The sequence below is a fragment of the Pseudochaenichthys georgianus genome, chromosome 9, assembly GCF_902827115.2.
Source record: "Pseudochaenichthys georgianus chromosome 9, fPseGeo1.2, whole genome shotgun sequence".
Taxonomy (NCBI): domain Eukaryota; kingdom Metazoa; phylum Chordata; class Actinopteri; order Perciformes; family Channichthyidae; genus Pseudochaenichthys; species Pseudochaenichthys georgianus.
Genome location: NC_047511.1, coordinates 8,518,484 through 8,662,662, shown reverse-complemented (window position 1 = coordinate 8,662,662; position 144,179 = coordinate 8,518,484). Strand labels below are relative to the sequence as shown.

Below are 144,179 nucleotides of genomic sequence, written 5' to 3'. Positions count from 1 at the left end.
ATTTGAAATAAATACATTTATTTACATTTTCCCCACTCTCGCGGGAATATCTCCGCGATGGAGCGAGCTTAATTTTCATATTTTGATAGGATGATATAGCCCAGGGCAACACCTTCGTCACACATGTTTCCACTTGTTTGTACCATTTCCAGGCGATTTGTAATCTGTTATAGAAAAACTATGTATTTTTATTTCAAGAAGCATATAAAACAAACAATTGATGTATTTTCTAAACATTTATCCATGCTGAAAGTAGATTTAGATGTGTTAGGATTGAGATAGAGATTATTATCTAATATATGCATCCAATGAAGCATTGCATGAAGTCTGTTTATGAATCAGAGGCTGTTGTTGGGGCTGCATAAAGGTTTTTTATTTGTTTTTGTAGGCAGACCATGCAGGCCAGCCCGATGGTCACCAAGGTTCATGTTTTAATAGCATTTTTACAAAAAAAAGCCCAGGCGAGCAACATGTGAAAAAAGGGCTTAGACCTCAGAGAGTTAAACTTGGGCCTGCGAACATAGTTTTACTATATTTTGAAAATCCACAGCGGAGGTTTGTGTCGTACTACATGCGGTGTGTTTTGCATATCTCTCAGTAGCCAACGATCTGTGAGTCTGTTGGCTCGGACATAAACTCTGTAATAAATGTAGTCTACATTTCATAAGAGGTGTAAAACCTATGAGCATTTTAAATCGCATTTGAACGAAAGGCTTATATAATCTGTAGTTGTTATTGTTGATTTAATGTGTGAACGAGGCGATATAGAGAGGTCATGTTAAGGTGTTGTTATTATTAGGCTGTACTTTGTTATAAACTGTTGGAGTGGTAAGCAGGCCTATTGTTTTTGGATATTTGGGGAGTCAGGTGGTCCGCGAGTGTTTTTTTATTGGTTAAGTGGTCCTTGGTATGAAAAAGTTTGAGAAACACTGAGATCGAGGGTGAAGAGAGGTGCTGCAGCACAGGCAGTATGAGAATAATAAAGAGCTTTTTGAACATGTAACTTAATTTGTTTTACTTGACTATATCAAAAATAACAATTTCTGAGTCCAAACTCACCTGTTTCAAGCCTTACATGATTTGTGATTTCCTTTTTAATTCAGCACAAACTCATCTGAGAAAATGTAATTTCTTGCGTTAACTACTCTGCTCAGTATTGTTCAATAAAATGAACTGGTAAATATAATACATGTATTTCGACCAAATAATGTAATGTATCATGTTAAAAGCACATAATCATCACATCTGACAGCTTGTAGGCAACAAGTTATTCAATGTCACCATTGGACATCATTGTTATTGTTTTAGCATCACATAAATATGTTTTTATGTCTGTTGGTTTTATTTATTTTTGCATAAACTCATCTGTGAAGCACTCTCTTCTTTTGTTCAATTGTCTGCTCCTGATATATAATAGTCAATATAATGACCTGTTCTAATGTTACATTAATGGGTGATAATTGAAAAGGAATTTTTTCTTTGCATCGTATTTTAGTCTACGTTGTGTCCATAAACAGAATTGTACATGAATTGTGTTGTAGTTACCTGGAGATAAAAAATGAAGGCCAGGCGGTCCCTGAATGCACCGGGCTCCAGCAGAGAGGCCTGTTTATAACAGGCTGCTGCTGACTGGAAGTCACACAGCTGCAGGTAGGCCTCCGCCTGGCTCTCATGTAGCCGGGTCTAAAACACACAACACAAGGTTATTAGGTGGGAAAAAATCTAACGGTTTATCTGAAACATAAAAACATACTGGAACTCATTATAGCAACAACTCACAGCAGCAGATACAAGCAAAATACCAAGCAACTTAACAACAGTGAGTTTACAGGTAATGCAATCTTTGCTTTAAAGGAGATTTAGTTTTAGGGGGGACGGGGTTTCCTTTCCTGTCGTCTGTTATATAGGTTTTTGTGCATGTAAATGGTCTGCAAAGGCAAAAGACCCAACGTTTCTCTACCAAACACTCCCTCCCTACTTGAAACGCCTCCATGGGACTCCTTAGTTGACTTCCCCCAACCTGGTGACATCTGTGGTGGGAATGTATTTATCAAATGTGGATAGAGAATCAAACCATTCAGCTGTCTTTGTTGTATTGTATTTCTTGCAAGAAAGTTCAGTCAGTCATACAGAGAGCATACAGTCTGCAGAGTGAAAGACGAAGAATAGAGTTTGGGTTGCATATTTAAAAACAGAGAGAGGAGAAAGGGAGGGGTTGAGCTTGGTGATAACAACGTTTAGGGAGTTAGGGAGGAGAGGCGAAGTCCCTCCCTTTCCGGGGGAGCTCCATGGGACCTTATTTCGGAAAAATTATGTATTAAAGTCAATGGCGAGAGAAAGATTATCTTTCGATCCCGTTTGAATTGTGTCACAAATTACACATATGATGTTTTTCAATTTAAAAGATAATTTTGCAAGTAAACAAAATAAAAATGTGTCGTAAAACTGTGAAGTAACACATTTTTTGTGTGAAACGCTCAATGAACTACAACTCTGGTCTCGCAGACTCTCACAACAACAACACACGTCACCAAGATGGCCGTCACTACTGTCTTGTCAACAAAACGATTGACTACCCTCACTATCACCACAATGAAACACGTCTAGAAGAACGTCATGCAAAGCTGCCTGCCTGCCTTTGATTCTCTCTGAACTGCCTGATCTTTTTAATGTTTAATGTCAACCATTTGTGCAGATAGCATGAAGTAGAACAGATCACCGGTGCTAATGTAGCGTTAGCATTTCTCCCCCGGGCGTAAATGGTGTATTATAGAATGATCACACCGGTGTGACAGTAGCCTACTCTTCAAAAGGTTCACGAAATATGACTACTACTCTTACTGTTTAACATGTTGGGTTACTTAATGTTACTTCATGTCAAGGCTAATAAAAATGACACGGCTGTAACTAACGTGCTAGCTACTAGCTAGGTAGCTAACTTGATCCAGCCACTCCTGGTCCTTTCATCAGACGGGAAGCGAAAGAACGAGCAAGACCCATTGCTGGTATGATAACAACCTGGTACTAAGCACACAGGCATCTTGTTAGACTTATTTTAGCTATCTCTTACATTTAGCGGAGGAAAACAATTGTGACATCAGTTATGACATCACTTACGCGACTCTATGATTTGTAGTCTTTCTAGTTGCGTATTTTTCAGTTTTATATCTCAATGGTTTTAAGACAAACTGTGACTTTTTTGACATGGAAATTCTTTTTTAAGATTGACAAACATCATATGTGTAATTCATGGTACAATTCAAACGGGATCGAAAGATACGTTTTCTCTCTCCATTGGCGTGACTTCGCCACTCTATATCAGGATGTTCTCAGTTCACCTGAGTTGAAGGTCATACTGTTGGTGGACAAAGAGTGTAACACATTGCAACACATCTTCTTAATAAGGAATGTTCCCAAGCTTAGCTAAGAAGTGTGAGAAGTAGTAAATATAGATAAACATTAGCAAATAAGAATCACACAATGATATTATTAAAGTAAGTAAGTGAGTATAATATTGTTCTATTACAATTACCACGTAAAAATCACGCTTCTATTTGCTTGGGCTCCAACACATTGTACATGATAGGCTAAGGGGTAGGACATCTGAAAAGTATTTAGGTAACCAATCAGAACATACTGGGCTCTGGTTTCAGACAGAGGGTGAAAAGATGTGCTGCTGCACAGGCACAGTATGAGAAAAATAAAGAGCTTTTTGTTAAAGCATTTAAACATGTCACCGAGTAGAGGCACACAATACAAATATGAAACCTGAAAATGTGCATAATAGGGCCCCTTTAATAAATATTATTAATAATAGGCTACTATTATTATAAACAGGGCTAAAACTACCGAAAAAGGGTAACTTAATCTTTACAAAGTGTCACAACATACAGTACATTTGAACATAGAGCTTTGTGTCCTAGTATGTCCATCACCTGTTCTGGCTGCAGTGTGATGGCTTTGGAAAAGCAGTTCACAGCCTTCTCAAACTGGGACTTTCCCATTGCCTCTTTTCCATTTATGTAACTGCAAAGAAAAACCTTATAAGCATAATTGAACCCTGAAAAGGCACACACTGGATGTTATGTTCCAGGATACATTGAAACACATAGCTGTCAGTGATGCTAAAGTAAAATTATTGTATTTACTTCTGAAAAATATGTATTTAATGAGTGTTTCTCACTGCTCTGCGGCCTTGCTCTGGATGATGAGGCTTGCCTGTAGGTCTAGTCTTTGAGGCCGTTTCTCTCCTGGATCCAGAAAGATTGCACTGGAGCCAAAACACTTCTTCAAGGAGCTTTTTCTCCTGGCTTCTTCCACCTTCTCAGCTGACACAGCAATGGGAAATAAACCTGGCTCCTCTGCATGCTGGGGACAATAAATACAACAAATTATAATAATAATTTGTAGGGATGACAACCTACAAAACAATGAAGAATAGACTAACTGAATTAAAAAGTAAATATAAATATGTGTTGTATAAACAGTTCTGACCACTACTGAGGTAATGTTTCTGTTTCTTCCTCCAAAGATGGACGACTTGCCGTTGATGACGTGACATTCCCATTCCCTATTGTCAGCAAAAGTGTAACAATGTGTACTAATAGAGTTAAAACTTTCTTCATTCTGGTAATTAAATGTCGTAAACTCCCACTTGATCGTTATTTGTGTTCAACATTTTTAATAAAACACAAATACTTTGCTAAAGTCAATATTACTTTGATCAAACTATTTGACCAAACACGAAGATTACGCTAATTGTACTTTCCGGCTAACTACTTTTCAACAAACATTATTTTACCGTATTGTCCTTTATCTCCGCTAAAGTGTCCATTGTGTGTTTCAAATAGCTGATATAGGCTGTTTTACATTAGTTCCGTTTCTTTTGCTCTGTTTATTTCCATCTGTCTGCTGGTGGACTACCTGAGAGATATACAGTACGAGAACACGCCACCCACCGCGGAGAATAAACAGAAGGGCGACCATGACAACCATGCTCCGGGGTCTTCTTCGCTGCTTTTGGTGTATTTTGTGGCGGCAGCAGCGCCACTTACAGGCCTGGCATATGTACTACAGCGTATCCAGCATTTCCAACGGAAGACTTCGTGGGGCCGGGGTCTAAGCCAAACTATATCCGGTCACAGATATCTGCTATTTTAAAGTAAGGTTAACACATATCTACCCTAAATATAGTCTATATTAAGAACGAGAAAAGTCTTAACATATATATTGTTTTTTGTAAACATATGACAAATGTGTGAGGGTGATGACGTCAGAGCATCGTCCTATGTGCCGGGCTTAGCCCCGGACAGCCCCAGCCCAATTTAACCCCTGGGTATTTGTGAGGGAGCTCCTATATGGCATTACCCCGCTGAAGCTCACCAAAGTTTAATATATTTCATATTTCAAAGTTTTGTCAATTGTTTTGTTTATTGGTCAAATACTGGTTTCTAATGGTTTCTGAGGAGTTTTACTGGAATGAAAGAGCACAGAGTACAGAAGCAACAAAGCAGCATGCTGCATTAAACCTGACCTTCACAGAGAGGTGGAAGTTCATGTGGAGAGGAGGCTTCAGTAGTCTGTCTGCACTCTGTTTAGTTGTGCTATCTTACAATCAATATAGTAAATGTGAGGTAAAGTGTGTCGCCAATGTAACCGGTTAGAACTCGAAGTTGCGATGAGGTCTTAAAATGTATGTAAAGGGTCTTAAAAAAGGTCTTAAAAGGTATTACATTTGACTTCAGGATTCCTGCATATACCCTGAACATGTATTATATCACTGTATTATATAAGTAATCTGTATGGCAGGTGGAGGGACAGTGATGTTACAGGTGGAGGAGCAAGACTGCAAACTCACAAGACAGAGAAATCAAAGTTTGTTCTCCAGAGAAGAGGTTGATTTCACTTCAATTTTTTATTTCATATTTTCTAAAGATGTGAAAATGGCACACACAAAAAACTTGAGAGCTGTAACCAAGACAACTGTAACAACATGAGTAGAGAGCCACCAAGGTTTTTCAAGTCCCTCTCTTACTCCATTTTGCCAACCCAAACTTCCAGATACATGACAGGACACCTTGCTTGTTTTTGTTGTTTGCGCTCCTCTGGCGAGAGACAGCAAGTGCATTTCGTGGCATCTGCAGGCAGTGGCAAGTCCTTCCGGCATATGCCACAGAGGCCGCTACTCTGTGGTAGCTGTGGCAAGTCCTTCCGGCATATGCCACAGATGCCACAACTTGCCGAGGCATCTGCCGCTGCTCAGCGGGAGTTGCCACAAGATGCCAGAGTAAGAGAAGGTTTACTGTAGCTGCCACTCACCTTCCGTGGAAAATGCAGCTATTTAAACCCGTATTTATCGTGTAAAATGTCGCTGTTTAGGCATGACTTTATCGAACTGATCTGTACACAGGACTGATGTGCGATCTCTATTTTTCAAAAAGATTTTCATCATTTCTATTCAATTTTACTTGAAGCATGGTTTGCTAAAATAAACAAACGTGCTATATTTATGATGAAATATTGGCGAGTGAGGGTTGCAACGCCCTTGGCAATTGTCGCTTCTTGAGGGGAGTTTCCACTGCTTGCTACGATAAACCAGGTATATGACTAGTAAAGACAAATAATTAACAAATAAATATCTGTATGGACACAGCAACTTGTACACTGGTGTTATTAGACTTGGCTACAGACTTAGGGCAGCTGCAACTGATTGCAGTTGCCACTGCTAGTGAGATGCTAAGGTTAGTATGAAGGAGTATGAAGGAGGTCCTTGTTATATTTCCATTAGGCAAAGGACTTATATTTGCCCCATGCCTTCAGCAGCAGCAGGCCATTCACTTTGATTTGATCCAGTTATGAAATGTCATCATTTCGACAATAAAGAAATGCTACATAAACGTTATCTTGCATGTTTTATCGAACCATCTCCGTTTCTAACTTTCAATATTTAAATCTGCGTGCGGGGGCGGGGCCTCACAGACATGCTGCTGCGCTGTGCACACAGTTCTGCCGGTAATGAATATTAGGATACATTTTGTGAGGAAACTTTTCCACCAATAATTCCAATAAGTATTCCAAAATGTATTCAATTCAGGTTTACGAAAGTAACTGTATTCGGATTAGTTGTTTTTCAAATGTAACGCGAGCTGAATACAGTTAGGCTACTTGGTATTTGTATTCTGATTACGTAACGCCGTTACATGTATTCCGTTACAACCCAACCCTGTGTACAGATCATCAGTCCTGTGTACAGATCAGTTCGATAAAGTCATGCCAAAACAGCGACATTTTACACGATAAATACAGGTTTAAATAGCAGCATTTGCCACGGAAGGTGAGTGGCAGCTACCGTAAACGTTCTCTTACTCTGGCATCTTGTGGCAACTCCCGTTGAGCAGCGGCAGATGCCTCGGCAAGTTGTGGCACCTGTGGCATATGCCGGAAGTACTTGCCACAGCTACCACAGAGTAGCGGCCTCTGTGGCATATGCCGGAAGGACTTGCCACTGCCTGCAGATGCCACGAAATGAGCCAGGCCCTACTGCCTCTGGCTGGGTGCTGGCAGGTGGAGGGCAGTGATCCCTTCCCTTCTTCCCTCAATCTTTGAGACTAATGTAAGTAGAAGACATGGCACTGTACATTTTTGAACATTTAAAATATTATACCACTTAAAAATAATAAATATTACTTTTGTTACTAAGAGTTCATACTTATTATACCTGTGTCACCTTTCACACTATAGCTGTTGTAGAGGCTAAGCCAACACGTTAAGCCTCTGAGGATCCGCTTGGTGTGTGTAATTGACGCACACAAGTTTTCTGCCGAATAAAGGTCAGAAACAAAGTTTCCAGTTTGAAACAGTCCATTTATTTCCATTTTACTGGTTTCCATTTACTTGCTTCTTTCCATATCCACAACACGATATTACTGTTTACACAATAACTTTGCTTTGCTTGTAATCCCGTGTTTGTGTGTGTGTTCTCCGTGTGTGTTCTCCGTGTGTGTGCTTCTTGTGTGTGTGTTCCGTGTGTGCTCCTTGTGTGTGTGTTCAAAAACTGTATGGGCCTTCCGGCGGAACCTCTTCCCAACACACATAGGTTCCTACCTTTATACCCACAGTTAATTGGCTCATACAGCTGTGATCATGAGCTATGGGCTTTGTAGATACAGGTCCCGGGGTGAATCGTGGTGCAGGGGCCCTTCTCTTTTTGACCACAGGGCGATGCACGAAGATGGTGGGTATAGCCTCTGCTCTCAGCCTAGTCTTGCCCTTTTTTGTCTTGACAAACTGGTCTGCATCAAAATGTGCCTGCGGAATGACTTGAGGTTACTTCTAGGGATGTCCCGATCACCTTTTTTTGCTCCCGATCCGATTCCGATCATTTGATTTTGACAATCTGCCGATACCGATTTTTCCCGATCTTTATGCAATGCATTAAGAAAAAAAAAGGGAACAGATAACGGCTGGTCATCCAACGCGATGAATTCAGCTATCTTGGCTGTTATTTTGTTGGCCTTTTCACTGTTCTGGGGCAGTTTCTCTTTCCTTTTAAAAGTCTCTGAAAGTGTCGGTTGTTTCAGTGCCGTTACCTGAGTGGCCGCTGTGTATTCGCCGTGTTGTTGTTGGTGTTTGTTTCTCAGGTAGCGTATTAGATTGGTCGTGTTGAACGTAGCTCTGTTCTTTCCACCACGCGGAACCTCCGCCTTGCAAACATTGCATCTGGCTGTTACACTGCCTTCGCTTTCAATTTTATAATACTTCCAAACTCCTGACATTTTCTCTGTCCCGACTCCCGAGTCACCAGCTGAACGTAGCCTCTCGTTAGCTTACTGCTACTATTAGACACTGCGCCCACTCTGTTGCCAGATTTGAGAGAAATAAGCAACCAGGTCTGAAAACAAGCCCAAAGGAAGCAACACATACATGATGTGTCATTTTAAACCAAAACTAAGGCCTCAGGATGACTTTAAGACGTGAACATGGTCATTTTTGTTTTGTAACATTAAATAAAATAACAATAAGATTTTATATAAAAAAAAAAGATCCCCGATTTTGTTCTCCCGATTCCGATCTTTTGAAAATCACGTGATCGGCTCCGATCCGCGATCACGTGATCGGATCGGGACATCTCTAGTTACTTCACACACAGAACAACTCAGTTTTGTCTGCCCACATACATATTCCATAGTGGTTGAATACACAGTATTAGGAAACACTTTATACTTACTGGACATGTTATACTCATTACATACTGTATATAAAATATGACCAAGAATGTGAGACAACTTTATAGAAATTCATATCACATCTGTTACTGATGCCATATGTCATACTTTGTTAAACTCACAAATAATAAAGTTCCATAACTTCAGTTGGGAACAAAGACCACACCTTATCTCCCCAAGGCAATTTCCCATCCAATAGGTGTGCTATATAGGTGTGTATAACCCTTTCTCCTGTCTGTTACTCCCTCTTTCAGCACAAGAACCAGAGGGGGATTCAATGGAGCCTGAATACCTGCACTGAGACCCTCACCCTGCACCCTGAGTCTCAACTCTCAGTGTTTTTCAAGCCTTTCCCTGTTTTTTTGTATTAAACAAAACATTAAGCTTTCCCAATGGTGTGGTTTTCGTTTGGTGAAAAAGTGCAAATGCAGTGTTTGTATATAATTACATCACATATTTTTTTGCTGTTGGTCGTGAAATTGCTCCTGCTGACTTGAGTCAGCCATTTTTTCCTCCTCTCTGTGTCAGTGGGGAAGCCGTACATTCGTACTCCTCTCTCTGAGCGATTTGAGCATCCCCAGGCAGCACAGCAAACCATGGTGGCGACTAGGAGGCAGCACAGCAAACCAGGACAACACGGAGGAAAAGGCACAGACAAACTGTGCAAATATGCTATTCAATGTTTATTGAACTCCATGTATTTGCAATGGATGTTCCTAAAACAACACATTTAACATCATCATCATCATCATGCTGCTGCTGCTGCTGCTGCTGCTGCTGCTGCTGCTGCTGCTGCTAGTCACCTGTCGGTCTCCTGTCCTTTCTGAAAGCCATAAAGATGACATTAGTCATTTAGATAACTTGTGTCCTCAATTACCATGGGATTACTGAAACTACCATGAATTTAAGAAAATGGTAGAAATGAATCAATGTATCAATAAACATTAGAAAGTGATGCTCCTGACTACCATACAAGTTTAAGAAGATAATATTGGTTTTAAAGAATTCAAAGCTATAAATAAACAGCAACAGGCTCTTTAACCAAGGCACTGTTAGCCTAACATGTAAACTAGTTGTTCACACTAATCCTAATATTATTACTTAATATTAGCAAATTCTATTTTATTTTTTAAAACATATTGATGTAAATACATACACATATCGATTTGTTGTATAAATATTGCAAATCAAAACCTTTATTCACTAATGATTACCAAAAATCGTAGTTCTATCTCCTGTTATCAATGCATTCACATTGCCCGCCATGAACTTCCGGGGAACGATCCTCGTCTACATGAACCACGTGACGAGGAAAGGCTTTTATTTTCTAAACAAAGGGTATCAAGAAGAGAGCGAGCTTCCCTTTTCCGGTTACTTCCGGTAAAGTTTCAAGACAGCTAATGCACGTGTAGCGTCAAAAAGATGTATATTTAATGTGTATACTTGTTAACACTGATGTAGCAACGATATAACTGTACGTAGAGAAGACAATATTAGCGTATAACGTTATGGCTTTACTTAGCAACTAAACGTTAACCTGTAACTAGCTTTAGCTGCCTCATTGAAAATAATGAATGCAAAATGGCTTTGAAAGTTTCACCTTGTTGTTTTCCGAGGCTCTATAGTTCCTAACACGTTTTTACCATAGACTGTAGGTTTTTACACACAGAGTTACAAGACGCTCTTTTGGTTCTAAACATAGACTTTTATTTTGAAAGCGGGCAACAGCCGGCACAAATGATGATCAGCTGACTGAACTATTGACAAAGCAAGTTGGCTAGCACCGGTGGAGGAAGCAAAAACCATTGCTGATCATTTTGGCGACAAACTTTACTGAAATATCCGATGCATACTTCACGATGACCTGAGATATTGTATTAGGTGTCTGTTCGCTTGTGTGGCTGCACAACAATTTGTACACACAAGTAGACGATACTCTGGAAATAGTTTTCGCCTAACCTGTGATCCATGAAAAACGTGAATAAGAAGACCCCAATAGTAACATTACTGCCGTCAGTATGGACATCCAGAACGAGAGTAGAAGGCTGCTGGATGCGGAGGATGGAGATGAGGACCTTACTGGACTCATGTCTGAGCAAGATGCTTATCTGAGGTCAGTTAACACAACCAAACACAGTACCGAGCTGAGTGTAGTCTGTTTTATCAACACAAATATGGATTTTTAAAGTACCATTACAGAAGTCTTACATGTATCTGTATGTTAACTTCAAGCGGCATAGTTCACACCCTTCTAACTGTAAGGCAATTCATGCTGGTGTATTACAAACAATTGAATGCACTTTTCACAATTCAAAGGATCCATTTAGTTTTTATTTAATACCAAAAAATATAAAATGTTGACTAGTCTCTTGACAATAATGTGCCTATTAGTTGTTCCACTACCATTTGGACGTTATTATTGAAGAGGCTTCACCATGGACCAGTGATGTAATTTTTTTAATTCTCATTCCTATCATGTGCTCCACAATTACAGCAAAGCTGTCGTTGGCAGTACACATATTGGGCCTTAGGGCAACAATACTCATTTAATATACTGTATGTAAAACAGAAAATCTGACAAGTAAAAGCAAAAACGTCTTTAAATAATAGTGGTACGGTAATTGTGGTACGACTGAGCGGTAGTCAATGAAGCAGAGGACTTTTTGAAACAAGTCCGTAGTCATCAGATCTAGGTGATTTGCTGGATTAAGCCGTTTGAAAGGTCTACACATTATGTCCTGTATGTTTCTATTGGGCTCCTGAGTCTGTTGTACTTGCTTCTGGGGAGATTATATTAAAGCATGCCAAGTTACTCAGCTCTTCTGGGAGAGATGTGGACATTATGTCAGCGTTGCTTGGCCTCTTGTAGTCTGTGATGGTTCTTAGTCAAACACATATTTCTGGTGTTGGGGCTCTGGTAGTCAGAAAGAGGTGAGCAATGTATTTTTCATTCTGTAATATGAAGAGATGTCAGAATGCACTGCCTGTGGACTGAGCTACTGCCACCCAAGTCCTTTTAGCCAGCAACATGTCAGAAAACAAGTTATTCTTTTTGTTTGTCCATAATCAATCCAGCACCTAAAGGAATTTGTTTAAAATGTTATTGAGAACATAAACAAGCACAAATCTTCAGAGAAGCTGGGGTCAGACATTGTTAATCAATTATTGAATAATGGTTTTAGCAGAACAGTTGTGTCACTGTTGTTTCTTTCTCTTCCAGAGGGGAAGAAAGCTAATGGCTAGTCAGCAAGAAAGTGCAGCTGCCTTAAACAGTATAAATGATTTTCAACTTACATACTCCAAATACTTTTCTATCATAGTATAGGTTTTCTTATGTACTAACACAATACAATTATTATTCTTATGTACTAACACAATACAATTATTATTCTTGTTTATCATTAAAAACAGACGGAATCAAAATCACATTGACCTTTGTCCTTCATCCTCTTTCCGTCTTTCTCTCCACAGTAAAGTGAACAACAGGAATCTATACTTGGCAACGTTTGTGTCTGTTCTTGGTCCCATGAGCTTCGGGTTCGTGTTGGGGTACAGCTCACCTGCCATCCCACAACTTACCAGTATCAGTGACCCTCGGCTGCGGCTGGACGCTAACCAGGCCTCCTGGTTTGGGGTAGGATGTTACCATATCACTTGGCTCAAAGCAGAACTGCTTTTAGAAGATGTGTTTTTAACATATCAGCAGTTGTCACCACATGTCAGCAGTTGTCACCACATGTTGCCCATACACATCTCATTGGATTCACATGGGTTCAAAACATGGTAAAAGTATAAAGAAACACACAAAAAACTCTAATAGTATCAGACGTCTAATGTAAGTTAACTTAAAGGTGGGGTAGGTAGTTTTGGAGAAACCAGCTCGAGTGCGCTAGAATCTGCCACTTCCTCACAGAGCCCCTCCTCCAACACACACGAACGCGCACATGACCAATGAGGGCACGAGATAAGTTTGTGCCCAGATGGAAGGCTGACAGGCAGGTAGGCCATCCAGTTACTTTAGCCGGCCGGCTGTTTTTTATTATTGTAGGAGCCATGAAACGTATATAGCAAGGATGTTTGTTTGGTCACTGTTGATTGGTTGGCTTGGGTCACATGGGTATGGGCGGCACTCATTATAATCCTGTTCACCTGCGTGAGGTGTGTGTGTGGAAGAGAGGGTGACACAGGGCCGTTGTACTTTTTGTTGACCGCACGTTTTAATGATTGCTTTGATTAATATAACGATGTACATGTCCAAGGAAAATAAGTTGATCATCCCAGTTTTCATTAAACCACATTATTTTTCAACAGAGTTTTTGACCTCAGAAAGTACTTTTTTGTAGCGTGTCTAACAGGCCCGGCCTCAGCCTCTCAGCGACTTTGTTTATTTCCTGCTGTCGCTATATTTTGTCAACAAAAAACAACACAACAAGCACACAAGGCGTAAGGCGATGATCATCAAACAGCGCATGGATTAAGGATCTATTGGAGGAGAATGGAGATAAGAAATCATTGGAAACAATTCGCGGAGGCTCTGGCTGTTAATAAAGACTGCCGTTTGGAAGCCGCATTCAACGCGGATCACGGCCAGGTAAGCTTTACTGCTGAATGTGCACATATTCACCGCCGTGTGTCTCCACTGTAACTCCACTCTGCCGCATGGAAGTCGCGCTGCTCTGTTGATGAGGCCATATGGAAATGTGATGCTTTTCAAGGAATTCTCTTCCGATCTGTGAGTGTGTTGCAATAAAACGAATGCACTGAAGAAGTTCCAATAATCAAACGGAGAAAATTAGTCAAATAAATGTTGACGTTGAAAATGTTGAAATGAGAAAAGAGAACGCACACTCACTGCGAAGGCATCGGTAAATAACATCGAAAAACTTCAACGGGAACGTAAAACCAGTGTGAACAAAATAAAAGCACTCGTACCAGAAATAAAAGTACATATGAGAGAAAAAGGAAAGGCCTCACGTGTGCAAACTCATTTAGAGAAATAATTTGGGGTGAAAAAGCCATAATTTCTCATGAAATGTTGATTCCTTTACTCCCAGAGGATGAACTAAAGAAACAAAAGGAATGGTTTGCCAGTATCTTGGAATACAGTGAAAGCTTTCAGAGGACATTACACAGTGGTTAAAGGAGCCTCAAGAGGATTCTGCCACAATAACTGCTGCTGTGCCGGATACTCCAACAACGGATGACATGCAAGAGGATGAACAACCAAGTGACCGTGTGTCAAACGTGGAAATCGGAAGAAGAGCAGTCCGATCACAGAATTCTGCTTTGGGGGAAAAGTCTGCAACTTCTACTGCTTCGTCTGCATGCCGTAACAGAGCTGGCTTGGCAGCTTTAATGGCAAGAAATAAACGATTAAAGGACAAACATGAACTGGAGGAAGAGGAGGAACGAATAAGGAGCACACTTCAGATGGAGGAGGATATTGCAGCACACATGGCTATGATCATAATACGAAAGTTACCTTACCAATTCAGAGACAAGTGGAGAACTTTAGCCCGTGAGCTGCAGGAGAGGAACAGCCGCAGGGCAACATTCTTTCACACACTTCATTGAGAGACAAGTTAAAATCTTAACCCAGTATTTGGAAACATACAAGATGCTCCCTTCATAACAACAAATACTGCTTTAATCCGATCACAGCCTCGCTCAAAGCCGCAGAGCAACATTCTTTGACATCACACATTTCATTGAGAGCCAACAAAGCCTTCATAACAACAAATACTGCTTTAAACAGATCACAGCCTCGCTCACATTTTGTAGGAACTAGCTTTGCCACCGCTGTAGCTCTTGTAGAAAGTGAAACCCAGACAGATACTGAATGGAAGGAACACATTCTGACAATGGAGGACATGTCTGTGCTGCGGAGGAGGTCACACCTTGGACTCGTGCCATCAGCTTGAAAAGGGAACACACAAAGAGAAGATAGGCTTCCTGATGGAAAAGGTGTCTGTTTCGGCTGTTTGTGCGTGGGGCACATTAGCAGAAATTGCAATAAGCGAATTTCCTGTTCAAAATGTGGCTTCAAACATCCAACCATACTTCACATCCCTTCCAATGAAGCAAGACACAATGCTGCTCAAGCCAAGAATACATCAGAGCTATCAGTGGACAGCACACTGGTTTCAAGTGGCCTTACGGGGGCTGGTGATGACAACTGTAAACTTCCCATAGTTCCAGTGCAAGTCAAGTCAACGCAGGGCAGCAAGATCGTCACCACCTATGCTTTGTTGGACCCAGGAAGTACAGCAGTGTTTTGTACAGAGGATTTGATGCACGAGCTCGGCCTAACTGGAAAGAAGGCGCAGATTATTTTACGAACCATGGGCCAAGAAAGGGTCATAAATAGCCATATTGTGTTCAGACTAGAAGTGGCTGGCTTAAAAAACACCCAAGAGTGCATGCCTGCCAGCAGTGGGAACATTCCTAGACAAGCGGACGTACAGAGATGGCCTCATCTAAAAAACGTGAATTTGCCTGAAATAAATGCAGGGATTGGACTGTTGATAGGAACCGATGTTCCTAAGGCCTTGGAGCCATTGGAAGTCATACGCAGTGTGGATGATGGACCCTATGCAAGCTGGACAATCCTGGGCTGGACAGTGAATGGACCACTAGAAGGAGTGAGTGGGAATGCAATGGACTTTGACAAACCAGAAGTAACTGTGAACAGTATCTCAGTTGTGAATTTGGATGGACCTTGGCAACAGTAGTTCAGCGCAGACTTCCCTGAATGCAGATTGGAGGAACAAGCTGGAATGTCAAGAGAGGATCTCAAGTTTAAGAAGTTTGCGAAGAAAGTGTTTTCTCAGCAAGAGCAAGAGTCAAAGAAGTTTAAAAAGAAAAGTATTAAAGATGAGAAGAAGACTCATCCCAAATCCCAACAAAAGCCCTCTCCTTCAACGGCTGCGCAGAAAGGCGTCCGCTGCAAGCAAAAGAAATGTAACAGCCATCGTGTTCAACAAGGTGGAGACTGTGGAGAACAAGATGAAGTGGACCAACGTGCTCTACAAGGCCGAAGGACTCAACATCAAAGACGACGAGGACATGCTGCGCTCCTCGTTAAAGAAGGAGTGGGACGATCGAAGCAAGAATATCGTGGAGAAGATGCAGAAACGGCAGGAAGAGACGGAAGAACATCCGACATCAGTGACATCTTTACCACAGTATTGACTCTTTTCGACTGACAGACTTAAAGGACACTAAGGATTCTTTTTGACTCAGCCTAGGTGGTGGTACCTTTTGGCCTAACTGACTTGTGAATCGTACACAGCAAAGAAGAAGGAAAACTACACATACATGAACTGCAACTGCATGGACTTGATTACAAGCTATAATCGTCTCATGTTTCTCATTTTAACAATGTTAGTAATTATTATGTATACTAACCTAATAATTAGAGGCTGGTGTGTAGGAGCCATGAAACGACACAGGGCCGTGCTTTTTGTTGACCGCACGTTTTAATGATTGCTTTGATTAATATAACAATGTACATGTCCAAGGGAAATAAGTTGATCATCCCAGTTTTCATTCAACCACATTATTTTTCAACAGAGTTTTTGATCTCAGCAAGTACTTTTTTGTAGCATGTCACACAATATCTAACAGGCCCGGCCTCAGCCTCTCAGCGACTTTGTTTGTTTCCTGCTGTCGCTATAATTATTGTGACACATGTGACATGTGTTTTGGCACATTTTATGTTTTTATATTTGCATCCTTTCTGAAGCTGCAGCGTGGTTTTACATTACATTACATTGCATTTAGTTGACGCTTTTATCCAAAGCGACTTACAATAAGTACATTCGACCAGGAAGACACAACCTTGAAGAAAACAGAATCATATAAGTACATCAGGTTTCATAGAGCCAAGTATTTCAAGTGCTACTCAACTGGCTTTAGATAAGCCAGTCCTTTATTAGTATATAAGTGCTCTGTTAGCAGTTCTTTGTTAGTAATTCTATCGCTCGAGGTTGAGTCGAAAGAGATGAGTTTTCAGTCTGCGCCGGAAGATGTGCAGGCTTTCTGCTGTCCTGATTTCAATGGGGAGCTCATTCCACCATTTTGGAGCCACCATTTTGGATCATGTTTCTCCTATTGTAAATGTTCTTGGCCGTTGTAAATGTTTTGCACCCGTTGGCCAGCATATAAACCTTTTTATAAATTGAAATAAGTATCATGAATAATCATGAGTGAAATGTTTGGACAGAAAAGCTAGGCAGTAGAGAAGAGCAGATTTCTGACAACAATCTACTTCTAATGTGTACTTGGAGTTTTCAAATTGGGCGAATACGTAGTGAACTGTTAATATGACACTCAGTCCATAGTGACGGTGGGGGCGGCGGCCGGCGGCCTGCTGGGCGGATGGATGGTGGAGAAGTTCGGCCGGAAGCTCAGTCTGATGTTCTGCTCGCTGCCGTTCGTCTTCGGTTTCACCATGATCATCGCCGCTCAGAACGTGTGGATGCTGTACGTCGGCAGAGTGCTCACCGGCCTCGCCAGCGGGGTCACGTCACTGGTGGTCCCGGTAAGTAGCACCGGCATGCTTTCCAGCACCTAAAGGAATTGGTTATCATTTGTATTGAGAACAGAAAAAGAGCACTTGTTTGGAGAAGCTGGGGTCAAATAATGTTAATCAATTAATTGAATAATTGTTCTAGCAGAAAAGTAGTTTCACTGTTGTTTCTTTCCATGCCCTACAGAGGGAAAGAAAGCTAATGGCTAGTCAGCAACAAAGTGCAGCTGCCTGAAACAGTATGAATGATTTTCAACCGACATACTCCAAATGCTTTTCTATCATCTTATATTGGATGAATGAAATGAACACTCCCCGGTATCGACTTTTTACTTCAGACGTTGTGATGTGCAAACAAACAAGCAGCGGAACTGTCATTGACTCCAAATTGGGAAAATTGTTTTGTTGCAGCAGCAAAATATATAAATATATCCAATTCAACTCCAATCCAACTTTATTTCTATAGCACATTTAAAAACAGTTGACTAAAAAATATAAATATATAAAAAAATAACAGATGGGACATAAAAACAAATGTAGAACACAGGACAATAAAAAACATAGCCACAGACTGAAAACTCACAGACTGAAAACTCACAGACTGAAAACTCACAGACTGAAAACTCACATACGTGACGTAAAAACAATATAAAGCCCCAATTTAAAAGTCTATGTAAATATATCCAGATTAACGGTAGAAAAATAAACAGTAAAAAACAGTAAAAATCCACTAATAGACATAGACTTACAACTTAAACAGCGTATATAAACATAGGGTACTAAATACATAACACAAGTATGCAAATAGCCATTTATTTGTATTAAAATGTGATTGCATTACAGGTATGTCTGTGGAATATTAGCACATCTGTTTGCGTTGTTATGCTGCATATTTATAAAACATCAATTACTACATCCCAGATAACTTTTTAAATGTGTCTCTTATACATATTTTCCCCGACAAATTACTTTAGAGCTTAAATATTTTGTAAGACAATTAATGTCTTTACAGAAAATGAAATGTCAACTGTTAATGTATTTGATAAATATTGATTAATCACTCACACACTGGCAAAATTGCCAAATACTCTCTGCTTTTAGCCTCATAAATATAGAGCCTTTGCTAGGTTTTCTATTTTACAGTATTGTTCTATCAAATGACAAAACAAGCATTTTGATGTGCTCTGTAACTTTGAATCTTTTTGTACAACCAATAATGAATTAATAAGTAAGTAAACAGCATCTGAATCAATAATAACGCAACAAAAAAATATGAATAGTAATATACCTATGATTTTTGGCTATAGCTGCAACTTGTTTGTTTCTCTTTTACTCAGTTCGATAATGAAAATAGTTTGATTATGTGTCTTTGAGCGTTCTCTGGTGTCATTTTCTCTTTGTCTCTCTTCATACAGCTGTATATCTCTGAGATGGCCCATGAGCGGGTACGCGGGACCTTAGGCTCCTGTGTGCAGCTCATGGTGGTGATGGGCATCATGGGAGTGTATCTCGCAGGTATGTCTCCTCAGCTTTATGTCTTTATGGAGTCCTTCAATCTCATTTAATAAAGTCTGACAACAGGATATTGAAACGTGCTGAGTGTTTAAGAAACATAAGTCTCACGAGGTCACAGTTTACAAGCTGTATATCATTAACTTCCAGCGTATGACAGTACCTGCAAAATACATTAGCCGCATTCACACCGCAGGACTTTCCCTGGTACTTTGGTTCTTTAGTTCCGTTAGTACCAATAATGTCGCGTTCACACCGCCGGGACTACTCAGTGCCGGGAACTCTTTTTGGCCATTTTCAGTCCCTGCTAGAGAGGTGGTACGAACCTGGTGATAAAAGAGTGCCAATTTCTATTCTATTTCTATTGGCTGGGCACACGGATGCCGGGTAAAAATAAAGAAACTCAGGCAGGACTATAAAAAAATTAAAGACCACAATAATAAGAGTGGTAACGATCGAAAGACCAGTAAACAAACGCCTCATACAGCGGGTGGGCTTTATACCCCCTCCCCCGTGTAGTTCTTCCTCTCTCGTTTTTTTTATACTCGCCGTGAAGTGGTTTTGCGGCCTGCCAGTAAACCCAGAGAACAAGAAGACGAAGTGACGTCAGCGTAATCTTGCCTCAGGGAAAGTACTGCGGTGTGAATGCGATTGGCACTAGCCCCCTGGCGGATTCAGTGCCGTGGTACTTTAGTGCCGGCACTAAAGTACGGCAAGTCCTGCGGTGTGAAAGCGGCTATAGCTACAAATCTTATCTCAAAATGTGTAATATCTTTGCTCGTTCTGGTTATTATCTGTATTCATTATCTTCTCTAAACACCTAATGTAAACCTGCTTAGTTAAAAAATTCCTGAGGTTGCTATACCGTTTCAAACATCTGGTTCAAAGGTTGTGGTGCATCATGTGATGTCCTAAAATATGATCGGAGTCCCGTGCTGCTTCTTCTACAGCCTCACTGACCTGCCGCTCGCTAATCTTGTTAGCCGCATGCCATTCACTTTGACGCAATAGAAGATGTGTGTCCCATGACATGGGTTGTCTCCTGTGAAAGGACATGTATATATTATGTTGTGTGCCCTTTAATGTGTGACACATTTGGTATTATTCAATGTGATATAAAGGAATCCAATTTTCAAAGTAGTAACGGTTTGGTAGTTTTCAGGAACACAAATTGGAATCTAATTTTGTCACATGCCAGCTGCTGTTCAGCACACTGTGGTTGTTGAAAAGCCAGTGGAACAATCAGATCTGCTGGCAAATGTATTTTTGGATGCAGCCGATGAAGACAGCCGTGACTGGACAAGGCTCCTCTTTGTCCTGCAGCCTTCAGTCTGACATGCACACAACTGGGGGAAAAACTCAATGCTTGGTCCAACAATTTGAAAATACAGACAAGAAGGAAATTCAGTCAAATGAAGTCCCTTTTGCCTCTCTGAAGAACCAGCACCTTACCGTGGTAGAGAGGTTTGTGTGCCCTGATGAACCTGGGGGCTGTGTTGTCTGGAACCTTGTGTTCCTGGTAGGCTCTCCCATGGCAAATTGGTCTCAGGCAAGGGGCCAGACTAAGATTGGTTCAAAAGACCTCATGAAAGAAAAAACAAGAAGTGAGGATACCCGACCCGGAGGAAGCCCGGGGTCCCCTTCTGGAGCCAGGCCCAGAAGGAGGACTCGTCGGCGAGCGTCTGGTGGCCGAGCTTGCCACGAAGCCCGGCCGGGCCCAGCCCGAAAAGGCAACGTGGGCAACACCTCCGCTTCTCCGTCCCGCGGGCCCACCACCTACGGGAAACAGTGATGGGGTCGGATGCGCTGCCAGAAGGGTGGCAAGGCAAGGCGAGGCGAGGCAAGTTTATTTATATAGCACTTTTCAACACAAGGCAATTCAAAGTGCTTTACAAAAAACGAAAGACATTAAGAAAATGGCATTTAAAATCAGTCATTAAAAATAAAAGCTAATAAAATAAACATAAAAAGAAAAAATACATGGATAAAAGTTACAGTGCAGTCTAAGATATGAATAGTTCAATTAAAAGCAGCGACAAAAAGAAAAGTCTTCAGCCTGGATTTAAAAGTAGTAAGAGTTGCAGCGGACCTGGAGGTTTCTGGGAGTTTGTTCCAGATATTTGGAGCATAAGAACTGAACGCTGCTTTACCATGTTTAGTTCTGACTCTGGGGATAGAAAGCTGACCAGTCCCTGAAGACCTGAGAGATCTGGATGGTTCATAATTTAGCAGGAGGTCAGAAATGTATTTTGGGCCTAAACCATTCAGTGCTTTATAAACCAGCAGCAGTATTTTGAAATCTATTATTTGACACACAGGAAGCCAGTGTAAAGACTTCAGAACAGGAGTGATGTGATCCACTTTCTTAGTGTTAGTGAGGACTCGAGCAGCAGCGTTCTGAATCAGCTGCAGCTTTCTAATAGATTTTTTAGTGAGACCTGTGAAGACACCATTGCAGTAGTCCAGTCTACTGAAGATAAAAGCATGGACAGGTTTTTCCAAATCCTGCTGTGACATTAGTCTTTTAATCCTAGATATGTTCTTTAGGTGATAGTAGGCTGATTTAGTAACTGTTTTAATGTGACTGTTGAAACTCAGGTCAGAGTCCATGACTACACCTAGATTTCTGGCTTTATCTGTTGTTTTGAACATTGCAGGCTGAAGCTCAGCGCTAACTTTTATACAAAAACCATTACCTCAGTTTTATCTTTGTTTAATTGGAGAAAGTTCTGACACATCCAGTCATTGATTTGTTCAATGCACTTACTCAGTGTTTGAATTGGAGCATAGTCTCCTGGTGAAATTGTTATGTAAATTTGTGTCATCCGCATAGCTATGGTAACTTATTTAGTTGTTTTTCATTATCTGAGCAAGTGGGAGCATGTAGACCCCAAGAGAAGAGGCCCCAAGATGGAGCCTTGAGGTACCCCACATGTCATATTTGTCAACTCGGATGTGTATTTACCTATAGAAACAAAGTTGTTTCTGTCCTTTAAGTAGGATTTAAACCAATTTAGAGCTGTTTCCGAAAGACCCACCCAGTTTTCCAGTCGGTCTAGTAATATGTTGTGGTCAACAGTGTCAAACGCAGCACTGAGATCTAATAATACTAACACTGAAGTTCTGCCACTGTCTGTGTTTAAGTGGATGTCATTACAGACCTTTACAAGAGCAGTCTCAGCGGAGGGTCTCGACGGACCAGACCCGGGCGACAGAAGCTGGATTTGGGGACGTGGAACGTCACCTCTCTGGGGGGGAAGGAGCCGGAGCTTGTGCGGGAGGTGGAGCGTTACCAGTTGGATCTGGTTGGGTTCACCTCTACGCACAGCGTCGGCTCTGGAACCTTACTTCTGGATAGGGGTTGGACTCTATTCTTCTCCGGAGTTGTTCAAGGTGTGAGGCGCCGGGCGGGTGTGGGGATACTCCCGGTTGGGTGCTTCGTTGTTGGAGTTTACCCCAGTTGACGAGAGGGTACGCCTGCGGGTTATGGGGGGGAAAACTCTGACTGTTGTGTGTGCTTATACACCCAACAGCAGTTCAGAGTATATGGCCTTCTTGGAGACCCTGGAAAGAGTCCTGTATGGGGCTCCTGAAGGGGACTCTTTAATCTTGCTGGGAGACTTCAACGCAAATGTGGGCAATGATGGAGACACTTGGAGGGGCGTGATTGGGAGGAACGGCCCCCCTGATCTGAACCGAAGTGGTGGTTTGTACTGGACTTCTGTGCTAGTCATGGATTGGCCATAACAAACACCATGTTCGAACATAAGGATGCTCATAAGTGTACGTGGCACCAGAGCACCCTAGGCAGAAGGGCCATGATCGATTTCGTTATCGTATCATCGGACCTGAGGCCGTATGTTTTGGACACTCGGGTAAAGAGAGGGGCGGAGTTGTCAACTGATCACCATCTGGTGGTGAGTTGGGTCGAGTGGCGGGGGAAGACTCTAGATAGACCTGGTAAGCCCAAACGTGTAGTTCGGGTGAACTGGGAAAGTCTGGAGGAGGCCCAAGTTCAGGAGGCCTTCAACTCACACCTCCGGCGGAGCTTTTCGGGCATTCCTGTGGAGGTTGGGGACATTGAACCAGAGTGGTCTGTGTTCAAAGCCTCTATTGCCGAAGCCGCGGCGGGGAGCTGTGGTCTTAAGGTCCTAGGTGCCTCAAGGGACGGTAACCCTCAAACCTCCTGGTGGACACCGGTGGTCAGGGAAGCCGTCCGACTGAAGAAGGAGGCCTTCAGAGATTTGTTATCCCGGGGGACTCCCGAGGCAGTTGCAAGGTACTGACAGGCCCGAAGGGCAGCAGCCTCATCCGTGGCCGAGGCCAAGCAGCGGGTGTGGGAGAAGTTCGAAGAAGACATGGAGAAGGACTTTCGGGTGGCACCAAAGTTGTTCTGGAAAACTGTCCGACACCTCAGGAGGGGGAAGCAGGGAACCATCCAAGCTGTGTACAGTAAGGATGGGACGTTGTTGACCTCAACTGATGGAGTGTTAGGGCATTGGAAGGAACACTTTGAGGAACTCCTGAACCCGACAACTCCGCCCTCTATGTTAGAGGCAGAGCTGGAGTATGACGGGGGATCAACACCAATCTCCCGGGGGGAGGTCACTGAGGTCGTCAAACAACTCCACAGTGGCAAAGCCCCGGGGGTGGATGAGATCCGCACAGAAATGCTGAAGGCTCTGGGTGTTGAGGGACTGTCATGGTTGACACGTCTCATCAACATTGCGTGGAAGTCGGAAACAGTACCGAAGGAGTGGCAGACCGGGGTGGTGGTTCCCCTTTTTAAAAAGGGGGATCAGAGGGTGTGTGCCAATTACAGAGGCATCACACTACTCAGCCTCCCCGGGAAAGTTTACTCCAAGGTACTCGAAAGGAGGGTCAGGCCGATTGTCGAACCTCAGATTGAGGAGGAACAATGCGGATTCCGTCCTGGTCGTGGAACGACGGATCAGCTTTTTACTCTCGCAAGGACCCTGGAGGGGGCCTGGAAGTACGCTTATCCGGTCTACATGTGTTTTGTAGACTTTGAGAAGGCGTATGACCGAGTTACTGTGGGAGGTGCTGCGGGAGTATGGGGTGAGGGGGTCTCTACTCGGGGCCATCCAATATTTGTACTCCCAAAGCGAGAGCTGTGTCCGCGTCCTCGGCAGTAAGTCGGACCCATCTCCTGTGAGGGTTGGCCTCCGCCAGGGCTGCGCTTTGTCACCAATCTTGTTTGTAATATACATGGATCAGATTTGGAGGTGTAGTCATGGGGGAGGGGGTCTGCAGTTCAGTGGACTAAGGATTGCACTACTGCTTTTTGGAGATGATGTGGTTCTAATGGCTTCATCGGTCTACGACCTTCAGCACTCACTGGATCGGTTTCGCAACCGAGTGTGAAGCGGCTAGGTTGAGGATCAGCACCTCCAAATCTGAGGCCATGGTTCTCAGCAGGAAACCGATGGACTGTCCACTCCAAGTAGGGAATGAGTCCTTACTCCAAGTGAAGGAGTTCAAGTATCTCGAGCAGCGGGAGCGGTACTGCAGTCGCTTTACCGCACCGTTGTGACGAAAAGGGAGCTGAGCCAGAAGGCAAAGCTCTCTGTCTACCGGGCCATTTTCGTTCCTACCCTCACCTATGGTCATGAAGGATGGGTCATGACCGAAAGAACGAGATTGCGGATACAAGCGGCCGAGATGGGTTTTCTCCGCAGGGTGGCTGGTGTCTCCCTTAGGGATAAGGTGAGAAGTTCGGTCATCAGGGAGAGACTCGGAGTTGAGCCGCTCCTCCTTCGCGTCGAAAGGAGCCAGTTGAGGTGGTTCGGGCACCTAGTTAGGATGCCACCTGGGCGCCTCCCTAGGGAGGTGTTCCAGGCACGTCCAGCTGGGAAGAGACCAAGGGGTAGACCTAGGACCAGGTGGAGGGATTATATCTCTTCGCTGGCCTGGGAGCGCCTTGGGATCCCCCAGTCAGAGCTGGTCGATGTCGCCAGGGAAAAGAAAGTTTGGGGCTCTCTGCTGGAACTGCTACCCCCGCGACCCGACCACGGATAACATTACATTACATTGCATTTAGCTGACGCTTTTATCCAAAGCGACTTACAATAAGTACATTCGACCAGGAAGACAAAACCTTGAAGAAAACAGAATCATATAAGAACATCAGGTTTCAAAGAGCCAATCGTTTCAAGTGCTACTCAACTGGCTTTAGATAAGCCAGTCCTTTTTATTAGTATATAAGTGCTCTGTTAGCAGTTCTTTGTTAGTCATTCTATCGCTCGAAGTGGAGTCGAAAGAGATGAGTTTTCAGTCTGCGCCGGAAGGTGTGTAAGCTTTCTGCGGTCCTGATTTCAATGGGGAGCTCATTCCACCATTTTGGAGCCAGGATAGCAAATCCACGTGTTTTTGCTGATGGGAACTTGGGTCCCCCTCGCAGCGAGGGTGCAGCGAGTCGTTTGGCTGATGCAGAGCGAAGTGCACGTGCTGGGGTGTACGGTTTAACCATGTCCTGGATGTAGGAAGGGCCAGTTTAAGCGGGAGAAGATGGATGGATGGAAGTCCCTTTTGTGGGAGATAATACCTTGCCCATTGGCTGCAAAAAAAAACTAAAACACTCAAAGGTTAGCATCGCAAGGGCTCCCTCAACAAAAGTTAAAAGGTTTTTTCAATTCCATTTTGGAATATCTCAAAAATAAGCTCTTTGACAAACACACTGTTATATTTACACATTTTGCTCGGCAGGATAATCTGTACATATTAACACAAGTTTTATGATTTATTTTTTTTTAAGCGTAAAGGCAATTATCAAAAGTACAACGCTAACGCTAGGCTATACACGAACTGCATCAATGTCGCACGGATGCACATCTAAGCTAAAGGCGGCTAATGTTCGGAGTGATTACGTTTAGTAGTGTTATTTATTCACCAGAATAATCTCACAGATTAATAGTACATATTAATCACCAGAAGTTAAATCTAACGTTATAAACAAACAACATCACGTCGCAACGGCTTCGCATCTCCACAGCTAAGCTTAAGGCGGCTAATGTTTTTTGCGTGATTACTTTTAGTAGTTTGATTTAGCCACTGCTTCTAGCAACCACTCTTTTCAGGACACATAGGAGCTTCAGAGTTCAGACATTCACAAGTGGGGTATTTACTGATGTATTTTACATCATTGAACATCATTTAAAAATACCTTCAGCTTGTGTTGACAACAAACCATATTTCATGCCTTCACTCAAAAACACCTTCGAAAAATGGAAACTGGGAGTGTTAGAATCATGGTTAGAATGCTAACTCATTTCTGGGTTATAAAACTCATTCCTGCACCACTATCTTCTGAGCTGTGTGACCTTGTCCTGCAGGGCTCTACCTAGACTGGCGCTGGCTGGCAATCTGCTGCTCCATCCCGCCTACGCTGCTGATGGTCTGCATGTGCTTCATGCCAGAGACGCCGCGCTTCCTTCTGTCACAGGGCAAGAGGCGGGAGGCCGAGGAGGCGCTGCGTTTCCTGCGAGGTCCGGACGCCCCCATCGAATGGGAGTGCGCCCGCATCGAGGACGCCTGTAATGAGCAGGTGAGTCTGGAGAGTTTTTACAATGATTTTTGGTCTATCCATGAAGAACATTTATGAATGAAATGTCTCACTGATGGTTTTTTAAAGTGTTTGGTCAGTGAGAACATGTGTGTTTCCTCTCAGGGCTCTAGATTCCAAATGTCCGACCTGAAAGACCCTGGAGTCTACAAGCCTGTGATGATCGGGGTCATGTTGATGATATTTCAGCAGATGACGGGAATCAACGCCATCATGTTCTACGCAGAGAACATATTTGAACAGGCACATTTTAAGGTGAGAAGGCTTTTATCTGTGTTTTATTCCATCGGATAAATCACAGATAAAAGATAAAATGTTTGTTCCTGTGGAAATGTGGTTTTGCGACAGTTAGTCGATTTGCAAAGAAGTAAATAAAAGATAGGACAAAATATTTATATAAACATAAGAAGATAAAGTATTAATTAAAAAGTGACATAAACTAATCTATCATCATCAATCTAAACATTACAAATGAAAGTAAAATGTACACTAAAAGATACTTTACAATTAAAAATACAAATAGTTATATCAACCTGAGAAGTAATAATGTGAAAATTAGCATGTTTATTACTTTATATTAAATAAAAACTGTATTTGTGCTCCTGTTCTGTCCTCTGTCGCCGTGAGAAAACGTTTTAATGTAAAAGTCATTGAAAATAAGGATTGATAGCTATTGTTTCTGATTATAAATAAAAACAATATACAACAACTAAATCTAAACGCAAACAAAAAGTAATGATTTGACTCCATTTCAATCATAAATCCCTTTGATTTGTTGGTACATGAAATTACATTGTAATTCATACCATGTATGATGTCTATGTTTTTTAAAAGCGTGAATGTGTTGTTGTTTCTCAGGAGAGTGACCTGGCCTCGGTGATCGTGAGTCTGATTCAGGTCATCTTTACGGGAGTGGCCGCGCTGATCATGGACAGAGCTGGAAGAAAAATCCTTCTCATCATCTCAGGTATTTTCAATTCAACTTCATATTTTATTCACATAGTAGTGTCGTGGTAGTCATTTTGAAAATAACAACAACATTCTGTAAAACAATATTGCAAGGCTGATTACAAAATGCTGGGGTTAAACAAAAGTTTTATGAAGATGTAATAATGCCATATGAATAATTATAAGCAACATGGATTCTTGACCTGCATAAAGCATTGTTTAGCACACTAATATCATATCTATCTGGTCCTTCTCAAAGTGTTTGTATAAGTAATAAAGTGTAGACAATCAAACCATGATCAGTGCTACAAGGCACCATTTTGGGACCACTGTTGTTCAGCAATTATATTAATGAATATCAGTTTTTGAGGATGTGGACATCCAGATATATTCTATCAACACGGTCAATTCTGTAATAATCAAATACAAACCGTGTATCCACAGCTTAGTGTGAATGGATAAATGATCAAAAACTTAAATCACAAAGCAAAAATATCAAAATACAGTCAATATACCACAATCCTAAGAAACTCAAGAGATGCAAAATCATAAGAAGTTCAAATAACAAAACATCCATCAATGATTTAAATAAAATGAGGGCTCATTGCTTAAACATTTGTAGTGAGTGTGGGTCCTTTAACACTCTGAAAATAGTCCAGTTAAATTTAAGGTGGATATGGGTGTTTATGAATACAGAGTTCAGAGTGTGGCGTTTGGGTGCAGGCTAGAGTGTAGGGTTTTGGGGGGATAGGAGGAGAACCTGGAAGTGGCAGAGAAAAACTTACCTGGAAGTCCAGGCAGGCCAGGGAAGATCCCAGAGCATCACATGCCGGTCAAAAGATGATGAATTGTATTCATCCCACCAGCTCCCGGGGTCATGTGTTTTCAAAAGTACAGCCTGGTTGACCAAAAAAGTCCCCAAACATGCAGCTAGGTTAATAAACTGGATCAGACTGCCACTTCTTTCCTCTTTCAGCATTTGTTCACAGCCCTCTCGTGTCCTTTGTGCAACTTCCAGCAGTCATCTCCTTTCCTCTTCTGCTCACAGGTGTGGCTTATTTGTCAAAATAGCTTCCTCCAGCTCTCAGGTGTGGATTGTTTAGCCCCTCCCCTTTATGATAAGAGAAGGAATCTTTTTTTATTTTGCCCCTTCCTGCTACCAGCGTAGTAGAGGAGTAGGGTTTGAAATATTACCCGCACAGCTATTTTTACCAAATGATCATAACAGACTTTGCTTGTTTCCCATTCATAATCAAGGTGCTGCCATGGCGATCAGCACCACAGCGTTCGGGGTTTACTTCTACCTGATGTCTAAAAATCACCCCCCCACACTGGGACTCTTGATGCTGGACATCCAGAGCACAGCGGGCGAGGAACCCCATGCTGACCTGGCCTGGCTGGCCCTGGCCAGCATGGCTGTCTTCATCACAGGTGAGACCCTGACTCCCGGACACAACTCTAACCCTGTCATTAAAGGCCCCGACACGCAGAACAAGCGCCAAAGAGAAAGTTTAGACATGTTGTGCCTGATTAAATTGTCTGGATATTGATAGATATTGCATTACAATATGTTGATGATTGTGATTTTTAGGGTTGTAAGAAGTAATCAGATCCTTTACTTTGGTAAAAGTACTAATACCCTTCTGTGAAAATACTCCTCTACAATTTAAAGCCATGCATTTAGACTTTACTGAAACTAAAGTATTTAAATAATGATAATATTAATAATAATTCATTACATTTATTAGAGTGCTCAAAGCGCTTTATATTACATATTACAAATATCAGACATACAATTAAAGGGATACTATTGTGCTTTTTGGGTTTTTTCCCTTTCCTGTGGTGTGTTGCATATAAATGCAACACTTTTGTTTTTGCTCCCATTTTTCATGAGATGAACTCAAAGATCTAAAACATTTTCTATATACACAAAATAACCATTTCTCTCAAATATTGTTCACAAATCTGAAAAAAATCTGTGATAGTGAGCACTTCTCCTTTGCCGAGATAATCCATCCCACCTCACAGGTGTGGCATATCAAGAGGCTGATTAGACAGCATGATTATTGCACAGGTGTGCCTTAGGCTGGCCACAATAAAAGGCCACTCTAAAATGTTCAGTTTTATCACACAGCACAATGCCACAGATGTCGCAAGTTTTGAGGGAGCGTGCAATTGGCATGCTGACAGCAGGAATGTCCACCAGAGCTGTTGCCCGTGAATTCAATGTTCATTTCTCTACCATAAGCCGTCTCCAAAGGCGTTTCAGAGAATTTGGCAGTACATCCAACCGGCCTCACAACCGCAGACCACGTGTAACCACACCAGCCCAGGACCTCCACATCCAGCATGTTCAACTCCAAGATCGTCTGAGACCAGCCACTCGGACAGCTGCTGCAACAATCGATTTGCATAACCAAAGAATTTCTGCACAAACTGTCAGAAACCGTCTCAGGGAAGCTCATCTGCATGCTCGTCGTCCTCTTCGGGGTCTCGACCTGACTCCGGTTCGTCGTCGTAACCGACTTGAATGGGCAAATGCTCACATTCGATGGCGTCTGGCACGTTGGAGAGGTGTTCTCTTCACGGATGAATCCCGGTTTTCACTGTTCAGGGCAGATGGCAGACAGCGTGTGGGTGAGCGGTTTTCTGATGTCAATGTTGTGAATCGAGTGGCCCATGGTGGTGGTGGGGTTATGGTATGGGCAGGCGTATGTTATGGACGACGAACACAGGTGCATTTTATTGATGGCATTGTGAATGCACAGAGATACCGTGACGAGATCCTGAGGCCCATTGTTGTGCCATTCATCCACAACCATGACCTCGTGTTGCAGCATGATAATAAACGGCCCCATGTTGCAAGGATCTGTACACAATTCCTGGAGGCTGAAAACATCCCAGTTCTTGCATGGCCAGCATACTCACCGGACATGTCACCCATTGAGCATGTTTGGGATGCTCTGGATCGGCGTATACGACAGCGTGTTCCAGTTCCTGCCAATATCCAGCAACTTCGCAAAGCCATTGAAGAGGAGTGGACCAACATTCCATAGGCCACAATCAACAACCTGATCAACTCTATGCGAAGGAGATGTGTTGCACTGCGTGAGGCAAATGGTGGTCACACCAGATACTGCCTGGTTTTCGGACCCCCCCAGACCCCCCCAATAAAGCAAAACTGCACGTTTCAGAGTGGCCTTTTATTGTGGCCAGCCTAAGGCACACCTGTGCAATAATCATGCTGTCTAATCAGCATCTTGATATGCCACACCTGTGAGGTGGGATGGATTATCTCGGCAAAGGAGAAGTGCTCACCATCACAGATTTTTTTCAGATTTATGAACAATATTTGAGAGAAATGGTTATTTTGTGTATATAGAAAATGTTTTAGATCTTTGAGTTCATCTCATGAAAAATGGGAGCAAAAGCAAAAGTGTTGCATATTTTGTTCAATGTATATAGGTTTTTGTGCATGTAAACGGTCTGCAAAGGCTAAAATCCCTGTCCCTTTATGAACATTAAAGCATGTAAACATGTCACAGTAGAGGCACAAAATACAAATGTCCACCTGAACATTTGCAGAATAGGGCCCCTTTAATCCACAGCAATGCATCATATTCCACATATGTTTATAGCGTTCCTGTGAGAACTACACATTTCTTCTCAGAAAAGCCTTCTTTATCTAAATTATGGCCATGCTTTTCCTAACTAATCCAAGAAGCTTTTGAATGAGCTTGAAAAAAAGGATAATTTTAATAAAGGAATGCTTTGTCCTTCAAATTATCACAGATATTCTAAATCTAACTTCATAAAATCACAAGTTGCATACAATTGAAATGGACTAGTATGTCCAGTTTGTTTTTAAAGGGCCCATGTCATGGCCATTTCTACTGATCATAATTCCATTGTTGAGGTCTGCTAGAATAGATTTATACTGTGCAATTTTCCAAACTCACACTGGTTTCTCACAGCATCTCTGTAAAGTACGTGTATTCACTCTCTGTCCTAAACGGCTTGTTGGAGCTCCTGCCCCCCCTCCCTGTGAGCCCAGTGTGCTCTAATTGGTCGAGAAGCTGACAGGCTCGTTGCTACACACACACACACACACACACACACACACACACACACACACACACACACACTGCTGTGGGAGCAGACAGTCTTGGCGATACAGCTAGAACAAGCGAAACTCATCCTGAGCACACACAAACACTCACAGCCGAAGTAAAAACAATAAGTGTGGCTTGATATTGAGTAAGAAAAAGGTTTATAACGCTGTGAGCATGGGTCTGCGGAGAGCATTTCTCCGCGATCCCAACGTAGTGGCCCGAAAAACGTTTACCCATTTAAACAGTCGTGGTAGATACCTTGTTTGTTTTAAACATCATAAATACACAAACAACAACAGGTTGTGTACCCGAATCTCCCGCTGGTCCACACAAAGTAGGAACAGCATCGTTCTTCAGTGCCCTACGCTGTACATATCCGACATGAATCCTGAAAGGTTCGGGAAGCTTTGTTTCGTGAAAGGCTGGCAGAGGGTGCGGCCATAGCTCTGGGCGTGGCTACTGGGTACCCCTACGTAGCGATACCCAGAGCCCTAGGCTGCTTCTCAGGTCGACTATTTTCATTTCCTCGCTCCTCGGTCCTCGGTCTCACCGGAAGTTGATTTGCCTGCGCCATCTTGAGTACCGTCCCATGGCTCTTATTTCTGCCGGAGGACCGAGGAGCGAGGAGCGATCATGGAGGAGCGATAACCGAGGAACCACCAGACCATCCTCTGATGAAATCCTCAGATACTCACCCCGCCCCCTTACTGTGTATCGCTCACTGATTGGACGAGGCAGTGCATGCACTGATCTGATGCTTCTTGACATGAGAGCAATACCCCAGCGGAGTGAAGAAAATACATGAACCTCACGGGACCGCAGTCATTAAGTCCTATTTAAAATGTTAATTTGCTCCAAACAAACAAAGTATGCAGTCCAATGAATGTTAATCTAACTGGGTTTTGATAGATAACATATCTGTTTTTGTTCTCTGAATAATTGTATTCCTATTGTGCACTCTAATCAATATTAATCAAACTATTGTTCGTTTAAATACATTTTGAGAATGACTTATTATTTTATTTCATGTATTTGGATCTACAACAGATGATACAAATGTTTGTGTCAGTAAATGTGTACTAACAGAGGCGGGTGTTTGTGAACACAACGGGGACAGAGCTGCTGCCAGACGAACAGCTGTGCAGCGTCATCACAAACGAACGTCACTTCACGTGACGCTCCGGAGGAAAGGAAGTCCCATTGCTCTTAAAACTAATTTCCCTGCTTCTCGTGGTTTCCTTGCGTTCCTCCATGCTTCCCTGGTGGGAGGGACTAGTCGCAGGGAAACGACGCAAGTGAGGGACGCAAGGATTTCATTTAATCGACCTGAGAAGCAGCCCTGGAGAGAGCATCTCTAGGGCTCTGGCGATACTCAGGAAGTAAATGAGAAATCTCCAACGAGGCGTTTTGGGGAGGTAACTGTGTTAGAGTTGTACTCGCTACAGGGTGTACTTTGAGGGTTTTTGACTCTGCAGACCGTTTACATGCAGAAAAACCTTCATAACACACAAGGGGACGGGTAATAACCGGAAAAGCATGACATGGGCCCTTTAAGTCCTTGGTTGAATCTTTAATTGTTTCCTTCCACCACTGGGAATATTTTTAGAACATATGGACTGTGTGCCTCCACAGGTTGCACGACATTAATAATCGCTGTTGTGTTCAGGTTTCGCTCTCGGTTGGGGTCCCATCCCGTGGCTGATTATGTCGGAGATCTTCCCGTACAAAATTAGGGGGTTGGCCAGCGCAATGTGCGTCCTCACCAACTGGAGCATGGCTTTCTTCATCACCAAAACCTTCCAAGACATGATGGTAAGTGATCAACAGGACTCTATTTCAAGAGGTATTCAAATGGATTTTTGGGACATTTTATGTTTTTAATGGGAAGCCAAATAGAATGGGTAAATATATATATATATATATATATTGTATATTTGTCAAGTTGTTTAGTGATCATGAGCATGTTTTCCGGAGGTCATTTTGTGTATGCTATACAGGCAATAGATACACATAAATGACAGGACCGTATGATGAGATGACAGTCACAGCTGAAACAAACAAAAGTTCAAATTTACTTCTGAAAAATGTGCTATTCTTTTACAGAACGCATAATTTATTGGATATAGTCAACGAAACCTCTATGATCCTGATTATTTCATCTTGACAGAAAAACATTATAAACATTTAATCTCTTAATCTATGACATTCAAGTCATTTATTCGTTTCACTTTAACCAATGTGAGGAATTTGTTGCTTCTCAGTTTCATATCAACGTAAAATGATCTTCGTTTGGTTTTGAACATTGGTCCTACAAAATAAAAAAAGATGTCAGTCTGGAAAATGCAAAAAATAAAATGAGTTTTAAAGTTAACTGGCATTTTATAGTGTTAATAAAAAAAGGAATTTGTATGTGTTTTGGCTAGAGCTTCACTATAACGAAAAATATAAATCATTGCAATTATTTGGACTGATATTGCCGTTGCGTTATGATTCGCAATATCGGAGGAAATAGTCATTTTTTAAACATTATTCACAATATTGTTGAAATAATATGAAATCATCTTTTTCTTTAGACAGGATCTGTACCAAACAAGGATTTTGTATTAAGTCTGTAGAATGCCTTTTCATACTTTATGAAATGTTCCATTCAGAAATATATTTTCACTTATTTACTTTACCAAATATTATGTTTGCTATGATTTGGATATTGCACTAGTCCATATTTCGATACAGTTGTGAATCGTTGGGCAGCCCTTGTTTTGGTATCTACTGTGAAACAATGCAAGTTTCCTCTTTGAACTTTTCCAACATCTGCATCTAACTGTGACCTTTTCCAGAGTCTTCTGAGCAGCGCAGGAACCTTCTGGCTCTTCGCCTCCATGTGCACCGCCAACGTCATCTTCACCATCGCCTTCGTCCCAGAGACAAAGGGCAAGACGCTGGAGCAGATCGAAGCCATCTTCAGAGGGACGTCAGGTCCATGAAGGCCCTCCTGCAGAAACACACACACGACAGACTGAAAAGTCCCAGACCTTATATATCTGGGCTGACTAATCCTCAGGACTCTGCGCGGGCATTTAAACTAATTATTTTCAGTCAGTATGATTTAAAGTTAAATTCATAAAATAATTTTGTTCAAGGATTTATTGGAAAGTTGTTATAACAACTGTAATATGTAATGACTGTCACAATGTGGGCGAACGCGTTACCACGGCCCAAAACACTTCCATTAGGAGTAACGTGTTGCAGTTTTAAAAAAGAATGCAAAAAACCCACAAATGTGACAAAACACATGCAAATTAAGAACCATCTTCAACTTGACAGCACATGCCCAGCATTTCCAAAGCCTTCACCAACTCGAGGAAACATGCAAAGGGTTTACTAAAAGCAGATGCAAAACACTGCAAATAAATAAAAATGCGGTCTCCATTTTGTTTTGAGCTTTTTGCAGTGATTCACTTGTGCAGCGATTTTAAGAAACTCTGCGTATGTTACGTCAAGTTGGCGAAGATGTTTCTTCCTTTGGATGTGTTTTGGCACATTAGAGTGGTTATATTTACATCGATTTTCAGTGCAGCGCTTTTCTCCTTCCTGTGATTTGGACCGCTGTCGCGTGTTTGCGCGGATAGGCCACTGTAGAATGTTTTACATATTGCTTTCTAACGGTGTTTTTGTACAAAATTCAACAGATGCAGTGTCTTAATGTATTGCATTGTGTCAATTATTTTACATCATTTGGTGTTATTAGATAATGTGTTGGTTTTATTGAAATAATTCAGATCATGTTTGCAGGGTGTGGTTTATGGTTGAACTGAACTGGATTTTTAATGAAGTCTGTTTCTAATATGTTGTACATATGAGTGAGCTGAGATTACACTAAACTCATCTCTAAGCGTTGACCAATCACAACAGAGCCGGCCAGCTAACCAATCGGAGCAGACTGGGCTCTGGTTTCAGACAGAGGGTGAAAAGAGGTGCTGCCGCACAGGTAGTATGCGAAAAATAAAGAGCTTTTTGAACATTAAATGTCGCAGCACAAAATACAAATATGGACCTGACAGTTAGCATAGAGGTCCCATGAAACAAAGAATGTTGCAGAATCTTTATCGTACTGATGTTTTGGGAGGCGAATTATTTATGTGACTAGTTGTTAATCTAACCGTAGTTTACATCATCAGAGAAATGAAGTGAAACTCGAACAGATTCTCTGATGCAAAGCTTTTCGAAACAAATTGTGAACTCTGTTTTCTTGGTAACTTGTGTGATATTCGGCTCTTATTTTGTTTAAATTAAATGTTTTACAATTGTACTCTGAGTTCAGTCTGAACGGGAGCAAATGAAGCTCTTTGTTGTTGGTGTTTCTTATACCATTGCTATTAAAGAATTTCAACTGTATTATTATTAAAGGACAGCCTGGGATGCAGAAGGCAGAAAGAATACTGGCAGGATGATCTATACGTACGAAATACGGGAAATTGCAATTAATTTATAACCGAATATTCAACATTAATTTCAGGTGTTGTGTTGAGGGGGCTGAAACATAAAAGTCAGTTGAGAGAAAAGGATACAGCTTTTTAAACCTTTGTATAAAAAAGATGAACAAAAAGCTTCATAGTTGGATGTGAAGAAGAGTGGGCTACAGTTGAACTATAGCCTATCTGTTGTCATGAGCAGGACACTTCATAAATCACTCTTTTGAACCTCTGATTTTCGCTTTTTTTTTACTTTTACATTCTTGTCAGGTATTGTTTTGGATTTCTGATTATTTCTGATTAAATGAGCCACAGGTGGACAAAGAGGCCTGTGTACACTTTCACACTGTTTTAGCTAAACATGGTAATATTTGTGTAGCCTACTGTAATGGACTTTTATAATTTCATAATTGTGAGTAATTAGTTGTGTTGACTGGCTAAAAACGAGCTATCTGAATCACGCATCACTATTACATTACATTTAGCTGACACGTTCTCCTTTACAATGGTAAAATAAGTCAACAAAACGTACATTTAACGTAACTTTCCAGCAAAACCGACCAATGACCGACTTCAAAACTCCCCGTCAACAAGCGCTCCTGGTCCCAGCCGTGTGCATCACTGTTTAGTGTCCCCTTTTTTTGTTTTCCTTATGTCCTGAGCTTCTTGTATCGTTATTATTAAACAACCTTTAACGTATGCAGCGTTTCTTAGAACGTTGTTAATGTTCGTCCACCGTAGTTTTACACCTAACGTCATGACGTCATCCCTGACTTCATTGGAAGGGCAAGACGTCATCGATGTATGCCTTAAAGTGTTATGACGTAATGAGCATTTCATCTTCCCTGGAAGAGGCACACACATCTGAATTCGAAGTACTCCCCAGCAGTGGCTTGGTAAGACTTAGTTTGTTCAGAGAGACTGTAGCTTTTGAAAAAACAGCAAGTAAGAAAAGTAAACAAACTTTAACATTTAATTTAAACATTGGGCTAAAAGTTGAATAAATTCCAACTCCAAGAACAACAGCAACTCGAGGTTGCACACACAAAATAACTAAAGGCAGCTTTATATTTCAAGGTGAACCCTTTTAATTTAGACACATTTCTCAAAATGGGGACATTTGAGTTTGATAGCAAATTCCAGCTCCAGGCGAAAGAAGATGCAGTAAAATATAAGCAGAAGCTGTTTGCTGAAGAACTGTTTTCACAAAGCCTCAAAATAGAGTCTCTGCAGTCTGAAAATACGATTCTAAAGGCAACTATTGAAAAAGACAAGGATGTATTAAAAGAGAAACTAGGGTATATTGAGGAACTTCTTGACGAGAAAAAATCTTGGAACAAAAAAGTTGGAGACACAGAGGCAGAGGCAACAATCAAAAAGCTGCAGCAATCAATTGTCACCAAAGACACCCAATTTGAGGAACATAAAAAAGAACTCATTGCAAAGTACGAGTCTCTCATACGGAGAAGCTCAGCAGAGTTTGAAGAAAATGAGAGGAATTTGCTGGCAATGCATGAAAGGCAAATAAGCAGTATTTTGGGAGAGAAGAATGAAAAACAAGATAAAATATTGCAAGAGAAGATGCAAGAATGTAAAGCCGATGTGTTAAAGGAGACAAATAAAGTAATTCAGAAGGAAAAAGAGCTGGTCAACTTAAAAGATAGAATGGCAGCTGAAATCAAGACCGGTATTTTTCATAAAAGATTAGATGCAAATGTGGAAAATATTTTGGTCAAGAAACGCCAGGAGGACCTAGTTGAAAGACTGAGGAACGAAGTACTGAGACTACGTGGGCTGCCGGATTTAACTAATGATTTGGCTAAGTCACATAAACAATGCGAGGATCACAAGATGGTTATTAAAAGAAAAAAAACGGAAATATTTAATTTAAAGAAGGATGAAAAAGCATTGGTAGACGATTTGGCAAAAGAAAAGGACCGCAACCTTATTACAAATCTTAAATTAGAAAAAGAGAAGGAGAAATCCAAGAGTTTGGACCAAAAGTTCAGAATCTGCGAGACTGAACACATAAAGAACAAGGCAAGGCTGAGCCAGAACTTGAATGAAAACAAGGACCTGAAAGGAAAGGTCGCAGATCTACACTCTAAACTCAGGGGCTGTCAGCCACTCATGACCAAAGGGTGCGTAAAAACCCAAGACATGGAGACCTACATCATGCGCTGTAAGGAAGATATACAAGCAGTGGCTGATATCACTGACCCCAAGAAGCTTATTATCGGTGTTGCTCATCTCAAAGCACAGTACGTAGATGGCGATGACAGAGTGCCAATGGAGGAAAACACCAGGACAGGGTATCGTCATATGGTTGACGGCTTGATGCATCAGGTTAAAGGTTTGGCAAGAGTTCACACAGCCGATGCCAAGCTAGTGGAACGCACCAGGGACGAAGTTCACTGTTTTAATCAGAGAAAGATCGACTTGTGTGTAGAAAAGATCAAGATCATCAACGAGACAACACACGAGGTTTTTGCGCTAAAAGCAAAACTCAGACTCACGGAAAAAAATCTTGAAAAGGCAACAGACACAACACCAAAGAGGGTGGACTCGTGGTTAGATGAAAAGTACCTGAGAAAAACCAGAACTGTTTCAGAGGACACAATGGTTTCAGAGGACACAATGGTTTCAGAGGACACAATGGTTTCAGAGGACACATTGGGACACTTCCCCCAAGGGAAAAGGATCAATGTGAGTCTTGAAGACAATTTACAAGCCCACCAGCCACATGAGGATGAAAATGACCATCCAACTATTTTCCTGTAAGTTGTAACTTGCATACGGGTTTTCTCCGGGTTTGCTCCGGGTTTCGTCCTGCATCACTATATAGAGCAAAAAAAACAAACAACTGTCAGACTGAGTAGATCTGAACTTCAACCCACTCCTCAAAACAGTAATAATAATTACTTTGATTCATATAGCGCCCAAGGACACTTTCCAATTGGAAGGGGGGCCGAGACAAATTTCTCAAAAATGTGTGATTTTGGGCTATATAAATAAACTTTGATGATTGATTGATTGATTGATTGAGTGACTTTGTTCCAGCGATTGATTTGTCTAAGGGACAAAGGTGAAACAGTAAAGTGTACAGTATGTGTTTCTGCAAACATGTCAAGATGAATTTGTTTTATGGTTCATGATTTAGTTGAATAAATACCTAAAAATTGCCTGAAAACTTTGAGCCTTTTCTCATCATTCTGTATTGGTAACAATCATTATCTAAAGGGACTTATTTTGCTTTGAAATACAACAAATAAAATACATACACTACCTGTCCAAAGTTTGGACACACCTTCAAATTTGAAGTTTTTAATTTATTTAAATGTTTTCTACTTTGTAGATTAATACTGAAGACATCAAAATTACGAAAATGTATCTCTCGATCCCATTTGAATTGTGCCACAAATTACACATTGTTTGTCAATCTTAAAAAATTATTTCCATGTCAAAAAAGTCACAGTTTGTCATAAAACTGTTGAAATATAAGACTATGAAAAATACGCAACTAGAAAGACTACTAATCCCAGAATCCTGGTCACGCATGCTGGCTCTTACGGAACCGACTAACTCCCTTTGTGTGTATGTCCAGCTCTCAATATGCCCAGACTTGTAGTGATTTTCACCTCTTTCAATACTTTTCGCCTCATTCTGAAAGAAATAAGTGAAATGTGCCAACGTGACGGCCGTCTTGGTATGTGGTGTGAGACGGGAGATGTAGGTCATTGAGCGGTTTCACACAAAAAAATGGTTACTTCACAGTTTTAAGGCAGATTTTTATTTTTTTGACTTACAAAATTATCTTTTAAATTGACAAACATCATATGTGTAATTCGTGGCACAATTCAAACGGGATCGAAAGATAATGTTTCTCTCTCCATTGACTTCAATACATAATTTTTCCGAAATAAGGTCCCATGGAGGTCCACCGGAAGGGGAGGGACTTTGCCTCTCCGCAATTCAAATGACAGCATTGTTTTCCCCCAAAAGTGGGCAGGGCCGTAATTTTGGCCCGGAAGTGACATAGGTACTACTCTCATCTATATTAATATTTTAAAGGGCCATGTCATGGCCATTTCTACTGATCATAATTCCATTGTTGAGGTATACTAAAATAGATTTATACAGTGCAATTTTCCAAACTCACATTTTTTTCTCATACAGCATCTCTGTAAAGTATGTGTATTCACTCTGTCCTAAACGGCTTGTTGGAGCTAAACAAAATTAATGACCTCTTGCCTTTGACCAGTATAGTGTGATCAACAGCTCCCGGAAACGTAAGTTCTAATATTACACTAGATAGTAAACTAGAATGCTTTTCAGCCATAAACCTTGAACAATTACATTCAATGATTCTCTCTTCTAAACCATCAACGTGCATATTAGACCGAATTCCAACTAAGCTGTTGAAGGAAGTTTTTCCATTAATTAGCACTTCTTTATTAAATATTATGAATATGTCTTTATTATCAGGCTATGTTCCAGAATCATTCAAAGTAGCAGTGATAAAACCGCTTCTTAAAAAGCACAACCTCGATCCAGAGGTTTTAGCCAACTATAGACCTATTTCTAATCTTCCGTTCCTCTCAAAAATTCTTGAGAAAGCGGTCGCAAAACAGCTGTGTGATTACTTAACAAACAATGATTTATTTGAAGATTTTCAGTCTGGCTTTAGAACACATCATAGCACAGAGACAGCTCTGGTTAAAGTCACAAATGACATTCTAATAGCCTCAGACAAGGGACTTGTCTCTATTCTTGTTTTGCTCGAATCTCAGTGCTGCATTTGATACTATCGACCATGACATCTTATTGCAAAGACTAGAGCACTTAGTTGGCATACAGGGAACTGCTTTAGGCTGGTTTAGGTCCTATCTATCTGAACGCTCTCAGTTTGTACGTGTTAACGATGAATCTTCCACGCAAACCAAAGTTAGCCATGGAGTGCCACAGGGCTCAGTGCTCGGACCTATTTTGTTCACATTATATATGCTTCCGTTAGGCAATATTATAAGGAATCATTCTGTAAACTTTCATTGTTATGCGGATGATACTCAACTATATTTATCAATCAAGCCTGATGAAATTAATCATCTAAATACAATTCAAGACTGCCTCAAGGACTTAAAAACGTGGATGACCTTAAACTTTTTGATGTTAAACACGACCAAAACTGAAGTTATTGTACTTGGCCCGAAGAATCTACGAAACAAATTATATAAAGATATACTAACTATGGATGGCATTAATTTGGCCTCCAGTGAGACTGTAAGGAATTTTGGTGTTATATTTGATCAGGATTTATCCTTTAACGCCCACATAAAATCAATTTCAAGGACCGCCTACTTCCATCTACGTAACATTGCAAAAATCAGGCATATCTTGCCTCAAAACGATGCAGAGAAACTAGTCCATGCATTTGTTACTTCTAGGCTGGATTATTGTAACTCTTTATTATCAGGGAGTACCAAGAAGTCAGTCAAGTCGCTTCAGCTGATTCAAAATGCTGCAGCTCGTGTACTAACCAGAGTTAGGAAAAGGGACCACATTATTCCTGTTCTGGCTGCCTTACACTGGCTCCCTATAGAACACAGGATAGAATTGAAAATTCTTCATCTCGCCTACAAAGCCCTTAATGGGCAGGCGCCATCTTACCTAAAATAACTCATTATACCCTATACTGTCCTATAGGGCATTGCGTTCCAAGAATGCAGAGTTGTTGGTTGTTCCTAGAGTCTCTAAAAGTACAATGGGAGCCAGAGCCTTTTCTTATCAAGCTCCACATGTGTGGAATCAGCTTCCAGTTTGTGTTCGGGCGGCAGACACCCTATCCGTTTTTAAGAGTGCGCTTAAGACCTTCCTTTTTGATAAAGCTTATAGTTAGGGCTGATTAGATTCAGCCCCTAGTTTTGCTGATATAGTTTGTCGGGGGACATCTTACTTCTTCCTTCTCTCTGTCTATACCTGTGTACTCTCATGTTCCGATTAACCCAGCTTCCCCAAATTTCTTTCTTTTTGGTGTCTATATACGCCGGGATCCGGAGTCATGGATGATCCTGCGGTCCTGTGTCCTGGATCGCGAGCCCTGGATCGCGAGTCGTGGCTGTGGTCCTGGATCATCGGTCCTGGATCATCGGTCCTGGATGGATATTCTCGTGGATTCATCTTCCTATTATACACACATGCATTTCCAAACATTTGGACTACCTATGTTGCAAATGTATTATCTTTTCAATTTACACACGGCATCTATTGCACGTCTGTCCGTCCTGGGAGAGGGATCCCTCCTCTGTTGCTCTCCCTGAGGTTTCTCCCATTTTCCCCTTTAAACTGTGGGTTTTCTTCGGAGGTTTTTCCTTGTACGATGTGAGGGTCTAAGGACAGAGGGTGTCGTATTGTCATTGTTACGTGCCGTAGTGTGTGTGTGTGTGTGTGTGGGCGGGCGTGTGTGTGTATTTTCCTCTCTCTCCCTCTGATTGTCCCCAGGTGCAGCCTCTTCCCAGGTGCTCCTACTTTACAATCAAGGATTCCATATAGGACCGGAGGAGGACGGCAGTGAGGGCTTTCTTTCTCTCCTTCTCGTCTGGCTGCATGTGTGCAGCCTGCAGTGATGTACCTGAACGCGTTCAATGAACGATCGTTCATGAACGCGTTCATATTTTGGGCGAACGTGAACTGAACGTACTGTATTTCCGCTAGATGAACGTAATTGAGAACGCGTTCATTCTCAGCGCTGTATAACGGCGTTCAAACGTGCGTTCATTCTCAGCACTGTATTATAACGGCGTTCAAAAGTGTGCCAGATTTCATATGCCTTTCAGCCGAAAAGGCTTATCAAAATAATGCGGAAAACCACCCAATCTGGCAACAGCAAGCTGCCTGTGACGCGTACGCGCCTGTCACCCCTGGCTGTCGCACTAAAATATAAATATACTAAATATATCAGACTCCTCACAACAAACAATGTGGAACCGGCGAGCATTGAATGAATGAATGAATGAATTAGTATGGACGAAGCCGAGAGCAGCTGCAGCAGCACTCGCTCAGAGTGAGACTCTACGGCAGGGGTGGGGAACCTCCGGCCTCCGGCCGTATACGGCCCGCGAGACAATTTGGTACGGCCCTCGAGGTAATTTATAAACACACGCAAAAAATAAAAAAATGAAAGAAATCTAGACCGCAAAAAAATTAAACAAGCGAGTACCTGTTTTTCCTGGCCAAGGTCAGGGTCCTTGAACACAACACGAGCCTAACGTGTCATCACGTGGTATATGTCTCGACTGACAGGGGTGCAGTTCTGACGGAGAGCACCAGAACGCCACTCCAGCACTTCAGAAATTGCAGTACCGATAAGTCCATACACATGCCACAGTTTCTGCGTGTCTGTGTCTTTAGTTGTAAGCCCAGTGGCGATCTGCTCATCTGTCATACAGTCAATAACTGTGTTGTTGTCATTAGCATCTGGTTAGCTAGCTATGCTAACGAATATAAGAAGCTTTGTCTACAACCAGTGAGGTAAAGGCACATCTTTATATGATCATTATAGTTATAAAAAAAATAAGAGAATAAAGTAAACAGGTATAAAATACTATAAGACAGTTATTAATAAAGAAGAATACAGTTTGAAAGGGTAGTGATTTGTCAAATATCCATAAATTAAAAGAAAATCTGCTTACAGTTGTGTTTGGGTGTTGAGAGATGTGTCCATAGATCTCCTAATGTTGCTCTCAAAGTGCAACACATCTTGCCAGGGGAGCACGCCCCCCGGACCCCTCTAGAGGAGGTTAGGTCCCCCCCACTTAAACCATGTTCACATGGATAGGAAACTAAATACATTTGCACACATCTTGTGTCCATAAATTATCTTTCTGTTTAGGTGGTCACGCCACACCCTGCACGTGCATGCATACGCGAGTCATGGTGAGATATCTGGATTAGGAGGTTGCTTTTTCTTTGCACAGAATGAAATGAATGAGCTGTGATTTTAGTTTTTTTAAGCAGAGGTCAATAACTTGTACGGCCCTCTGAGGATATTGTAAAAATTGAAATGGCCCATTAACATCGTACAGGAGACAAATAATAGCTCGCAGCAACTTATTGAAAAAAGAACTATGAACTATAAATTAGTTCATTTTTGAAACCATGAACTTTAGTTCAAAATTTTGAATTATGAACTATGAACTGAACTAGTTCATTTTAAAATATGTGAACTGTGAACTGAACTAGTTCATGTAGAAAGTGAACTTTCCCAACACTGGCAGCCTGTCTCTGTGTACAACCCAGCATAGTTGTGTGTGTTGTTTATTGTACGTTTATGTTGTAATTCGGCTGGTGAGCCGCCTTACGTATTGACGGATTAAAACCTCACTGAAACTCCTTCAGCCTTCCGTTTCCTCTCCTTTTTTCTCTCGGCCGGCTATTGGTGAGCCTTTTGACCATATCATTGCTGACTGTGTCGGTCCGTTGCCGAAGACCAAGGCAGGTAACCAGTTTCTGTTGACTGTGATGTGTGTATCGACACGTTTCCCTGAGGCCATCCCTTTGCGTAAAATCACTGCACCCGCCATCATTAAAGCACTGACCAAGTTTTTTACCACCTTTGGGTTGCCGAAGGTTGTGCAGACTGATCAGGGAACTAATTTCCTTTCCAAGATTTTTAGAAAAACCTTGCAGTCATTGGGTGTTTCCCATTCAGTGTCTAGTGCCTACCACCCAGAGTCACAAGGGGCACTTGAGCGTTGGCATCAGACATTGAAATCGATGCTTGGTAAATACTGCCATGACACAGGCAGGGACTGGTGATGAGGGTGTTCCCTTCGTGTTATTTGCTATTCGTGACGCAAAGCAGGAGTCTACTGGGTTTAGCCCAGCTGAACTAGTGTTTGGGCACAATGTCCGTGGCCCATTAAAGATGCTGAAAGATAAATTGGTGTCTGAGTCCCTTCCGAAAACTGATGTGAAGAAGTTTGTGTCCCAGTGTCGTGAGCATTTACGACAGGCGACTAAGCTAGCAAGGGAAGCTCTTGCCTCTTCGCAGGAAAACATGAAGGGCAGGTACGATAGGAGAGCAGTTAAGCGGCAGTTTCAGCCTGGTGAGCAGGTGTTGGTGTTGCTGCCTACACCCGGATCTGCTCTCAACGCGCGTTTCTCAGGTCCGTATGTGGTTGTAAGGCAAGAGTCTGACACCAACTATATCATTGACACACCTGAGCGTAGGAGAAAAACAAGGTTGTGCCATGTTAACATGCTTAAGTCCTATCATGCCAGGGAAGCTTCCCAGGGAGACCAGCAAGGTACTGTGGTGACTGCTGTTCCCAGCGCGGCCACTTCCCTGGCCTGTGCAATGTCGGTGGTTGAGGATGACTTGATAGTGCCCTCTGGTGGTCAGCAGTGTGGTAGGTTATCGAACTCTGAGTTTATGCTGAGCTTAGAGTCTAACCTGGCGTATCTTCCAGAAAGCCAGCGAGGCGACGTAGTCGGTTTGGTTCATGCTCCCTATTTGGTGATGTGCCATCGAGCACTAATGTGTTAAAGCATGACATTGATGTTGGAAATGCTCATCCAGTTAAGCAGCATGCGTATCGTTGTCACATAGAGAAGAGGGAGAACATGAAAAAGGAAGTGTGTTATCTGCTGGAAAATGGCTTAGCCAAGCCTAGCTGCAGCCCCTGGAGCAATCCATGTTTGCTTGCTCCTAAATCTGACGGAACACCGCGTTTCTGCACCGATTTTCGCAAGGTGAACGCCCTAACTGTTCCAGACTCTTTTCCTTTACCCCGTATGGACGATTGCATCGATAGTATTGGTCCTAGTGTGTTTATCACGAAGTTGGATCTCCTTAAAGGATATTGGCAGGTCCCTCTCACTTCTAGGGCCTCAGACATCTCTGCATTCGTAACGCCTGACCACTTTATGCAATACACTGTGATGGCTTTTGGCATGAGGAATGCCCCAGCCACATTTCAGCGGTTAATGCAATTGGTGTTGGGGGATGTGCCCAATTGTAATGTGTATCTTGATGATGTGGTGGTTTTTTCCGATAACTGGACTGACCATATGGCTATTCTCACATGTGTGTTCCAGCGACTCGCAGGAGCCTCGCTAACAGTGAATCTGGCAAAGTGTGAGTTTGGCAAGGCCACTGTCACCTATCTAGGCAAACAGGTGGGTCATGGGCATGTGAGGCCCGTGGATGCTAAAGTGGAAGCCATCCTTTCCTACCCAGCTCCAGCCACCCGACGTGAACTCCGGCGGTTCCTCGGTATGGCTGGGTACTACCGATGTTTTTGCAAGAACTTTTCGGTAGTTGTGGCACCGCTAACTCAACTGGGTAGCCCTAATGTTCCATTTCTATGGACTGAGGAGTGTTGCCGCTCCTTTAGCTCTGCCAAGTCTCTCCTCTGTAGTGCTCCAGTGTTGTGTGCGCCTAACTTCATCCTTCCCTTCAAACTCGAGGTGGATGCTAGTGGTTCTGGGGCTGGTACTGTTCTGCTGCAGGAGGGTGATGGGGGTGTGAGCCATCCTGTATGCTACTTCTCGACCAAGTTCAAGCGACATCAGCTGAATTATTCCACCATTGAGAAGGAAACTCTGGCCATGCTCCTTGCCCTGCAGCATTTTCAAGTGTATGTTGAGTCCAGTTCAACGCCAGTGGTGGTGTACACCGACCACAACCCACTCGTATTTTTGTCCCAGATGTTCAACCACAACCAGCGGTTGATGCGCTGGGCCCTGTTGGCACAAGACTTCAACATCGTCATCAACTACAAGAAAGGAGCAGATAATGTTGTGGCCGATGTACTGTCCCGCGGGAGAGACTTCACGATCTGTCCAACCGTTGGAGTGTTGTTGGTAACTGTGGCCAAACACTGGTTTGGTTTTATGGGGGGAAGTGTTACGTGCCGTAGTGTGTGTGTGTGGGCAGGCGTGTGTGTGTATTTTCCTCTCTCTCCCTCTGATTGTCCCCAGATGCAGCCTCTTCCCAGGTGCTCCTACTTTACAATCAAGGATTCCATATAGGACCGGAGGAGGACGGCAGTGAGGCCCCCTTCTTTCTCTCCTTCTCGTCTGGCTGCATGTGTGCAGCCTGTCTCTGTGTACAACCCAGCATAGTTGTGTGTGTTGTTTATTGTACGTTTATGTTGTAATTCGGCTGGTGAGCCGCCTTACGTATTGACGGATTAAAACCTCACTGAAACTCCTTCAGCCTTCCGTTTCCTCTCCTTTTTTCTCTCGTCCGGCTATCTGGTGTGTCGCTACTTCCCTTGGTACCCCTAGCTCTACAAGGGAACGTAACAGTCATACTGATATTCTGTACACACTGTGAAGACCACTGAGACAAATGTAACATTTGTGATATTGGGCTGTATAAATAAACATTGATTGATTGATTGATTGATTGATTGATTGGACGATGCAGTGCTGATCTCATGCTTCTTGACATGAGAGCAGTTTCCCAGCGAAGTGAAGAAAATACTAAAATTATCTTTTTTGAGAATGAGTTCTTATTTTATGTAATGTATTTGGGTCTACAACAGATGATACAAATGTTTGTGTCAGTAAATGTGCACTAACAGATGCGGGGGTGTGTGTGAAAATAACGGGGACAGAGCTGCTGTCAGACGATCAGCTGTGCAGTGTCATCACAAACGGACGTCGCTTCACGTGATGCCGGAAGAAAGGACGTCCCATTGCTCTTAAAACTCATTTCCCTGCTTCTCGTGGTTTCCTTAGAGGCTTCTCAATACTCAAATGTCCCCTCCTCGACTCCTCGACTCCTCGACTCCTCGGTCCTCCGGTAGTGACCCGGAAATGAATTTCAGCGCGCCATTTTGAAGGACGTCTCATTTCTCTAAATGCACACCGAGGACCGAGGATCGAGCGTCGAGGAGGCTCTCTGGAGGAGCTATAACCGAGGATACACTGATGGTTCCTCCACGGCTCCTCCGCGGATGCATTTCCGGGAACGGTGGAGGCGTGATGCACGGCCGGACTTATCTCAGCCAATGACAGCTCTGCATGCATCCCCTGGATATTATTTTAGAAACTGCTCTCATCGCAACGCGATGTTTACAGTGAGAACAGCTGTGAGGTCCTGCAGAAAGCAGAGCAGTGTGTATAATATGTATCACTCAGTATAACAGGCCTACTCTCTTTATTTGCTTTAGTTTAGTAGATATCTACAAACAAAGAGTCGATATTTTTCTAAAACCATTTAGTGCTTCACATAATAAAATACACAACGGCTGTAGCCTGATTATGCTTTAGGAGCTGTAGGTGTGTGTGGTACAGTGTGTAGGTGTGTGTGTGGTAGGCTACAGTGTGTAGGTGCGTGTGGTACAGTGTGTCGGTGTGTGTTGTACAGTGCGCAGATGCGGCGGACAGACAGGTCTCAGTTGGTTTGGTGTCCTCTGCTTACTTGTAATACTTGCAAATACAACTTTTGGCCTGTAATTTCAATTCCAGCGACCAGAGAGAGGGGGGGGATATATCCAGTCTCTGATTGTGTTACGTTATTATGAGAGTGCTCTCATACTTTAAATTGCATATATTTATATAAATATATTTGTGTGTGTGTGTCTGCATCTGTAGCCTGTTATTGTCTCATTATACCGCACTCTCAATGAATTCAAAGTAAATATGTGGGGGAACAATGTGCAGCTGATCTAACAGAGATTATAAAATATGACAAAACACTCGACAGCTGATGCAGCTGATGCCACGTAATAATGAACGGACGTCGCTTTAATATGACCGCTCAGAGGAGAGGAGTTCTCACTTCTTTAAACGTCTGCTGCTTCCCCTCCTCTCTCCTCGGTTCCCCTCCTCGGTCCTCCGCTCGCATCTCCTGTGGGCGGGACTAAGTCTCGAGGAGGGAAGTCGAGGAGGGGAGTCGAGGAGGGGACATTTAAGAATTGAGAAGCCTCTCTTGCGTCCCTCCATGCTTCCCTGGTGGGAGGGACTAGTCGCAGGGAAACTACGCAAGAGGGACACAAGGAATCAATTTAACCGAAGTGAGAGGGCTCAGGGAAAAGGACCAGACAATAAACCAGGAAGAAAACAAGACAGGGAGAACAGCAGAATAAACCCAAACATACACAACTACAAACGTGACATAACATAAGAATCCTGACAGTTAGAGCAGCTAGCACCAGATTCTAATAACAGCGCCGGTACCGGTGCACCCTCCCTCTCTCCCTCGCTCACTGCACCACTTTCGCTCTGAGCTGCGGGCGCCAGATAAGCCAACATCCCCCATTTTCATCACTTCCAGCACAGCGCCCATTGTACAGGGCAAATGAAATGTGTAACCGGGGTGAAAAGGGTGTTACATTTACTTAATTATGAATATTGTTACATCAAGGCCGAAAATTAGAATGAGCCCCAACGGTCAAAAATGTTTTTTCCCCTCCCAGTGCTGCCAGCGCAGCGCCTCCCCAGATCTGGCGCCCAAGGCGAACATCACGCCAGTGCAACGTTTACCCATTTAAACAGTTGTGGTAGATACCTTGTTTGTTTCAAACATCATAAATACACAAACAACAATGAATACTACAGGTTGTGTACCCGAATCTCCCGCTGGTCCAAATAAAGTAGGAACAGAATCGCTCTTCGGTGCCCTACGCTGTACATATCCGGCATGAATCGCTGAAAGGTTTGTGAAGCTTTGTTTCATGAAATGCTGGCAGAGGGCGTGGCCTCTGGGCATTTACACGTCACAGTACCCAGGAAGTAAACAATGGAAAATGAGAAATCTCCAACGAGGCGTTTTGTGGCAGCATAGACTGTGTTAGAGTTTTACTCGCTACAGGGTGTACTTTGAGGGTTTTTGACTCTGCAGACCGTTTACATGCATAACAACCGGGTAATAACCGGAAAAGCATGACATGGGCCCTTTAACTTCATTTTAATAATTCTTACTTAGTTGGTTGTATTTTCCATCTTATGTTAATCATTTATCTTGTTTTACCGTAATATTAAAGTGTGTTTGAACTCTTATTTTCCATTCATTGTGGCATTCTTTATCCCTTATAGTCTCATCCTGTCTATTACTAAAGCACAGCACTTGGTGCATTTCTTTTATGGATGTTGCTCCACAAAGGTTTTTTAAAGTTATTTTATTCCTTATAATGGCAGATTCTTGATTCATAGCGTATATTAGTGTCTAAAAGCACTGACTGTATGATTTAATAAGCCCTCTGCTGCGTCTTCATACTTTTCAAACAGACAGTTCAAATTCAGAGTTTGAGCCGTTTGAGCAGAACAGTGTATTACTTTTCAAAATAAAAGACGTATCAGGTAAATGTAACACCGACATGACCATTTTGATAATTATTTTTGCTGTCACAGTGATACATTAATACCTAACTAAATACATGAGATCATACACTTCATAAAAACATGTCTTTATTTAAAAAGTGGACGAAGTTCCCTTCCCAGGGAAACTATTGTGAGAGCCGTCTCGCCCTGCTGAACGCTTTTTCCGGTCCGGCGTCAAAAATACCGGAAACACTTATTGCGGAACCACTTGGTGTCACCTCGCCTGTTGTCCGGACAGAGCCGCCTGTCTTGTCGCTGCTCAGACTCGGAGACTCCGGGGAATGCTGCCGCAGAGATGGAGTTGAATCACAAAAACAACAAAGTGTCGGACAGAGTTTGAGACAAAGGGAGCAAAGCGTCAGTTTTCCGGCTGATGGATATTTGTTGAATACAACCCAGGCGTACCATTTAAACAATTGGTTTGAAAATGAAGCTGCTGAAGCCGAGCTGGGTGAGCCACAACGGTAAGCTTGTGCAGGAATCTGTTGGACCAAGTTGGGCTTTTGTTGTCGGTAGGGGGGTGATAAGGAGGCATGATGGTGGTGGTCGAGACTAGTTGGAATTGTTTGTCACTTAATATTTGCACCCATACTAAACTTAATCCCACAGCTGCAAACACACATTTGGTGTTTTTGACACTATTCCTATCCCTCCTCGCTGTTTTAAATGTATACATGTTTTCTTACATTAGCCATCTAGCTAGCTAGCTAGTTAGCCCCCTGGCTAACTCGGATGCCCATACGCTAGCTAATTTAACGTTACCTGCCAAATGACCCATGTCAAAGTCTTAAAGTGACTTCTTGCTTAAAAGCTTTGAGGAGATTTTTTTTAAGCAACCACCAATTATTTTAGTAACAGTGAACACACTCTACCTGCAGCTTAAAAAGTGATTACCCAAGCTGTCAGTGTTTGAAAGTTAAGCTTTGGGGAATTGGCCTGAATGTAGGGTGCAGCTAACGATTAATGTCATTAGAGTCAAGCTATTAACTTTTAAGATCATTATTTTGTTCTGTAAAACATCCTAAACATTTGTAAGTGTGTATTACAAAATTCCAGAAAACTATATACTATAAACTATATATATATATAAAGGTAGCCCATTAGTTTTCTATATATGGTCCTTAGTGCCATGTACATTTTCGAATTCATTTATTTTAACCTCCAACCACCGGAATTTGTTATGATAGTCAAGAAAACTCTCCTGGTGAATTGTATTCAAATTCCAACAACATTTATCCCTCCCTCATCAAAGCCACGGTGCTGCAACTGAGGCTAAACTTCAAGGTTAATGAGGGAGGGGTAAATGTTGTCAGATTGAGGAAAAAAATTCACCAGGAGAGTTTTCTTGACTAATTTTTTATTTATTTTTATTTAACCTTTATTTAACCAGATAAAAGCATTGAGATAGAATCTCATTTGCAATGCTGACCTGGTCAAGAAGGCAGCAACGTTACACATAACACATAACACAAACATATAAAATACAGAGAACATAACTAAGAAAACAAAAGATGAAAAAGCAGTCACTATATTGTGCACATTAGGACAGTAAGAAAGGGGCACTACTTATTACTGCAAGAGCAGCTGGTGGTAAGGACTTCAGACAACTTCAATCTAAAACATGCTATTGAGACAAGTGCCCTCAGTGTGAGGCGTGATTGAAGGTCATTCCAAGACCAAGGACCATAATAAAAAAGACTCCTTTTCCCAGCCTCAGTCCGCACAGCAGGAACCTGGAACCATATCCAGGCACTGGATCTGAGGTTGTAAGAGTCACAAACTGGAGCAAATCTGGCACATATGTACAGTGGGAGCTTACCTAAAATGGCTTTATACATTAATAAAAACCAATGCTGCATCCTACGTATACTAAGTGAGGACCATCCAGTTAGGCTATACAGTTTGCAATGATGAGTCCTATAGGGTGCATTTGATATATAACGCAGTGCAGCATGGTAGACTGGGTCAAGTTTGGCCAAAACAGTGGGACAGGCAAATCTATAAATGGCATCACCGTAGTCCAGCTGGGACAGGAATAAGCCAGAGACCAACCTTTTACGGGATGAAGTTGAAAAAGAACATTTAAGTCTGTAAAGCAAGCCAAGAGTGAATTTCAATTTCTTTGACAGAACTTCAATATGGTGTTTGAAGTTCAGATTACTGTCCAACCAAAAGCCAAGATATTTGTAGGTATCGACAAACTCAACAGAGACGCCATCAAGGGTGTCAATGGAGAGGCAAGAATTAATAGAATGAATTCTGGGGGTTGGAGCTTAGACTTTCCGACTTTCAATTTTAAGGACCACCCTAATATATATATTTGTGTGTGTATCTTATCTAACGGCCTACAACTGACATGGGTTAACAGATGCAAACGGCAGGACTCTGGATTTTGTTTAGTTGATAATGCATTTCAGTACTGATGTACGTTGACACTCAACAAACTTATTTTAAGGGGGTCCTAAGACACATACAAATACACTTTGATAGATGATAAAGGGAAAAAACAAATTTGAAATGTGTATAAAAATAATTTTCCCTATATGACTTAATCTGCTGATGGAATAATAATGTTTTCACTCAAACTGAAACAATTACTTGACTCATCGATTAGTCGTGACACAGATTTTTCAATTATTTTATAATCATGTTCAACAGATATGGAACAGTTATGCATTTTAATGTATTGTTTATATCTTTTGGACTAACAAACAATACATTAAAATGCACAACCTTGGACTTGAGAACACATTGGAGTGACATTGCAGAACTACTTGCCACTATTTATTAGACTTTCTTAATGCTCATCTGGTAATTATAGTTCATACAACTTGTAACATGTTTATTTTTAAGGAACATTTAATCTATTATCCGAGTAATGTCAGAGGATTACAACAATCTCAAAGATTGGAAGGTTGTATATAAAATAGGGATGCACGATAATTATCGGCCCGATAATTATCGGTCCGATATTAGGAATTATGACGTCATCCCGATAAACCCGATACCAGTATTAATAGCCCCGATAATATACAATATATTTTTTGGGTGAAAAAAAAAATAAAAAATAATGCGGTGTGGGTGGATTGGGATGAGGGGCGCTTGTTTTTCACTCGGTTCCTCCCGTTTTGCCAGTAGTGTGGTTTAGGAAGAGGGGAGTTTTTCACAAATCCAGCGGTCCCTTCTCATGCCTGGCTGTGACGTGAATGGTGTGCGGCCGTGAAGCCAGGGTTGCGTTCCGATAATCCAAAAATCAGCTCCTAAATTCTAACCCTATCTCCTATTCCTTGACCTCTGAGTGAAATGTCACGGGGTTAAGGGATAGTCGATAGGATAATTCAAAAGGACTTAGGAGAAGAGACTGCGGTACTTTAGAGAATCCGAATGCACTTTCACTATCCGACGTGTTTATGATGCGCCAGCGGACGTCATGAATGTGCGTCTGCTGCTGTGGGGAAACTATGGAAACTACAGTTTTCTATACAGCGGACTACAACATGGATGTTTAATAAGAACGAGGGACTACTGTGAACTCATCTAGAGACTCTGCACCGTGCTCTGATGCTGCTGCTTTGCTTTATGAACGGGGACAACAGAGAAACATATTCTTCATGACCAAAGTTGGAATTAAAATCAAAAAGGAAAGTGAAACTTTATGCTCGTCACCCTCTCCCTCCGGTCCACATTAATACAAATGATCCCAATACGTATGATTGTATGAAAATATCTTAAAATCAATACAAATGTATTTATTATAAACGTTAGTCCTTAACATCTATCAGTGTGTATATCACCATTCAAACTAGGGCTGCAACAAACGACTAATTTGATAATCGATTAATCTATCGATTAATGAAACGATTAATCGATTATTCGGATCGTTAAGGTTTTAACTGTACTACTACTTATATCGATACTGCTTATCGATCCGGTCCTTTTAACGATAGTATTAACGGTTCTTTTGTCAAGAAATAAGGTAAACTAACTAAACAAATTGTGAACATAACTAACATTGCTTTTTATTTTTAATTAAATGCATAATATTTCGCATCAAAAGAAACAACAATGTTTTAACAAATCATATTAAATAATGTGATGACAGAACTGTAAACAGAATAGCTGAAACTTTAACAAAATAAATAACTCGGTTACCTCTAATCATTAACCTATGTTTTTATAACTGAGTTAACTCTGTGTGTTGCTGCTAGCATGCAGAACACCTGACGTGGAAACGTTACTCGTGGACGGGGCTACAGAGCTGCTAGAAAGACAGTGGAACCCGGTGCATTTCTCCGTCTGGATGTGGAGCACTTTTGCTAAATGTTTAGACAAATTGCTCGTGTTACCGCCCTGACATGCTAAACTCTTATTCCACTTTTGGTAACGAGCATTGTCCACATTGAGACGGGTAAAGTTTAACCACACCTCGGAGCGCGTTCTCTCCGCCATCTCCTCCGTGTGTGTGTGTGTTGCATGCATGTAGCAGCTGCGTGTGTGTGTGTAAACTGCCCCGCCCCCTCGCAAGCAGGCGGGGGAGAGATCTCGTCTGAATTGGGAAGATCGAAAATACATTATAGACGCATTTTGTAGTCATATTGCATATTAGAAACGGAGTTGGCGACACTAAGACTGCGATATAATGTTTATGTAGCAATAATACATATGACATGTTTTAAATGTCTCCTTTACCGATCAAAAAGAGCGATAACGTTGGAGCTTAACGGGGTGTAGAACACATGTGATGACGTCACCAACTAATCGACGACTGAATTAGTTGCCAACTAATTTGGTAATCGATTTTAATCGATTAAGTCGATTAGTTGTTGCACCCCTAATTCAAACATCTTTTAAAAGTTGAACAAACCCCACACAGCTCAGTAAAGACTGAGAGATGTTGACTTTATTTGATAATTTCAGTAAAAACTAACGTTCATATTTCTCTTTTTGATTATAATACTGATGAACGTTCAGAAAAAAGCACTTTGGCAAGTTACCACATACGTTTTAAAATGCTTAATAATAGGGATGCACGATAATTATCGGTCCGATATTAGGAATTATGACGTCATCCCGATAAACCCGATACCAGTATTAATAGCCCCGATAATATACAATATATTTTTTGGGTAAGAAAAAAATACTGCGATGTGGGTGGATTGGGATGAGGGGCGCTTGTTTTTCACTCGGCTCCTCCCGTTTTGCCAGTACTGTGGTGTTAGTGGTTTAGGAAGAGGGGAGTTCTTCACAAATCCAGCGCTCCCTAATACTTCGAACCTGATCAGTCACCTGAAACATCGCCATCGCTACGATGGTGTGTTAAAAGCGTACGAAGACAATAATACAATAGTGTGTGTGTGTGTGTGTGTGTGTGTGTGTGTGTGTGTGTGTGTGTGTGTGTGTGTGTGTGTGTGTGTGTGTGTGTGTGTGTGTGTGTGTGTGTGTGTGTGTGTGTGTGTGTGTGTGTGTGTGTGTGTGTGTGTGTGTGTGTGTGTGTGTGTGTGTGTGTGTGTGTGTGTGTGTGTGTGTGTGTGTGTGTGTGTGTGTGTGTGTGTGTTGGAGCTATGTGCAACTCAAGGCATATGCTCGAACCGGAGCTGCCTGGACGCTGCAATCATGTTGCTGAGTGTGCTGACTCCTCCTACAATGTCCCGCTGTCTGCTTCCTGCATCAAGTCAAGTGCTCGGTGCAGTTGTGGCGAAATGTCGCTCCTCTGTTTTCATTTAAACAGCTCCTTATATCCGTTAGCGCAGCTAGCTAGCACCAGATGCTAACAACAACAATGCACGTAAGGTCTCTCTCTCGCTCGCTCGGGCCACACAAACACACACCCTCCCGGTCCTCCAGATGGCCAGTCGGTGCCTGCCGGTGAGCGTGGAAGTGTGGTCTGCCACAAGCGGGCGGCAGGAGCGGGGCTGTCAGCATCAGCTTGTAGATGGTATTTTAAACTCGATGCGCTCTGAAACTACGGGGCGGCTGAGGAAAAAAAATACACATGCGTTAAAATAATTAGTGGCGTAATTTTTATTTTTTATTATCGGGTATCGGTATCGGTCTTGAGAAGCAGGAAGTTATCGGTATCGGTTTCAAAAACCCAATATCGTGCATCCCTACTTAATAAGCACCGTAACGTTCATGATATCATTTCTCGGTCATAATCGGTTGTTTCCGTGAACGGCCGACTGTTGAGTGGCGGCAAATGCTGCGGCTGCAATGCATTGTGGGGCAGCATTTTCTCCTCTCCTTTCGGTTAGGGAGGTCCAGTGGTTCCTAAGCTAAAGGAGGTTATAAAGGAAGTTTGAAACCTCCTTTCCTTTCATTTAGAGAATTGGAACGGCACTTATCATGGCTGCCACTGAGGGACTTCCGGGTCATTTCACTTGGTTAGGAAGGTTCCTAAGCTCAATGGACTATTGGAACGCAACCCTGGACAGTAAACAAACATGTCGTCGGTAGTATGGGACTATTTCAAAGTTTCAGAGTTAGATAGTTCGCTTGCGATTTGTATTAACAAATGCAATGCAGAAGTTCCACGAGGAGGGAAAAAGGCAACGAGCTATAATACTTCCAACCTGATCAGTCACCTGAAACATCGCCATCGCTACGATGGTGTGTTAAAAGCGTACGAAGACTCCTGCGCTGCTAAACTAGCGGCGAATCCAAAGCCAGTTGCAAAGGCACCAGGGCTTTTACCTATCGACGAGGCTTTTGAAAAAGGAAAGAAGTTTGCCAGATTTGTTTGGGAAAATAAATATGGTCACTTTGAAGAGTCAAAACTGTTCTTGGCTTTGTTTTGTTCATAGTAGTAATGCTCATGTGCTTTGCTCACTACTAGTCTCTTTTTTACCACCAGGTGTGCAAAAACTACAGGTACATTTAATATATATATATATATATATATATATATATATCGTTGCCCGGGCGGTGTGTTTGGGATCATTGTCATGCTGAAAGACCCAGCCACGTTTCATCTTCAATGCCCTTGCTGATGGAAGGAGGTTGTCACTCAAAATCTCACGATACATGGCCCCATTCATTCTTTCCTTTACACGGATCAGTCGTCCTGGTCCCTTTGCAGAAAAACAGCCCCAAAGCATGATGTTTCCACCCCCATGTTTCACAGTAGGTGGTGTTCTTTGAATGCAACTCAGCATTATTTCTCCTCCAAACACGTCTAGTGTTTGGACCATATGACATTCTCCCAATCCTCTTCTGGATCATCTAAATGCTCTCTAGCAAACTTCAGACGGGCCCTGGGCATGTACTGGCTTAAGCAGGGGGACACGTCTGGCACTGCAGGATGTGAGTCCCTGGCGGCGTAGTGTGTTACTGATGGTAGCCTTTGTTACTTTGGTCCCAGCTCTCTGCAGGTCATGGACTCGGTCCCCCCGTGTGGTTCTGGGATTTTTGCTCGCCGTTCTTGTGATAATTTTGACCCCACGGGGTGAGATCTTGCGTGGTGACCCAGATCGAGGGAGATTATCAGTGGTCTTGTATGTCTTCCATTTTCTAATAATTGCTCCCACAGTTGATTTCCTCACACCAAGCTGCTTACCTATTGCAGATGCAGTCTTCCCAGCCTGGTGCAGGTCTACAATTTAGTTTCTGGTGTCCTTTGACAGCTCTTTGGTCTTGGCCATAGTGGAGTTTGGAGTGTGACTGTTTGAGATTGTGGACAGGTGTCTTGTTATACTGATAACGAGTTCAAAGAGGTGCCATTAATACATTTAACGAGTGGAGGACAGAGGAGGCTCTTAAAGAAGAAGTTACAGGTCTGTGAGAGCCAGAAATCTTGTTTGTTTGTAGGTGACCAAATACTTATTTTACAGAGGAATTTACCAATGAATTCATTAAAAATCCTACAATGTGATTTCCTGGATTCTTTCCCCCCATTCTGTCTCTCATAGTTTAAGTGTACCTTGGATGAAAATTACAGGCCTCTCATCTTTTTAAGAAGGAGAACTTGCAAAATGTGTGGCTGACTAAATACTTTTTTGCCCCACTGTATATCATATTATTCCAATGCTTATGTACTTCATGTTGTAAATAATGGTTTGAGTAAATGAAATAAACAATGTATTTAATAATATTTTGCTTCAATTTTTTTATTTTCATCTAATCACAAAGCAGAGGTAAGAATATATCCATCACTTCTCTGCAGCTTCATGTCTTCTATTATGAGCCACATGGAATACTTTCATTTCTAAGAAATAGGAAATCAGTCATGTCATTTAACATCAACAGCAGTAAAACAAATATGTTTATGTGTGCAACAAGTAAAGAGAAGCTGCTGTTAGTTAATAAATATGTGGAATTCAGACAGACTCGAGCAATGCTTATTAAATATATATGAAAATAAAGGACACAAATAAAATAAAATTCTGAAACTAAGATGCAAAATAGTGCAAGATAAAGGGGTAAAATATATACTACCACAATTTAAATAAAATAATATAAATGTGTCAACACTGTATTGCAAATACATAAACTGTTTACAGCAATATAATAAGTATATGCATAATGAGAAGTACTGTATTGCACACAGTTGTGATCGTTTAAAAAAGAAAAGTGACAGAAAAAAGTGACAGAAGTGATGAGCTCTAGAGTTCTCTGCTGCTGAGACCGGACCGCCATTTATTTCGAAAAAAGACTCACTTGTCATGCACGCTGTGCATCCTGGGATATGGTAGGGCTGGGCGATATGGCCAAAAAAGAAATCCCCGATTTTTTTTCACAAAAAAATCCGACAACTAGCCAAAAAGACAATATGGCAGGCCCCGCCATTGTAAACAGTGAAAATGTAACATACAATATTTCTTTAAACACAAGTTGAACATCTTGCTATTAGTAGATTGGAGGTAGTTCTGATAAAGTGCCAACAAAACATTCAACAGCATTAATTATCAGTGCATGAGAGCATAAGGCGTTTTTTTGTTGTGCTGTTTTAGTTTGAATATCCTCTTTCCTAAACATTCTTAGCCAGGAAGACAAGCTTGTCTACCACCTCTGGCTTTAGACATGCCCGGTGGCATGTAACAATGCCCCCCCCCCCACACTGAAAACCCTCTGAGGGTGCACTTGTTGCTGGGATTGAGAGGTATTTTTTTGCCAGGACACTTAGCCTAGGAAAATTCGGTTGTTGGCGCTTCCACCACTCAAGAGGATTGGTGTCTGGGTCTACCTCTACCTCTGAAAGATTTCAGCTCAGTCTATCTCTTCTGCCTCTGACTGGTTGGGAGATGACACTGGATTCTTTTTGAAGAAGGCCGCTAAAGTCATCTTTTTCTTGGATGGAGGCTGTGCATCTTCTTGGCGCACAGCCGTGCCAGGCTGCTGTGGTGTACTGTTGTTGGCAGGAGCAGGTAGAGACATCATCTCAGCAACAGCTCTTTTTTTGACTGGTTCCACCTTGTCTGGGTCAATGTAGGTTGTGCGGAACCTTGGGTCAACCAGTGAGGACATGTCCAAGAGTTAATATTTTACAGGGTCGCTGTATTTGTCGTCAAGGTACCGCATTCTTTTTCCTTTTATTGTTTTCGTGAGCTCTGCGTCTTCCTCCTCTGGCTGTAGGAGACTGGTTTTTAACAGATGCTCCATCTGTTCAAAACCAGTCTCCTACAGCCAGAGTCAAAAATACAACTGGTTTGATGTATGAAACACTAACATGAGACTCCCCGGAGAGTGCATCAGTGAATTCTTGGAGTGGTTTTACAGCTTTATTTATCGACTCCAACACATCCAGATCTTGCCAAGTGGGCACAAGATGGCGACTTTTCTTGTCCGAACCCAGGACACGGACTAGAGCCTTCTCCTGTTCGAGAAATCTCTCAATCATTCTTTGGCGTGAACCCCATCTGGTCGGGGACTCTGTTATCAGCTGATGAGTGGGTAGACCAAGCTCTGCCTGTACTTCACTCATGTCTCTTCTTTTTTTCCAGCTGTAAGAAAAGGCAGACACAGCCTTTTTACATACCCCAATAGCACGATCGATCCGTGGGTCCTTCACACCATTCTCTGTAGTAAATGAAGAATATATAATCAAAACACATTTTAGTGGAACATACCACAACATTCACAAACTTGTCTTGCTTCAATTTCTGCAAAATATTAATTTACAAAGGACACACACACACACACACACACACACACACACACACGCACACACACACGGCATGTATACCATAATGATTAGATATTTAGTTATTTATTCATACACATTTTGTCAAAATATTGGCTTGATATAATGCATTAATTACATGATGCATTAATTAGACTGTCTTGCGAATGGGAAAAATGTCACTTTGTAGTGAATGTGAGATTCATAATTCACCATCATCTTTCAGTGTTTCATGTTTTACATGCACAGTCGTGATGTTGTACGTTTAGCTGTTAAGTGACCACGGCCCCTTTAAGACGAGCGGTATGTCTTTCATGTCATTCACAGAAATAAACGACTCACGCACTTGTGTGGTCAACGTGAGAAATAGTTTTGCCTCATTCTTCATGCAATTTCCACAACTTGATGCATAGCCATTAGACTTACTTACCGATAGCATTGTATAATCTGTGTCTAAAGCACTGGAGGTTGGGCCACGCATTGTCCTTCAGAGCTTTAATCATGTTGCTGCCGCTGTCAGTAGTCATGCAAATGAGTCGGTCTTTGGCAAGGTTCCATGAGTTTAGGGCATCTTTTAGCCCCTGGGCTATAATTTCACCTGCGTGGTCCTCTGGAAAGCTCCGCAGAGTCCAGTCGTTGTTAATAAAGTGCACAGTAAGACTCATATACGGCTGCATCGTCCGAATCGACCATAAATCTGTGGTGGCAGAATAAAAGGACACCTCTTCCAACTCCTTTGCGACTCGTTGTCTTGTGCTATTATATAGCTGAGGCAACTTCGGAAAAGAACTTTCGGCTTGGTAACACATACCTGGGGTCCAAAACTTTAATCATGTTAATAAACCCTGGCTTTTCCAACATATATATTGGCACCATATCCTTTGCTATATACATACCGACCGCATCTGTAATGGCTTTCCAGCGGGCCAAAATCTTGTCATATGGGATGCAGTTTGAAAATGTTTGTGTTACGGTGGACTGTATTTTGGCGGCTGTGCGTGAGGTGCTTGTAGTGCCGCGGTCCTTTTCATTCCGCTGCGCGCAACATTTCTCCCATTCAGCAGGATGCTTTTGTTTGAGGTGCTGCAGTCAATTTGTCGTACTGGGCAAAGGAGAAGTGTTCACTAACACAGATTTAAACACATTTGTGAACAATAGACATTTTGTGTACATAGAAAATGTCTTGGATCTTTGATTTCAGCTCATGGAAAATGGGAGCAAAAAAAAAAGTGTTTATATTGAGCTAAAGGTTAGCACAGGAATTGAGTGGTGTAAAGTAACTAAGAACATTTACTCAGGTACTGTACTTAAGTACAATTTTGAGGGACTTGTACTTTACTTAGGTTTACCATTTTATGCTACTTTGTACTTATATTTAAGAGGTAAATACTGTACATTTATGTAATACCTTTAGTTACTTTGCAGATTTGGATTAATGATGGGAAATATAATCAACACTTAAATCAGACTTTACTTACACCTGGATTCAATTCACATGTTACCCAGCAGTAAATGAAGCAATTCAAAGTTCCAACATTAACAGCTCCGATAAACACATCCAAACATCAATAATTATCATCAAAACACATAATATAAATGATTGTGAAATTGGCAAATGTGCATAACGAGTTTACTTGATGTACTATAAGTATATTTTGATGCCAATACTTTTGAGAAATATTTTGAATACAGGACTTTTACTTAAGAAGTATTCCTACACTTTGGTATTTATGATTATACTTAAGTGCTAGATGTGAGTATTTCATCCACCACTGATTCCACATCACAACTTAATTGCTTATCTATCTACAGTTTCAAATGCACTGTAAGGCGACCTTGGGTGTCCTGAAAGGCGCCTCGAAATAAAATGTATTATTATTATTATTAAAGTATCTGTTAAACTGTGTCTATGAATCTATACAAAATGTGATAAATATCATTAAATGTAGACATTCGTTGTGTTTTACAGGCAAGCCCATATTTTCCGTTGACATCCACCCTGATGGGACAAAATTTGCAACCGGGGGCCAAGGTAAGACCCGTACCTGTGCACATCCTCTGGCGCTGAAGTTGATTTTTGTCTTTAGATGGTGTCCAATACTTGTTGTAGCACTAAGGCGAAAGAAGTATACTGTGTTTTTGAATCTATGACTACATACTAAAAGTTTGCCTGCAGACTACAGTCTATAGGATTAAAAAAAATTAAACACAAAGATACATAAAGTCAACAATGTATGGGTTTTCATATTGGATTTGTTTTCAGGAGAGGATTCGGGCAAGGTGATGATCTGGAACATGGCGCCAGTCCTTAGAGAGGAGGATGAGAAGAATGAGAATATTCCCAAAATGCTTTGCCAGATGGATAATCACCTAGGTAACCAGCCTTACCACTATTCGCTTTCCAGTTGATTCTAATGGAGTGGTGCCGAGTCCTAAAACCCGGAAATAACTTTGTTCTCTGACATAATAGACTTCATTAATTACGCCTCTCACGAATATCCAAAGCTTTTATGTGTCATTTAAACGGCGGTTGCTAACAAGTGACTAAAGTACAACACGTCATCATGCAACACATCGCCTTGGTGGTGATGCACACCATGCGACCGTGATGTAGTTGGTTTATACCCTAGCTTTATCTTTTTACTTCTGGCGATTGCAATTACGCTTTAAAAATTACATGGTGGCATTAAAATGTAGAGTTTATCCCACTGAAGAAAACGTTTTAGGCATCATAAACATGTGCTTGCCAAAGAGCTTTTATTCTGCATTATACCGAAGTCCAATCCAGTAATCCCACTGCTTTTTTCCATAAACTTGTGCTTTTAGGATACTCATTATTATACTTTGAACGACACTTGTAACCACAAATTCGAAAAACACAGTTACAGCTTCTATAGTGAAAAATATTAACAGCCAAGACGGAGGTATGGTTTTTTAAGATTGCTTTAAGCGCTACCCATCGGTCCGAAAAAGCCAAGCTATACTCCCCCTTTAGATCTGCACTAACGACAGGACCATTTTAAAATACAAATAAATGTTGTTAGAGATGACAACATAACAACAGGATTCACTGTATGAGTACTACAAGTCACTTAAAGGTGGGGTAGGTAAGTTTGAGAAACCGGCTCGAGATACACTTTTTGTTATATTCCATGGAATGCACTTAACATCCCGATAGCAATGAATATCTGAAGTGCTTTGACAAAAAAGCCATAAAAAAATGCATCTGTGGAAGCCGTGGCGCTGTAAAAAGCACGACCAATCATCTGAGCCGGCCCGGCTAAAGTAACTGGATGGCCTACCTGCCTGTCAGCCTTCCATCTGTGCACAAACAGCAAGTGGCAGATTTCTTCCGCCTGTGTATTTTCAAATTCTAGCGCACTCGAACTGGTTTCTCCAAAATTACATTAAAGGTCACATGTCATGGCCATTTCCACTGATCATAATTCCATTGTTGAGGTCTAATAGAATAGATTTATACTGTGCAATTTTCCAAACTCACATTGGTTTCGCATACAGCATCTCTGTAAAGTATGTGTATTCAGCAGTATTCACTCTCTCCACTAAACGGCTCGTTGCAGCTCTTGCCCCCCCCCCCCCTCCCTGTGAGCCCAGTGTGCTCCGATTGGTCGGGACCAGTCGGGACGTTGTGAATCGCGCTGAGCTCCGTGGAGGTGTGATTTCCTTGTTTAGTGATGCACAGCGAAACACAGCCAAACTCACCCTGAGCACACACAAAGTCACAGCCGAAGTCAAAACAATAAGTGTGGCTTGATATTGAGAAAGAAAAAGGTTGATAAACGCTGTGAGAATGGGTCTACAGAGAGAATTTTGCCGCGATCCCAACTGTCTGTTATCAGCCTGCAGCCAGGGAGGAGAGATCAGCAGAGCTGCTTGCACTGAGTGTGTGAGGAAGTCCGTGGATTGGTCAATTTGGACCAATCAGCGGGGGCTTAACGTAACGGCTCCGCGGACGTAACGTAACGGCTCCACGGATTGGTCCATTTCGTTCCGGGGACGACATGACATCATGATGTCCCCGGAAGAATCAAATGGACAGTGACGTATCTCCAACGAGGCGTTTTGGGGAGGTATTTTCTGTTTTAGAGTTTTACTCCCTACATGGTGTACTTTGAGGGTTTTGACTCTGCAGACCGTTTATATGCATAAAAACCTTCATAACACACAAGGGGATGGGCAATAACCGGAAAAGCATGACATGTCACCTTTAAAACAGCATTGAAGTGTTTCTAAGACTCTTTGGATAAAAGTGTCAGTTAAATGACATTTAATGTAATGTAGTGTAGCTTCTGGGTCGGTCTAGAAAAATAAGACATCACACTATAAGGGTTTGAATCTTTTTCTGTTTTTATTCACCACTGACTACTATTGCTGCTCTGAGTGAAGCAGCAGCAGACTGTGTTCATACGTGTGGGGTTGTGTTCCATATAAATGTGCAAGCAGTTAGATTTAATAATAGGAAATTCTTGCAGGCCCTATTAATGCCCAATATAAAGGACTGCCTCGTCAGCACAAATCCCTACAAGTTAAAGGGGGCCTGTCATGCAAAATGCACTTTTGTACGTCTTTTTTACATGAATGTGTCCCTGGTGTGTCAGGGAACTCACCAATACCTCATTCACACCAACGGTGTTTCAGGGCCGGTTCGGAGCTGGAGCTTGAAAAGCACCGGGTTTTCCTGTTCACACCGCAGCGGAGCAGCCTCTTAGCTCCGCAATCTGGTTCGTTTCGAGCACCAAAAAATTGTCCGGCCAGAGCAAAAGCACCACATACGTCACGCTTATGTCGAGGCGGGGGCAGGGGTGGGATCAACTCCTGAACAACAACAAAAAGCCGGCGTTGTATCCAGTTTGTACACAACGATGGAGCAACTTAACAAGCAGCAGTGGTCCACTGAAGAGACCAGCTACCTACTGGGAATCTGGTCTTCCGAAGAGGTACAGAGGAAGCTGGAGCACAATCGGCCATTGTTGTTGTTGTCGGTGTCAGCTGTGAGGGGTTTCCGCGCGGTTTGGCTTTATGAAGCAGGCACGCAAACGGTTACGTCATGACGCAATCGATGACGCAGCACCAGTCGGACTCTGGGCAGTGTGAAAAGAGCCGGAGCTAAACCGAAGAACCGGTTCTGAACCTGAAAAGCTCTAGCACGCAGCTTGAACCGGAGTTGCGTTGGTGTGAATGAGGTACAAGTGTCAGAAAACACAACCCTCTCTCTTTTCCTCCATACCCAAATCTCTAAAAACGGGGCTGCAACGGAGCTGATACAGATTTGAATTGTTCTGACGTCAGAAAAGGGGTGCTCCGCCTATATGGGTGACTGTCCACCTGTCCGTGCGGCAGAGTTTCAGTTAGATTTTTTTTGCCGGTCAACATGTCCGTTAAAGTTGAAATCTTCCGGACAAAATTAGAAAAGTGCCGGTCAAAGGTCTTCTTTGTTATTTATTGAGCTTTAAAACAATATAAGAATAATAATCATATAAGAATAATAGGACGTAGCCTCTCTTTTCCTCCCCCTCTGATCAGAGCACGCTCCCCTCTCCTGCAGGGGGGCGTGGTCAGCTGCAGCTCATTTGCACTAAAGCTACGTCACAGAATCAGCCCTTGCAAAAACAGGGCTGGAAAAGAGCAAATAGAGCGAAATGAGGCATGGCTAAAATGCATGATCTGTTTGGTATTTTGAAAAAAAAACTTCACAGACATGTTTTATATAGGTATGGCCCTACAATATATGTTTCAAATATAGCATGATAGGTCCACTTTACATTTACAAGTGTTTGTGTGTCTCTGCAGCTTGTGTGAACTGTGTGCGCTGGTCCAACAACGGGCTGTACCTGGCATCAGGAGGAGACGACAAGCTGGTCATGGTGTGGAAGAGAGCTGCGTATGTACACACACACTCACTCTCTCTCTCTCTCACTCTCACTCTCACTCACACACACACGAGTAAATACAGATGATGTTCTTGCTGTTACAGGTTCAATCTTAGATACGTTTAAAGTATTTCTTAACCACATACCCCTTTTTTTGGGGGTAATTAAATGTAAAGACCTGTGCCGTCAGTGTTTTTCAAATCAATAATATTAATAATCTATAAAGAATTGTCAGTTGTTTGTTGTATTTCTCTAGGTAAATACTAGCTTATCCTATAAATTGGAAGGATAAATAAAAGGATCTTTAAATTAGATGTAACGAAACGTGTATTGTATGTAATGTATTTATCACCTTTCATAAGCGGGTTAGAAAGTGCTTCAGCAATAATCAGGGTGTCCGCGGGATCTTAAAAAGTATTAGAAGTTGATAAATCAATTTAGCGAAAATTAAGGCTATTAAAAAGTATTAAACGGCATTTTCCAGGGTATTAAGAAGGTCCACAGCAACGACAACATGAAACACCCTTTAATTTACTGAAACAACATGTCGGGAAACCCCCTCAAGGCGGCCCCATGCATCGCGTGCCATAAAATGCTGCTTCTTATTTTAAGTTTTGTTGCCTTGCTCCGCTCTGTGGGGGGGTGGGGGGGGTGTTTATCTGATGGTGGACTACCTGAGAGATATACAGCATGAGAACACGCCGTCCACCGCGGAGAATAAACAGAAGGGCTACCATGCTCCGGGGTCTTCTTCGCTGCTTTTGGTGTATTTTGTGGCGGCAGCAGCAGCGCCACTTACAGGCCTGGCATATGTACTACAGCGTTTCCAGCATTTCCAGCGGTCTAGTGTGAACGGACACGTTAATGAATCGAATGCGTGTGAACGGAAGACTTTTTTGCGTTTGCGTTTTACTGTATGCGTCCTCGTGGGGCCGGGGTCTAAGCCAAACTATATCCGGTCACAGAGATCTGCTATTTTAAAGTAAGGTCAACACATATAGACCCTAAATATAGTCTATATTAAGAACGAGAAAAGTCTTAACATATATATCGTTTTTTGTAAACATATGACAAATGTGTGAGGGTGATGACGTCAGAGCATCGTCCTCTGTGCCGGGCTTAGCCCCGGACAGCCCCAGCCCAATTTAACCCCTGGGTATTTGTGAGGGAGCTCCTATATGGCATTACCTCAATGTAACCGGTTAGAACTCGAAGTTGCGATGAAGTCTTAAAATGTATGGAAAGGGTCTTAAAAAAGGTCTTAAAAGGTATTAAATTTGACTTCAGAATTCCTGCATATACCCTGATAATACAAAATAACCTCAACCCCCACCCCCATTATAAAACACACATCCAACAAAGTTAACACAAGAAAGTGATTTCATAAAAATATGATTTTAGTAGTGATTTATAAGAAATCCGTGAGGCCATATTGACACTGTGTGTTTTACTATGTAGATTCATCGGTCCGAGCACAGTGTTCGGGTCGAGCAGTAAGCTGGCCAACGTGGAGCAGTGGAGGTGTGTCACCATCCTGAGGAACCACACCGGAGGTAATACACAAAACACAATTAAATATATGTACTCGAACACAATACTTCCAAGAATGCATTAAATAATTGAAGCAAGCGGCGAAAACCCACAGTAACACAAAATAAACCACATTAAGACACATCACAGACCTTCTGTATTACTCACTGATATCTTAACTGTTGTGCTGCTGCTAGATATTCCCGGCCTCTGTTAGAAGGTGTAGGTGACCGACGGATGATGAAGAATGGCTGTCCATAGTCTGTTACCAATTGTATTAATTCTTCAGTATGAAGAGTAGGAAATGAACATGTAGAATATGTGTGGTAACTGTAATGCAAAGATAAAGCAGGGAAAAAAATACCTTTTTATAGTAAGGGGATGGCAAGTAGCAATGTTTTGGGTTTTCCACCTCAACACACAGTAAATCAGCTGGCCTATGCTGCCCTCTATTGGCCACATGCCGATATAGAATAGCGGTGTAAATGTAGGATTACTACCCATTACCAATGGTCATTAACTCACAAGTAATCACACATAATCAAATAAGAAAAATGTAGTCTATGGAATGACGAAAATGTGTGAGCAAAAATTGGCTCTGCACTTAACTTAACTGTACGTTATGCAAGCAAAGGGTGAACATGTTGAGTCCACTCCCCGTGTTGCCTCGCGGTCTGCATGGCTTGCTTAGTGGCTGTTGCTAACTGCCATATGTTGCACAGTAAGTGCTGTATATAGAACAGAAATTCACCGACTGAAGTGTCAATATAAAAATGTATTTTGCCATGAATGCAAACGCATTTCCACAAGACAAAAAACAAAGCTAGTGACTCTCAGTCAACAGTCCGACACTGCATGTATTTGCAATCCAGTACTTAACAGGTGCGGTATGGATGAGTCCATTAATGCTTCTGCAATGGAGATAATGTGGAAAAGTCCAAGTTTCTGGAACAGCGGGGGGTTTATACAGTGTGTGTTTTTGTTTATAGATGTGATGGACGTGGCGTGGTCTCCTCATGACGTGTGGCTGGCCTCCTGCAGCGTGGACAACACCATCGTCATCTGGAACGCTCGCAAATTTCCAGGTAGGACAATTCCCAGAGCTGACCCCGTCTGCAGCCTCAAAGCTGGAAACTATTTCTTTATTTTTAGGATAATAAAAAGAAAACATGTTCCACAGAGCAGCAAGACGTTTCCCTTATTCTTGTCGGTCTTCTGTGTGTCCCCAGAGATGGTGACATGTCTGCGAGGACACACTGGGCTGGTTAAAGGTCTGACGTGGGACCCGGTGGGGAAATACATCGCCTCCCAGGCCGACGACCACAGCCTCAGAGTGTGGAGGACAATGGACTGGCAGATGGAGGCCAACGTCACCAAACCCTTCAGCGAGGTACAGAAACTCGTGAGCTGTGTGTGATGGTGTTGTTGGAGCAGGTGGTTGACTATGAAAGGTGGACTTTACAACTTATTAACTTGGTTTTTATTTCTGTTTAATTATACAAATAACTATGCCCACTTTTCGCACAAGTTTTTTGAATTTTCATTCGGCTGTATCGACGAACTAATTCATTGGATGAAAACCTCAAACTTTATTTCCCAAATATATTTGATAATAGCAGGAAACCTAGGAAACACTGGAGTGTGTCACTGCCAGTTTGGGAACCCACCCACAGCACAGTCATAATCCCTAGATTGACACCAGCTTTATGATATTTGAAGCGTAAGTGCACCAGAATAAAAGGCTAACGCTAGCCTATAAACAAACTGTATCACAGTTGCATGGCTGCGAATCACCACTATTAAGCTAAAGGCGGTTCGTGTTCAGCATGATAACGTTTAGAAGTCCCAATCAGTTACTTGTGAGCAACCTCTTTTTTGATCACACGGAAGCTTCACACATTCACCGGTGGGGTATTTACTGACATATTTAATGTCGTAGAACAAAACGTGAACATTTCTACAGCTTGTGTTAAACACAGATCTTATTTCAGGTATCCAAAAAAAAAAAATACTAACTAATTTCCAGGTTTAAGGACTCATTCCATCACATAGAAACAACTCTAGTTTTGTATGTAAGTGTTTACCCAATTTGCCTCGTCTGTGCATTCACACACACCCACAGTTCACCAATGAGGGTTTGAATAATGTTCTCTGGTCTCTCTCGGTGTGTCAGTGTGGTGGGACGACCCACGTCCTGCGTCTGTCCTGGTCTCCAGACGGTCAGTATCTGGTGTCGGCTCACGCCATGAACAACTCCGGGCCCACCGCTCAGATCGTGGAGAGAGATGGCTGGAAAACGAATATGGACTTCGTCGGCCACCGTAAAGCTGTCACGGTGGTGGTAAGAACGTTTTAGCCACATTATCAGACTTTTAAATGTAAATAAATCGTATCTGCTACTTGAAAATATTTGGTTTCTTTCTCTGTAGAAATTTAACCCAAAGATCTTTAAGAAGAAGCAGAAAAACGGCAGCGCTCAAAAACCCGGGTGTCCGTACTGCTGCTGCGCTGTCGGCAGCAAAGACCGGTCGCTCTCCGTCTGGGTATGTTCACACTTTGGTTAATGTTATAAAATGGCAATATGTTTAAATCGGTACCAGGGATTCCTGAGTCAAGCTACAGATTTTTCGGCTTGCTTTTGTTTAGAGCTGCACAATTAATAGATGATTTATTTTTTTACCCCAATTTGCAGTATGAACAATATTTGTCAAAGGGAAAATATGATTTTTAAATTACATCTGTGGTGTTGCAGGGAAGTCCCGGTCTAAACACAGCACCCCACAGATCCTCTTAAAAATCACACCGTCTTTATTTGGATCCAATGATTAGGAGCATTGTCTACTTTTACTTGGGTCCACACACGTTAAAAAAAATTAACATTTACACCCTGTTGCCAGATAAACAATAACAAACAAAACAGCTAATGTCGTGTTATTAACAGTCAAGTATGGAAGTACGTTGCAAACACGCTAAAACGGCCCAAAACACTTCCATTAAAAGATACGCACTGCAGTTTAAAAAAATGATGTCGATGGGAAAACGCAAATGTGCCGAAACACATGCAAGAGCCATCCGTCAACCGAGGACACGTTTGCTAAAAGCGCTGCATAAACGAAACGCTGCAAGAAGCTTAAAACAAAAACAAACGGTGGGACGCTAAAAAGTGACGCACACAGCTGGGACCGGAGCGCTTGTTGATGATCTGGGATTATATGGTGTCACTGTTGGCAGAGTTAGCTGTTTCGTAATTGTACATTTTGTCAGTATATTTAAAATGACTATGTTAGCTACGTTAGCTAGCTAGCTTGCAGCAGATCTGCAATAAAATCTAAAGGAATCATGCGATCACATTGTTAAACTAAGACAATTAAACTTACATTTTTGGTAGCCTTCAAATGACAGGGTTTAAACAAAATGTATGGACATGCAAGAAAAAAAATCATTAATAATTTCAATATCCATTTAATGAATAAAGCTTCAAACTATTTGGTTCAGCCCTAGTATTTTATTTAAATGATTTTGCAGTATATAGATCCTAAATATGTAAAAGTAACAAGTTAGATTCTAAAGCTTTCTGTCCGATGCTCTTCCTCAGCTGACCTCTCTGAAGCGCCCTCTGGTGGTCATCCATGATCTGTTTGATAAATCGATTATGGACATATCCTGGTGAGTTGGTGTGGTGTTCAAGGGGTCACAGGTTCAAACCCCACTGCAGTCAGCATGTCGTTGTGTCCCTGAGACACGTCACCCTAAATTGCTCCTGTGGGGATTGTCCACAGTATTGAGTGTGTGAGTTGCTTTGGATAAAAGCATCTAACAAGTGACATGTAGTGTGTGTGTGTGTGTGTGTGTGTGTGTGTGTGTGTGTGTGTGTGTGTGTGTGTGTGTGTGTGTGTGTGTGTGTGTGTGTGTGTGTGTGTGTGTGTGTGTGTGTGTGTGTGTGTGTGTGTGTGTGTGTGTGTGTGTGTGTGTGTGTGTGTGTGTGTGTGTGTGTGTGTGTGTGTGTGTGTGTGTGTGTGTGTGTGTGTGTGTGTGTGTGTGTGTGTGTGTGTGTGTGTGTGTGTGTGTGTGTGTCAGGACTCTGACAGGTCTGGGGATGTTGGTGTGTTCGATGGACGGCACTGTGGCCTACCTGGACTTCTCACTGGATGAACTGGGAGACCCGCTAAACGAGGAGGAGAAGGTTAGACACTCGTCATGGAATCACATCTGGCTGCAAACACCAACTTAGTTCTTTGCCTTAACAGAGTGGTGCAGGCATGACGTATTTTTGTAGGCTGGCTCGCAAACTCATTCCCAGGTTTTAGGACTCATGCTTAATTTATAAACAAAAACAAATAACTTGAATTAATCTAGATTAAGCCTTTGTGGAACTTTGCTGTTTTTTTTTCTTTTTCCGTTGACTGTTACAAAAATAAAGTTAAACAACAAAACATCTTGGTTTTGCCTTAAAATGTAAGTTGTTTTCTATCAAGAGAAGCAAGCTGCTATAATACACATTTCAGTTCTAGCAGCAGGTTGTAAAAATGGTTTTAAGGCCACCCATAATGCTTTTTGGGGTTTTCCCTTTAAGGTATTGTGTTGTACTGTAATGGTCAGTAAAGGCTACAATCCCAAAGAGTGTCTCTCTCTCTCCCACACACACTAGTGGGCTTTTATTAGGACACCCAAAATCAATCAATATCATTTATCAATATGTTTTCTATGCACCAAACCAAAGAGAAATGAACCTGCCCAACCTTGTTACGTCGGCTTTTATTTCCCTTCCTTTCTTTTGTCTCTACTTTGTTCTCTTGTTGGATGCTGTCCTTTCCTCCATCATTCTATCAAGCCCGAATAAGAACAATGTCCTGTCATTTCTCTGACGTACAGAACAGCATCCATCAGAACATCTACGGTAAGAGTCTGGCTATAACCAGCACAGAGGCTCAGCTCTCCACCACCATCATCGAGAACCCTGAGATGCTCAAATACCAGCAGGAGCGCCAGAACTCAATCCAGGCCAACTCAGGGCTGGGCAGCGCCGGGCCTGAATCCTCGGCCCCTAAGCTCAACAGCATGATGAACGGAGAGTCTCTCGAGGACATCAGGAAGGTGGGACACTAGATTTAAACTTCCAACAAGCTGCACACAGTGTTCAGTTGGTTCAGGATAAAAACTAAGATTTTCATTGAATTCATCTTATTATTTCTTCATTTGTCTGATTTTCATACAAATATTTAAAAAAAATATATATTCACAAAATCAAGTTTCAGAAAATGCAAAGATTCATAAAATAAAAAAACACACAATTTTATATAAATCCTATTTGTATCCAAATCTATTTACAACTTTGGGTTAAAGGGGCCCTATTACATCTTTTGGAGTTTTCTTTGTATGTCAATGGTCTGCAAAGACAACGTTCCCTCCAGAGGACGCTTCTCTCCCAAATGTTTATATTTAGATAGACAATACAGAGAGATTAGGTAAAGATTATAAAAACGTTTTAGAAATAAAAGATAAATATCAATGGCTTTCAGGGCTGTATTTTCAATGGTTGGCAAAATACATATTTTTGGTGCTTACCTTTTCTTGTACTTATGTTGTTGTCTTCAGACCCTCCTGAAGAAACAGGTTGAGACGAGAACTGCAGACGGACGAAGACGAATCACACCGCTCTGCATTGCTCAGCTGGACACCGGGTAGGGAAACGATCGTGTACACTTAAAGATATACATATATGTATACGTGTGTGTGTATATACACACACATACATATATATATATATACACACACACCATTTATTGTTGAGTAAATGTAGAAACCTTAAGTGCAAAATAAACAATTTAACATTTCCCATTTATGCAAAAATGCCAAACATTTAATAATTAAAATATATATATATATATTTTTTTTAAAGTGGATGATTGTGTACATTTGTTAAAAATACTAATACTATTGTGGAAATACATTGTCCATTCTGTCAAAGTTATTATTGTCTAACTCCCTTATGGGCCTCCTCACTGAGAGCTGTGCACTCGGCACGTTTAGAAACATGCCGAGGAGAAAGCTCACCAAACAGTTTCTCTTTCTGTGCAGGGATTTCTCTCCCGCCCTGTTCAACAGCGCTCCCATCCTGCCGTCGGGCTCCTCCATGTCCAACCAGCTCACCTCCCAGCTCAGCTCAGACTCCAGCCCCGGACAGGCCTCTTCTCTGGGGCTTCGGCCCATCCACGACCCCATGCTCACCTCGCCTCCACCCAACAGCGCCACAAAGGGCCTGGAGGACGGGTACGAGCTTTTTTCTCTTTTCTTGTTTTTTTTGTATGTGCTTGTTCAATTCCTAACTGGAAAGCTCGCTCTTTTGAACACATACATGCAACAAAACAAAACAAATGATCAGTTTATAATGTGATGCTATTGCACTATTTCTTAATGCTCTTTATGTTTTTCATGTTTTTAAAGAACTTTGAATGTGTGTGTATATATATATCTCATTTAACTTTCCTTGCATTATATGCTGCTTTGGTTATCTCACACACTGTTTCCTTCAGACCCAAAAGCAGAACACTCTATTCATACTGTGAGAACTGGGTTTCTGGTGGCTTCCCCAATCCAGTCTTAACCCTCTTGTCATGTTTTGGTCAAATCTGACCGATTCATTACTTCCATTAATTGTAGTAGTAATAATAATAATAATAATAATAATAAATTATATTTCTATAGCGCTTTTCTTGAACCCAAAGATGCTTTACATTTGGGAAGGAGGGTAGACAAACGAAACAAAAACAAAAGCACAAAGAAACAAAACAAAACAGAAAAGCAGTCAGGAGGAAGTTGATTGAGAGGGGGCGGTTTGAGGCGGGACTGGAACAGGATGAGGGACTCAGACTCACGGAGGTCTTGGGGGAGGGAGTTCCAGAGTTTTTTTTTTTTACAGAATTGTAAAGTTGTGTTTTTCATTTGATTGCTTCGAGGCCTTATGATATCCTCCAAAGTAGACATTTGAAGATAAAAAGAAAATGCTGATCACTGTGTAGTCAACTTGTAACACCTATGATGTTTATTATTTCTGGTCAAAAGCGACTGCCATAGGAAATGAATTGGTAACCCTAGATGATATTCCTCCATCAGCTAGTACACACCCACATTTGACACATTGTCTGTGTCTAGTCTTTGTAGGTATTCGTGTAAACCCGTACTCTGAGACATGGTTTGCAGCTTATAAGTGTGCTAAATACAATTTGGTGAAGATGAATGTTTTTGTGCTAATGTAAGAGCCGTTAAAACAGACCAAACATCAAAGTAAGGAAGGAGAAACAAGCATGACAGGAGGGTTCATGTCTGTTTCCTTGCATTCCAGTCTGAAGTCCAGTCTGCTGCTCACTTCTGCCTCCAAGATCGAGCCGATGAAAGCTTTGGACTCGAGGTTCACGGAGAGGTCAAAGGCCACAACGGGGGTCACGGCCGTCATATCCTCCATCTCTGGACTCATGCCTCTGGACAGGTGATTGACTCAAGTGGTACAGTGTGAGGTTAAGAAAAAGCTCAAAGATGACATACAAAACCAAATCTTGACTTATTTGTATCGTCAACCAGCAGGCCCAAAGACGGCCTGTCCTCTCTGAAAGACTTGAAATCCAAAGACGACACCAGCAGCGACAGCGAAGACAAAATGGCCTCGATCAACAAAAACCTGATGTTGGGCAAGAGGAAACCCGAGCTGCTGATCGATGCAGGAGAGGTGGTGGAGAAGAGGAAGAAGGGACGGCCCAGGAAAGACAAGATGGCTGCACCCACCGCCCAACCATTCCCTCAGGTAACGAGATGGAGGGAAAGAGTGAAAAGATTGAGATTACAAATTAACTTGTTAATCAATGAGAACGAAGAGAACATTCATTTCTTTTATAAAAAAAACCATGATTAAACCCTTTTCCTGTCAGATGACTCTCAGCGCAGAGCGGGAGCCAAGCAGGGTGGCAGCGCCTCCCCCTCCTGTCGCTGCTCTCAAACTGCCAACACCCAGTATAAAGAAGACCTTCAGTCTGCAGGTAACGTGTGTGTGTGTGTGTGTGTGTGTGTGTGTGTGTGTGTGTGTGTGTGTGTGTGTGTGTGTGTGTGTGTGTGTGTGTGTGTGTGTGTGTGTGTGTGTGTGTGTGCTATTTCATATCTAGTTCCTTTGAAAGCAGCGTCACTTTAATCTCAATCGTAAGTCTTTGATCTGTACAAATTCTCCGCTCAGGCAATGCTTTATCTATAAACTTCAGTGTTTCCATAAAGCCGGTATATATCGGAATAATCAGTAGAAGTCCGGTAAAAATAATAATATGCTGTAAGCACAATTCAAAGTGTATTCAAAAAAGTATGAATGGACAAGTTGGCATCAATCAATCTATCAAAGTGTATACATCACACATGTTACATTTGTCTCGGGGGACTTTACAGGTTCGAGGTTCTTTGTGTCATACGAACATGGCTACAGTGTAGTTATGCTGATGAACATCTTGTGTCACAGGCTCCTCCAACAGAGCAACACAGAGACAGAAACAGAAAAATATAGTGCACGTAAATAGTAAATACAAGAAGAAAATAGTTTAAAAAAGTGAAATAGTGCAATAAGAGTCTCTATGCAAGTCATTGAAATATGATATATTAGTAATGGATAAATATGTTTGAAGTAGCAGCCAGATGAATATTGTGGATGTTGTTTCAACAGTTCAGTTGTTTAGCAGTCTTCTGGCCTGTGGGATGAAGCTGTCCCTGCATGGTGGTTTCAGTCCGGATGCTGCGGTAGCGCCTGCCAGACGGCAGCAGACAGAACAGTTTGTGGCTGGGGTGATGGGGGTCTTTGATCATCCTGAGGGCTTTCTTCCTGAGCCGCTGGGTGTAGAGGTCCTCCATGGATGGCAGCTCCGTCCTGGTGACGTGCTGTGCAGCTTTCACCAGCCTCTGTAGAGCCTTACGATTGAGGGCGGTGCAGCTGCCGTACCAGGCCGTGATGCAGCCAGTCAGGATGCTCTCTATGGAGCACCTGTAGAAGGTCAGGATCCTCTCTAGGGTGCACCTGTAGAAGGTCAGGATGCTCTCTATGGAGCACCTGTAGAAGGTCAGGATGCTCTCTATGGAGCACCTGTAGAAGGTCAGGATCCTCTCTATGGTGCACCTGTAGAAGGTCAGGATCCTCTCTAGGGTGCACCTGTAGAAGGTCAGGATCCTCTCTATGGAGCACCTGTAGAAGGTCAGGATGCTCTCTATGGTGCACCTGTAGAAGGTCAGGATCCTCTCTATGGTGCACCTGTAGAAGGTCAGGATCCTCTCTAGGGTGCACCTGTAGAAGGTCAGGATCCTCTCTATGGAGCACCTGTAGAAGGTCAGGATGCTCTCTATGGTGCACCTGTAGAAGGTCAGGATGCTCTCTATGGAGCACCTGTAGAAGGTCAGGATGCTCTCTATGGAGCACCTGTAGAAGGTCAGGATCCTCTCTATGGTGCACCTGTAGAAGGTCAGGGTGCTCTCTAGGATGCACCTGTAGAAGGTCAGGATCCTCTCTATGGAGCACCTGTAGAAGGTCAGGGTGCTCTCTAGGATGCACCTGTAGAAGGTCAGGATCCTCTCTATGGAGCACCTGTAGAAGGTCAGGGTGCTCTCTAGGATGCACCTGTAGAAGGTCAGGATCCTCTCTATGGAGCACCTGTAGAAGGTCAGGATGCTCTCTATGGTGCACCTGTAGAAGGTCAGGATGCTCTCTAGGATGCACCTGTAGAAGGTCAGGATGCTCTCTATGGAGCACCTGTAGAAGGTCAGGATCCTCTCTATGGAGCACCTGTAGAAGGTCAGGATGCTCTCTATGGTGCACCTGTAGAAGGTCAGGATGCTCTCTAGGATGCACCTGTAGAAGGTCAGGATCCTCTCTATGGAGCACCTGTAGAAGGTCAGGATCCTCTCTATGGAGTACCTGTAGAAGGTCAGGATGCTCTCTAGGGTGCACCTGTAGAAGGTCAGGATCCTCTCTATGGAGCACCTGTAGAAGGTCAGGATCCTCTCTATCGAGCACATGTAGAAGGTCAGGATCCTCTCTATCGAGCACATGTAGAAGGTCAGCATCCTCTCTAGGATGCACCTGTAGAAGGTCAGGATGCTCTCTATGGAGCACCTGTAGAAGGTCAGGATGCTCTCTAGGATGCACCTGTAGAAGGTCAGGATGCTCTCTAGGATGCACCTGTAGAAGGTCAGGATCCTCTCTAGGGAGCACCTGTAGAAGGTCAGGATGCTCTCTAGGATGCACCTGTAGAAGGTCAGGATGCTCTCTAGGATGCACCTGTAGAAGGTCAGGATCCTCTCTAGGGTGCACCTGTAGAAGGTCAGGATGCTCTCTATGGAGCACCTGTAGAAGGTCAGGATGCTCTCTATGGAGCACCTGTAGAAGGTCAGGATCCTCTCTATGGAGCACCTGTAGAAGGTCAGGATGCTCTCTAGGATGCACCTGTAGAAGGTCAGGATGCTCTCTAGGATGCACCTGTAGAAGGTCAGGATCCTCTCTATGGAGTACCTGTAGAAGGTCAGGGTGCTCTCTAGGGTGCACCTGTAGAAGGTCAGGATCCTCTCTATGGAGCACCTGTAGAAGGTCAGGATGCTCTCTAGGGAGCACCTGTAGAAGGTCAGGATCCTCTCTAGGATGCACCTGTAGAAGGTCAGGATCCTCTCTATGGAGCACCTGTAGAAGGTCAGGATGCTCTCTAGGGAGCACCTGTAGAAGGTCAGGATCCTCTCTAGGATGCACCTGTAGAAGGTCAGGATCCTCTCTATGGAGCACCTGTAGACGGTCAGGATGCTCTCTAGGATGCACCTGTAGAAGGTCAGGATCCTCTCTAGGATGCACCTGTAGAAGGTCAGGATGCTCTCTATGGAGCACCTGTAGAAGGCCAGGATCCTCTCTAGGGTGCACCTGTAGAAGGTCAGGATCCTCTCTATGGAGCACCTGTAGAAGGTCAGGATGCTCTCTAGGGAGCACCTGTAGAAGGTCAGGATCCTCTCTATGATGCACCTGTAGAAGGTCAGGATCCTCTCTATGGTGCACCTGTAGAAGGTCAGGATGCTCTCTATGGAGTACCTGTAGAAGGTCAGGATGCTCTCTAGGGTGCACCTGTAGAAGGTCAGGATCCTCTCTATGGAGCACCTGTAGAAGGTCAGGATCCTCTCTAGGATGCACCTGTAGAAGGTCAGGATGCTCTCTAGGGTGCACCTGTAGAAGGTCAGGATCCTCTCTATGGAGCACCTGTAGAAGGTCAGGATCCTCTCTAGGATGCACCTGTAGAAGGTCAGGATGCTCTCTATGGAGCACCTGTAGAAGGTCAGGATGCTCTCTAGGATGCACTTGTAGAAGGTCAGGATGCTCTCTAGGATGCACCTGTAGAAGGTCAGGATGCTCTCTAGGATGCACCTGTAGAAGGTCAGGATGCTCTCTAGGGTGCACCTGTAGAAGGTCAGGATGCTCTCTAGGGTGCACCTGTAGAAGGTCAGGATGCTCTCTAGGGTGCACCTGTAGAAGGTCAGGATGCTCTCTATGGAGCACCTGTAGAAGGTCAGGATGCTCTCGAGGATGCACCTGTAGAAGGTCAGGATCCTCTCTATGGAGCACCTGTAGAAGGTCAGGATGCTCTCTAGGATGCACCTGTAGAAGGTCAGGATCCTCTCTATGGAGCACCTGTAGAAGGTCAGGATCCTCTCTATGGAGCACCTGTAGAAGGTCAGGATGCTCTCTAGGATGCACCTGTAGAAGGTCAGGATGCTCTCTAGGATGCACCTGTAGAAGGTCAGGATCCTCTCTATGGAGCACCTGTAGAAGGTCAGGATCCTCTCTATGGAGCACCTGTAGAAGGTCAGGATCCTCTCTAGGATGCACCTGTAGAAGGTCAGGATGCTCTCTATGGAGCACCTGTAGAAGGTCAGGATGCTCTCTAGGATGCACCTGTAGAAGGTCAGGATGCTCTCTAGGGTGCACCTGTAGAAGGTCAGGATGCTCTCTAGGATGCACCTGTAGAAGGTCAGGATGCTCTCTATGGAGCACCTGTAGAAGGTCAGGATGCTCTCTAGGATGCACCTGTAGAAGGTCAGGATGCTCTCTAGGGTGCACCTGTAGAAGGTCAGGATGCTCTCTAGGATGCACCTGTAGAAGGTCAGGATGCTCTCTAGGGTGCATCTGTAGAAGGTCAGGATCCTCTCTATGGAGCACCTGTAGAAGGTCAGGATCCTCTCTATGGTGCACCTGTAGAAGGTCAGGATGCTCTCTAGGGTGCACCTGTAGAAGGTCAGGATGCTCTCTATGGTGCACCTGTAGAAGGTCAGGATGCTCTCTATGGAGCACCGGTAGAAGGTCAGGATGCTCTCTAGGGTGCACCTGTAGAAGGTCAGGATGCTCTCTATGGTGCACCTGTAGAAGGTCAGGATCCTCTCTAGGATGCACATGTAGAAGGTCAGGATGCTCTCTATGGTGCACCTGTAGAAGGTCAGGATCCTCTCTAGGATGCACCTGTAGAAGGTCAGGATGCTCTCTATGGTGCACCTGTAGAAGGTCAGGATCCTCTCTATGGTGCACCTGTAGAAGGTCAGGATCCTCTCTAGGATGCACCTGTAGAAGGTCAGGATCCTCTCTATGGTGCACCTGTAGAAGGTCAGGATCCTCTCTAGGGTGCACCTGTAGAAGGTCAGGATCCTCTCTAGGGTGCACCTGTAGAAGGTCAGGATCCTCTCTATGGTGCACCTGTAGAAGGTCAGGATGCTCTCTATGGTGCACCTGTAGAAGGTCAGGATCCTCTCTAGGATGCACCTGTAGAAGGTCAGGATCCTCTCTATGGAGCACCTGTAGAAGGTCAGGATGCTCTCTAGGTTGCACCTGTAGAAGGTCAGGATGCTCTCTAGGGTGCACCTGTAGAAGGTCAGGATCCTCTCTATGGAGCTCCTGTAGAAGGTCAGGATGCTCTCTATGATGCACCTGTAGAAGGTCAGGATCCTCTCTAGGATGCACCTGTAGAAGGTCAGGATCCTCTCTAGGATGCACCTGTAGAAGGTCAGGATCCTCTCTAGGATGCACCTGTAGAAGGTCAGGATCCTCTCTAGGATGCACCTGTAGAAGGTCAGGATCCTCTCTATGGAGCTCCTGTAGAAGGTCAGGATCCTCTCTATGGTGCACCTGTAGAAGGTCAGGATCCTCTCTATGGAGCACCTGTAGAAGGTCAGGATCCTCTCTAAGGTGCACCTGTAGAAGGCCAGGATGCTCTCTAGGGAGCACCTGCAAGGTCAGGATCCTCTCTAGGGTGCACCTGTAGAAGGTCAGGATGCTCTCTAGTATGCACCTGTAGAAGGTCAGGATGCTCTCTAGGATGCACCTGTAGAAGGTCAGGATGCTCTCTAGGGTGCACCTGTAGAAGGTCAGGATGCTCTCTAGGGTGCACCTGTAGAAGGTCAGGATGCTCTCTATGGAGCACCTGTAGAAGGTCAGGATGCTCTCTAGGATGCACCTGTAGAAGGTCAGGATCCTCTCTATGGAGCACCTGTAGAAGGTCAGGATGCTCTCTAGGATGCACCTGTAGAAGGTCAGGATGCTCTCTATGGAGCACCTGTAGAAGGTCAGGATGCTCTCTAGGATGCACCTGTAGAAGGTCAGGATGCTCTCTAGGGTGCACCTGTAGAAGGTCAGGATGCTCTCTAGGGTGCACCTGTAGAAGGTCAGGATGCTCTCTAGGGTGCATCTGTAGAAGGTCAGGATCCTCTCTATGGAGCACCTGTAGAAGGTCAGGATCCTCTCTATGGTGCACCTGTAGAAGGTCAGGATGCTCTCTAGGGTGCACCTGTAGAAGGTCAGGATGCTCTCTATGGTGCACCTGTAGAAGGTCAGGATGCTCTCTATGGAGCACCTGTAGAAGGTCAGGATGCTCTCTAGGGTGCACCTGTAGAAGGTCAGGATGCTTTCTATGGTGCACCTGTAGAAGGTCAGGATGCTCTCTATGGTGCACCTGTAGAAGGTCAGGATCCTCTCTAGGATGCACCTGTAGAAGGTCAGGATGCTCTCTATGGAGCACCTGTAGAAGGTCAGGATGCTCTCTATGGTGCACCTGTAGAAGGTCAGGATCCTCTCTAGGATGCACCTGTAGAAGGTCAGGATGCTCTCTATGGTGCACCTGTAGAAGGTCAGGATCCTCTCTATGGTGCACCTGTAGAAGGTCAGGATCCTCTCTAGGATGCACCTGTAGAAGGTCAGGATCCTCTCTATGGTGCACCTGTAGAAGGTCAGGATCCTCTCTAGGGTGCACCTGTAGAAGGTCAGGATCCTCTCTAGGATGCACCTGTAGAAGGTCAGGATCCTCTCTATGGTGCACCTGTAGAAGGTCAGGATGCTCTCTATGGTGCACCTGTAGAAGGTCAGGATCCTCTCTAGGATGCACCTGTAGAAGGTCAGGATCCTCTCTATGGAGCACCTGTAGAAGGTCAGGATGCTCTCTAGGGTGCACCTGTAGAAGGTCAGGATGCTCTCTAGGGTGCACCTGTAGAAGGTCAGGATCCTCTCTATGGAGCTCCTGTAGAAGGTCAGGATGCTCTCTATGATGCACCTGTAGAAGGTCAGGATCCTCTCTAGGATGCACCTCTAGAAGGTCAGGATCCTCTCTAGGATGCACCTGTAGAAGGTCAGGATCCTCTCTATGGAGCTCCTGTAGAAGGTCAGGATCCTCTCTATGGTGCACCTGTAGAAGGTCAGGATCCTCTCTATGGAGCACCTGTAGAAGGTGAGGATCCTCTCTATGGTGCACCTGTAGAAGGTCAGGATCCTCTCTATGGTGCACCTGTAGAAGGCCAGGATGCTCTCTATGGAGCACCTGCAAGGTCAGGATCCTCTCTAGGGTGCACCTGTAGAAGGTCAGGATCCTCTCTATGGAGCACCTGTAGAAGGTCAGGATCCTCTCTATGGAGCACCTGTATAAGGTCAGGATCCTCTCTATGGAGCACCTGTAGAAGGTCAGGATCCTCTCTATGGAGTACCTGTATAAGGTCAGGATCCTCTCTATGGAGCACCTGAAGAAGGTCAGGATCTTCTCTATGGAGCTCCTGTAGAAGGTCAGGATCCTCTCTATGGAGCTCCTGTAGAAGGTCAGGATCCTCTCTATGGAGCACCTGTAAGGTCAGGATCCTCTCTAGGATGCACCTGTAGAAGGTCAGGATCCTCTCTAGGATGCACCTGTAGAAGGTCAGGATCCTCTCTATGGAGCTCCTGTAGAAGATCAGGATCCTCTCTAGGATGCACCTGTAGAAGGTCAGGATCCTCTCTATGGAGCTCCTGTAGAAGGTCAGGATCCTCTCTATGGTGCACCTGTAGAAGGTCAGGATCCTCTCTATGGTGCACCTGTAGAAGGTCAGGATGCTCTCTAGGGAGCACCTGTAGGAGGTCAGGATCCTCTCTAAGGTGCACCTGTAGAAGGCCAGGATGCTCTCTATGGAGCACCTGCAAGGTCAGGATCCTCTCTAGGGTGCACCTGTAGAAGGTCAGGATCCTCTCTATGGAGCACCTGTAGAAGGTCAGGATCCTCTCTACGGAGCACCTGTAGAAGGTCAGGATCCTCTCTACGGAGCACCTGTAGAAGGTCAGGATCCTCTCTACGGAGTACCTGTAGAAGGTCAGGATCCTCTCTACGGAGCTCCTGTAGAAGGTCAGGATCCTCTCTATGTAGCACCTGAAGAAGGTCAGGATCCTCTCTATGGAGCTCCTGTAGAAGGTCAGGATCCTCTCTATGGAGCTCCTGTAGAAGGTCAGGATCCTCTCTATGGAGCACCTGTAAGGTCAGGATCCTCTCTATGGTGCACCTGTAGAAGGTCAGGATCCTCTCTATGGAGCACCTGTAAGGTCAGGATCCTCTCTATGGTGCACCTGTAGAAGGTCAGGATCCTCTCTATGGAGCACCTGTAAGGTCAGGATCCTCTCTATGGAGCACCTGTAGAAGGTCAGTATCCTCTCTATGGAGCACCTGTAGAAGGTCAGGATCCTCTCTATGGAGCTCCTGTAGAAGGTCAGGATCCTCTCTATGGAGCACCTGTAGAAGGTCAGGATGCTCTCTATGGAGCACCTGTAGAAGGTCAGGATCCTCTCTATGGAGCACCTGTAGAAGGTCAGGATGCTCTCTATGGTGCACCTGTAGAAGGTCAGGATGCTCTCTATGGAGCACCTGTAGAAGGTCAGGATCCTCTCTATGGAGCACCTGTAGAAGGTCAGGATCCTCTCTATGGAGCACCTGTAGAAGGTCAGGATGCTCTCTAGGATGCACCTGTAGAAGGTCAGGATCCTCTCTATGGAGCACCTGTAGAAGGTCAGGATGCTCTCTAGGGTGCACCTGTAGGAGGTCAGGATCCTCTCTATGGAGCTCATGTAGAAGTTGCAGAGTATCCTGGAGTCCATGTTGAACCTCCTCAGCCTGCGGAGGAAGAAGAGCCGCTGTCAGCTCTTTTGGTGATGGTGGTGGTGTGAAGAGTCCATGTCAGGTCCTCAGTGATGTGGACAGCGAGGAACCTGAAGCTGCTGACTCTCCACCGTAGAATACGACCCCCTCTGTCCTTAGACCCTGACATGGGACAAGTTGCATATCCTTTCAAACGAGCCATAACTGGTGCCTCATAGGCACCTCGGTACAGATAGCACAGCACCCGTTAGCAGCAGTTATGCAGGCTCAAATGTCTCTATATAAATAATATACATGCCTTGATTATGTCATTCTTTAAAAAGCCCTTTTTATCAATTAAATAACTCGATAACAAACACAGATAACATTCGTCCAGAGCATCTCCCATCTGTCGGGTAAATTGAATTTCTTTTGACAGAAACGCTGAAACTTGTGTGTGTGTGTGTGTGTGTGTGTGTGTGTAGGTAAGCATGGAGCCATCTATGTTCCTGGAGGTGGAGAACGAGGTGTCGGTAGTTGCGGGTTCAAAGCTCAGCCAGCTGCGATGCTCCAGAGACGGACGGGACTGGAACACACTGCTGCCTAGCTCAGTGATCACTGCTGCGGGGAGCAGGTACGAGGCTCAGCGCGTCACACACACACTCAGCTGTCTTTCATTGTCGTCTACTTGCCAGCATTGTGAACCAGGAAATGTTGAGTGTCCCAAAGGTCTTATGTTAGAAATGTATAATACGGGTCCCCAGCACAAATAAACTGCCTAATGGTAACTTCGATTAGTTGGCCAATTTGCACAATTGGCATAGATTGCATTAATAAGCATAATGCAACTAATAGCTAAAAAAGGGCATGGCTGATTTGGAAAATGTTGGTGTGGTTTTGGAGGTAAATGAGGATGTAGGATCAATCTGACAATTCCAGGATAAAGAAATATCAGTTTTAACTAGAAAGTGGCCATATGTGTACTCCCGAGGGGCTGATGTAGATGAATGTTGGTTTGATTTTAAAGTGTTAGGGCACTTTGATCATAATAATGTTAGAAAATGATTCAACGTCCTCAATAACCTCCAAAACCACACCAACATTTTCCAAATTGGCCAAACAATTATTTAGCTATTGTCGGCAAATGGTAATTCATGCTAATTGTGCAAATTGCCCAACAACTTAGCATCTGGCAGTTTCTACCTGCTGGGGACCTGTACCAGACATTTCTTACATAAAGCTGTGGCGTACTCAACATTTCAGAGTTCGCAATAGGACTCTATCGGCTGGCAACTAGACTATTAATTGATTTTGTAAATAAATAAAACAACATCTCTGACTCTGCTCTTCTCTCCCTCAGTGACATCCTCGCCGTTGCCTGTCAGGACAGGATGTTGTCAGTGTTCTCTTCCTGTGGGCGGCGGCTGCTTCCTGCCATTCAGCTGGCCACGCCTGTGTCAGCTCTGCACTGCTCGGCCCACTTTGTCATGGCTCTGACGGCTGGGGCTGCGCTGTCTGTCTGGTGAGCCCGGATACATTCTGTTGGAGATCACATGTGCTAGATTGTTCTAGACATTATGATGATTGTTATCCAGCTGTTCATTTGTGTTCCGTCTGTTTGCAGGGATGTTCATAAACAAAAGGCTCTGGTGAAGAACGAGTCTCTGCTGAGCATTTTACCAGGTAAGACACTGCAGAATGGGATTGACACAGAGCAGTCGACATTGTGGGACTCAAGGTTGACTATATCAATCTCATGCCTGTGTGATAAGTGTTGGAAAATAGTTCCAGCACCCTACTTTTTTTTTCATTTGTCAAGTATTACCGTACTTTTCGGACTATAAAGCGCACCTGCATATAAGCCGCAGCAGCTAAATTGTCCGTCTGTCTTGCTCTCGTTCTGTCTCTCGGTTCCACTTTTACTTTGGCACGCTACCTGTCTCACTATTTTCCGGCCTCCAGCTTTTCCTGCTGCAGCCCACCGCTTAAAGGTGGCGGGCGAGGACCGGTCATAGAGCCCATAGTTAAAGGTGGTTAATTTGACCTGTAAAATCCATAGATTTAGGAGGTTCCCTAGTGGCCGTTAGCTGTACAAAAAAAATGGGGGGAAAAAGTCGCGGCTTATAGTCCGAAAAGTACGGTAGTTAATTTACTGTATAACTGCCAATTAGAGCAAACATAAAGTAGAGGTGTTTCCTTGTATAGAACCAGGCTCACAGATCCCCCTGCTTCCAATCTACATGCTAAGCTAGGCTAACCACATCATGAATCTAGCTCTGTTTAACTCGCATACATGAGATGGATAACAAACTTTTGTAGTTATTAAAATGTTAACCTATTCCTATTGAAGTAAATTCAATATGTTTTGTTGGAATCTTCTTCATGAATGTAAAAAATACATTCTTTCACATGAAGATGGCTTCAAAACCACATTTTTATTTATATGATTTAACTTTTATAAAATACAATTTGAAAGAGTATGTAAAATGCAGTCATGCTGTCTACCCTTGAACACATTTTGTTTTGTGTGTAGGTGCTGACACCACAGTGTCTCAGTCTCTGCTGACCCAGCAGGGCGTTCCAGTCGTTGGACTCTCCAACGGAAAGTCCTACTGCTTCAGCTCCTCACTGGAGACATGGTGAGGCACTAAAGAGTGGACTGACAGCGCTGATTCCCAACCAGGGTTTGCTGGTAGTAAGGGTAGAAAAAACCCTTTGCTAAAACTAAGGCTAGAAAAAGCGTTTGAAATAGCTCGCTACAAGTTATAGACACACTTTTGTAACAGTTGGCTAAAAGTAATTAGTAAACTTTTGAAAAGCCAGCGAAACGTAAAGAAGAACAGTTAAAATAGCTAGCTTCCAGTAATGGATGAACGTTTTAAATAGCTAGCTAGAAGTAATGGATAAACGTTTTAAATAGCTAGCTTCCAGTAATGGATAAACGTTTTAAATAGCTAGCTAGAAGTAATGGATAAACGTTTTAAATAGCTAGCTAGAAGTAATGGATAAATGTTTTAAATAGCTAGCTAGAAGTAATGGATAAACGTTTTAAAAACTAGCTAAAAGCATCAACAGTTTGAAGAGTTGGCTAAATGTAATACATAAATCATTTTAACAGTGATGGTTAAACCGTTGAAATGGCTACCGAAACGCAATGAAGAACAGTTCAAATAGCTAGCTAAAAGTGATGGATAGCATTTATCATTGGGGAAAAGGTTGTGATATTGGCATCTGCCGATGTTAGCCATATTTTCCGCCATCGGCACATCAGTAAATAAGGTGACATGTGCCAATGGCGGTAGCCAATGTTTATCTGTTTTGCTTAGTATGTGACAGGAAGAGGTTCGTGTCAACGTTCATTTATTTTATATGACTGACAAAATCAAGGTCATTTTTGAATGATTAGACATAACTGCCATAACTTGATAATCCTCCCCCCCCCCCCCGAGTGAATGAGTAAACTTAAATAATTATACTGTCTCTCTTACAGGACGTTAATAGCGGATAAAGGAGACTCTATGGTCCAGTGTGCTGACTTCAGGAGCTGCCTACCTACCCAGGATGCACCTGTGTCCTCAGGGCCACTGGCTGTCATGCAGGGACGCAACCTCAAGTATGACAGCAGTATTTAATCCCCCCCCTTCTATCTCCAGGTGAAAGGTAATAAATGAGTAAATAAACACCATGTGTGTGTGGTCCCTGCAGTGCTGGTCGGCTGGCGTCCCGCCTCTCCTCCACCCCTCACCACCTGCAGCAGAGCATGACGTTGGCCTTCCTGGAGAATCAGCTGGCGTCTGCTCTGACTTTGCAGTCAGCACAGGAGTATCGCTACTGGCTGCTCATCTACACCCGTTTCCTTGTCAACGAAGGTAGCAAACTATTCCTTTTTATAATGATTTCAGACTGATAAGAGTCACGAACAACCCAGTGCTGACTGTACAAACCTTATGTAGCCCTACCACTAATAATTAGTTCTTCTGTTTTTAAGACAACATTACAGACAATGAATTATGTTTCGGATCATTCACAGCCACACTTCAGCGATGAAATGGTTTTACAGTTCCACATCCATCCTCTTTTAGTGGCTGGCAGGTTGACATATGAAAATGGCTCAAAATCTCATATGAACACTTTTTGAATGACTTATTAGTTTCTTTTCCCTCTGAGTAACTACGAAAAGTCACTAAGCACATCGGCCAGTTGTACTCTATACTAGAGCTCATGTTGTCGGTTTATGATAACTCACTGCCAGAGGGTAGACAAAGGTCCACAGTGTTACAATGTATAAAGTTCATCCAGGAGTGCTGATTGGGTTTCGGTTTCAGTGTTGACAAAACGTTGTGTGATCCCTCCAGGTTCAGAGTTTCGTCTCCGAGAACTCTGCAAGGAGCTGCTCGGTCCCGTCCACAAATCAGCAGCGACAGCCTGGGAGCCCACCACTCTGGTACAACTCAACATTTTTCAAAACATTTACCTTCCACACAAACAAATGTATTGTCTTTTTTGTTCCTGCTCCCAAAGCTGCTTTGTGTCCCATCTCTTAGTTGTATTGTTGCTAGATGTTGACCAAGGATTAGGCTGTACTCATTCAGCATTAACCTTAAGTATATTACATATACATTAAGACATAAAGGGATGCCCCAATCCATTTTTCTTTCTAACCTGGACATTGGATACCATACAATGTTAACTGTTTTGTCTATAGAACATTAAAAAAAAAAAACAGGTTGTGTAATTGCGACTGTCCGGAATAGTTTTTTTGCTCATTTGATTAATCTGTTATGACCTGTGCAAACAAAGCTAATAGCTAATGAGTTAGCTTGCGTTAGCTCTGGCTCCACATTAAACGGTGCATATGCTAGTCGCTAACGATCTGTTTTCTGTGTTAAGGGTCTACGTAAGCGCGAGTTGTTGCGGGAAGTCTTACCTGTCATCGTTGAAAACCTGCGATTCCAGAGACTATTCACCGAATACCAGGACCAGCTGGAGCTACTGCGCAACAAATAACACACACTGCTGCCCACACACACACACACACTGACAACACACATGCCTGGACTCATCATGAAACCAGTTTGGTTCTTCCAGTTCGACTCGGGTGAACTCTGACTGCTTATCGTCAACTGAAGAAGCTTGAAACGCTGTTTGGGCTGAAAGCTGCAAAACAGAAACACTTCATTCACGGCGAGTCCACAGCTTTCAAAGTTTGGGGACTTTCAGTGCTGTCGCTCACTGGGAAGAAGTGGCGGGTGCTTTGGATTTTTTTCTTCTAATCACAATCTTAGTTTCAACTCACGTGTTCTGTCGTTTTTTTTTTTTTTTTTTTTTTAAAACCTATGCACCTCTCTCCTGCTCCATGAACTAAAACATATTTAATTAAGAGAGGTTGTGTTACAAATGTTGCTGGTTGGATCCCTGCAGCTCGATAAATCTTTCTCCAGTCTGTTTCTCTCCTCCGAGAGAGTGAGCAGAGGTGAGACGGTGAAAAAGGAAATGGAATAAATCAAAATGGATGTAAAGGAGCAATATGCTTGTACCAAAGTGATGCCTTCAAGTGTAACAATAACTACACCACTCTATCTGCAAAGTGAAGGAAATGAAGGGCATCCTTAAAAAAAGGTTCAAATGGGTTTTTAAAGGCTGATGGGTGAAGTTTTCTGAGTGTTCTGGCTGAAGAAATGCCAATGCCAACATTTGAAGTCACAGGTCACCGCGAAGAAGATAATCAAATTTATGACACCACTGGAAATGTAATGGTATATTCAGAGATACAGGATGGACCTCGATTTTTAAGGGATGCCTTTTTTGCAGCTAATCCTAACCCATGAGAGCATTCGCTCCAGTCGAAGAGCACTTGCTCCAGTTGAAGAGCACTTCAAGCATGTAAGAGTAGAAACATGTGCACAAGGAGGAAGCGCTGCAGAATTTACGGTGGCCGACGACCGCCCAAAACGATGCAATAAAAAAAACACATGTGCCAAAACACGCGCAAATTAAAAAACATCTTCACCAAGTTGACGAAACATGCGCATAATTTACTAAAAGCACTGCATAAACGAAACGCTGCAAATAAAGAAACGACGTAAGAAGCTCAAAACACAACGGAAACGGGGACACTAAAAAGTGATGCACACAGCTGGGACCAGAGCACGGGTTGACTTTTGAGGATTATGAAGTTGGCACACTGTGACTGGAAACTTACCTCAAATGTACATTGTAGTAGCTTATTTAAAAAAATGCGATCCCAGGAATCCTTCTAATATTATTGCAGATCTGCTGTCAGCTAGCTAACCTAGTTATTTCAGATACTGACAAAACACTTACAATCGTGAAACAGGCTAACTCTGCCAACAGTGACAGTTGGCCAACTTTATAATCCCTGAACATCAACAATTGCTCCGGCCCCAGCACTGCGGCACTTTTGAGTGTCCCTGTTTGCGTTGTGTTTTGAGCTTCTTCCCGCGTTTAGTTTGAGCAGCTTTTTGAGTAAATACTGCTCATGTCTTGTCAAGTTGATGGAGATGTTTCTTCATGTGTTTTGGCTCAGTTGTGTTTTTATTTGCATCGTTTGAGCCCATTTCTCCTAATGGAAGTGGAGCGTGATTGCACAGGTCGACCACCGTAGAATTTAGACGAAAGAAACAAAACACAAGTAAGGAAATCTTATAAGAAAACACGATGGCAGTGCCGGAATCCATTTTCACATCTTGATCTGCAACAAAGGTCGACGGAAGTACAAGCTTTGGGTGCAAGTTACCATTATTTGAAATAACTAAATGTTTCACACATTGTTATCTTTGCTTTTTACCTCAACTTTATAAGCACCTAATCAAGATTATACATTTTGATTATTTGTCAAAGGAAAAGCATTTAACATAATGAGTGCATAAAAAGTCCTATTTGTGTTGGGTGGATGAATAGATCTAGAGGCTTAACCATCACTTAACCTCCATCACGACGTCTCAGAATAAATCATGTTTACTGTCGACTTGGAAAAAGAAATTGGCTGAATTGCTCAGCAAGGCGGGAATGATCTTCTTAAGTACACACAGGTTTAACAAAAGCTCGACAATGAATCTAGTAAAGTAAACTCGTGCCACCGTTACATCCGTACATAATTATTGTAAATATCAGCAGCTGCCTGAGGACATTTGCTGATGAGCAGGAAAAACTAATTTTTGCAGATCTTCAAGGTATATCATGTGTATGAATATGAAACGGATCTTTGGGGTAATAAAAAATCCCTCGTGTGTCAGATTCACGACATCTGATTTAGCTTTTGTTCCCCCTCCCCCCAAAAAAGGCTAATATGATCCACTTTTTTAACGGCTGTGACCAGACATGGTGAACGGATAATGTTATATATATATATTTTGGTCTGTTTCACTTCCTGTATCTCGTAAATACCCCAAGTCTAATTGCTGCACCATTGGTTTACATGTTTTCTCTGTTGCCGGGCAAGAAACACCCCAAAAATGTTTTTCAGGACAGAGGGATTTTCTTTTGTCTCACATGCATTAACTTGACATTTTTACAGGTTCCAAAAGCACAGCGGTCGTGAAACCTCATTGGATTTCTCTTGGATAAAAAGTACTTGTTTAGCCTTTTTTGTCTCCCGCACTCCTCTGCCAATTCACATATAACAGTAGAGAGTGAGCTTATGCTCGCCGTATCTGAGAGTGTGGAGACCAGAGGAAGAATTCATCTCTATCAATCTGCACAGCATTTATTTTTCCTTCTTTCCTTTTTTCCCGCTGTAAGTCCTTTTTAAATGTTTGTACAAGCAATTTCTTTTTTCATTTTCTATAAGAAAAAAAGAATGAGAAGAGCTGAATTGTTGCTTTTGAGGAAAGAACTTGAAAAATAAATGAGGAACAGTTGGGGTTTGGTAATTCCCTGAGTGGTGTTTCTTCACTGAATGTCTGTGAGAGCCATTGTTATACTAGTAAAGCGTATATACCTGGCTCCAAATAGTTTGTCAGTTTTATCAATTATGTTGTGCAGTTTAAAGAGAAGCTTCCTTTAGGCGTTATTGTGCATTTGGCACCTGAACAGAAGCCTGTTCCTTTTTAAAGAGGCCCGATTATGCTTGTTGCTCCATTGTAGTGTGTTGTATAGGTTGTTGTGCATGTTAATGGTCTGCAAAGGCTAAAATCCCAGTGTTCTCTCCAGAGGGAGTTTGTCTCCCACACCCTCTCTGAAACGCCCCCATTGGACTCCTTTGTTTACTTCCATAGGGAAATCACTACATAACGCTTCTATTGGCTAGCGTTCCATAACATTGTACTTGATTTTGTAATGGTCGGGATATTTCCGACACATCTCTTAGTGGTTGACCAATCACAACAGAGTGAGTCAACTAACCAATCTGAGCAGACTCTGCTAAAATGGCCTGACTCTCGAGAGCAAAAGTACCCAAAGCTAGGCCCAATAAGTATGCATACTTACTTATTTATTTGCCGATCTTCTCTGATCCAGTCTAATGAATGATTGGCTCGTGCTCCAACACATTGTAGGTGATAGGCTTAGGGGCAGGACATCTCTAAGAGGTCCACCAATCAAAACCGAGCCTGCCAGCTAACCAATCAGAGCAGACTGGGCTCTGGTTTCAGAAGGAGGGTGAAAAGAGGTGCTTCGGCACAGGAGAAAAATAAAGAGCTTTTTGAAAATTAAAGCATGGAGACATGTCCCAGTAGAGGCAAAAAATACATTCGCTTTGTGCTGTACAAAAAAAATGCACAATACGTAGTATTTTTTTGGGAGTAGTTTCTACAACTGTTTTCACGATATCACGAAACTCTTTTTTTTCCGCACGGCATCGCCGTGATTTTCCCCCAAAGTTCACGTTCGTTCGATGCTAGGCGATCCTTCGCCATGGAACACGATGACGTCATAACTCAAACTGACATGCTCAGATCGCCTATCGCCTAAACTTCACATGATGGTTAACACTGCGGCCCTGAACAGCTCGAGGTCAAATCTGATGTTACATAATGTGGCGTTACCATGGCAACGAATCCCTCGCCATAAAACACGATGTCGCTGTAACTCCAATGGACACGGTCCGATCGTCCCCCAATCTTCACTTGTATAACACCGGTCCGTGCCTCAACAGCTCTATGTGAAATCTGAGATCTCACCATATGCCGTTTCCATGGCAACGCATCCCTCGCCAAAAAACACGATGTTGTCGTAACTCAATGGAAAATGGTCCAAACGGCACCAGACGATGGCCAATGGTCCGGCCCTCAACAGCTTTATGTCCATCAAGGGGTGTCATCATATACCGTTTCCATGGTGACAGATCCCTCGCCATTAAACACGGTGTTGTCGTGTCTCAATGGAAAATCGTCCAAACGGCACCAGGCTTCAGACGATGGTTAATGGTCCGGCCCTCAACAGCTCTATGTCAATTATAGGGTGTCATTATATGCCGTTGCCATGGGAACGGAACCCTCGCCATAACGCATGATGTTGTCGTTACTCCTATGAAAAGGGTCAAAACGGCACCAGACTTCAGATGACAGTTAATGGTCCGGCCCTCAACACCTCAATATGACAATAGTGAGTTTTCCTCTAAAGCTGTTGCCATGGCAACGCATCCCTCGCCGTTAAGCACGATATTGCTATACCTCCAGTGTTAATGGACAAAAAGTGTTCAAACTTAACGTGTGCCAACGGTACAGCCCTCAAGACATATATGTGTCAGTTTTGAGATTTCGTCAAATGCCGTTGCCATGGTAACACAATGGTCACCATGAAACACGGTTTTCTCATAACTCCATTGAACATGCTCCAAACGGCCCAAAACTTCACAGGTTTGATAACGATGCAGCTCTCAACACATCTAGGCATATTATGGGGTGTCATCAAATGTCGTTGCCATGATGACAGATCACTCGCCATCAAACACAATGTTTGTGATATTGCTGTAACTCCTATGTACGTTGTCCGATCGCCCTGAAACTTCCCACGTTTTCCAACGGCCGAGTCCTTGAGACACCTACGTGACACGTCGATGTGCGGACAACAGCCTGCGGAGCATCGAAGACGCGCTCAACGCTGCTTGCAGCTTTAATTTAACATTGATATTGAAGTTCTTGTTTCTGGATACAAGTAAAAAATATTGATTGGTGGACACAGTTCGGACATTCGGTTACAGTTGCAGCATGTGGCAGATGTTGTGAACGCTGCTGCCTCAGGAGGTCGGACCATCACCAAAATAACAAAGAAGTGTTCTAAAGAAGTGAAGAACAAAATGCACACACATTAGAAGTGCATTCACATGACACATGATTTGGTCTTTGCTCAACTGGTTGGTCGCAGAGCCTTGCAGTGAAACAGCTAGTTAGGTTTTGTTTCTACAGTTCCCTCCCTTGCGCCGCTACATGCAGCTCTCATCTGATTGGTTGTGCGTAAACAAGGTCAAAAATCGGAATAGATGGAGCTTTGGGTGCAGTGGTCGCAATGATTTCCAACAGTGCGAGACACTGAGTGTAGCGCGTCCGCTTAGTCGAGGGTGGAACCGCTATCCCCGTAGAAACGGCAACGTCAGCGCAGAGAGCTTTTATGGTGTATCATGTGATTGCAGCTTTACACAAACACAATAGGAGTGGGGTGACAGACACCATACCGCTTTTAACAAAAAATGTGTTTATAACACAGTGCCTTTATTGAGGTGACAGTGTTGAAGGGGGAGACAGAGGGGATGACACGGGCAAATGGTCAAAGGCCGGATACAAATCTGGGTCCTCTGCAGGGGAACCAAGCCCCAGTACATGGGCTGCCTGCTCTACCAACTGTGTTATACGGCGGCCCACAAATGCATGGCATAATAACATTACAACTGGAATTATATATTGCCATTGACTTGGGTTAGGGTTTGACAGTGTCTCCATTCAATAGTTTGTCCACCAGAGAGCAATGCTACTACTACAAATACTAGTTCTGCTGCTAATACTTCGTCTACAACTACTTACACAGACATGAATAAGAATACATTTTATTTGTACAGCAACCTCCATGCATATTATGAGTGTTTAGACATGAATACAATATTTACAGTATGTTTGAATTGGTCAGTGTTCCGGTGCCGTGCAGGTTTATTAACGTAGAAAAGCAGTGATCATTTAACAGGAAATGTAAATTGTAACACACACACGCATGCGCACACACACACACACACACACACACACACACACACACACACACACACACACACACACACACTTGATGTAATAATGGGTGTAACTTAAAGACATGGAGCAGTTTCCTGATCAACATTACATCTTCCTGATTCACCGCTCACAGCTTTCATACACCAGAGATTTTTTTTAAAAACAAGTTCTCTGAAGTCATGTAGTCCTTTTACATAGAAAATAATGGGTTTTGAAAGACGATGGACTTATTTTATGTTTACAATGAGCTAATCTTTTGAATATTTGGTAATTTTTTACCAGCTAAGATGGGCATCTGGTCTCACAAACTGTACATTGCTACGTGTACAGTGATGAGCCTCCTCGGTGTGTTTTCTCATGGTGAGTTCGCCACTATTTTACTGCTTGATTAAAGGAAAAATCGTATTTTTCTGAAATGTGTTGTGGTCGATCTGGATTAGTCTTGGTAATGATATGCACTTGTTGTTGGTGTATGTCATTTTTTCAGTGTTGGAAGTAGTAATCTGATTAACCTAAAGTAATATTTGAAATATAATATATATATTACAATATATATATATTATATAATATTTAATATATTATATATAAGTAATATTTGAGTAAAAATATAAGCAGTATAATGTACTTAGGAAGCAGAAGAAAACATCCTCCCTGTGTAAAATGGGTTGTTTCAGAGCGTTTCATGATTAAGCCCTTAGAATGCAGTTAATAATCCTGGTTTAACTTGTCTACTAAACTGGCCATTTGAACCCTGGGCGATGCATGAGATACATTTGAGTAAAACTGTTTAGTGATTCAAAACATGTTCTACTTGCCGGGAAGTTACATCACGTCTTGGTTTAGTTACGGTGTCCTTTCCTGAATGTAAGTCTTGCATTCTGCGTGTGTTCTGTGTGTGGCAGAGGTGACGGTGAGGGACTCTGAACTGAAGCGCTGTGAGGAGGACCAGCGGGTGTGTGTCACTGACCTCAGACACTGTGGCTCTCCAACACCTTCATCTACACAAAGTGAACAAACACACACACATTCGGCACTCAGTCAACATTTGTAGAATGTAACGAAGAACATTTACTCAAGTGCTAGCATAGTCTTATGTATAGAACCTTTACAGTCTACATATTTAATTATTATTACAATACACAGTGTCACATCAAATTCTGGGTCATGTCATCTTATTCTATTTTACATGTATATAATTCAATTATTTTTGCATTTGACATTGTGGTCCTTGCACCATGCTCTTGCTCCATTCGCTCATTTTCAGGTTCATATTTGTATTTTGTGCCTCTACTTACTATGACATGTCTCCATGCTTTAATGTTCATAAAGCTTTTTTTTCTCATACTGCCTCTGCTGCAGCACCTCTTTTAACCCTCTGTCTGAAACCAGAGCCCAGTCTGCAATGAACACACTACAGGAAAGGGAAAACCCCAAAAACACAATAGGGCCCCTCTATTTCTATTTTTCTTGCACTATTATTACCTCTGAAGGATATTCTACTGTGGGTTGCATTGTTGGAGTGGACTAGGACCTTCATAGCCAAAACTATGCTGTTACTATTGTGCAAATGACCATAAAACCTTTGAATCTCTAAGTGAAGATGGGGAGGACTAAAGCAATGTACCAATGTCAGTTCAGCTTTGCAGTGCATTTAATGTTCATGTCACCACCATAAGCCCTCTGTTGTTTTCCTACAGAGACACTGAACATGTCCTGTTACTACCAGATACCACACAGATCTATGACATGTGAGTTGAAGCAAGATTCAGACAGCCACATTGAGCCTGACGTCTCTCTCCTCTTCAGCAGGTAAACACTGATTAAAGAAGGCGGTTTACTAAAAAATAAAAATGTTGGAAGCTGTACTCCAGTTTCAGGCTCTGTATATGTCGCTACCAATGTCATTGGAAGTACGTTTACTTAAGTGAAAGTTGCAATTCCAAAGTGTATAAATACTCAGTTAGAAGTATTAGTCCCGCATTCAAAATTGTACTTCATTAAAAGTACAAAATTATTAACATCAAAATATACTTAAAGGTGGGGTAGGTACGTTTGAGAAACCGGCTCGAGATCGCTAGAATTTGAAAATACACAACCGGAGAAAATCTGCCACTTCCTCACAGAGCCCCTCCTCCAACACACACGAACGCGCACATGACCAATGAGGGCACGAGATAAATTTGTGCCCCGATGGAAGGCTGACAGGCAGGTAGGCCGTTGTACTTTTTACAGTATTACGGCTTCTACAGATGACATTTTTTTATGGATATTTTGTCAAAGCACTTAAGATATTCATTGGTAAAAAAAAAGTGCCCATAATGTAATATGGCCAAATTCAGAATTGTTGTATTATGTTATCAATGTATAAATGTGTTCACCGGAGCACTTGGTGAGGTTTGGGGATTATAAAGTTGACCAACTATCACTGGAAACCTAAAATGTTATCGCATGATTCTTTTCCTTCATTGCAGATCTGCTGTAGTGTTAACTAGCTAGCTAGCAAAGCTAACCTAGTCATTTCATATATAATGTTAAACACCTTCTTTGCAAGAGTAACAGTTGGCCAACTTTATAATCCCAGCACGCCAACTGGCATTTTAAGCTTGTTGCAGCTTTTTTTATTTGCAGCATTTTGTTTATGCAGCACTTTAAGTAAACGCTGCACATGTTTCGCTAAATTGGATACTTTTTTATTAGTGCTGCACGTGTTGTCAGGTTGGTGAAGATGTTTCATAATGTATGTGTTTTGGCGCATTTCTGTTTTTATATTGACATCGTTTTTGAAAGTGAGCACTTCCATTCTCCTGATGGAAGTGTTTGGGCTGTTGTAGCGGGCTTGCACAGATTGGCCAACGTAGTTCTGTACTTTAGTATTGCAGCAGGTAGACTTGGGGTCTATTTCTAACTATTTGATATACTATTGGGTATTTTACCTTATGATAATAATACACATTAATGTTTAAAATAATTTATATTATGTATGAATTACCTAAATCTGCAATGTAGCTAGTGAAATAAATGTGGTGGAGTCAAAAGCAAATGTTCCTACAAAATGCGACTTAGAAGTTTAATGTGAAAACACAAGTGAAGTACCTCAATTAAGTGTAGTATTTGAGTAAATGTTGTTAGAATTAAGTTTAAGATTACAAATGTGTATTAAAAAACAAGGTCTCATCCTCCATGTATTCCCCTTCTCCCTCTCTTTTTCTTCTTCAGCGTACATACAATCATCTCCTGTCAGGGAATATTCACACCAGCAGCGGTCCTCTCCGTAACCGCCAGGATCAAAAACTACATGATGATGGAGGAGATCTGGACCCGACCTCACACTGTGTTTCTTAACGATTCAAGTGAGTGGCAAAGATATTTCATCACTTCTCAACCCAGTAGCAATGAAGGAAGATGAACTCAAATGTTTTATTGAAAGAGGCTCCATTGCTGTATGCTTGATGTGGCTTTTCTCTTCCCTGTAGTGTTGTATAGGGTTGTGTGCATGTACTGTAAATGGTCTGCAAAGGCTCAAAAGGGAGTTTCTCTCCCAAACACCTGTAATGCCTTCATTGGACTCCTTTGTTTTCTTCCTGAATAAGTGACATCACTATGTAGCACGCACTCTTCTATTGGCTAGTGTTCCTACACATAGTATGTGATAGGCTAAGGAGGGGGGACATTTCCGACACATCTCTTAGTGGTTGACCAATCCCAACAGAGCAGGACAGTTTACAAATCAGAGCAGACTTGGCTAACATGGCCCAAAGAGGATGCTCACTTACGTTTAGCTTAAGCCCTGTCAGAGGCTACCCCGTATCAGTCAAATGAATCGCTCCAACACATTGTACATGATAGGCTTAGGGGCAGGACACTTACTGTAAGTGGTTGACCAATCACTACAGAGCCGGCCAGCTAACCAATCAGAGCAGACTTGGCTCTGGTTTCAGACAGAGGGTGAAAAGAGGTGCTGCAGCACAGGCAGTATGAGAAAAATAAAGAGCTTTTTGAACATCAAAGCATGGAGACATGTCCCAGTAGAGACACTACACACTAATATGAATCTGAAATTAGCATAAATAGGCCCCTTTAGGTATAAGTAATACCACAGTGTAGAAATACTCTGTCAGAAAGTACTTATTATGCAGATTTGCCATTTCGTAATAATATATTTTGTACTGCTAGATTATAATTAGTGATCCATTAATTTGTTCATTTTCTTATTTCTTATTTCTTACTTTATCCATAATAATAAATCATCATTTATGAGTTTTTGTATTCACAAAATGAAACTTACTAGTGTTATCAAATAAATGTAGTGGAATAAGTAAATCAAAATACCACAGAAATGTTACCTAAGTACAGTACTTGAGTAAATGTACTTGTTTTGCTCTCACCACTACCTAGTTATGACTGTGATACAAGCTAACTTTAATCTTGAATTGCTGTTAAGTCATGTACATATACTTGTTTTGTTTGTTTGTTTCCTCTCCTCAGTCAAACCCTCTCCGCCTGTATTAACTGTACTTGGCTCCACTGAGGACTCTGTTGTTGTGTCATGGAGAAGCAGCAGTTACGGCAGCTGTAGGCTTCGCTACAGAACCAACGATACTCACATATGGACCCTGGTTAGTTAACACTCTTATCACTCAATGTATGAGAACATTGAAATAATAATAATAGATTAAATGTGTATAGTGCCTTTCAAGGGACCCAAGGCCACTTTACATAGTGAACAAACAAACAAACAAACAAAAGGGGCAAATAATAGGTATGGCATTAAATAAATAGCAGTAGAGTGGAAGCAGGGGGACTGTGATGGGTTAGGGGCCAATTGAATTTTACTCAGTACATTAAATAAATTGTCGTATCTAAGTACATAGTCGAGATACTTTAACTTGGGTATTTCAAGTCTATGCACCTTCATTCTTTCATCTCAGATATAAATAATATACTTTTACACCACTCTCTTTGTTAGACATCTTTAGCTGCTTTTCAGACTACAGTTCAGTGAAAACCATTTATCTCCAGATGTGTTGATTTTGAATGTTAAGCTGCATTCACATGATACCTGATTTTCTGTTTGCTGACTTTGCGGTTGGGCGCAGAGCCTAGGGTGACCAGATGTCCCGCTTTGCGCGGGACTGCACAGCATTTTCACGACTTTTGGTGCGTCCCGCAAATTGAGACGATGTCCCGCATATTTCATTTTGATTGGCTAAAACGCTTTTCTTTAAAATCAGATTCATCCAATGGCTGTTGAGAAAGCAGGGAAGGCTATCATCAGGGGGCTGTGTTTGCTGTCAATCAAACTGTAACACACGGCGGGTGCTGGTCAAGTGTTAACCAATGAGAGTAACTCACTCACACACACACCCCCACCCCGCCAAACAACAACAACGAACGCAGGCGACGCAGCAGGTTATGGAAAATGAAGGAAACTGAAACTACAGCTAAGAAGAAAAGAAGATGCACATACAACAAAGACTGGGAAGACACTTACCCGTGGGTGAAGCCAGTGCAGGGCGACTCTCAGAGAGTTTTTTGCAATCTTTGCAAGAGTAATTTTTAAATTTTACATGGCAGTGAATACGACGTCAAAAGACACAGAGAATGCGATTCTCACAAGAAACGTGTCGCTCAAAAAGAGACATCCCACTCTATGGAGACATTCCTACTCAAACCAAAAAATGATGGTCACTCAGACAAGGTAACAGCAGCAAAAATAACCAGTGTTTACTATACAGTGCAACACTCCCATTCATACCGGTCAAATGACTGGTAACAAGCTAGCGCCGACCATTTTTCAAGACTCTGAGATAGTAAAGAAAATGTCATGTGGTCGTACAAAAGCAGCGTCCATAATAACAGATGTGCTTGCCCCTGCCTCTGTGGAGAGTTGTTTGACAGTTAAAGACACCAGTGGTTCTAGGTGACAGAAGGCCCTTCTGTTGCTGTGATGGACAAAACTGAAAGCTATTTTATTGTATGTATTATTATGTTTCTGTTCCCTCCTGGCCAGTGTTGGTTTTATTTTATCTATTAATTTATGGTGTGCCTACTTGTACAGGTAATACACTAGTTGAATTAAGAAGATGCATTTCTAAACACTTGAAGTGAATAATGCCTGCTGCCTTGGTTAGCCTTAGTTTACTTTTCTTTATTAAAAAACTGCATTTTGACTTCACTTTCTGCTCTGTTGTTATATATTTGTTACGTTTTTTTTTTCCGGGGGTTGCTGTTGAGAGGGTGTCCCACATTGTCCCACACAACCATACTCCTTGTCCCACATTTGGTTTGTTGGGATCTGGTCACCCAAGCAGAGCCTCGACGGCCCGTACACACTACAGGCGTCAAAAAAGGCTTCCAACGCTTCGCCCATTCATTTGAATGGGGTGACGTAGGATATTTTCAAACTCCGCCGAACTGCATTGTGGGTAGCATGGCAAGGCGTTGCAAGCCTCGCGAGCATCTATCGGCGTCAAAAGTTCAACAATGTTCAACTTTTGAGGCTCGAGGCTTGCTCGAAGCTGGCGTCAGCCAATCAAATCCCGTTTTTGAATTCTCGTCATTACAAGCACTAGCCAATCAAACCGCGTGTATGCAGGTCTCGACTATTTTCCTTATGTCAGAAAATGGAGGACAAATTAATCATTTCCGTGGCAAATGTCCCAGTCTTGTATGACTGTACTCTGTTCACCTACCGGGACCTAAACCGGAGGAACCAGGCATGGCGGGAGGTGGCAGAGACAGTTGGTGAAACTGGTAGGTTTTCAACTGTTTGGAGAGTTTATATCCAGTTTACTTCGTTTTAGCATTGAACAGACAGCTAGTAATGTAGTATAATAATAACATATTGTGGTGACTGACCACCTTCGATCGCCTCCGACTCCCATATCTCTCGGCACTACAATATCATATATATTAATAAAAAAATATTATAATAAGTATAAGCATAATATATAACATAACATATAATACATGCACAGCTATCAAGCATAGGCAGTATATTTAGCCAGCTAGTAATGTAGCATAACATATAATATATATTAATAAAAAAATATTATATATAAGTATAAGCATAATATATAATACATGCAGAGGGTGTCGTTTTTCTCATACTGATATTCTGATCAATCTGTGTTGTTGTATTTGCTGTAAAGTGTCTCTACTGTAGGCTAATTTTATTATATGTACAGCACTTTGGCTCGACCAAAAATCGTTTATAAATGTGCTATATAAATAAAACTTGATTTGATTCACAGCTATCAAGCATAGACAGTATATTTAGCCAGCATGGAATGTAGAATAAAAATAGCATTCATTAATGGAGGAATAATTTAGTAAATTAAAGAAATTCACTTTATTATTTATTAACTTTATTATTTCATTTCATTAGAGAACGTCTGCAAGAAAAGATGAAAGAAGTCTGCTGTCTGCTGTGACCAATTGCCCAGCCAACCCCACCAGTGGTGGAGGAGGACGAGGACTTTCAATTCTTCAAGAGCCTCTTGCCCACCATGAGGCAGATGACAAAGGCACAGAGGGCAAGAGTCCGCCTCGGGGTACACCAGCTCATTTTTGAGGTGGACCAGGAGAACAATGTATAATTTTTTCACACATACTGATCCACATTACATTTTTTTACACTCATCACACACACTTCACTCAAATTCACCAAATAAAACATTATTTCAAGTATGTTATGGCTATACTGTGTCTTCACTTGTTTATGTGGTTTGTCAGTTGCAACATACCAGAAGCTTCATGTATGTCGGTATATATAATGTGCTTTCTTCTGTAATTGGTCATGTGAAAACATATTGAAATTATGAGTGGTTTATCAGTAAAAACAGGGCTGAAAGAAAAAGGTTGTTAGTCATATAATAATATCAATTCAAGAAACATGTTTATTAGCAATGTTTGATTTTAAAATGGCTCATTCGGAACATTTGCTCTTTAAAGAAAATGGGTAGCTCTTAAAAGAGCTTTTGGTTTGGAGGAGCCATGGTGACCCTACACCACGTTCTGCTGCCATGACGACACCCTCCTCATTCAGATAGGAGCAGAAGGTCTCCCGCAGTTGGATGGATCGGCGTGTGGCGTTGTTTGAGCCCATCATAGGTGCATCGCGCAGGGTTGGAGCTTCATCACTCGACTTTGCGACGACAGGTGTGCGTGATGGTCTTCCTATTGTCTTCCTGCGGAGGAAGTTGTGCAACACACAGGTGGCCTTCACACACAACTCTGTTACCTCCGGGCTGGTGGTGATGACACGCCGGAACATTCTCCACTGAGATGAGAGGATGCCAAACGCACATTCAACCACCAACCTGGCCGAGGCGGTAGTTGAACAGCCTCCTGTGAGGTGACGTCCAGGGAACGGACGCAGCAGGTTGTCCAGCAGCGGAAAAGCCTCATCCCCAACAAACACATGGGGAAGAAGGCCGAGCCACTCTGCTCCTGGGGTGAGGGTGTCAGGTGGTAGCTGCAGACTGTCATCTCGGAGGCCCTCTCCAAATGCAGAATTCCGCAGGCTCCCACCGTCGCTGCTCCTTCCAAAACCTCCGACATCCACTACCCTGAAGAGGTACTGGGCATCCACGACAGCCAGCAGTACCAAGGAGTGGGTGGACTTGTAGTTGAAGTAGAGGGACCCAGAATTTGCCGGAGCCTGGATCATCACGTGCTTCCCATCAATGGCACCAACGCAATTTGGAAAGTTCCAGCGCTCCTGGAACCCAGCAGCGATGGCTCTCCAGTCCTCGGTCTGTGGTACCGGCATGGTCTCCTCGACCAGGGCGGTCCAGATGGCACCCGCAACCTCCTTGACGATGACAGCCACAGTTGTATGCCCGACCCGATAGCTGAATGCTATGGTCCTGTACGAGTCACCGGTTGCCAGGTACCTGAGAAAAAAGTAATATACAAGATTAAAAAAAAAAAAGGTTATACGCCACGCAGACACACAATTACACCATAGGCAGACACACACATCACAGACATACAATTACACCACAGGCAGACACACAATTACACCACAGGCAGACACACACATCACAGACATACAATTACACCACAGGCAGACACACACATCACAGACATACAATTACACCACAGGCAGACACACAATTACACCACAGGCAGACACACACATCACAGACATACAATTACACCACAGGCAGACACACAATTACACCACAGGCAGACACAGACACACACATACAATTACACCACAGACAGACACATCACATACATACAATTACACCACAGGCAGACACACAATTACACCACAGGCAGACACACACATCACAGACATACAATTACACCACAGGCAGACACACAATTACACCACAGGCAGACACAGACACACACATACAATTACACCACAGGCAGACACAGAAACACATCACAGACATACAATTACACCACAGACAGACACATCACATACATACAATTACACCACACACACACACACACACACACACACACACACACACACACACACACACACACACACACACACACACACACACACACACACACACACACACACACACACACACACCACACACACACACACACACACACACACACACACACACACACACACACACACACACACACACACACACACACACACACACACACACACAGGGGAGCAATACTGCGTTTACCTAGCTATCTTAATTAATGTCATTCATCTGAACTAAATCACAGACTTTATTCATCCATTGCATGCATTCTCTTTCTTTATATACAGAGTCATATTAAATAAGTAGAAATACACAAAACGTACCTTAGGCAGATGGCGAGTCTTTGCTCATCCTGAAGTACTGCTGAAACAGTTCACCATCCAGGCGGAGCTCTTGGACAAGAACGTGGTATTCCCCCCGTTGCAGACGTTTTTTGAGTATCGGATGTACCCAACAGCGACGCACTTTACGTGGCCTACTGCGATACATTGAATAAACCAACGCTACCGTTGCTACAAAACCGGCATCCATTTTGGCAATAGTGAAGAAGAGCCGGGCTTTTTTTTGCTTTGTATGCCGGGGGCGGGCGGGAGATTCCTGATTGGTTGTTGGTCGCCTTGGGCGCGAGAAAGCGTCAAGCCTCGGACACGCCCAGCTTCAAGCTTTTCTGACGCCTGTAGTGTGTACGGGCCGTTATGGTTAAAACAGGCTTCGTCTTTATGGTCACATCCTCTGCTAGCTTGCGCCGCTTCATACAGCTGTTATCTGATTGGTAACGCTGATAACATTTTAACTGATTGCAATGCTCCTCGAAAATTCAAGTGGTGCGCAACACTGAGGGTAGCGCTCCCACTTGATCAGGCGGCACCACTCAGTCCATGGTAACACAACGGCAACCCCAGTGCAGAGCCGCTATACTGCGTATCATGTTCATGCGGTTTTAGGGTTAGGGTTAGGTATGTGATAAATTAAGGGATGAGGTGTTGCCCTTTTGTGTTTACAAATTCTCCTACTTGTAATTTGTTTGATTAGCTAGAAAATGCATTGTCACAGATCAGAAAACAGGGTTGTTATTCTGAGAAACTCAGAATAATGAAGTACACCCTTCTAAGAAGGAGCTTGTCCCCAGATGCAGTCAGTCCCCAACATGTGAGTGTGTTAACAAGCTAAATTCCCTATTAGCAAGAAGTTAGGAACACATGAACAAATTCAAAAGAAACCTGTTAGTACCTTTGAGATTTTGGCCCACTGTTCTTCTAAACCCCTTCTTTTGTCTCAGTGTTGCCCTTTGGTTTTCCTTCTAAGCATTCCTTGGCTACAGGTGTTATCTACTGCGCTAAGACCAAACTGGTTCCAGATCCATTTCTGAGCTAGTACTCGATTGCGAATCAGTTCTACCTGTTTCCACCGCAGCGGGGCCTGCTGCGGGCCCACATACTAGTTCGTATTTATAACCAGAAAACTGCTGGTCAAGAACCAACAACTGAACACGTCTGGCTTACGTCAGGGGAGGGAATATCCTGATCAACAACAACAAAAACCTGCAAGACTAACTTACTAACCATCTTAATTGATGCTGGAAAGCTAGGTATTTTGAGCTGTATAAAGCAGGGGCGTAAACGGTTCCGTCATGATGCAAGATGACGCAGCTCCACTCGGGCACCGGGCGGTGGCAAAGGAACTGGGAACTATCTTTTTCATGGTAAAAGGGGTAATTGCGTACCCTGACCCTAACAAGCTGAAATCCCCAAAGCCTATGAGCACAGGTACACAAATATTAACAAATTGAAAAAAGAAACCTGGAAGAACCTTTTAAGATGTTGGCCCATTACTCCTCTGAGCCCCTTTATTTTGTCTCAGTGTTGCCCTTTGGTTTGAACTTTTTGAATTTTTCCTTAGGCTAAAGGTGTTACCGTGTACTCTAACCCTAAAAACCAGATGCGATAATGGGAAACCCCTAAAAATTAGAATACAACTGGTAACTCAAAATGTTTGGATACTTTTATTTAGAAAATACCTTCAGAATGCCCTAGATCAGGGGTGTCAAACTCAATTTCATCGCGGGCCACATTTGCATAAAGGTTGCACTCAAAGGGCCGGTTGTAACTATATAAATATATAATATATATATAAAATAATGTGTTATAACTTATATTACATTATTGCCTCTGAATTGGATTAGTATCGGATAGGATAGTAACTTAGTCATTAACTACATCTGAAAGCAGAAGTCTCTTCAGTGTGCATGTCACAAAACGAGATGCATTGTGGGACATGTAGTTTATGGGCAACCTGCTTCTGTAAAGTGGCATGTAATCGTATAATAAACGTATTATATTCTTTGCAAGCTCTTGCGGGGCCACATCAAATGAAGTCGCGGGCCGGATTTGGCCCCCGGGCCTTGAGTTTGACACCCCTGCCCTAGATAATCAGCTACCAAATACCACATACAACCAGCTAGTCTTTGCTGTCTGTGTTTTGTTTCCAGGCTGCTGGTTCTGTCCCGTCACACCAGGATCAGACATTGAACTACAGGATGAAAGACCTCCTGACCTTTACCTTCTACCAGGCTGGCGTGGCCTGCAGAGAGGAACCCGGCTTCTGGAGCGACTGGAGTTCTGACGTCGGCGCGAGGACGCTGGAACTGGGTAACGGTTTACATTCAAACAGAAATTCAATTATAGTCTGAAACTCAGAAGAAGTGTTTCCATAAAACGATTGAAATAGTGTCTCAGCATAACCTGCTATAGAGTGGTGCTAATGCTCGCTCAAGAGTAAGGACATCAGCACTTTTTTTGTCTCGAAGTGTATGTGTTTTTTAGCATGTTTGTGCTTCGTTGCCTGAAATATAGTCTGTGGTTTACATCAAATTGACACATTTTGATATACGACATAAAATCCTTCAGTAAATACCCCACTCAAGAATGTTCAAAGTTTCATTTAAACAGCAGTTGCTAATGAGACTAAATTAGACTGCTTAACGCCATTGAGTCAATACTAGTCTGCCTTAAGCGTAGAGTTGTTAATGTGCAGCCATGCAGCCATGATGGTGTTGGTTTTTAGCATAAAGATAACTTGTTACTCCTGCCAGGGACATTTATTCTTCAAAAATCACAAAGAGGTGTTAATAAGTGGAGATTATCCTGCGGAACAAAATGTGTTAAGTATCTTAAATGTTTGTTTTCCCCAGAGCTTTCTGTCTGCAATATTCCAAAACCCAATGGAACAATCCCATCCCGTCATAACTGCACGACTATATCGTTTATACCAATTACAGAAATGTTTTTTTACAAGAGCAGTCAAATCAGCTTGGAATGTTTTGCTTTGTCTCTGCCAGCGCCGTCCAGGCCTCCAGAGGTGTGTTACAGAGTGGAGGACACTTTGAAAGACTCTGATGGATCCTTTCTGCTTTATCTCATGTGGAAGGTATTTCAGAATTCCTTTTAAGTCATCTATAAAATGGTTTCCCTTTTCAGCCTAAAAAATAAACAAGTAATATGAATAGACAAGTAATATGAAAGACAAACAACTGAACTTATTACTGGTTGAATGCAAAGTCGTATTGAATAGCCTGCTTGCATTTGTTTAATAGTAGCTAATTCTGAGGCAACTCGAGCGTCAAATTTGCGTGACGCTTTCTCGTGAAAGACAGAGTAAACAAAACAAAAACTCAAAGCCGCGGCCCAACTCGCGCGAGTGAATCGATGCGATGCAAATCATTGCGCCATGTCCAGTGGGAACGCACCATTACACAGTATAAGACAGGAGGCATGTATAAAAGTGTAAACAAAGTTTACAACCTTTATTAAATAAAGCCGATACAAATTGCAGGGACCAGAGAAGGTAAAATAAAACAACAAAAACAAAGAAAAACTAAACGAGAACAGACCCGAGAGCAGGGACACAGGCAGGAACTGCGAACCGAGAAGGAACATACGAGAAAAACCATGAGAGACAAGACACAGCTGGAGAGGAGATGAACCACAGGGGCAGCAGGTGAACACACATCAGACAATCACACAGGCAGGAAAACACAAAGAAAGGAAGTAAAAACAGACACAGACACAAGGAGGAAATACATATCAAAATAAAACAGTATAGGAGTTTACACCCACACTCACAGGCACACAGGCAGAGATCCAGTGTGATGCACATGGCTTTACTACGAAGCAGGATTTGGGGTCAAATCAAATCAAGTTTTATTTATATAGCACATTTATAAGCGATTTTTGGTCGAGCCAAAGTGCTGTACATATAATAAAAATAGCCTGCAGTAGAGACACTTTACAGCAAATACAACAGCACAGATTGTTCAGAATATCAGTATGAGAAAAACGACACCCTCTGTCCTTAGACCCTTTGTCCTTGGACCCTCTGTCCTTAGACCCTCACATCGTACAAGGAAACACTTCCAGAGAAAACCCACAGTTTAAGGGAACGTGGGAGAAACCTCAGGGAGAGCAACAGAGGAGGGATCCCTCTCCCAGGACGGACAGACGTGCAATAGATGCCGTGTGTAAATGGAAGAGATAATACATTTGACAGCATATAGACCGAATGTTAGGAAATGCATGTGTCTGTAATAAGAAGATGAATCCACGAGGATGTCAGCTACAATCCTGTGGAAGCCATCAGGGAAGCAGCATGACGAGACCCAAGGCAGGACCGCAGAGACAGGTTCAGCCACGACCCGAAGTCCACGACTTAATCCGATAGAGGATCCAAGACACAGGACCACAGCAAGAGGATCAGCCTCGACTCCGGATCCCGGCGTAGATATAGATACAAAACAAGAAACAAGATGTGGCTGGGTTAATCGGAACAAGAGAATACACAGACACAGACAGAGAGGGAGAAGGTCATTGGATAAAAGTTATTCTTGATAACCCTCTAGAAAGATCTCATGAACTTCCCCACTCAATCTATCAAGACCCGAGCAGTTCTATTAGATATAGATAAGAAACAGAGAGAGGGAGCACCGTGAGGGTCAGTGAGGTAACTTCAGGGTTAACTCAAAGTTCATATTCCTACGACGCTGGTTCACTACGTGTGAGTGAACAATACGTAGGATGGCTCCTTGGTGTTATGTTGAACACCAGACCTGCACCAGAGCAGGTCATGTTTGAGATAAAAGATCAACTCTGTGGCAGCACCGCCTGCTGACCAACACAGTTTTAACTGCTGTATGCAGCAAAGACGGCCGGCAAAAGTCGACGACTGTGTGAACATGTCAATTAGTAGAATATCATTGCCCATCTTTAGACCTATCATTATAACATTTGCTGTAAGCAAGCGTACTGAAATATGAGCCAGAACATAAGTAACGGGAGCAAAGTGACGCACTGTAAGTGCACGTCCCCGACACGTCGCACTTATCAATCGGTGGTGGCGAAGTCCATCGGGACTTGGCTTGGCAACTGGAAGGTCACCAGTTCAAGTCCCGGAAAGACCAAGTGCTACCGAGGTGTCCCTGAGCAAGGCACCGTTCCCCACACTGCTCCCCGGGCGCCGTACATAATGGCTGCCCACTGCTCCTAACACTAGGGTGGGTCAAATGCAGAGAAACCATTTTGTTATTAGTACCTGTATTATGTAAGGACAATAAAGTTGAATCTTCTTCTTCTTTATATCATATCATCACTTATCTGTGTCAGCTTCTTGAGCCGTGCAACTCACCAGAGTCGTGCACTCACTGTCACAGCATACTGTGAGAAGTATTTCAAGCATAATTAAAGTCAGATCCAGTGGGGCAGTGATATTATGAACCTTTTAGTTTGAAACATCTATTCTCTCTGCTCTTTGCAGCTGCCCGTGGCTTTTATCCTGGATTAAGTGTTGAAGTCATGGATGTTTAAAGTTGAACTTTTCATATTTGTCTCATGTGATAGATTACTCTTCATTCATGATGCGAGGTCAGTACATATCTCCATGTTTGTACTCCATATCAAATGTTGCTAGCCCCGCCCCTTTCACGTGAACGCGCTCTTAGCCGGACAGAGAAACCCTGGGTTCACTTGCCGAGTTGATAACCAGCGTCGTAAGACCGCTTAGCGAGATTGTTTTTGTTAGATAAGCCATGTAACTCAAAGATATCTAGGGTCTGTTGAACTGGCTTCGCCGTACCACATTACATTACATGTCACTCGTTAGACGCTTTCATCCAAAGCGGCTTAATAATAATACTAATACTAATAACTTAAATGTATATAGCGCCTTTCATATACCCAAGGATGCTTTTACAAAGAGGGGGGGGGCACTAAACACACTCTAGGAGAGAACACAATGGGACTACAAAGAAAACAGACAAGAAGACTACAATGTGTGATGTAGTTTGTGAGGGCAGGGGGACGAGTAACTAAGGTTGGAATGCTATTAGAAGAGACTAGTTTGCAGGGTTCCCTTGAAGATGTCCAGAGAAGGGGCATCACAGGTTTCAGCAGGGAGGGAGTTCCAGAGGGTTGGGGCAGCAACACTGAAAGCACGGTCCCCGAAAGTGTGGAGGCGTGAATGGGGAATGGAAAGCAGGCCAGAGTCTGAGGATGGAAGAGTACGGGACGGGATGTATGGGCGGAGAAGATCTATGAGGTACTGAGGGGAAAGGGAATGGAGGGACTGATGGTGAGGAGGAGGAGTTTATATTATGTGATGCAGGACTTGATCGGGAGCCAGTGGAGGTGACGTAGGGTAGGGTAAGGGTTACATACATTCAATACTGTGGGCAATCCCCACAGGAGCCATTTTGGGGTGAAGTGTCTTGCTCAGGGACACAACGACATGCTGACTGCAGCGGGACTCAAATGTGCTCTCCCCTGATCCGAGCGCACCTCTCCCCTGATCCGAGCGCACCACCCCACTGAGCCACAGCATCCCCTGTGTTTGTCAGTATCTGTCAGTAATGTTAGCAAATGTTGCTAGTTATTGCAAAGAAAAACAGGCAGATTGATTAACTAATTTGAAATGCATGACACCAAATGTCACTAGTGAAAATAAGAAATGTATAAAGTTTGGTTGACTAACAGAAATATAACCCTAACTTACAATATCTAATCAAATATCATAAATAAAGCAGCGACTGTATTCGCCATGACATAGACAGTCTGTGTTTTGTATATGTTTAACTTTTGTCCAGTTTCTGAACAGATATGAGGAGCTGTGAGCTCTGAGTGTGTGCTAACAGCTAACGGCTGATGTGTTGGGCCAATCACGAAGCGTCATTTCTTGACTGGCAGCAAAAACAACCAATCACAGCAGTGCTTCTCTGGCTGGCTCTGTCCAATCATAAACAAGAAGTGTTCTCCCTAAAGGAATACCCTTTCCGTCCAATGTGAAATGCTGTGGTGTTTTGTGAAATGTAGAAGTGTATACAATATACTGACTTGTCAAATCTCTAAACAAATGTGGTATAAAATGTCTTGTGCTTACGCCCCTTCTCTCTGCAGCATCTCGACCTCCCTGGTACCAGAGTTCGTATCCATGGATACCAGGTGAGCTACAAGCTGGTGAAGAATCAGCAGGCGCAGGACAGATTCACTCAAAATGTCACCGGGTCAATGGCGCTCCTGGTGGTGAAGGAGGGGAACTACAGAGTCACAGTTTCAGCTTTCAACACGGCTGGCTATGGACCTGCTGCTCATCTCAGCACTGACACACAAAGACAAAATGGTGAGCGCCACAAGGGTTACTTCATGTAAATAATTAGTTTTTTATATAAGGTTCATGTTGAGGTACACAAAGAAGCAAAGGATTCTGTAATATAAGTGAAATCTGCATAAAGTTGCATATACGATCATAAAGATTGCGGCTTTCCACTTTTGCAATATCCTGTCAGTGAGTGTACATGTTTGAGTTGTCTTGCAGAGAAGGAAGCAACAGAGCAGCATCATGATGTTCAGATACATCTTGTTGCAACACAACATTATCTAATCAAATGTTCTCTGCCATCATGAACCTGTCAAGAGATTTGTGTTGTTTGTTTCAAATGTGTTTTAAATTCCTGAACTGTGCAAGGCACGAGACTGGATGAGATGCCAGTAAACTCTTATACGCATGGTTACACATTTATTTTTTTATATTTAGTTTGCTAAATATTGAGATTATTGATTTACGGACAACCTGTCCAGGAATTACTCCGCTGCTCACAGCGAGCGTGCACAGACTCACTTGTACACCAACGCCTAAATGCATTAATGATGATTTGCAACATATCCTACCACAACAGAATCTTGGTTTTCTCCATCACTCATAATCCTTTGGTGGATTTCTGCAGCTCTCCCGCCAGTCAGCAGCTTGTGGGTTTCCAGTTCTCTCCCGGTTATGAAAGGCCTTCTTGTCCAATGGGAGAACCCCAAGGCCCTGCCCTCCGTCCCGCCAGTCAGTCATCTTGCCATTCACTGGCGTTCCGAGACTCGTCCATCTACTAGCCGTGGGACCACAGTGGGCAACTTCACCACCTCCACTGTCATACAAGGTGGAATCGAATCCTGATCTTCCTCTGTTCCATGTAAATCTATTGTGAGCCTCACTGTTACACGTTCCTTTGTTACCATGAACACACACACTGGAATTCATTAGTATTATTCTTGCTGTCACTAAACACTCACAAGAGCACCAAATGTGGATAATCCACCACTGAAAGTAGTCCCTAAGAAAAGTACCATTTTGGGTTTGTTTGATAAAAAAAAAACACTACAGTCACAAGCTTTTTTAGGATCACCAACATGCATTAAATGGTCATGGCCATTTCCACTGATCATAATTCCATTGTTGAGGTCTACTAGAATAGATTTACATTGTTCAATTTTCCAAACTCACATTGGTTTCTCACAGCATCTCTGTATAGTGTGTGTATTCACTCTGTCCTAAACGGCCTGTTGGAGCTCCTGCCCCCCCCTCCCTTTAAGGTTAAGAATACCATGAACAGTTTGTTCTATATGTATGTCAACTAAGAGTGTGTGGTGTGTTTCCAGATGTTAACCCCGAGGACTCCTACCTGATTACGGTGTTCCCCGTCTATAACCAGCAGTGTGGATCTCCTCAGTCGCTGCCGGCCAGTCTGCAGCAGGGAGGTGAACATGGTGGTCGTGATGATTGCATCCACTCTTTGGAACAAAGCAACATAATAATACATGTGTTTTCTCAGCTCTTGTGGAGGCGGTCCAACTGAAGGTGGTGGGCGTGACCAAGACGACAGTAAAGGTGGAGTGGGTGTGGCAAAGGAAGGCTGGAACAGTCACAGAGAACAGATACAGAGTGATGCTGAGGAGAGACTCAGAGAGACAAGGTGTTCTTCTAAAGCAGGGGTATTCAAAGCTATGATGGTGTAATCATGGAGGCAGCCATGTCATGCTTTCTGGTAGCGCCATCATGCCATTCTAGACAATGTGCGTCATTTTGTCCACGAGTAGTTGGCATCAAGTTGAGGTAGAGGCTACTTTATGCAAATCAGGGGCATCCAGCGCGACTTGCTGCTTCTGGAAACGTTTTAATTTAAAAAACATTCAGTCTGAAATTAAGAAAGATTTCTCCATTGCTTATTTCCCAAATTCTTCAAAAAAAAAACGATTCCGGGTATGTTTTCGTTACATAAGAGACCATTTTTCCTAAGGAGTTCAGTTGGTGGTTTACAAGTCCCAGAGGTGGCAAGAGCCCCTGCGTACAACAGCACCCCCGAACATGTACAATTACTGTTAGCCCTAGCTGCTAGCATTGTTAGCTGATAGCCACCAGTTGAGAGCTTTGTGGAGGCAAACCTTCTACTGAAACATTTAAATACCTTTTTATTAGGAAATCCCATTCTGGAAATCTGCTCAAAGCACACATTTTCAAATATAAAACGTAATGATATAAGGCGCTCAAAGTAGAAGGTGAATTCAGACAAAGCAATATATTTCCTCACTGCTGTTTGGAAGCTAAAAGTGAATCAGTTGGTTCATTATTTTAAAACCTCAACTGTGAATGTTTCTCAAGTCACATTTCCAAGTTGTTTGACGACCCATCGGTAGATAAGAGCATGCATTGCTTCCTCCTTTTCAGCTCTGTCTCTGTGGCCGGACCAATGGCAGCTCACCTTCATCAACCTGAAACCCAACACTGAGTATTCTCTTCTCCTATTGGTTGATAATGCAACTAGAAACATCATCCCTGTGAAAACAAGCGTTGGTGAGTGTAACTTGTTTTCTAAAAGCAGAATGCCATTTATAACTTAGTCCCAGTGTATTTGAACTGTTGGATATTAAGAAGAAATCTCCTTTCCTAACACAGGAATAAGGATAAGATATGATTTGTTGTTTAGAGGAGGATGTTATATGCTATATGTGGTAGATTTTCTTTCCATCATGATCAAAGGGCTGATATAATATACCATTATTGGGATATAAGACATCGTCTTAGATTTTGGATGTCATAATATGGCATTATGGTCGTCTTTTCCTGGTTTTAAAGCCTGCATTAAGTTCAATTGAATGTGAATATGCCAAACTGTTCTATATTTTCAACTTCAATCAGTCATTATATTATACGATTCATTTCCCCAAATCTCATTGGGTAAAAAAATATTTTATATTTTATAAAGCACCAATAGTCAACCCTGCAATTCATTTGATAAAAAAAGATCAGTTACGATACCAGAACAAACTGTTCTCCCTAGTAGCAGTCCTCCAAGCTTACAGGCAATACTTAAACTGATATCTAAAATGCAACACTTAACATTTATTTCACATTCTAGCACCTAAATTAACATGGACGAATGTATTCTAAGGGCCAAGAAATAATTTCAATAATTTAATTGAGTAAGTAAGATATTGCTATAATACTTTTGACGTAAAGAATTGGCAAGGCCTGGAAAATAATGTCTGAACACTCAATTCTACAGTGACCGACAGGTGCTAACGCGCTACAACGTCGCAACACACTTCCCTTAGGAGAAATGCGCTGCCGTTCCAAACAAACGATGCAAATATAAAAACACACATGGGACAAAACACATGCGAATAAAGAAACATCTTCACCAACTTGACAACACATGCGCAGAGTTTAGAAAACATTCACCAACTTGAGGAAAGTGCGCAAAGTTGACTAAAAGCACTGCAAATGAAAAATGCTGCAAGAACGTCAAAACTCAACGGCGGGACACGACGAAGGGATGCGTGCACACAGCTCAGCGCACTGGTTGACATTCAGGGAAACGTGTCCGTTGTATTTTGAGCATCTGGCAGCGTTTAGTTTTTGCAAGTAAACCTTATTCAGACAAGACATCCAGGATGAAATATATTAATAAAATGGCACAATCTAATTAATATGTGCTACGGTCCAAGCGTTTCTTGCTTACTGTGGTATCTACAGTGTGATGTCATTAGAGGAATACAAACATTTACACATAAGCCCTTTCTCATTTCTCAAATGTTTGCCTCCTTGACACCTTGACTCCTCGACTCCACTGTAGTGACCCGGAAATAGATTTCAGCGCGCCATCTTGAAGGACATCTGATTTCTCTAAATGAACATCGAGGATCGAGCATTGATGAGGCTCTCTGGATCACTCAATTATATATATATATATATATATATATAGCCTAAATTATACTCTTTATTTGTAGGCTTTAGTAGTAGATATTTTTCATAAAACCATATACTGTAGTGCTTCACATAATAAAATATACAACGGCTGTAGCATAATGTTATGCTTTCGGAGCTCTCTCCCAGGGTCCCCTCCGCATCACCTGTGGGCGGGACTAAGACATGAGGCTAGGAGTCGAGGAGGGGAACATTGAGAAAGGGCTATAGTAGTCCTTTGATTCTGACCTTACCATGAATGTTTCATTTCAGATGAGGTGCCAGCGGTTGCTACAGCAACGCCTCTGCTGCTGCTGGCTCTTACTGTATTCATCATTTCAATCCTGTCCAGGACTGTGTAAGTCAACACACACACACAGTCACGGTCACATCCGAGGGTTCCAATAAATACAATGTGAATACACTTCCTGGTTTGTGGCTGGTGATTGGTTGGCTGCATTACTTTTACATCATTCTGTGCGCTTCATCAGCACCTTTATCATTTGGTCCGTCAATCAGTAATGGAAACATTGGTAAAAATGCTGATGTAACATATTATAATAATAGTGTTTACTATGATGACGTGTTTGGATTATTATTATATTCTGCTTTATAAATGTGTACGCTGCATTACACTGCTGTAGATGTTTAATGTGCTTTTATATTCTGTTGGGTATAAACTACCGCAATGCATCATATACTTTAACATCATCACATGTTGGGAGCTTTGCCACCATCTTGTGAGAAGCATATATCTCAGGAAAGTCAACTGTTCATAAGCTCAGAACTGACGGCAGTTTCAGCTTTGTTACATTGCATTTTCCCACTGATCATAAAAGATTTTAAAAGTAGTTTATTACATTTCAAAACTAGAATTATATTTCTCTTTCTCTTTAACCCCTTTACTCTGCAGGTACAAGTGGTATTTCTTTCCGCCCCTCCCCAGCCCTCGGGGCAGTACGACAGGCCAGTGGCTGATGGACCCTAATCACCATGTGAGTGTTTAAACTGCTGTGTTCATGTCTTTTTCATTCAGATCCAAACACGAAAAGGTTACAGAAACAATCCTGTTGTCTATGTTTCTCATATTCAGTTTAAAAGTTGTAAAGATATGTTAATTTCCCCCCAATGTTTTTCTGAACATAGAAATAAGACAGATTAATGCAAATGTTTAACATTCGTTTCGAACATGTTTTTACATTGTTATTCTTGTAATTTGTTTATTGTGAAAGTTGATTCTATGTTTTTTGAAATTGACAGACATTATTAAGCTCTTGATTTTCGTTACATTTACAACTCTTCACTGACAATTTATGATGTCCTATTGAAATATTTAACATTATTTAATCATTCGAGAAATCAGATAAAAAAACTGAAACAAGACTTTTTTTTTTTGGAAAAACTATAATATATATTTCCTGATTAAAATCCAATCAATTATCCCACTCAACAGAAAACTGCAGAGAGAAACATCCTTCATATTGAGGACTTCCAGCTGATGGATGGACTTGGTGAGAATGGTATCATCATGATTGGCCCAAACTTCAAGTCCTCCTATGAAGAGGACCTAAATGAAAACAACGCTCCGCTGTCAATCAGCCAACTCAGCACTAAACCGTCAGCCCTGAAAGTGGACACAGACTATATACCTGTGGCTCCAGTGACAACAGAACACCCCCTCATTCCTCTCCAGTTCTATGAAGCTGACTATGGATTTAACTATCGAAGAGTTTTCACATCTGAGGAGAGACGAGAGGCCGATGCTGCTCAACTGAGTCAAAGAAATTAAGCCAACGTCTGCTTTCCAGAGGGAGAGCACCGACCAGGCGACTTTTCTGAGAGAGCCCATCAGGCAGAAGCCGCTCTAAAATTTAATTTTCCGGAATTAATGGCAAACAGCTGTGTTAATCAGATAACATGCGAGGCAGATTACATGGAAAACGGATGTGTGGCCTGATTATACAGAAAACTGCTGCTTAACTTCAAACACTGCAGATGAAGACTGAACATCAGTGCTGCATGCTGAGGCAAAGAGGACTAGTAAGAGACGAAGGTTAAACACATGCTGATGCCTCCTAGTGGCTGTCATTTCCATTACACAGCAAAAACAAAAGCTAACCTTGAAAGTTGATTCGGCAGTACAATCCTAATCTTAAACTACAGAGCAAAGCACAATGGTCCTGTGCGATCAGGACGAGGGTTTGAGTACATTGAGGCTCGAGCATGTTAGCTATCTGGGCTTTTAAAAAAATGGTATAAGTAGTTGAGACTTCTAGAATTCTCAGCCTTTTTTCTAAAAAAGTAGCTAGCACTGTCTCAAAAGTAGGGCTGCTCGATTACGGCAAAAATCATAATCTCGATTATTTGGGTCAATAATTGATATCACGATTATTAAAAACGAAAAATATTGGAGAAAAAAATATAATATAATTCAACTGGAAAACCAATACAAAATAAATTGGCAACGTTTGTATGCAATTACACATTTGTACAGATTGCTCAATTAACCCTGTTAAATTAATGGGAATAGTTGTATATCCCAGTATCGTCTAATTACAGATTAAAACGTTTTGCAAAAGTGTCCTTAACTTTGTACAGTTGCGTTACATTCAAACCATCATCACATCCCGAGTCTAAGCTCAAAGCTGAGAATCGGAAATGTAAAGGTTTATTGTTGATCATCTTTTCCATCTTGAAAAGTTCTGTCTTCGCCTTTATCTGCAAGTGATGCGTTTCAATGATTTGGACTTAGCGGTGAAAACAAACCACATTAACAAACTGTCCTGTACAGCCCTCAGAATCTGGCTGCTACCTCAGCGGTAGTGTTCCTGGTTTGTCGTAATAGAGTAGCAACAGTTCTGACAGCTGCTGGTTCATAGATCCACCTTATGGAGGTTCAGTGCTACAGGTTAGAGGTCATGCCGATCCAGTGTCGGACCAGCTGGTGGGCGATGGTCTGCCTGGGAGGAACAGTGAAGGCTGGACGGGTTCCTCTGAAAGAGTCAATCACCTAAGCCAGGAACAAATGGATTTATAGTCAAACAGCAGCATTTTCAAAAAGAAAATATCTTCTATTCTTTTGCTCAGAAAACAGAAATATTGTTAACTGTAAACCTCTCCTCAGACTCCCCATCATCACTTCTACTCTGCTTTCACACACAAATACTCAACTTCCACCACATTATTCTGCATGACAGTCCGAGAAGAAAAATATGTTTTTTCATATTTTCCAAGCAGGGTTGACGATTCAGAAGAAGATTCATTTTGTATCGATAAACATTTTATTCACGTTATTCTTTTGTAACTGTGATGTGTGTATTATTATTAAATATTAATATTATTTGTATTATGTCCTGTAAATGTAATAAAATCCATTTCAATTTAAAAGTTCTCTAATATGTGCCACACAAATAATGTCATTATTATCAGTGACAACAGCTGAACCATCTAAATGACAGTCTGAGTCATAACAATTATTATTATCTCAGTATTGTTATTAGTAGTAGCATCAGCAGTGTTTATAAAAGTAGTAAAAATGTGTAATGTTTGAACCTGTTGCCGTGGAAACCACCGAGCTTCCTCGATCTCTTTCTCGTCCACTTTGATGTCAGTCGATATGGCAACAGACAGGCAGCCAATCATGAGACTGGAGGGCATCGGCCAGGGCTGGCAGGAGATGTACTGAACGGGCCCGACCTTCACTCCGCTCTCCTCCTCAACCTCTCTCCTCACCGCCTCCTCCAGCGTCTCGCCTGCAGGAAGGGCTCACTGTAAGCTTCTGTACGGGGGCCGACTGGTGCAAATGGCTACAACAGCCCAAAACATTTATATTACAGGAAACGCATTGCAGTTAAAACAATTATGCAAATATAAAAGCACAAATGTCCCCAAAGACATCGAGAAACAGCTTCACCAACCAGACAAAACATGCACAGTATTTAGAAAAACATTCACCAACTTAGTTAAAGGGGACCTATCATACAAAATGCACTTTGTGATGTCTTTTATACATAAATATGTGTCCCCGGTGCGTCGGGGAACTCACGCAGCGTCAGAAAATAAAACCCTCTCTTTCCCTCCGTACCCAAATATTTTAAAAACGGGTGTACAACAAGAGGATACAGATTCCATCCGCTGTGACGTAATAGCGGCGGCGGACCCACAGAAAGTTGCTGTCAGAAACAATGCCTGACGTGTTTTGGACGTCTTTGTTTACATTAGCAAGCCTCGCTAACACTCAGAGCTAACCAGAGGCCTGTACTACGAAGCTGGTTCAACCTAACCTGGATATGTTTGAGTTAGCCGGTTGGCCTAATCCAAAACATACGCGCTCTCGCTAAGCAGTCCTACGACGCTGGTTATCAAGTGGATCGCTCAAGCCAGCCGTGTCCTATCTAGTTAGGTGCGCGTTCACATGAAAGGGGTGGTATTTGGAGCATTCGACCAATCACAAACATGGAGAAGCGTACTGACAGCGCAGCGTCATACTTCCTGAATGAAAAGTCAACTTTAATATTAGACATATGAAGAAGTTAAACTTTAAACATCCATGACTTAAACACTTGATCCAGGATAAAAGCCACAGAGCTGCACCTGCAAGGTGAATACAGCTGGCAAAAGAACAAGTGTTTGAATGCGTACATTAACAGGTTTATGATATCACTGCCCCGTCTAAAACACGATCTGACTTTAATTACATTTGTCTCGAGTGTTTCGCCAACTTAATGTGTTGCTTAAAATAATACTTCTGCATTCAGTATGTGACACTGTGAGTGTTGCACGGCCAGATACGGCTCAGCTGACTCAGATCAGGAGATATATGATACATTATGAAGTGATATGCCGCGGACTGTACTTAATGTACTCTGATCCGGTTACTTATGTTGTGGCCGATTTTTAAGTAAGCTTTCTTAACGCTAATGTTATAATAGTCAGATTGCTCTGAAGATGGAGGTGATATTCTATTCATGTTCACGTTCACACAGTCGGTGATTTTTGCCGGCCGTCTTTCCTGCATCGGCAGCTTTTCTGTATTTCCTTTCTCCTGTAATATGACTTGATCGCTTTAAACTCCACACACTGAGCTCTGATTGGTCAGCAGGCAGTGCTTTCACTGAGTTGAGCTCTTAGCCTGCAACCTAACCTGCTCCGGAGCAGGTTAGCCGCACAGCATGAGTTACCATGGAGATCTAGCCCGCTAAAAAGAGAACCAGCGTCATAGGACAGGAAAGCCGGAGTTTTCCCTGAAGTTAGCCGGCTAAGCGAAAATCCTGCTTCGTAGTATACCCCCCTGTACCGTAGAGCACGTGTTTAAAAAGCAGGACATAAAAAAGAACTCACCTTGTGATAAACCCGCAAGAGAAAAAGCATTTGAGCTCCATACTGTTTCAGAAATAATCCTTGACGTGGTTTAAACAGGATGGCGTTTTATCACAGCAGAATTTAACTTTATCTCCGGTTGAATTCTGATCAGGCATTAGCTCCACCTCCTCTTATTTATTTTGTTCAAGCTAAGGACCCAAGATCCGCGTTTCTCTAACAGGGCTTCAAAAGAGAGGGTTTGAGTAGTATGAGGCATGGCAACAATGGGTGATCTGTTTGGTATTTTGAAAACAAAACTTCACAGACATGTTTTGTATAGGTATATATTGTAGGGTATGGCCCTACAATATATGTTTCAAATATAGCATGATCGGCAGGCTTGGAATTTCGTCATTTTAGGGGCAAGGCCATTTGGCCTTCCCGTTCGCATTTTTTTTAAGGGCACAAAGGCCACATGACAGGGCACAAAGGCTGTTTGGTTAAATTACGCTGGTCAATCAACATGACTGAAAAGTGTAGCACTAACGTCAACACCAGTCGTTTTACAAACGGCTGAATAGCAATAGTGTTTCTTAAACGTATATGTTAAGTTCAGCCATAAACCACATAAGTCAGTCAGGGGTAGACAGTAAGGGTAACATTGTATTGTCACTGGCCCCACCATTGTAACCACTGGCCCGGAGCATTCGTCCACCAAAAAAAAAATCGACTAATAATGAAGAAGATTAACACATTTGTTGCAATAATTTATGCACTAACTACATTACTACTTGTACTACAACATTTTAATCATCAGGTCTTCCTCATTTTCCTCAATTGTTCATATTTGGTTTATTAAAATAATGATATTGTGGTCATTGTTAAAAAATGTCTGCTATTATGAGTATTATTATTTGTATAATGCACTTTCTGCCTTCCTGTCATTAGGAGTTAGACATGTAATGGCTATATGTAATTGATTTGATTAGAACCTTCATTCTCCTAAACTGCTGGGACATTTCGCCAATACCTTTATATTGTCTACTCTTCACTTACCTGTCAGCATAGGTCGGCATTGATGTACAGAGCCGACAGAAGACCTTGTTTATACTGGCATCATATTGAGAGGTGCAGTGACGCGTCCTGAAACCAGGAAGTAAGCTGCTGGTTCCCTCCACAAAAAGCAATGGAATTTCTCCACAGGGTTTTGGAAAATAGCTGGAAATAAGGTCTGTGGAAAACAAACCTGTTTTGTTCAGCCGGATAATCTCCACATGTCTACCCTACTTTTATAATTTTCGAATCATAAATCTAATCAATAGATTATAAAAGGGTTTTAGGACGCGGCACTGCAGCCAACTCCCTGTCACTCCTTTAACTCCTCCGGTGACTTTCTTTTATTAGAAGATTGTTTTTTGCCCGGCGCTTGGCCGGTTACCGCTGTATTAAAAACATTTTGGCGAATGGTTAGGTGGCGCGATAGTCTGTAGTGAAGAAGGAGCACCCTCCCGCTCACTGGAGCCTGCTCGCGCTGTGCTCCGCAGCAAACAGCTGTTTGCTGCGGAGCATATCGCGAGCAGCAAAAAGCTGTTTGCTTTTCCCCCCCAACAACCACAACCGACTCACGAAACGCTATGTTGTAGCGTTGATAAACGAAACAATTTAACTAAATTGCTAGTCAAAATACCAATACCACAGGAATTTTTTTTTTTTTTACTTTTGACAGGGGCACAAAGGCCACTTTGGCCGTGAATTGCATTTTTTTTAACAGGGCATCACGGCCAAAGTGCGGAGATGGGTCTGTCTGCAGACCGCAGCAAGGAGGCGTTTCCTATAGGGGCGTTTCCTATAGGGGCGTTTCCTAACTTTTTTTATCCAGCTGATTTTATAAATCCTCGCAGAAGAAGTCATTGTTCTAGTTATGGGAATTCCGGCTCTTCTTGCTGAGCCGGATCATTTGGCTCACCAAGAAGAGCCGGCTCTTTCGGCTCCCAAAGGGCTCTTCAGTTTACCACATATTATACCTTTTAATTAAATCAAATGTAGCGCTGTTTTGACTAATGATTTATATGTGTACACATATATCACTTAAATTATTCAAGACATCCTTTGTACTAAAGTATTCAAAAGTAAAAATTACATGTGTAATATAAATTATTTGCTGTGGCCAATTGTTTTCATTGCATTTACAGACCCGTGTAACTCTCTGATACCACCCAATTAATGCATTGACTTGCTTGTAGAACCACGCTACACAAAACAGATGGCAACACCTATAAAAACTATTTAAAAAAAGGGGCTACTGTATCAACCTATATAAAGTATATACATATAGTTGTTCTCCCTGCAGGAGAAGGGAGCGTGCTTTGAGATCAACTGCTAGGCTGCAGCGGGGAGAAGAGGGGGACAAAAAGTAGGAAGAGAAGTAATGGGTCAGAAACCCTCCTTTTTACGCAGCGGTCCAGACATAGGGCATTAGGGCAGGGATATCTTTCAAGGTTTGACATAATGAATTGTGCAACTTTTAAAGCAAGCAACGATGTTTTCAAATCTGTAATCAAAAAGCTCCTCAAAAACACTATAGAAGCAGTTCCTGCCGTTGTTACGTTAGTTCAAACAGTAACAACGGACTACTTTTCTTAGCGGATGCATGTCAATTTAAATCAATACAAAAAACTATTTTTTAAATCAATAAAATCTTTTTCTAAATCCATAAAAGCATTTCAATTATTATTGGGAGTCATGTCGTTACTTTGTTGAGAATGTGGCCATGTGTAATAAGCGGGATAATGTCCACATTGCACATTGCATAATGTGCCTTCATGCCGATCTAGATCCCTCCGCAAAAACAAGACAAAAAACGTCTCGTTCGCGGGCGAGAGCCGGCTCCCGTCGTTCACTATAGGAAACGCCCCTATAGGAAACGCCTCCTTGCTGCGGTCTGCAGACAGACTCTATTGAAAGTGCGGGGCAACGACGGCCATGGCCGTCGTGGCCATAGATATATATAAACACTAGATGGCTCATGGGAGATTTTCCAGCGTAGCTGACTGGCCGCCATCTTGCTACAGTCAACAGTTACTCTGATTCGCGTTATGGTAGCTGTTGTAAGGTGAGTGATCTGCACAAAAATACTCTTAACTTGCTGAAATCTTGACTGATTTACAAACGGTTTGGTTTATTATAAACATTATTAGCATGGCTATGATACAGGATGCTTGGACATGTTGAAATTGCAGCTTTTCTTTGTATATGTGGTTGTATTTATTAGCTGGCTAATAACAAGAGGCTGTCAGTGAGACCTAGTATTACAAAGTTCACCCAGCAACTTTACACCAGTGGGAGAGGCAGAACTGCTCTTTCTTTTCAACATAACTTAAGTTACACATGATTTATTCCAAGTGGTTTGGCTTGTTAAAAACATCTTGCATTATGATACAGGAATTTGCTGGCTTTGTGTTTACAGAAGTACCTGACTATGCCGGACTTTTGTGCAGCCTACGGATGCTCCAATCGCCGCTGTCTGCAAGAACCCGTGGGATCACCACATATGTTTATGTTTGCTCAGTCTAATAAACCCATAACATGGTTGTGAAAGAATACCAAAGCTGAGGCTGGACGATGATTGATTGTTAGTGTGCCATGTGTCACTGTGTGTCTTATTGGTTTTGTGGTATACTGTATTTTATTTTATTGTGTGCAAGACACATTTAAAACAAATAACCTTGAACCTTGAAGCCCCATCTCTCCCCACCTGCTCCTGCTTCCTACATCCCCTCCACACCACACCAAGTTGTTCTTCTTAATAATAATAATACATTTATGTTGGGGGGCCGCCTTTCATAACACCCAAGGACACCTTACAGGGGCATAGGGGCAATATAGGTAACAATTTAAACAGTGGATTTTGTGATATATCAGCCGGGGTGAGTCAAGACAAACCACAAATGGACTACAGAAGGACATATGGTACAGTTTATATTATTCTTGGTCTTTTTTCAATAACATATTTCAAAGGTTCTGGATTTGTTTACAAATCTAGAAACTAAATACAAAACTAGGATGATATGAAGATCTCATGTCAAAAATAATTGTGATAAATTAGACAGAACTGGCCTGTCTGTGAGCACATTTTATGTTGGTTTGGTTCTTCTGATAAAGGTGTGAATATCTAAATAATATACCAACATATGCTATTGTCATTAGTTGTGTCCCTGTTCTTCAAGCTAAGGCATTGCTCAATTAACAACTCTTGGTTTACAGAGTGGTAACATGAGACCGATTTTTATATATAAAATATAAATGTATTTTAATTTTATAATTTATGTTAAATATTGACAATATAATAAAATAAATGGAAATATATACACCGGCAAATATTTAATATAAATACCTTGTGTGTGTGTATAGCTATTGCTTTATCTGATTAATGTTATTTTCATATGAAAGTCCATGATTATAAGTATGCAGTATCATAACTACATATTTGATGTTTATAAAAAACCAAACCGTTTGAAAATCGGTTGAAAATTGAGCAAGCTATGGTTATTTAAATAGTAAACCATAATGTTATGAATGAGAGCACTGCCTGTAGCAAGATGGCGGCCAAGTGGCAACGTCGGTCTCCATTGGCCAGCAGCGCGTGTGAGCCATCTAGTGTTTATATATATCTATGGTCGTGGCCGTCGTGAAATTCCCACCCTGATGATCGGTCCACTTTAAGTGATGCACTCGGCTGGGACTGAAGCGCTTGTTGACGTTCAGGGATTCTAAAATTGGCCAACTGTCACTGGAAATGTACGTTGTATTAGCTTATTTTAACAATGTGATGACATGATTCCTTCTGATATTATTGCAGATCTGCTGTAAGCTAGCTAGCTAACGTAGCTAACCTAGTGATTTAAAATATACTGACAAACAATTACAAGTATGAAACAGACTAACTGCCAACAGTGACTGATGGACAACTTTATGAACCTTGAGCGTCAACAAGCGCTCCGGTCCCAGCTGTGTGCGTCACTTTTTAATGTCCCCTGGTTTCCGTTGTGTTTTGAGCTTATTCCGGGGTTTTTCCATGCAGCGCTTTTAGTAAACCCTGCACATTTTTCTCAAGTTGTTGAATGTTATTCTAAATGCTGTGCATGTGTTGTCAAGTTGATGAAGATGTTTCTTCAGACCCATATATTTACAATGAGTTTGAAAGTGCCGCACAAAGTGCTTTGGGTTGTTGGAGCATGTTTGCACGGGTCGGCCACCCGTTGGTGAGTAGCTTTTAGGGAGTAGATGTTACTGTTAAGGTTTGTGCAAGTCAATGTAATGTGATGTTTACCAGGCTCTATGAATCCAGCCAGACAGGAGAACATGCCCACAGGGAAAATCTTCTTTCTTCCCAGTAAACACTGGTTTCCATCAGGGTGGATCACCAGCATGATGACCACTGGGTCTGAAAACACACAGTAAGAGGAGCTCAATTTACATCTAATAATCTCTCCAGTAATCTTGTGAAAGCTACCAAATGCATTAAAGAAAAGTGAGCCCATCATTTGACTCATCTATTGCACACTGGATTTGCGACTTGAGAATCTGTACTTTGATTAGTCACTATCAAACAACATGAGACTCTTTCTATTATAATGCCAAGTAATTTTTTTGGTTTGAGTAATGCAAAAGTAGTATTATCAGAAATGCATTACTCTACAGACAATAATATTGATTGTAATTTACAATCTCCAATTAAAGTTATATGTAACAGATTACATTTTCATATGAACTTGCCAAACACTAACTATATACCTTTACGAGTTTCAGTCATCGCTAATCTTAAAGTATGTAAGCAGGTGTTCGGGGACATTTCTTATGATGTTAATGTTGATTTTCAGGTAAGATAATTGTACTCAGGTGTAGGTCTTCAACTAACTCAGATAATCTACTCATGGAATGTAGGAAAATAGTGAAATATCCCCTTACAAGTTCTCAGAGAGTTACATATTTTTGTCCCATTTTTTAACCCAAAGTGTTCACTTTACTTTCATAAAGTCCAGGAAATCGAGCAAATATAATTATTTAAGAAGCTATTTTTGTCATGTTTGCTTATATTACTAATCTGATCATTACAATTATAATAAATACCGGATGAATTGACTTAACGTTTTGGCTTCGTTCAGGTTTAAACTGCACTCAGATCTGTGATACTAGCTCCCTGACTACAGTCACAACATCCTAGAGCAGGAAAGCTTGATTTTTAACCACTTGAAAAATCCTGCTTTCATCGGTGAACGTGTTTTCAACCACACATGACCTGCACATTGTACATGGCGCCTGTGCCTAAATGCATGTGTCAATGGAATCTAGATGTGTGCCCTACACAACTTAGGTGTTTGCACACAGCTAATAATCTGCAGTTGAAAGCATTCATTAAAGCTGATTAGGTTTGGAGCTCCGTACCGACGCGTGGGTAGCAGGTGTTATGAACCCCCTTGAGGCTCCTGCAGTCTGAGTTCAGGCAGCTCCTCTTGTATCCTCCCTCCATCGACCGGGTGCTGCTGCCACATGTCGGACAGAAGCTGTAGCGGCTGTGCCAGGCCAACACCGATCGAGCTTGAGCCACAACTCCTGCACGAGCAAGAGAGGGGACAGGGGTTATTCAGTTAGTTCAGTCATGGTAAGTCTGGGGGGCCAATCTCGGCCTTTGGTCAGTTTTGATATGGTTCACAGATTCAGTTTTATAATGTATTACTTATGGCCCGTCAGCGCTGTCAAACAGACGACATGTTAAAAATGCAATTTCTCTTGTCACAAGGTGACTGTAGCTTAAATAAGGAGAGCTGATACCCGGTTTCAGGAAAGATGGAACTTGAAGCTACCTTACCTCAAAGCTATAAAATAGCATATAATGAACTTAGTCATTATTTATCTTTTAGTCAGATAAAGTACAAGTACCCCGAGATAGAAGTACAGTACATGAGTACATGCACTACAATGTGTGGCTAAAGCTTGCAGGCCGATTACCGTAAATTAAATTCCCATTTAAAGGTACATTTAAAACGGATACAAAAAGTGTGATGTTTTTGCAACTAATCACAAGTGAAAATCATGTGTATGTTTGCCATTAGATATTTTAATTGAATGTAAGCCCGCATTTGTATATAGCTTTTATGGTTCAGAAGATATCGTTGGTAAAGAAAAAGAGACTGCATCTTCCTCACCTGCCTCTTCCTCGCTGAACTTCAGCAGGTCTCTGTTGAGCGTCTTCGGGAAGCAGCAGTTCTTTTCTCTGCAGCGTTTTAGAAGGTCAGCAGTGTCTTCGTCAGTGTTGATGGCAAACCAAGCAGGAGGCTCCCGGACACCATCCACTGTCTGAGCGGAGGGCTCCTTCCTCCTCTCTACCCCCAGGAAGATGAGCACAGTGGCAGGTTTCTGGAGAAGATCTTTAACCGTCTCATATCTGAACCGACACAGCTGGTTCTCACCCTGTTGGAATCACAATCATTAGAAAAAAAATTTGAATCTTTGAAAAAGACAAACTGACTAAAACTGTCACGTCATCAGGGCCGCCTTAATGCAGGGGCGGACCTGGGCTGAAGCCCAGGGGCCGACGGAGATTGGGGGCCTATCATAAGCCAATAAAAAAAATTAAAACTTTAATTTTTTTATTTCGGGTGTTTAATTTTAATTTTAAATAAAGTCTTGGCTTTCAGAATATGAAAGTTTTATTTCCAAAATCACACGATAAATACATTTTTGAAGCTTGTAAAGGGAAGAAGACAGCTCTCACTCGCCACTCTGCTGTCCCCCTCCCTCCGGCTGAAATTATGAATGTAAGGCGTATAGTAATCATAGAAAACACGGCAGGGTCCGTTACAGTTTGTTTTCATCTGATTTCAAATAAACAAAGTCTTGGCTTTCAGAATATTAAACTTGTTTCGGCAAATTCAGATGATAAATACAGCTTTGAAGCTTCGGCATAATTACAAGCGGAGAATGGAGTAACTTGACGTCACAGCAGGCATAACAACAGCCGGTGTTTCTCGTGAGTGTTTCCCCCGGGAAACAAACATAATACACACAAACACACACATACACAAAAACACACTCGCGAGCTTCCCCCACACCAGTAATCCAAACGAAAATATCTTCCCTCCGTAGTATTTTGATCATTTGCTCCGCTAATCAATGGATTCCAGAGATTTTTCTCAAACATGATGTAACAGTCAGTGGGCACCACTTAACAGCCAATCAGAATGAGAATATGTTTCACATGTGACTTATTCAAATTGTGAGTGATTGAGTGACAGATGAAGGTTGTTTAGGAGAACATTTTGGAGAAGAAAAAGTTTGAGAGTGGCGCTCGGAAAAGGAAACCTAACACTGATGTCAATTGAGCAAGACATTCTTCGTGAGATGGATTCAAAGAACATCATAAAGGCTTTTTCTTCAAAGAAAACCAGACGGAAGCTAAAGAGGTAAGGCAATGCTGCACTATTCATTGATTCCCAGGAGCCTGCAGGTTTAAAATGTGCATCGTTTTACATAACCAGGTTTGTGTTAATCCACCGGAGATAATGCTCATTCTCATCTACTGATACCTGGCATTGAGGCCATATGTTGCTGTGTGTGTGTGTGTGTGTGTGTGTGTGTGTGTGTGTGTGTGTGTGTGTGTGTGTGTGTGTGTGTGTGTGTGTGTGTGTGTGTGTGTGTGTGTGTCACAGAGCCTGCAGAGGCTATAAATTACTTTGATTTGTTGTTTAAATAGGGGGCCTACGGACCTGGGGCTGATGGCAGGTTAAGGCGGGCTTGCACGTCATCTACAGTAGCTATTGACTGCATGCAACATAACACCACTGAAATGACAGGGAAGCGAGGAATGTGTGCATTGAGAAGAGAACAATCAGGATGAATTAAGGAGTCATCCAGGCTGGACTTCAAGGCATCTGAAATATTGGATCCTGACATTATTTTACATGTACGCATCTTGATTGAAATGTGGGTCTTTTGTCAATAAATTAATTTCCTTATCAACCACAAATACAAGGCTACTTCTTTACAGAGATGCTATGGTATTTTACTGGGCAATCCATTTTCTGAGCTGTCCAAAAACGTAAGTTTTGACTCATACTAAATCCATCTGAATCTACTCCATTTTAGAAAACCTCAAAGTCGTTTCACTATATAGGGCAAAAACAAATAAACCACGTAGACTGGAAATAGCTTCTTATAGAGGCATCCTCTACTTCTATGTTAAACTAAAGGAAAGTTTTCCTTAATGCTTTAAGGCCCAATCTACTTCTTATAAAGATAGCTTCTGTATTCATAAAAATGACTTGTTGAACATTAAAGCATGGAGACATGTCATAGTAGAGGCACTAAATACAAATATGAACCTGAAAATGAGCATAATAGGGCCCCTTTAATAAGCCTTTGTGTGATTTGTACTTGGGATACTTAACAACAAACTATGATTGTTTTCAGATGCGTACAGCTGAATGCTTTACCAGCTAAATCTGCATTCACATGAAACACGGTAAAAGCTTACCGGATCACCAGAACTATTTTTCAAACCTAATGGTTCATCAGCTTCAACCAAAACAGATTACCAACATTTGCCTCAGGTAACATACCCCTGCGTTCCGGTCCTCCAGTGGGCTGCTGACCATGGGGCTGCAGTTGGAGAACAGGAGGTAGACTGTGTTTGGGTCGCTCTGTTTATCCTCCAGCCATCCCTCGTCGGTCCTCTTGGCACTGAGCCGGTCCAGCGTCTCTCTGCTGAAGTAGTTCTCCTGCTGGTGGAGGTCAGCCCCCGGCAGCACCCGCTGGCACCTGTCATCAGTATGGCCCAGCAGGGTGGAGATGTGTCTGTGGCCCCAGAACTTGGCGATATCGTAAGCAGTCTGTGACGAGCTGTTCACGGAGAACTTGTCGCAGCTTTATAGAACAAAAACAGAGATAGAGATTTTAGGTGAAGTAATGCATCTGTAGTGTTTGTGTTCTTAAGTGAAGTGGAACACAACATATTTGGAAATGTGCTGCACTTACACGGAAAACGTCATTTAATCAAAACAGATACAGTACATAGGGATGAAGATAAACGTGTTATTTACTGTTTACTCGAGTATTTCCATTTCCTGTCGAAAGTTCTGTACTTTTTTTTGCATGCTGGAGAAGCTGCAGTACATGCAGGAGCCTGTACGTGGCGCTGTAACTTCCTCCACAAAAGCAGCGAAGAAGCATTGTTGTCATGGTTGCCCTTCTGTTTATTCTCCGCGGTGGGGGCCGAGGGAACCGGGCAGAGTTTTTCGCCAGTCAACGTGTATTAAAGTTTAAATTTTCCGGACAAAATTATAAAAGTGCCGGTCAAAGGTCTTCTTTGTTATTTATTGAGTTTTAAAACAAATGAATAACGACTCTATATAATATTAATACAATACACGGAGCCTCTCTTTTTCCTCCCTCTCTTCGGACAGCGTCAGTGTCTGTCTCATGCAGCAGCTCATCCAGTAATCAGTGACCCGGCCGACAGTAAAAATAAACATATTTATAACTAGTTTAGGTAGTTTGAGAGGTAATTAAAATAGCTGAGGGTTTGAATTGCCGTATGTTGATTTTGTCTTTATTATTATTATTATTATTAATATGAAGATATTATTAAGATAAGATGTTACTTTATTGATTGAACATTTTAGTTTAGAATGTGCTGTCCCACGGTAATTCAGAAGGCTCACAGGTCACATTCCGACCATTATTTAAAACAATAGGTGCTTTCACACCGTCTACAGTTTGATTTGTATAGAGCAGGGGTGTGAAACTCAATTTCATTGCGGGCCACATTCGCATAAAGGTTGCACTCAAAGGGCCGGTTGTAACTATATAAATATATATTATATATTTAAAATAATGTATTATATTACATTATTGCCTCTGAATTGGATTATTATTGGATAGGATAATAACTTCGTAATTAACTACGTCTGAAAGCAGAAGTCCAGGGCAAATAATTGCAAGTCTCTTCAGTGCGCATGTCACAAAACGAGATGCATTGTGGGACATGTAGTTTATGGGCAACCTGCTTCTGTAAAGTGGCATGTAGCCGTATTATAAACGTAATATATTCTTTGCAAGCTCTTGCGGGGCCTCATGAAATGAAGTCGCGGGCCGGATTTGGCCCCCGGGCCTTGAGTTTGAGACCCCTGGTATAGAGGGAGCTCTGTGGCTGAATGGCCAGCGATTAGGTGTGGCGCCTTTATCATAGGTGATCAGAGCTAACTGCCTGCCGTCAGATTTCATTTAAAAATAGATCTGATTTTAAGACTATTTCTGCGCTCATAAAGAATGATAAGAATAAGAATAATGCGTATTGAACTGGTTTCATTAATTAGTGAGTTTATTTTACACTAGAACCACCAATCGAGTCAATTTGTGTGGTGTGTTGTGTGTGTGTAATGTAACTTTTTTTCAATAAAATATTAAAGTCTCTTACAGTTACTTTCGTAAACCTGAAGTGAATACATTTTGGATTACTTTTAATATTCATTACTAAAGGAACAGCCGAATCATCACAGCGCACAAAACCTATTACCGCCGCAGATGGATCAAAAAAGGGAGCGTTTATAAAAAATGTGCGGGACCGCTCAGTGAAACAATAACAACGAAACATGGAGGAACAAAAGTCTGCGTTTAAACCTACAGTTAATTTAGCTGCTGGAGAAGAAAGGTCAGGGGGGGAGGGGGGAGAGAGCTGTGGTTGATGGGCCATTAGCTGGCCATTAGTTGTATAATAAATACACAGCTGAGAGCTGCCGTTTCATTCAGACATTTTAAAACACGGTAACGGACTATTTTTCTTAGCGGATGCATGACAATTTAAATCAATACATACAACTATTTTTAAATCAATAAAAACATTTTCTAAATCCAGAAAAGCATTTCAATTAATATTGGGAGTCATGTCGTTATTTTGTTGAGAATGTGGCCATGTAATAAGCGGGATCATTTGAAGCGACTTGTTCCTTATGGGGAAAATAACACCCTTCATGCTGATCAAGATCCCTCTGCTACGCGTCGGGATCCTGATCTGCCGACGAGGCCCCATTAAAATATAAATATTTTTAGTGAATTACTGAGTTTAAATGATCGTGGTGAAGATGATGATTAAATTAGGATTACAAATCGAGAGCGGGGTTGCATTTCCTCCCGTTCGTTTTTTTCGATTAAGCAACATTATTTTGTTAAATAACAACATGGTGATGTTTTGTAAATGATTACATGTCTCTTAGTTAGCACAGAGTATGATATCCGTGACATATGGATCTGAACAAAGTTCCGCTGTACATTCAGCGTACTGTATCTGACTTTATTTCACATGAGCTCCAGTGTGGAACCCCACACCCCACTGGTGGATCAATGATCCATTATAAATTACATTTATTTATCACGGGGGCTGTCTCAAGTCAAGCTGGAGGTTTTCCCTTGAGCGAGGGCAGATCACTTACCAATCACGGCCCTCGCGTTTCAAACTGTCCGAAATTAGGTGCTACATCTGTAATCTAATTTTATTATTCGCAATTTCTTTATGAGAACTTTTATATTTGATACTTCAAACACTTTTAAATGTAAATCATTATGGGATTTTTTTTAATGCAGGACTTTTTTTTTTATTGTTACAGATTATTTCTACATTTTGGTATTGCTACTTTTAGTTCAATACAAAATCTATTCTTGTACAGTGGCTGACAGGGGCAAATGCGCTACTGCCCAAAACACTAATAGGCGCTTTCACACCAAGTACTTTTCCCAGGAATAGTTCCCGGAACTTAGTTCCCCGGAAATCTTCAATTCCGGAACTATCTAGTTGATCGCGTTCACACCGGAATAAATCCCTGAGGGAGGATTACGCAAATGAAGCCGCTGACGTCACTTCTTCTGCTTTGGGTTTACTGGCAGGCCGCAAACAACTTCACGGCGTATACTGCCACCCGAAGTCCCCGGCCGGAAGTCCCCGGAGCTGGGGACTGGCTTCAGTAGAAGCTGCTGGGAGTCTTCCCATCAGCTTCTACTGAAGCCTTCCGAGTAAATCGCCAGAAGCGCCGACACCTCCTCATCTCCCATGATTTATTTTGTGTTGCCATAAGCAGAGTTGGGTGTAACGCGTTACAAAGTAACGCGTTACTGTAATAATATTACTTTGTCGGTAACGGAGTAGTGTAACGCGTTACTTTTATAATTCAGTAATCACACGACAGTTACTAACATTGCCCCGACACGCGTTACTTCGTTACTTTCTAAAATCAGTCATAATCAAACCTCAACAAACACCTGCAAAGAACACATGCTAAGGTGGAGCTAACGCACATAGCTGTTGTTTATTTATATCACACACGTAGTCTGTTCTTCTTCTCTGTTTTCCGGTTGTTGCCTGTCTTGAATGACGAATACACACTACTGCCGCCTGCTGGTAAGGAGAGTTATTGCCACTCACGCATGCGCAGTTCGTACGTGCTCGGCTGAAGTCTTTGCGGTGTGCTCCAGTCTGGTTCCAGTGCAACACATGGCCAACACGCAGGAGAACACGCTGACGCAACAGCGTGAGCAGAGATAGACTGCGCAAAATATACAGATAGCAGGAGACAGAGGACAGCCATGGTCAGATAGGAAAACATTCAGGAGCTATCTGGATCAGTCTTATCTTATGGAAACTGAAATAAAGAGAACATTTAAAACTTTAGCAGTCTGCGTGATCTGCCTGCAGGGAGGGGCGGGCCGGCCCTGCGAGTAAAGTAACGAGTAAAGTAACGAGTAAAGTAACGAGTAAAGTAACGAGTAAAGTAACGAGTAGATGTAGAGAGTAACGAAGTAGTGTAATATATTACTTTTTTAAAAGTAATATGTAATATGTAATATATTACTTTTTTTTAGTAACTACCCCATCTCTGGCCATAAGTTAGTCTCGCTCCGTTGGTGCGCTGGGCTAATGCTAATAATGCTGATGCGAGTAAATAAAATGGCGGCTTCACAAAACTTTTCAGAGTTTTACGGGCTGTGGTTTGCAATCCGCCTAGCCAATCAGAAATTGGAACCTTTTGCTCCCCAGGAAAGTACCACCTCTCTAGCAGGGACTAAAAAGGGGTGAAAAGGTTCCCGACTACTCGCGCTTTCACACCGGCGAATTGCAAACCACGCCTCATAAAACTCTGAAAAGTGTTGTGAAGCCACCATTTTATTTGCTCGCATTAGCATTAGCCCAGTGCATCAACGGAGAGAGACTAACTTATGGCAACACAAAAGAAAACATGGGAGCAGTGGAGTGATGAGGAGGTGTCGGCGCTTCTGGCGATTTACTCGGAAGGTCACCAACTCCGGGGACTTCTGGCCGGAGACTTCGGGTGGCAGTATACGCCGTGCCCAAAGCAGAAGAAGTGACGTCAGTGGCTTCATTTGCGTAATCCTCCCTCAGGGACTTATGTGAACGCGTTTGAACGCGATTTACTAGATATTTCCGGAACTAAAGATTTCCGGGGAACTAAGTTCCGGGATCTATTCCTGGGAAAAGTACTTGGTGTGAAAGCGCCTATTAAGAGAAACACGCTGCAGTTTTTAAAAACAATGCAAATAAAAAAACACAAAAGTGCCAGTTAAAATGACTAGGTTAGCTAAATTTGCTAGTTAGCTTACAGCAGATCTGCATTAATATCGGATGGAATCATGCGGTCACATAGTTAATACAAGACAATTAAACTTACAATTTAGGTTTCCAGTGACAGTTTGCCAACTTTATAAATGTATAAATACTGCCAAATGTATCTCAGAATTTCAACAAGTGGTCTGGTCCCAGCTGTGCACATTACTTTTGAGTGTCCCTGTTTTCGCTCCCTGTGTTTTGAGCTTATTGTAGCGTGTTTTCATTTGCAGCATTTTTTTTATTTGCATTGTTTTGTTCATTCAGCACTTTTAGTAATATGTTGTGTGATATGTGTGATATAAGTGTTTTGGCACATTTGTTATTTTGCGTTGTTTTTGAAACGGCATTCAGAAACAAATCACGGTTTCTGTGACCACTGTTTACATTACTAACGCCAAGCAAAAAAATAAACTACAATGCAACAATTAAAACGTTCAACTTTTTTTTCCCGTCAACAACTTTTAAGTAATTGTATTATTAAAGTACAACATATTAAGCTTATCTTCATAATTTTGCTTTCAATGTGGTGAAGCAGCATTTGAGTGATATACCCAATATCGTTTTTTGGGAGTAAATATTCTCAGTTTTTCTCTTCATCTCAGCTCTGTAGGCCTACCCATGTGACAACAGCGCTTCCACCACAGGGTAATGCCCGTTGCGAGCGCCAAGCATCAGCGCTGACCAGCCGCTGTACCCTGTCTGGTTGATGAGCGAAGGGCTCTGGGACAGCATCGTGGACACCTGGATCATGTCTCCTCTGGCAGCAGCATCCAGAAACCTCTCCACCATCTCCTCCTTTGCACTCAGCTGGAGGCTCGTCATTCCGGCTGCCTTTTAAAAAAGAGCACATTTTGCCAAATAAATGTTCACTGTCAGTGTTTTTACTATACGATGTTTTTGTAATAATATTACTTCTGAATAATCTGTAGATTTGATTAGATTAAACTCAACAACATTTTGACACAACAGGATTCGGAACACTTGAAAAGGAGTTATATAAACATATACATTTTAATATACTTTTTTGACAAATTTGAAAATGTTGCTTTAGAAAAGCTAATCACATATTGAATGAAGCAAAACGATTTCGTTCACCACTACCTATAATACTTACATTACAAAATGAAAATGTTAACATTAAAATGACTGTGCCTTTAAATATTTATTCTCCCTCCACTGGTGCAAACAGCTGTCAATCACTCTTAGGTTACGCCACATAACATTGTTACAAAATGCATCAAACATGAACAGCTTGCAAGTCTACACGTGTTTCGGCTTTAATATTCACATAATGAATAAGGCGAATCAATGGTTACAGTGTTCACTGCAGAATAATGATATCTAACGCGATACAGCACTCACGACAGGTACATCAGTGTGACTGTAACCTACGGTATGTTACCTGTGAGGTCAGTTATGATATTACGGTAATGTATTTTTCACAGCTGGACATCAGCCTGTGTGTTTGATTACCGAACACTCAAGAGGGCAGATAACGTTAGTTAAAGTCTTCCGGTCTGTCTGATCCCGTCTATGTCCTGGAAATAATATTACGGTTTATTCCTAACATCAGTGAACACAGCATTTGTAATATTAATAATAAAACAAGTCTCACCTTCTTTAAGCTCAGCTCCTGTTTTTCTTCTGTCCAGAGAGTAGTTTAAATGTTATGTAGAAAAGGTCACGAGCTGCGTTCAAGAGCGACACCGACGTTGTACAACTGTGTTGCCTTCAGGTGATCCTTAAACTACCGTATTTATAAAACTTAGAGCGACAATTTGCCACTTTGTTTTTCTAACAAAAACGCTTAAGAGTCAGAATAGACCCATATCTGTACATTTCTAAAAATGTACTGTTTGTTTGCTTTTATGTTTTTATTACCGTTAAGTTATTTCTTTTAAGAGAATAATGTAAAATAAACCTCAAATACTGTATATGAAAGGTGATTTTTATTATTTGTATATGTAATTGTACCTTTTTCAAGCTGTTGTGCATACAATAATATTTTTGGGTAAAACTTTGAAAGTTGCTCTTTTCCAAGGAGTCTCTAAATGCAGCACATTTTGCACTTTGCACCGGCTTTCAGCACTTGTTCTGCTGCATACTCTCATTGCTGTTATTGAACGCAGCTTGCAGGCATTCTGCTTGTACAGCATGGTCCAGTGTAGTTCAGTGATTCTCAAATGGGGGTACCCGGACCCCTAGGGGGACGTTGGGGTACTGCAGGGGGTACGTGAGATACCAAAAAAAAGTTAATTAAAAAAAATAGCATGTATGATTACGAAAATAATCTTAGTACAACAAGTCATATAGAAAACACAATTGTATATAACATATTCCTAGAACCACCAACTGGGTCCTCATATAAACATTCAAATGTGTGTATTGTATTTTATAGTTTTTCATAATATGTAATTTCGATTCACTTCAATTGAAAAACTCCTTGGAAAAATCTGTTTAAAAAAAATGTAGTCTTTTTTTCATGCATAAAGGGGAAAATATCCTTAGTTGGTTGTAATTCATGCATGAAGGAGTTAATAAATCACACACTGATGGAACATCACTATATTGTAATAATTGATATGGCTTTTTCTATCAAAAATGTTGGGGGTCGGTCAGTGGGTACTTGGCTGAGAAGATGTTTCAAAGGGGGTACATTACTGAAAAAGGTTTGAGAAGCACTGGTGTAGTTGACTGAAACTTTTAAATAAGGTTATATTTGAAGGAAGAACAAATATTCTGTTAAAATTAACACATATTTGAACTATGTGATCCGATAAAGCCAATGGTGGAAGAACTCAGATGTTTTACTAATGTAAAAGTACAAATATAGTATAGCGGAGGCTGTGGCTCAGGGGATAGCAAGTTCGAGTCCCACTGCAGTCAGCATGTCGTTGTGTCCCTGGGCAAGACACTTCACCCCAAATTGCTCCTGTGGGGATTGTCCACAGTATAAGTCGCTTTGGATAAAAGCGTCTAACAAATGACATGTAATGTAATGTATAGAAATACTCGCATTGTGTATAACACAATTGCTTATGTCATAATAATATATTGGATTACAATTATTGATACCTTAAAGGTGGGGTAGGTAAATCACTTCAGAAACACTTTTTGTCATATTCCATGGAATGCTCTTATAGGTAGGGTAGGTAGGAATGGAGAAACCAGCTCGAGTGCGCTAGAATTTGAGAGTACACAAACGAAAAAAATCTGCCCCTTCCTTCAGACTTCCTTACAGAGCCCCTCCTCCAACACACACGTTACGCGCACATGACCAATGAGGGCACGAGATAAGTTTGTGCACGAGATGGAAGGCTGACAGGCAGGTAGGCCATCCAATTATCTGCCGCGGGCCGAGGCAGATAATTGGACGTGCTTTTTACAGCGCCACAGATGAAATATATGTATATATTTATTGTCAAATCATTTCATTTATTCATTGCTATCGGGATGTTAGGAGTATTCCATGGAATATAACAAAAAGTGTTTCTGAAGTGAATTACCTACCCCACGTTTAACATCCCGATAGTAATGAATAAATTAAATGCTTTGACAATAAATATATAAAATATTTCATCTGTGGAAGCCGTACGCTGTAAAAAGTACGTCCAATTATCTGCCATTTTGTGTGTGTGTGCAGGGGCGGACCTACCACATTTGGTGCCCTAGGCGAGCGTCACCACTGCGCCCCCCCCCCAAACAAAATATCAAAACATCTTAACAGTTATACAGTAAAGTACTGCACCTTTATTTATTACAAGCAAGAACAAGAGCTAAGAATAAATGTAAAGTGCACACTAAATAATTTTGAAAAAATAAACAACTTCGCTAACAAACAATAATAATAACAATAACAAACAATAAAAGAATGTGCAAATTTGCTTTCAAAGAAAATGAAGAAGAAATGTAAAGTGCACACTAAAGAATTAAAACAAATAAGTTAGCTAACAAACAATAATAATAATAACAAACAATAAAATAACGTGCAAATTTGTTTTAAAAGAAAATTATGTATTGTAAAATATGTTACACATGTCAAATAATCAAAATATAATATGCTAAATAAACAAACAAATACAAATTCACTTTGTCTCAAGAACTATTTACATTCCACTCCCTATCATCACACAAGGTTAGCCTACATATTAGCTCCTACTGGTTTCCCTTTACAGTGCAATCCTTCTGGCCTTCCTCGCTGCAAAGTCATCAATCACATCATCATATGAAATCTGACCACCAACCTCATGGTTAATACTGATTACAGCCAGACCACTGAGGCGTTCTTGAGCCATGGTTGACCTCAGGTATGTTTTCAAGAGTTTTAATTTGGAAAAACTCCTCTCGGCTGAAGCTACTGTTACTGGTAGCGTTGCACTGATCCGCAGAGCAGAAAACAGGCAGTATAGCACAATGCCAAAAAATGATATGGCATCTTTGGAGCTTTTGGCAGCATCAGCAATGACCACAAGGCACAAATAAAGTTCTTGGGTTCAACTGCAGTAGCCTGGCCTGTACTCCCTTGTTCTTCCCTCTCATATTTGCGCCGTTGTCCTCTGCAGTCATCAAAGGCAATCTGCAACTCCTCCAGCCTCTTCAAAATCAGGGCGGACAAACTTTCACCAGTGGACTCCTCTGCTACTAGGAATCCCATTAAGTGCTCTTTAATCTGGGGGTCTTCTTCCAGTGTCACAATTCTGATGACTACTGACAGCTGTTCAGTGTGGCTAACATTCGGGGTGCAATCTAAAATGAGGGAAAAGTACTTGCATTTCTTTATTTCTTGCACTATTGTTGATAGAATCTTTCCACTGATGCATTCAATCAACTCATTCTGAATGGTTTTGCCCAAGTAGCTGTGGTGGGATGTTTGACTTTTAATCTTGTGGATGTGGTCTTTCATCACTGGGTCAAACTGCGCCAAAAGCTCAACCTCTTTCAAAAAGTTTCCATTTGAAGGAGAGTGGAGTATTTCTGTCTTTCCTCTCAATGCCATATTTCGCCCTGCCAGAGACTGTACAATAGCAACCAGTCGTGTCAGCACTGCTCTCCACCGACTCTTCTCTGCCTCAAGGAGGGCCTGCTCTTGTTTGTCTATTGTTGTACCTTGTTTTAATCGAACTGCCAATTCTTTCCATGACGCCAAATTGTTCAGGTGTTCCGGACTATTTTCATGGCTGGTCAAAGCAGCACTTGCATTTTTCCAATCCGACAGTCCTGCATTTGTTAAATGAATTTGTTTTGGAGAGAAAAGTTGACAACAAAAACAAAAAAGACTGTTCTTCTTTTTTGAATATGTCACCCAACTTCTTTTGATCCTTTCTCCATTTACGAAGGTCCTGCTGAAGTACTGGTGGTGGCAACTTCTCCCATCATCTCTCCTTGGGAAAATGAAATCAGGTGTTGTCTGATATGGTCCTCTCCGAACGAACTCTGTCCTCATTGTGTCTGTGAGATGTGAAGGGCAGTCAGCAGGATCGGTTGGTAGTGGATCGTCTATCTTTGCTGCATCTGGAGGGCATGTGAAGCACATTTTCTCACCTCATATTCACAATATCTTCACACACACACCGGAAGTTTTTCCTTGTACGATGTGAGCGTCTAAGGACAGAGGGTGTCGTATTGTCATACTGATATTTTGTACAAACTGTGAAGTCCACTGAGACAAATTTGTGATATTGGGCTATATAAATAAACATTCATTGATTGATTGATTGATTGACCAAAAAAGTTGGGACAGTGTGTAAAATGTAAATAAAAACAGAAAGCAATTATTTGAAAGCATGAGGACAATTAGGTTTATAGCTAAACATCTTTACATTCATCAGGCACACACCTGAGAAGAGTGTATGGGTGGAATCTGTGGTGCAATCAGGATGAGATGCAGCAGGCTGTTCTGACGTTCCTTGCCGTGGTTCTGGGCCTATACATACACTGAACAAAAATATAAACGTAACACTTTTGTTTTTGCTCCCATTTTTCATGAGATGAACTCAAAGATCTAAAACATTTTCTATATACACAAAATAACCATTTCTCTCAAATATTGTTCACAAATCTGAAAAAAATCTGTGATAGTGAGCACTTCTCCTTTGCCGAGATAATCCATCCCACCTCACAGGTGTGGCATATCAAGATGCTGATTAGACAGCATGATTATTGCACAGGTGTGCCTTAGGCTGGCCACAATAAAAGGCCACTCTGAAACGTGCAGTTTTGCTTTATTGGGGGGGTCTGGGGGGGTCCGAAAACCAGTCAGTATCTGGTGTGACCACCATTTGCCTCACGCAGTGCAACACATCATAGAGTTGATCAGGTTGTTGATTGTGGCCTATGGAATGTTGGTCCACTCCTCTTCAATGGCTGCCAAGTTGCTGGATATTGGCAGGAACCGGAACACGCTGTCGTATACGCCGATCCAGAGCATCCCAAACATGCTCAATGGGTGACATGTCCGGTGAGCATGCTGGCCATGCAAGAACTGGGATGTTTTCAGCCTCCAGGAATTGTGTACAGATCCTTGCAACATGGGGCCGTGCATTATCATGCTGCAACATGAGGTGATGGTCGTGGATGAATGGCACAACAATGGGCCTCAGGATCTCGTCACGGTATCTCTGTGCATTCACAATGCCATCAATAAAATGCACCTGTGTTCGTCGTCCATAACATACACCTGCCCATACCATAACCCCACCACCACCATGGGCCACTCGATTCACAACATTGACATCAGAAAACCGCTCACCCACACGACGCCACACACGCTGTCTGCCATCTGCCCTGAACAGTGAAAACCGGGATTCATCCGTGAAGAGAACACCTCTCCAACGTGCCAGACGCCATCGAATGTGAGCATTTGCCCACTCAAGTCGGTTACGACGACGAACCGGAGTCAGGTCGAGACCCCGATGAGGACGACGAGCATGCAGATGAGCTTCCCTGAGATGGTTTCTGACAGTTTAGGGTTTGGCTCTTTGAAGATCCAAAAATCGACGGTTTTCTTACATTTCTGATCGGATTGGCAAACATTTCAGAATTTGTATTGACCGCCATTCAAATGACAGCGTTGTTTTTCCCCAAAACTGGGCGAGGCCGTAATTTTCGCCCGGAAGAGACGCATGTGTTACTCTTATCTATAATGTTGGTAAATCTGGATCTCATTTTAATTGTTTTATGTGCTAAGTAGTTACCAGAAAACACATGCAAATGTATAAGAGTACATTAATTTGACAACTATATGCAGCATTTAGAAAACCTTCACCAACTTGACGAAACATGCAGTGTTTTGTGCTGCAAACACAAAACGCTGCAAGAAGTTCAAAACACAACGGAAACAGGGACACTAAAAATGTATGCACACAGCTGGG

The 144,179-nt window shown here is 42.3% G+C and overlaps 5 protein-coding genes and 2 long non-coding RNA genes across 9 annotated transcripts in view; 5 read left to right on the top strand and 2 right to left on the bottom strand.

The window, feature by feature from the left end:
• The window catches only part of LOC117451977 (tetratricopeptide repeat protein 16), a 16,459-nt gene extending 11,465 nt beyond the window's left edge, over positions 1-4,994 (bottom strand). Inside the window, exons 1-4 of the mRNA XM_034090373.2 lie at positions 4,802-4,994; positions 4,184-4,368; positions 3,936-4,026; positions 1,546-1,683 (exon numbers count right to left, since the gene is read on the bottom strand). Coding sequence (XP_033946264.1) covers positions 1,546-1,683; positions 3,936-4,026; positions 4,184-4,368; positions 4,802-4,834 — 447 coding nt within the window. The 5' untranslated portion in view covers positions 4,835-4,994. The remainder of the gene's footprint in view (positions 1-1,545; positions 1,684-3,935; positions 4,027-4,183; positions 4,369-4,801) is intronic.
• Positions 4,995-10,991: 5,997 nt separating this feature from the next.
• On the top strand, positions 10,992-36,608 carry slc2a8 (solute carrier family 2 member 8). The gene is made up of 10 exons (XM_034091200.2): positions 10,992-11,337; positions 12,696-12,858; positions 17,560-17,766; positions 19,170-19,269; positions 26,619-26,830; positions 26,954-27,103; positions 27,707-27,815; positions 29,054-29,227; positions 33,575-33,720; positions 34,746-36,608. Exons 1-10 carry the CDS (start codon positions 11,243-11,245, stop codon positions 34,890-34,892), a joined length of 1,503 nt encoding a protein of 500 aa, XP_033947091.1. The 5' UTR covers positions 10,992-11,242; the 3' UTR covers positions 34,893-36,608.
• Positions 36,609-50,935: 14,327 nt separating this feature from the next.
• Positions 50,936-92,538, top strand: hira (histone cell cycle regulator a). 2 transcript variants are annotated; one of them, XM_034091009.1, is made up of 25 exons: positions 50,936-51,175; positions 62,795-62,857; positions 63,089-63,199; positions 66,637-66,727; positions 68,175-68,269; positions 69,236-69,331; positions 69,476-69,636; positions 70,420-70,587; positions 70,676-70,789; positions 71,842-71,912; positions 72,324-72,429; positions 73,119-73,340; positions 73,842-73,927; positions 74,325-74,516; positions 75,589-75,732; positions 75,828-76,044; positions 76,169-76,276; positions 85,132-85,280; positions 86,007-86,168; positions 86,271-86,329; positions 87,180-87,285; positions 88,137-88,259; positions 88,352-88,515; positions 89,002-89,090; positions 89,537-92,538. In XM_034091009.1, the coding sequence occupies exons 1-25, from the start codon at positions 51,139-51,141 to the stop codon at positions 89,651-89,653; spliced, it is 3,051 nt and encodes a 1,016-aa protein (XP_033946900.1). In that variant the 5' UTR covers positions 50,936-51,138; the 3' UTR covers positions 89,654-92,538. The 2 variants fall into 2 exon arrangements, with proteins under 2 accessions (XP_033946900.1, XP_033946899.1); XM_034091008.1 differs by having other exon boundaries at positions 75,825-76,044.
• A 3,359-nt stretch (positions 92,539-95,897) lies between these two features.
• Positions 95,898-119,130, top strand: LOC117452481 (interleukin-6 receptor subunit beta). The gene is made up of 15 exons (XM_034091153.2): positions 95,898-96,183; positions 96,726-96,830; positions 97,521-97,632; positions 99,040-99,173; positions 100,309-100,439; positions 107,776-107,935; positions 108,625-108,713; positions 112,727-112,949; positions 113,554-113,754; positions 114,254-114,352; positions 114,427-114,567; positions 115,320-115,445; positions 117,111-117,195; positions 117,751-117,832; positions 118,291-119,130. Exons 1-15 carry the CDS (start codon positions 96,111-96,113, stop codon positions 118,624-118,626), a joined length of 2,097 nt encoding a protein of 698 aa, XP_033947044.1. The 5' UTR covers positions 95,898-96,110; the 3' UTR covers positions 118,627-119,130.
• LOC139434478 (uncharacterized) lies at positions 100,704-103,519 on the top strand. 2 transcript variants are annotated; one of them, XR_011643822.1, is made up of 3 exons: positions 100,709-100,980; positions 101,055-102,576; positions 103,211-103,519. It is a non-coding gene; the product is annotated as an uncharacterized lncRNA (long non-coding RNA). The 2 variants fall into 2 exon arrangements; XR_011643821.1 differs by having other exon boundaries at positions 100,704-102,576.
• A 310-nt stretch (positions 119,131-119,440) lies between the features above and the next one.
• Positions 119,441-138,515, bottom strand: nudt12 (nudix (nucleoside diphosphate linked moiety X)-type motif 12). Its single transcript, XM_034091154.2, has 8 exons — positions 138,425-138,515; positions 137,426-137,640; positions 131,756-132,059; positions 129,344-129,608; positions 128,583-128,750; positions 127,468-127,581; positions 120,390-120,589; positions 119,441-119,847 (listed from the first exon to the last, which is right to left on the bottom strand). Exons 2-8 carry the CDS (start codon positions 137,629-137,631, stop codon positions 119,740-119,742), a joined length of 1,365 nt encoding a protein of 454 aa, XP_033947045.1. The 5' UTR covers positions 137,632-137,640; positions 138,425-138,515; the 3' UTR covers positions 119,441-119,739.
• Positions 125,152-125,738, top strand: LOC139434479 (uncharacterized). The gene is made up of 2 exons (XR_011643823.1): positions 125,152-125,250; positions 125,605-125,738. It is a non-coding gene; the product is annotated as an uncharacterized lncRNA (long non-coding RNA).
• Positions 138,516-144,179: the final 5,664 nt, after the last annotated feature.

Coding starts and splice junctions, on each gene's coding strand:
- hira (XM_034091008.1), top strand. CDS start 51,139: ATGAAGCTGCTGAAGCCGAGCTGGGTGAGCCACAACG. Junction 62,858..63,088: donor ATTTGCAACCGGGGGCCAAG/GTAAGACCCGTA, acceptor ATTTGTTTTCAG/GAGAGGATTCGGGCAAGGTG. Junction 85,281..86,006: donor ATCACTGCTGCGGGGAGCAG/GTACGAGGCTCA, acceptor TCTCTCCCTCAG/TGACATCCTCGCCGTTGCCT.
- slc2a8 (XM_034091200.2), top strand. CDS start 11,243: ATGGACATCCAGAACGAGAGTAGAAGGCTGCTGGATGCGGAGGATGGA. Junction 19,270..26,618: donor CATGGGAGTGTATCTCGCAG/GTATGTCTCCTC, acceptor CTTGTCCTGCAG/GGCTCTACCTAGACTGGCGC. Junction 33,721..34,745: donor AAACCTTCCAAGACATGATG/GTAAGTGATCAA, acceptor GACCTTTTCCAG/AGTCTTCTGAGCAGCGCAGG.
- nudt12 (XM_034091154.2), bottom strand. CDS start 137,631: ATGACGAGCCTCCAGCTGAGTGCAAAGGAGGAGATGGTGGAGAGGTTT. Junction 132,060..137,425: donor GAAGCGCTGTTGTCACATGG/GTAGGCCTACAG, acceptor TGTTCTATAAAG/CTGCGACAAGTTCTCCGTGA. Junction 128,751..129,343: donor GTTCAGCGAGGAAGAGGCAG/GTGAGGAAGATG, acceptor TTGCTCGTGCAG/GAGTTGTGGCTCAAGCTCGA.
- LOC117452481 (XM_034091153.2), top strand. CDS start 96,111: ATGGGCATCTGGTCTCACAAACTGTACATTGCTACGTGTACAGTGATG. Junction 99,174..100,308: donor TGTGTTTCTTAACGATTCAA/GTGAGTGGCAAA, acceptor TCCTCTCCTCAG/TCAAACCCTCTCCGCCTGTA. Junction 114,568..115,319: donor GAGAGACTCAGAGAGACAAG/GTGTTCTTCTAA, acceptor CCTCCTTTTCAG/CTCTGTCTCTGTGGCCGGAC.